Here is a 144,179-nt window from a genome sequence, read left to right as displayed (position 1 = left end):
GTTCGCCCACTGCTTGAATACTGCTCAGCAGTATGGGATCCGTACCAGATAGGGTTGATAGAACAAATAGAGAAGATCCAATGGAGAGCAGCGCGCTTCGTTACAGGATCATTTAGTAATCGCGAAAGAGTTACGGAGATGATAGATAAACTCCGGTGGTAGATTCTGCAGGAGAGACGCTCAGTAGCTCGGTACGGGCTTTTGTTGAAGTTTCGAGAACATACCTTCACCGAGGAGTCAAGCAGTATATTGCTCCCTCCTACGTATATCTCGCGAAGAGACCATGAGGATAAAATCAGAGAAATTAGACCCCACACAGAGGCTTACCGACAATCCTTCTTTCCACGAACGATACGAGACTGGAATAGAAGGGAGAACCGATAGAGGTACTCAAGGTACCATCCGCCACACACCGTCAGGTGGCTTGCGGAGTATGGATGTAGATGTAGATGTAGATGTAGATACCTCTTCGCATTGTGTGGTATAATATATACTCTGGCCATTATTATGAATATAAAACAGACGTAGGCTGATCACTGGTAAATGGGTATGTGAACAGGGCTGAGGACAATTACCAATGCAGTACACAAGTAAAATATGAGTCAACGCCTTTATTTACACGACATAAATACAGAGATGACCAGCGGGTTTCCACAGAAGCAGCTACAATACGTGACTGATAGCCATGAAATGATTTAGCGGAGGTAAGTTCTAGGATAGGGGTAGATAGGAGCAGCGTATGCAGCCCTGGCGAAGGGGGCGGCGGCGTAAGTGGCGTAGGCGGGTGCTGCGATCGCTGCCCTGGCGATGGGGGCTGCTGCGATGGCTGGGGCGGCGACGGCGGTCCTAACCACAGGGGCGGCTGCCACGGCTGGGGCGGCGATGGTAGCCCTGGCTACTGCGGGGGCGGCCACGGCGACGGGAGCGGGCGCGGGGGCGGCGACTGGCGGGTGGACTCCGCCCTCCTTGTGCACGACTGCGTTGAAGCCGTTGACGGGGTCTGCGGTGTAGTCGACGGTGCGCACGGAGCCGTCGGGCTCGACCAGGCTGTAGCTGCCCTGGACGACGTCTCCGTCGCGGCTCTCCTGGTGGGTCTTGGAGTCGCCGGTTAGCGCGTCGGACACGCTGTAGCCGTAGCTGTACTGAGGGTGCGGATCGTACTCGGCGGCGGCCACGGCTGCGGGGGCGGCGGCGGCTACCGGCACAGCGGCGGCCCTCACGGCGGGGGCGGCGATGGCCACAGGGGCAGCGCGGACGGCGGGGGCGGCGACGACAGCGGGGGCGGCGGCGTAAGCGGGGGCGGCATAGGTGCGGGCGGCGTACGGGGCGTACACCGCGGGAGCGTCCAGGTAGATGGCGCGAGCCACAGCCACCACCGCCGCGAAGATGACCACCTGCACAGTAATTTGTCACTTGGTGTATGCTACTTAATCCGTGTGTAGAGAACATTGCTGTTTATCCTAAGTGATATCATACATCCATTGTATTGTAGTGAAGCAAGATCTTCACATTTTCTTACAAATCGTGATTGAAGTCTAAAATTATTGTTTTTAGTAAGTGTGAAAGGGGGAAAAGTGGATCCCACCTGAAGAACGACAGGTGTAGTTCTACAAATCCCTGAAGCAGCAGGCCCTCCCATATGTTCATAAATTGTTAAAAAACTACATACCAGCAAGTGTCCCTGTTATACTTCACATAGGCCAACCTATGAAGAAAGTAGTTGGCTATGGCTGTTATGATACAATATCTATGTTTATGTTTGAGACATGGAGATATACCATTATTGAACATATGTGCCAGCTCCAGAGAGTTTCGCCACATCCATCAACAGTAGGATGCACCCAGTAGCCACCCATTAAGAATACTGCTTCATGTCGCATAGTTCTCTCTCAGTCAAAGCAATGGGTCTACATGTACTGTTAAGGTAGGCGTTTATTATAACAGCTGTAATCCGCTCACGTACTATTTATCGATTTACGTTTGGTTATTTCTTACTACAGTGAGGCTGGTTAGAAAGTTAGGCATCGGATAGTCATAAGTAGCCAGTTTTTGAGGGCGAACTTACTCCTAACATGCGCCGGTAACTGAAGTTCTGACAGAGAACCTACAGCACATACTCTATATATTCTTCCACATTGTTCTATGATTCATTCGCTTCCAAATTGTTGTAATAATAATGAAGAGGTTGTAATATGCTAACACTTTTGTATGACACAGTTAATTTATTCCAATTTAAATTCGAGTATCAAAGCCCTACTTTTTCTGATCGCACTCACACTACAATTACAGCCACATCAATCACAAGCTTATATGAGCTTACCATCGTTGCTTCATTACTGTACGATCGCCCGACACGAAACTAATTCTGAGCTTCAAAATTCTCAAACTGATAACACACATACGTGTCCTACTCGCTTGATGGCTCTGATACGATTGACTATAATCTTTCCTTAACGTACTTAACTTTTCTACGCGATCACGGGAAGCGCAGGCACTTGGGATCCACCCTGCAAGTATGTTCCGGCTCGACTAACTCACTCCTTCGCGCCAAACGATCTCCAAAAGTCTATTTGACCTCCTAGAACCATGGGGCAGCGACACTGCTGCGGTATAGCAAAGTAACGTAAGGGTAGATTCGATCCTTCAACTATAGGATCAATATTTCTACCCCTTACGCAGGTTGGACGGTTCAATATTAACGGGCACACTAAGCGACGCCCCATCCTTGTGCGCATCAGAGGTAGTTTTTTAATTGAACCTGTAGTGCGGTCTGAAACGGTCGTTAGTATGACAATATTGTACATGAGTTTGAAAATTCTTTGCAAATTTTACGTCCTCCACTATGTTGTTTTAGTCGCAGTCTTCTTGATTGTAAAAGAGAAACAGTGGGTTACAAATCACTGGCAATATCAAGAAATCATTCAGAGACCCAAATGTTGAAAGATGTGGTTGTTTAAAATAGCTTATACCATACTAAGGCGAGAGCATGAACGAACGGAGCGGTAGAGAATCAATTATATGGAGATAGGTAAGGAATCTAGTATGTAAAGGTAGACTTACTGTGTGCGAGAGAAGTCTAGATTCTAAGAAATCATCGCTCAGTAACGTGGAAGATAGTAGAGCTGATGCAATTCACAGACTATATCTCACCTGTCCAAGAGAGGCAGTGGAACAGATTGCGATTTACAGGTAAATATATAATGAAGACTGTAATATCCTTGAACTTCAAATACAAATGACCATACAGTTTGAATACTGACTCACACAGACATAGGCATAATTGCATAATGTAAAGCAACACCGAATACGGATCCTTTTCGATACAATAGCTTACGAGCACCAGAGAACTATCTAAGTTGTTTTCTCTAGTTTTCACTTCCAAACATGCAAGGACTAAAAATTCGAAAATATTTGATTTGACTCTAGCGGCACTAGTGATGGAAAATGAAGCACTAATATGTCATTTGAGTTTCCATGAATAATCACCTAAGTGTTGGCGCATGGACACTAATATAGCCGGCTCAAGCACGTTAGACGGTTACGGACACGTATTGATGCTAGTGGATGCCAACCGCATGATTAAAAATTAACAGTCACTGTAAACAGTAAGAAGTACCGCCGCTGCTTCCTCAGTTTGGTGTATCACACAACACTTAAGTTTTCCAACCACAGAAGATGGATTTGCAGAACCACTGATGCACTGGCCTACCTTGCAAGCCATGTCGTTGTCCGGATCCTCGACGAACTCTGCTGCTGTGTCCTCGCCGGCTGGCTTTTATAGCGCGCACCGCTCGAACAGATGGCCGAGTAGCCTGCTCCCTTAAATTCTCCATCAGGCACCTGCCACGGTACACAGCCGCCTGTGCCATAACTTCAGAGGACGACCAGCTAGCGCGCCTTATGGTCGTAAACGCCCATTGTGGTTGCAATAATCACTTCAGCATCTGCAGGCTTCGATGCAGCTACAGCAGTGGAAACCAGCTTAAAGGGAGGATTCCAACAAAAAAAGTTAACAATGTCTGAAAAAGACGTATCTATTTATTATGAAAGTAGTAGATAGATATAAGACATATACAATCATGATGTATTTACATAGATTCTTTCATATCACGAGTAACAAAATAAGGAGTTCGCATTTCCTGGATGGATTTCCATCCATAAACACATCGACTGTCCTGCTGTGTTTCTGCATCATTAGTAAGTACTTTTTCCAATCTCCGTGTTTCCTAATTACATCAAACGTTCTTTTCGGCATTGGTTGTTGTTGCGGTCTTCAGTCCTGAGACTGGTTTAAAGCAGCTCTCCATGCTACTTTATCCTGTGCAAGCTGCTTCATCTCCCAGTACCTACTGCAGCCTACATCCTTCTGAATCTGCTTAGTGTATTCATCTCTTGATCTCCTCTACGATTTTTACCTTCCACGTTGCCCTCCAATACTAAATTCGTGATCCCTTGATGCCTCAGAACATGTCCTACCAACCGATCCCTTCTTCTAGTCAAGTTGTGCCACAAACTCCTCTTCTCCCCAATTCTATTCAATAACTCCTCATTAGTTATGTGATCTACCCATCTAATCTTCAGCATTCTTCTAAAGCACCACATTTCTAAAGCTTCTACTGTCTTCTTGTCCAAACTATTTATCGTCCATGTTTCACTTTCATACATGGTTACACTCCATAGAAATACTTTTAGAAAAGACTTCCTGATACTTAAATCTATACTCGATGTTAACAAATTTCTCTTCTTCAGAAACGCTTTCCTTGCCATTGCCATCTACATTTTATATCCTCTCTACTTCGACCATCATCGGTTATTTTGCTCCCCAAATAGCAGAACTCCTTTACTACTTTAAGTGTCTCATTTCCTAATCTAATTTCCTCAGCGTCACCCAACTTAATTAGACTACATTCCATTATCCCGTTTTGCTTGTGTTGATGTTCATCTTATATCCTCCTTTCAAGACACTGTCCATTCCGTTCAACTGCTCTTCCAAGTCCTTTGCTGTCTCTGACCGAATTACAATGTCGTCATACAGTTCATTTTGTTAAGGTTTGTAATTCTTGCAGGGAAACTGTTGCCCACTCTTCTTGTATCGCTCTTTCCAGCTCACATACAGCCTCAGATTACCTTCCATTGTAATAAACACGCCTTGGAAGTATTCCCCAAAAGTTTTCTCAGTGTATCAAATCCGGGCGACGTGCAGTCAAGGGAAATACATGTATATCTTTATCTTCAAACCACTTTTTGGTCGAATCAGAGACATGTACAGATGCATTTTCTTGTTGAAACATTTAGCTTTCGTTCCCTAGATCCTAGTTCTGTATCTAGCACCTCAATGTAAATGTTAAGAGTTCATTCGAGTGTTCAGCCAAACAATGGGTGATTTATCTTTAGTGCAGAAGACTGCCAAAATCATAACTATTCCACCACCAAAATTTCTACTTATTCTTACCTGCTGTTCTGTACTTGGATTCATGCCAACGCTACTGAAATCTACACAGCCCATCTAAATTAAGCTTCTTCTCATCACTGATGATCATTTTATCCCATTCTGAAGTCGATGACATATGTTTTTCAGCAAAATCCAGTCTAGTCTGTTTGTGTTTGGGTGTTACGGCAGATATTTGTCATGTGAAAAAATTTGTCGTACATGCCTGGCAATTACTGGCAACTGTAAATCATCAATAAATCGAGAAGAACAAGTTGAGAAGAATAACGGTTTGTGGCCCTTGTTTTGCCCAAAAGTAACCATTTCCATGCGTCAGATGATTTTCTACTTTGCCCGTATTTTTCGTTCAGCCCAATCTAACGAAATTATCAATCACTGTACTTGAATGGTTCAATTCTTTGCGATTTGACTGTCAGATTGTTGCATTTCGTCGTAAGCTCCAATTTTTTATTTATATTCAGATGACGACCGTTATCCGCGTGACATTGTCACAGTCGTGGTTTATGTACACAACACGCACTATCACTAATTATTCGTTTCCTATCCGAAGTGAAGGCACGTACGCACACAGTAACACCGCACACAGACGACTGCCTTTATATCGCCTCCCTCCCTCTGCCACGTCCGCAGCTCATGGTCGTGCGGTAGCGTTCTCGCTTCTCGCTTCCCGCGCCCGGGTTCCCAGGTTCGATTCCCGGCGGGGTCAGGGATTTTCTCTGCCTCGTAATGACTGGGTGTTGTGTGATGTCCTTAGGTTAGTTAGGTTTAAGTAGTTCTAAGTCTAGGGGACTAATGACCTCAGATGTTAAGTCCCATAGTGCTTAGAGCCATTTGAACAACGTTAACTTTTTTACAAATACCCATGTCTTTATACTGTACAGTGAAACACTTCCCGTTATTTTTTGATAACACCCTTACATGACTTCTGCCTCAGACAGTCGAGTAATGCGTGTTGTTCATTTAGTTAAATCTGTTAGCCATACCTGTACCTTAAAATTTAGTGGAATCGGATTCTCCCATAGTTCATAGCGCCAATGCATGTGTTAAATTTGTCTGAAATTTAGTGCTATGTGCTTTTCTTTAAAGAAATCGATATGGAGTTCATTTGCAAAAAGCAATAAAGAATTGCTTAAAGGCGTTATTTATTTTTTCTTCTGTTACTGTATATACACAGGGTGTCCCAGAAGGAATGCTCCACGTACAGGTATATGACAGGAACGATTATTCTAAGAAAAAGTCTGGTAACTATGGGCTCTAAAATGCATACCTTAAGAGCTCCTAGAACTTCTTTGTCGTCGATACCGTGAAACAAATCTCTTCTACTGCAAGGTCTTTGATTTCCACAGCATGGATCAAATCAGGAAAAAAGTATGTACTGAACATATAATCCGTACCATAAGAACTATGAACGCTTGTTGAGTAGAATAGACGTGCTTAACAGCAGCGAAGAGGAACAAGTGCTCATAGATCTTAGGGTATGCATTTTAAAGCCCACGTTTACTAGAACTTTCTCTTCGAATTACCGTGGCTGTCATGTCCCTAAATACTGACCTTTCCGCTTGGAACACTCTGTACTGGGACTGACAAAATTACTCAGGTCATCTCTCAGAAGAATTAACTATTTTCGCTTGAAGTGTCATAGACATACAACAGAAATAAGATAACGTCAGAGGTGAGTCAGTTAGTTCTCTGCAAGATTAAAATCTTTAGGATTCTACAAACTGTGTCTCCCCTGATCGAAATGTCTCTCCTTTCTTCAATTGTTCCAGTGCGTAGCAAAACTGTTTATAAAAACGTTTCTCTATGCGTAACTGTGACCCAAAAAAAAACTAACAACTTTTCCGTAGAAAAAGAAACAGAGAGGAACTGTTTCTGTTATATTTGCTACCATACATACTTCATTTCCTTGTCAACTGACGGCAACCTGACGTGCCAAACTGAATTTTTTGCGCTTTATCTATTGTTGACAGCGCTAGTCTCTTTCACGTAGTGCAAACAATTGACTGACCTTACTCACTTTATAACGAGACGGTAATCTCCTTGTGCTTTTCTACAGAAGCATAAAGAAGAAATTACAGGAAATATCATTAATGACAACTACAATAAAAATATCAATAATATTAAACAAAACAGTGGCACTAAAGCGGAGAAAAGTAACGGCTTAAGCAAAACTGGAAAATCTGAAACATATATTAGAAAAAGAAAACAACAATGAGATAAATGAGTCACTTTTAAAACTGACACGTTCTTAAGGCTTGTAGTTCGGTCTTATGGAAACTTCGGGATAGTTGATTTCATATGACTACAGTGCATAAAAATTCCATGTATTCCTTGATTCTACTAACAGTTATAATACCAAACTTATATTTTTCTTCATTGTTACAGTCATGGTACGTAAACACATAGCAAGATACACAGTGGCATGTTGGTCAGTAAACAGTAGTAATAAACCGCTTGTCGTAGTCACATCGCATGTCTCTTAGTCTTGGACGTAAAGAAACTTACGAGGCTTCAACATAGACCAATAGTTGCAAGTTGCGGAAATGCATTGCTGTCCAAAATTAAAGCAGCAAGCCGCAATTTCTCCGTCTTGTGTCTAATTCATTGTATAATCAGACAAACTGTCAACATATGTCCATACAATCGTGTTCTGCGCGGAAAATGGCATTCCGGTCAACTGACAACCATATGAGCGATGACGTCAGGGCACTTATTAAACGGGGTAGTGTTTTCTAGGTAGTCCCACATCCACAATCGCTGTGTATACAGTCACCGACGATGCAGTATGGCACAAAGAAGACGCCCACCAGACCCTTTGCCGTGGAGGCCTATAAGATGAATGGAAGCAGGATAGTTGAAAACTGATGAGGCCCAATGGCTTAACTGAATCGTTCTGTTGTTTCTCGGGTGTGTCAACAGTTTATAGAGAGCGACCAGGGCAGGGCCCACCACGTGTGATATCAGAAAGAGAGGACCGTTATTTGGATGTAAGGGCACGGCAGTACCTACTTAGTACTGCACGGCAGTTGGCATCTCACCTCGCAGCATCCACTGGACGTGTTGTATCCAGACAAATGGTGTACAGAAGGCATCGGCAGAGTGGCCTTTATTGTTGGAGACCTGCTGTATGTGTACCTCTTATGAGTCTTCACAGATGGGAACGTCTAGATTGGAGCCCTCAACATGCCATCTGAGCGGCCGAACAGTGGGCCAATGTTCTTTTGACAGATGAGTCCCAATTTGGTCTGGAGAGTGATTATCGACGCACTCGTATCTGGAGGGAACTTGGAACATGATTTCGGGACACAAACATTATGGAAACCAGTTGTAGGAATGTGTGTGCAAATACGTCAAGTGGGAAAAAACGAAAAAATTTTTGTCATTTTTAGGCATATTGCAGTTGTCCCCTTTCTCTATTCTTTATATTGTTTCTACTTGACTATCCCTTGTTTATAGTGTTTTGTGTCAAAATAAACACAACCCTGCAAAATTTCCGTTTGTTGCTTTAATTTTGGACACCAGTGTATCTTATGTGAGCTGGGTCTGTAAGAAATTTCCAATAGTTGTGACCTAAATCATAGCAGTAACATAGAGCAAAAAAATGCTTCAAATGGCTCTGAGCACTATGGGACTTAACTTCTGAGGTCATCAGTCCCCTAGGACTTAGAACTACTTAAACCTAACTAACCTAAGGACTCACACACATCCATGCCCGAGGCAGGATTCGAACCTGCGACCGTAGTGGTCCCGCGGTTCCAGACTGCAGCGCCTAGAACCGCTCGGCCACTCCGGCCGGCTCCTGCTTGATCGTTCGGCCGCATTATGGGGTAACTTTTCTTGAGTCACTGGCACAAAAATTCCATCAGAGTGCGGCCTTTAATGTTTGTTCTCACAGAGCTTGGAATATGTTACAGTGGATTCGAAAGGTATTGTCGAAATCGAGATATTTCAGGAATGTCAGAGGGCTCTGACATGCTGGGATTCTGTGAAGGGTATTGTCCTGTTTCCTTTGTCCTCCTATAGTTATCTTCTTTGCCGACGATCATCAGCGTTGTTCAAGCACCAAACATACATAGAACACTTCTGGCGCTACACGCATAACTGATAGAGTATGTATAACACCCAGGTGAGTGCAGAATCTGGGTTTTAAACCGAATACAAGGAAATATTAAGCAATATTTCATTTACACACAAATCAGTCTTCATTCTCCTGAATTCCAACCTCCTATCCATTTTTTGCCACTCCTACCTCTACTGAACCAAATAAAATAAACAATAACATCGAAAATAAGACAATATATATATAAGGTTCGAATCCTGCCTCGGGCATGGATGTGTGTGATGTCCGTAGGTTAGTTAGGTTTAAGTAGTTCTAAGTTCTAGGGGACTGATGACCTCAGAAGTTAAGTCCCATAGTGCTCAGAGCCATTTGAACCATTTTTGACTAAGCATGATAAATCGTAGCTGGGATTTTACATTGTTCTTCAATACTTAGGAGATGAGCTTCGGATTTCTAATGTTTTTCATTGTGGGATTCAGGTAGGTTCCAAGTACTTTGTGAGTGGTCTTGCAGGAATTATTGGGTTGGCTTGTTTACCCAAGGATATTGCGGTACTTCAAGAGGATATTCTGAATATTAGCATCATAAATGATAGGGTAAGAATAAATCCTGGAGGTAACACCCTGCAGAGAACTCCAGTCAATGGATGAGGGGGCTTTATTCAATGGGGATGTCACTCATGTAAATTACAATAAAGCTGCGTTTACTACACTGATTGGTTGAAAGGAAAAAATTGTAAACGTTTTCGTGGCGTGGATCTTGTCTAAATTTGGTTTATATTGGAGCACGAGTTTCCAAAGAGATGAACTGTGAGTTTCTGGACGTGTAACGGGAGACCTGCAGTGAGAGTATTGACATTAATGTGGTGTATGAGAGTCGTAGTCGTCGTTCAGTCTGGAAGACGTACGATCCAAGTGCGTAGACGGAGCGTGAAGTTGTTTTTACGATTCCTTTTGCGGGTGCCCAATGTGGGATCGGCATCCAGAGTGATTGCTCGTGCCTATCGTAAAGGTGCGGGACGTTTTATTGACAAGCACTAATAGTACGTTGCTAACCAGCTGGAAGAAGCTACAGTCGAAAACAGTGGACTTGACAAGACTGAGCTGAAGTGAATTAAATATTCTGTTTCTATGGAACCAAAATTTTAGTTTCGACATAACGGACTTGTTCAGATATGTTTCAACTATTTCTAAAACGTCACCTCCAGGAGTTTGAAGACCATTTTACGGGATACGATTAGGTGGCTAGGTGCAGCTGGTAAGAGGCCTTTTATCTTAACGTCCGACAGTCGGGTCTGAGGGTTTCATGGAGAGCAATTGGTGTGCTACAGGATCTTTCCCAATACACAACTAGTTGTGGTCTGTAACCCCAACCTCGCGAAGCAAAGTGTGGCGGGCAAGACTTCTAAAAACTGTTTCACAAATTGAGAGCTGATCTATGTCTGCCAATCATTATTTGGTTCACAGACAGAGATCCTTCTGCAGCAACGTAAAAAGTTTCTTCTTCGAGCATGCGGAGAAACGTTGCCTGGGAGAAATTTTTACGAGTGACTGAAAAGAAGCAGGATGTCAGTCTTTATTAAACACCTTGTCAGCACCAATGCTGCATTTATCTAGACAGCGAAATTTGCGTCTTTTTTTTTGGGGGGGGGGGAAGTTGTGTTATGGCTTTCAGGAAACCTGATTTGTTTTCGTTAGCAGAAAAGTGTCCGAAATCGAAGTGCACCACTTGAAAAAGCATTTTATAAACGTAACGTATTATCTGAGTCACATATCTCATGAATTCTGGATGTCATTAATTGCACAATTTACCAAATTCTACGACAGAATCAACTATAGCACTGAATATTGGATATAATTCTTATTTACATTGTTTTTATCTAGAAAGCCAGTCTTGTTTTCAGAATGTGACCGGATGTTAATGAGAAACTACATATGCTGTTGTCAAATCCTCGTGGTTAATATGATGTTCAAATGGACTCATTTTCGTCGAGACATTGCGATCGTTAGGAAGGTCTTTATATATCTTGTATCGCCAGTCAGTCAGGACAATGGAAAGGCTTCATGCAAACGGCATGGACAACGACTCAGCGCTTTGGTCTCCTCGATATAGGATCTTCCTCCTCGACTTAGTAGCTGATATCTGGCAGGCGACATGAGATTAATTACGGGGCAAAGAAGCTTTTCCATATTTTTTTTTCTTAATGCCCGATCTTCGCACAAATATAAAAATCCGTACCACCTATCCTGAGTTGCAGCCTACAGGACGGCGTTTGGAGTTAAAGTTCGTGGCCCTTAAACTGAGCGTCCAATGTATCTACGCATGCCGGCTGTCTTTCTTCTTCTGTTCTGGTGATGAAGTTCTTCAGGATGAAATTAAAAAAAGTTATCCTTTACTGTTTTAGCCTGTTAATCTTGAACTAGGAAAAACGGCGAGAAAATCTACGGTATCTTGCTTTGCTGTGTTGTACGTAAAAGTCACAACAGACGCCTCTTCGTATCCCTGTGTTTCTGTTCGATGTCAGAGTATCGCTATCCAGTGAATATCTTCCATAAAATGTTATTAAAGCGTTCTTTGAAGGCATTTGTCTGTAGGGGTTGGTAGGTGTCATTCTGTGGACACTGCTGCATCGTGAAATTACTCCAGGCATCGGCCGAGATGGAAACAGTTTACAACGACCAGAGATCATCAAAATTTGGTGGTACCTATTTCAAAACTATGTCTGCTACAAGATACTTGCCGACTTCCAGAACTTTTTAGTTCTGCTGACGGTGTGGAAAGTGAGATGATTAGCGCATACTAGTAGCCATTTATTACCATTTGTCGGCGGGGGGAACGTCTCCAAGATGTCGTTTCCATTCCGATGAACTGGAGCAACTGCACGAGGAATCGGTACCAGACGTCCGGATGTAAGTGAGAGACATGCTTCAGTCGTTGGCGTTCAGTAGTACAATGATTCTTTTTGGAGAAATATGAATGCAATATTTTCAGTTCCTTCTCGAATTTCCTTAGAAATGCACTATACCATAACCTCTAACATTATTGTGTACTTCTGTCTCAGTATTCTCATCAAAAAGTGCTAGGACTTTCTCCTCTCTCAAATAAAAATCTGGCGTCTCCTTGTAGTGCTTCTTGTAGTAAATGTGTCTTGCAACTGAAGCGTGTGTGATAGGAGCACATTAAGAGGTAAGCTTTCGCATCACTAATGAGCCGAGTACTTGAAAAATCAGTTATGACTTACTTTTTCAAGATCAGAACTTGCGTCGTTTTCGTTCGATAGTTGGGGCAAGATTTAATTCCTTGAGCGACGAAGAGGCATTTTATTGAATTCTGGCAAACATCGGCATGATAAACACATCTCAGCATAGTTGAAAAACGGCGCAGTTGCTCTTCAGATGAATTCGAGAAGCCAAATTAGAGTACTATGTAGCAAAGATACGTTGCCATTTAATACGCCAAAGCAAGGTGATCGAAGGTGACTCGAGCGTCGTACAGGCCGTAAGATATAAGTTTGAATTCTAGTAGACAGTCAGGTGTTTTGGAAGTAATTTCTTCCGGGTCAGCCTCGTTAACGTCGGTATTCCAGTCGCTAGCCTGCAAATCCATAGTGGAGAAATACTACACTCCCTTCAAGAACCGTCAGTTGGTGGAGAGGTTATACATACTTCTTCATCATTGTATTCCGCCAGCGGTAATCGACACAGAAACGACAAGTGTCGTTTTTCTTCTTCACAAAGACCACAAGGAGGAACAAGGACTCTCTGATAGCTGAATGACGTCACCTCACAAAATCTTCTTCATTTTCGCCTTCCAGCTGGAGACACATTGTAGCCCTGGCTGATGGATGGATAATCTCTAGTGTTGATGTTCTATGTATTTTGCATTGAGTCAATCGTTCTTCCTTGTCTCCACTACAGACTTTAAGGCGCCCAAAAACTGATGCAAAGTGGCCAACGTTCGACGACCTTCCCTGGTCAAGTCCTGAGCTATTGGGGGCTGGATAGTTGATTCCTGTGGTGTTTGGATGGTAGCGTAACATGATTCTCCATCGATGTCACTAAAAAGCCCTTCCTCTCTGGGTTCGATTGTCCCTGTGTAGATACTGTTAGGAGTGAGTTGCAAATATTGGTGACAAGTGGTTACCACAGCTCTCCTTCTCTACTTACGTTAGTTACCGTGGTCCCTATTACACAGATTTCCTTTGAGAGACTGGGGCTACATTTCGCAGTCGACTAGAGTTTTACGGCTTAGATAAGGGGCCACACTACTGACTAGAACTTCTCTAATTGAAGACACAGGACAAATGAGTTTTCAAAAATAATCACTCAGAAAAATCTTTCTTGCATGATCTTGGTGAAATAGTTTCACCAGTCTGGAGGTTCAGCCATCCGATCTGTGATTGCATGTTGTAAGACGTGTACATTTCAATGTCTATTGTCAAACTACAATTTATGAAAGATGTTTATATTTTATTAATAGGATTAAGTAGGAATAATTAATATTTGTCATGTTGCAAATAATTATGGTAGCAGGGAATGTCTGCACCAAAGTATTGTTGGTAAGAGAGACCGCAAATTGATATAATTTTAAAAAGGACGGGAGAGACCGCGTATGGATACATTTTAAGAAAAGAGCGGGAAAGACCGCGCATTGATACATTTTGTAATGGTAGCAGGGATTGTCTGCACCAGAAAGCATTGTTGGCAGGAGAGACCGCACTTTAGCGTTCGTAGGAAGTCAGTAGTAAGCGAGATGTGAAGCCAGTTGGTAGCAGGTCTGAAGCGAGAGGTTGAGAGGAGTAGTGTGCCTGCCAGTCACTAGCTATAATTTACGAAAGATTATAAACGGATGTACAGAGACATCAGCTAACTATTATCATAAGAGGAACTAATATTATTGATTTTTTTTTTTTTTTTGAGAAACTCAAGACTACTGAAGGTATGTTTGCGCAATGCTAGTTGTAAGATTATTGTAAAAAGTAAGTCCCATTTGAACGTTTGTAAAATCATTTCATTACCAGCAGTAAAATTTGAAGCGTTTTCAGAATATAATTAATTTTAGCCAGCAATGTTGCATTACTGATTATAATCCATCCCAAGAACCATCAACATAAAACTTTGCAAAAATTTTATTGTTGTCAAGAAAAAGTGTAACTATGAATTAAGTAACTTCAGTCAAATTAAATAAAGAATAACGTCAGCTTTACTATTAAAGAATAACTTCAGCTTTGGTAATAAATACAGGCACTTATTATGAAAGCCCACCAGCAGCTAACAGAGTATAGTAAAACAGAGTAAGTATATCCATGTCGCAGTTCGATGTAGCAGTCAGATGGCGATCTAGTAACAGTAAAAAAGGTAAGGAACAGTTTTGGGTTATTGCAGATAACGACTGAGGCCCACACGACGACACCACATTCTATGTTTCGTCGAAATAATGCGAAAATCACTTTTTAAAAAAAACAGCAATTAAATTTGTATTCGAAGATTGAGAAAGAGAATAAATTTCAAAGGGAAGATTTCATTTGTTATTATTAAGCAAGTGATAGAAACCCTAAGGGAAGGTTACATAGGTTATTGTAAAAGGGAAGGTTATCATTAACAAGGGAGGTATAGAGGAGACGGGAAGGTTTCAATGTAATGTCTGCCAAGGATAACGTTATGGCTGTACTTTGACAAAATAACTAAAATTCGAAGAGCTGTTGTCTGTTTTCGATAGTTATTGTCACAACGCATGTTCGTGTTGGCTGGACGTTCCTTTTTCCGATCTGGAAACTTTCACTCAATTGTCTTTGAATCTCGGAACATAACGTTCAGTTAGGCGGCAATATGCATCAGGTGCCCATGCGTTGTCCTGTGTTCTCTGAACTTCCGTTTCTCTGCGCGACGATCGAGACCTACACTTACACTTTGCAGGCCACCTTACGGTGCGTGACGAAGGAAACTCCTAGTACCACTATAATTTATTCGCTCCTCTCTTCTATTCGCGAATGCTGTTTGGGTGGAATGGGCGTCGGTTAATCTCCATATGAGCTTTAATATCTGAGATTTTCTCGTTATGGTAATTTATCTAGACGAGGTAAAATGTTGCCCAGGTCTTCTTGGAATGTACTTTCTCAAAGTAAACCACTCTGTGATGCACAAGGGCTCTCTTGTGTCGTCAGCTGCTGGAATTCGTTGAGCTTATCCGCGATGCTCCCGAGCCGATATCATAAATAACGCGCACTGTTGACTGTTACAGACCAGTATGCAATATTTAAGAATAGGCCGAACAAGTAGTTTGGAACACACCTTTTTCCTAAAGATACTCCCAATGAATCTGAGCATGGTCTCAGCTCTTTCTCATTCTTTGTATGGCCATCCTTGCTATATATGGTTACAAGAACTTTGGCTGCTCAACATGAAATGAAAAATAAAACATCTGCAGAGGTCTCTGTTGCATTTAATTTATTTACGCAACCAGTTTCGGTGTTCCATTACACAATATTCGTGTCCATGTAATCTATTTCATAGTCGTTCCACTTCTGTACGGTTACTCCTGATTATTTTACAGTATATACTGTTTCCACCTATTTGTCACCAATTCGAACAGTAGTGAATCTCTTCGCATGTTTATGAGAAGTGTGCTACATTTATTTCGCTTCAGGGTCAAACTGCAAGCCCCTGTACCAGTCGCCGATACTCTGACGGTCCTCCCGCATTCTGGTACTCTCTGGCGTTGTAACCTTCCCAATGACTACAGCATCGCTTGTGAATGGTATCGTGGAGCCTCCGATTTCATCTACAAGATCTTAATATACAGTTTGGTCCATTGATCGCGACTGGGCCAAATATCTTACGAAATAAGCGTCAAACGAAAAAACTACAAAGAACGAAACTTGTCTAGCTTGAAGGGGGAAACCAGATGGCGCTATGGTTGGCCCGCTAGATAACGTCAAACGGATATCAACTGAGTTTTTTAAAATAGCAACCCCCATTTCTTATTACATATTCGAGTAGTACGTAAAGAAATATGAATGTTTTAGTTGGACCACATTTTTCGCTTTGTGATAGATGGCGCTGTAATAGTCACAAATAGCCGAGCGGTCTAAGGCGCTGTAGTCATGGACTGTGCGGCTGGTCCCGGCGGAGGTTCGAGTCCTCCCTCGGGCATGGGTGTGTGTATTTGTCCTTAGGATAATTTAGGTTAAGTAGCGTGTAAGCTTAGGGACTGACGACCTTAGCAATTAAGTCGCATAAGATTTCACACACATTTGAATAGTCACAAACATATGGCTCACAATTTTAGACGAACAGTTGGTAACAGGTAGGTTTTTTAAATTAAAATAAAGAACGTAGGTACGTTCGAACATTTTATTTCGGTTGTTCCAATGTGATACATGTACGTTTGTGAACTTATCATTTCTGAGAACGCACGCTGTTACAGCGTGGTTACCTGTAAATACCACATTAATGCAATAAATACTCAAAATGATGTCCGTCAACCTCAATGCATTTGGCAATACGTGTAACGATATTCCTCTCAAAAGCGAGTAGTTCGCCTTCCGTAATGTTCGTGCATGCATTGACAATGCGCTGACGCATGTTGTCAGGCGTTGTCGGTGGATCACGATAGCAAATATCCTTCAACTTTCCCCACAGAAAGAAATCCGGGGACGTCAGATCCGGTGAACGTGCGGGCCATGATATGGTGCTTCGACGACCAATCCACTTGTCATGAAATATGCTATTCAATACCGCTTCAACCGCACGCGAGCTATGTGCCGGTAATCCATCATGTTGGAAGTACATCGCCATTCTGTCATGCTGTGAAACATCTTGTAGTAACATCGGTAGAACATTACGTAGGAAATCAGCTTACATTGCTCCATTTAGATTGCCATCGATAAAATGGGGGCCAGTTATCCTTCCTCCCATAATACCGCACCATACATTGACCCGACAAGGTCGCTGATGTTCAACTTGTCACAGCCATCGTGGATTTTCCCGTTGCCCAATAGTGCATATTATGCCGGTTTACGTTACCGCTGTTGGTGAATGACGCTTCGTCGCTAAATAGAACGCGTGCAAAAACTCTGTCATCAACCGGTAATTTCTCTTGTGCCCAGTGGCAGAGCTGTACACAACTTTCAAGGTCGTCGCCATGCAATTCCTGGTGCAAAGGAATATGGTATGGGTACAATCGATGTTGATGTTGCATTCTCAACACCGACGTTTTTGAGATTCCCGATTCTCGCGCAATTTGTCTGCTACTGATGAGCGGATTAGCCGCTACAGCAGCTAAAACACCTACTTAGGCATCATCATTTGTTGCAGGTCGTGGTTGACGTTTCACATGTGGCTGAACACTTCCTGTTTCCTTATATAACGTAACTATCCAGGGAACGGTCCGGGCACTTGGATGATGTCGCCCAGGATACCGAGCAGCATACGTAACACACGCCCGTTGGGCATTTTGATCACGATAGCCATACATCAACACGATATCGACCTTTTCCGCAATTGGTAAACGGTCAGTTTTAACACAGATAATGTATCACGAAGCAAATATCGCCCCTCTGGCGGAATGTTACGTTATACCACGAACTTATACGTTTGTGACTATTACAGCGCCATCTCTCGGAAAGCGAAAAAAGTGGCCCAACTAAAACATTCATATTTCTTTACGTACTACACGAATAAGTAATAAAAATGGGGGTTCCTATTTTAAAAAAACGCAGTTGATGTCCGTTTGACCTATGGCAGCTCCATCTAGCGAGCCAACCATAGCGCCATCTGGTTTCCCCCTTTAAGCTAGACGAGTTTCATTCTTTGTAGTTTTTTCGTTTGATACTTATTTCGTGAGATATTTTGCCTGGTCACTATCAATGGACCACCCTGTATATATAGGGTGTCCCATTTATCTTGACCACCCGAAATAACTGTTTGCCCAGATGCAAATTACAAAATGTTCTTTAGACATCAATCAGCATGATTGCCTTCGTTGTATCTTTGTTTTTTTATAAAGATATGAACAGCAGTATGACTTTTTTAAATCGCACTCTGTATATTTTATTCGGTAATTCATTTCCACTCCTAAAGACCTATTCAAAAATGTATCACAGTGTACCATTCACTGAAACACAACGTTATTAATTACGTAGCATAACAATGACTTTGAGTCTAGGATCACGGACTCGTCCACTTGCTGGAGTTGTCAGAAAACAAATGAAAAAAAGTAAAAACATAACACAAAATTGACTTTGACTCTTTTCTAGCATTGCCCAGGAGTAGAACACTCAAAGGTGCTCAAACTGGTGACCCTGGACGCCGATACACTGGTACACTCGTTGAATGAAAGAATTATTTACTGCTTCCAGTGTTGCCTGCTGAAGAGAATTACAAGCAAGCACGATACGTCCCTGCATGTCCTCTGGAGTTCTTGGAATATGGCGATAGACAACGTCTTTATTGCATCCCTAAAGAAAAAGTCTAGAGGATTTAAATCAGGAAAGCTAGCAGGCCAAGTAAAGACCAATTCATCTGGCAGGATACCTTCGGTTCAGAACACGACGTGCACGCAAGGCATTATGTGCTGGACATCCATCGTGTTGATGCCACATAAGCATTCTTGTTCTTAGCGACGCTTCATCCAGAAGAGGAGGAAGAATTCGCCTGAGGAAGCTGGCATACGCTGTGTCCTTTAGACTACCATTGATGAAATAAAGGCCAATAATTGTCGTACCAAGCATCCCACACCAGACGTTAACTCTCCGTTGACGCTGATGTTCCACCTGTCTAAGGCATAGTGGGTTGTCGCTGGACCAATAATGCATATTCCTTGTATTTACCTGTCCTTTGTTTGAGCAGGAACATTCATCGGTAAATAGAACACTGGAGAAGAAGTTCGGGTTGGTGAGGATTTGCTGCTGTGCCCACTGACAGAACTGTACACGATTCTGGAAATAATTCCCATGCAATTCTCGATGTAGGTCTATATGGTAAGAACGGAACCGGTGACGTATAAGAATACGATGTACACTGGTTTTATGAAGGCCAATCTCGTGTTCAAGCTGTCGTGCGCTCACATGTGGATTCATAGCAACGGAAGCGAGAGCAGTAACTTCAGCAGCTTCGTCTGTGCGAGTGATACGACGATTGCGTTGTCGTGGGTTGAAACTTCCCGTTTCCTGAAGCGTCGCAACAAGACGAGAAAACATTCGTCGCGAAGGTGGGTTCTTGTCAGATATTGCTCTCTGTACAGTTCCGCTGCCTGCGTAGCATTTCGCCTACCTTCAAAAACAACAATAAAACAAACGTTACGTCGATGCAGTTTGTAGGAAGGACAGCCTTTACTGTATGGCTACTCTACGCAACAGTTTTTAAAATGACTAAACTACTGTACTAAATGTACCATTACGTAAGAAAACAGTATTGCAATTCCAGAATGAGATTTTCACTCTGCAGCGGAATGTGCGCTGATATGAAACTTGCTGGCAGATTAAAACTGTCTGCCGGACAGAGACTCAAACTCGCGATCTTTGCCTTTCGCGGGAAAGTGCTACACCACTTCTTTTTTTTTTTAATTTCATTTTAGTCACTTTTCTTCGTTGCATCTGCTCGGGGCGGACGTCGTAAGACATCCGTTTAAGTTCGTTGTTGATCGTTTCACTCAGTTTTTTATTACAGAGCGCAGCTAAACGTCTGACCGAACACGCTGAGCTACCGTGCCCGCATCACTGAGCTACCCTAGCACGACTCGTCCTCACAACATCAATTCTGCCAGTACCTCGTCTTCTACCTTCCAAAGCTCACAGAAGCTCTTCTGCAAATATATATATATATACTGTCTTAACTAGAATTGGTAGGGGCTTAGGGGCATCGCTGTTACCATCTTCGACAGCGCGTCATCAATATCTATGCTCCGTCTGGCTCCACGAATCGTCGGCAGCGGTCCATTTCATTCGGACATGACGTGGCCCCGTGTTTTTGGGCGCTATGATCGCCTTATCATGGGAGGCGATTTCAACTGCGTCCTCCATCCGCAGGACTAAATGCATGGTTATTCACCAAGCCCGGCGCTGCTCACCTTAATCGAAGATTTTCATCTAGTGTACGTTTGGGAGAAAATTCATGGCAGTACCCCCGGTTTCACCCATTATACAGCACATTCTGCGAGCAGACTAGACCGGTTTTATGTCTCTGCCCACAACGGCAACGAAGTCTCCCAAGCAGAACGATGGCCCTTTGCATTTTCTGACCATTGGGCCGTCATTTGCTCCCTGGCTTTGGCACCTCAGTCAGTATGGTGCAGCAGAGGTTACTGGAAGCTTAATACCTCCGTCGTTAATGATCCATACGGACGACAATGTATTGCCATTACATGGGCGTCTTGCGAAAGACGCCTCCCGCACTACACATCCGCGTTCCATTGGTGGCTCAAATGTGCGAAACCTGCGATCAGAAAGGTCTTCATGCAATGTGGCAAGGAAGCAGCAGCATGGCATCGAGACACCACAAAATCTCACTACGCCGTCCTCCGCGAGCTCGATGCGCTCCTTCCATCACCTGAAACCCATAGGGAACGACAGTGTACTAAAGCTCGTCTCCTCTCTCCCCAACGTGCAAGACTTTATGGTGGCGTGGTGCGTTCCCGACGACAGGACCTCCTCCACGACGAAACGCCATCCACAATCCGTGCCGCATCCGACCATCGTCGTCGACGTCGACTTTTCGTCCCCAACATCACGACCTCCGACGGTGTTCACCACACAACACAGGCGGCAGTGGTGTCTTCCTTTGCTGAACATTATCGCCAATTTTAAGACGTCTAACCGATGGCAAGGCCAATTCCTGATGCTCTTCGTCCTTCCCCTGATCGGACCCTCTCCGTCGCGGAGTCAACGTCCATTATGTCTGCAATCACCGCAGAAGAGGTGGTAGATGCGATCAACAAGGGGGCCAAGAACAAATCACCAGGACCGGATGGTCTCTCCGTGGTGTTTTACCGGGCGTTCACCACGTTAATGCTTCCTCGCTGGACGGAAATCATTCAGGAACTCTTCACTCCGTCCTTCCCAATTCCACCTGCATTCGTCACTGGCATTCTTCTACCTGTGCCTAAGCCGGAAGGAGAGTCTCATGTCTCTGCATATCACCCCCTTACATTAATGAATACAGACTATAAAGTCTATTCACGCCTCTTAGCAGCGTGCACACGAACCGTCTTACCCACAATCCTTTCACCAGAACAGACTGCACCTGGTTGTAGGGCTACCTTACAAACAGCCCTAGGAGAATACCAGTTTGTCGCCATCGTGCAGCACTGGTATCCATCGATTTCACGAGTGCCTTTGATCGCGTTCGACACCCATTCCTCCTCATGGTGGCGACACGTATGGGGTTCCCATTACTCTTTGTCGATGCCGTTCGCCGGTTACTACTTCCCGCGGACTCGATGGAACAAGTCAATGGGAGGCTTGTAGGACCGATACCTACACGCCGTTCTGTGCGTCAAGGATGCCCTATGTCTACTTTACTATATGCCATTGCACTTGAGCACCTCATCACTGGTCTTACCTCTAGACTGCAGGGTCTCACTTTACGTGACTGCACCTTTCACTGCAGGGCTCATGCGGACGACCTCCTCTTTCTCACCTGCTCCTCTACGGAATTCAGTGAAGCCATCCAATCGTTCCACCAGTATGGACGTCTTTCTGGTAGCATTCTTTGTAGTGGACTGACAAGACAGCCAGTCCACAGTGACGGGTAACCGAAGGCACGCGTACACACACGCCGACTGGCGTGAAGTCTGGAACAGGATACGTAATGAATGCTAATAAGAAAAGTACGTAGCTTCTATAATACTTAACTTTACTTCATCCTTGTAGTACATCGCTCGTGACTATACAAATGAGACTCTCTCCAGATATGGTTAATGGCGCCTTGCTAGGTCGTAGTCATGGACTTAGCTGAAGGCTATTCTAACTGTCTCTCGGCAAATGAGAGAAAGGCTTCGTCAGTGTAGTCGCTAGCAAAGTCGTCGTACAACTGGGGCGAGTGCTAGTACGTCTTTCTAGACCTGCCATGTGGTGGCGCTAGGTCTGCAATTACTAACAGTGGCGACACGCGGGTCCGACATGTACTAATGGACCGCGGTCGATTTAAAGCTACCACCTAGCAAGTGTGGTGTCTGGCGGTGACACCACATTCTTAATGTCCGTAAATTAACTATGAAGCACATTGGGCGCGGCCTCCCGGCTATGGTACACACACACACACACACAGGCACATATATATATATATATATATATATATATATGTGTGTGTGTGTGTGTGTGTGTGTGTGTGTGTGTGTGTGTGTGTGTGGGTGTGGGTGTGTGTGTGTACTGTTGGTTTTTTTCAATAAAGATTACTGAAAAAAAAGTGGTCAGGGTGACGGATTGCTGTCCTACGGGCCCGGATTCGATCCCGGCTGGGTCGGGGATTTTCTCCGCTCAGGGACTGGGTGCTGTGTTGTCTTCATCATCATTTCATCCCCATCCGGCGCGCAGGTCGCCCAATGCGGCGTCGAGTGTAATAAGACTTGCAACAAGACGGCCGGACCTGCTCCGCGAGGGGCCTCCCAGCCAATGACGCCAAACGCTCATTTCCATTTTTTCCATGGCAAGCAATGCTATGCTTCATTTCAACAATATAATGCCCCCCTGGACAAGGAGAGAGTTTCTACCGCTTGCCAAACCCTTCCTTGGCCAGCAAGGTCGCCGGATCTCTCCCCAGTTCAGAGCATTTGGACGATTATGGGCAGGGCCCTCCAAGAAGCTCGGTATTTTGAAGATCTAAAGCGTCAATTGGGCAGAATTTGGCACGATGTACCTGAGGAGGACATCCAACAACTCTGTCATTCAATGGCAAGCCGGATAACTGCCTGTTTTAAGTGGAGGTACCGGTGAAATTTCAACCCGGTCGTAGTAAAATCGCAAGAGGCTGAAATTTTATTTCATAATTTGTTTTGGCTTGGTGAATTAAATAAGTAAATCCAATTTTCGTAACGAAATTGTTTTCATCACTTTTGAAGTTTTGGTTATCGAGAAATTTTTTTATTGTGACCATTTTGTCTCAAAAATCTTAAGTATATTTAGTTTTCTATCACTAGGTAGATATGTACAGTGCAGAAATTTAATTGAAACATTAATGTTACGTAGGTCTGTATATATGCATTACATCCGTAATCGTTTGTGTATATGTGCCTAATCTATATTTACATCCGAAATCAACTTAAATAAATAAGTGTAACTATAGTTTACTTTTTTCTTTTTGTAATTTCCAGAATCGTGATTTACGTTCCCGGGGGACTCAGTTGTGAACTGAAAAGTAAATATTTATAAAAGTTTCTGGTCCAGAATGGGGGCGGCAGGGTGTGAGGTTTATAGGTGACTAAAGTTCTAACACAGAGCAGTTACTCTACATAATTCCATTCATATCACGATACAAACATACATACAATCTGGCAGTATTCCGCGTGGCCAGCTTTACCGCGGGTGACGTCCCGCCCATGTCGACACAGCGGAAGCGGAAATGTGTGATGTAATACGTAAACTGAAAGTGAAGAATACAATTTTCAGATGTATCAAATTTTCTTTTATTTATTTTACCTTCACACTGGTCCAAAAATTGTATAATGTCGTAGTAATCCTATTTTATGCTAAATTCTTAACATACAACACAAACGCAAAATTTTTGAAATTGATTTAACTTTTCGTATGAATATACTGTCAAAAAGGCAATTGTACTTCAATTTCTTTGAAAAAAATAGAAATGATCGAAACGGAAAAATGCTACTCCTCTGGCAGTTTAAAAAAAAATTAGCTCAAAGCATTGTTGTGAATAACTTCTGTGATGAACAAAAACTACACGTATGGCTTTGTAAAAATGATTTTTCCAAAATTCAAAAATTAAAAAGTGATGAAAAAATTTTGCTTTAGGGAATTGGATTTACCAAATGAATTCAGCACTTCAATGTAAGTTGTGAATTAAATTTTCAGTCCCCTGCGTTTTGTTTTTTTTTTTTTTTTTTTTTTTACAGGGATGAAATTTCACCGGTAGCTCCCCTTAAGGGCCGCAGGTGGAGCAATGTGCTATTTACTTGCTCAATTTGTGAGGCTCTTTGTCTTGAACAAATTGCACATTTTTTCTGAAACTGCCGGCCGTTGTGGCCGAGTGGTTCTAGGCGCTTCAATCCGGAACTGCGCTGCTACTACGGTCGCAGATTCGAATCATGCCTCGGGCATGGATGTGTGTGATATCCTTAAGTTAGTTAGGTTTAAGTAGTTCTAAGTCTAGGGGACTGATGACTTTAGATGTTAAGTCCCATAGCCATTTTTTTCTGAAACTGTAATCATTTGTTTGTCTGTATATGCACGTTACATCTACCGATTTCCGTCACATTCGGATAATTTCAACGTGGTGCGTTATTTCCTTATGTCTTGAAGCGTATCTAATTATGAACTGTGAGTTCAGCTGCCGAAAACTGACAAATAATTTTAATGAAATCGTCATTTACATTCCTTCTGGTGGATTCGTTAATAATAGTTGTGTAATCAGCAAAGAGAATTTTTTCTTCATTACTAGTGTAAGATAACACGCCATTTACAGGGTGTCTCACAATTAATGGCGTAATCAAGTACATTTAGAAGTAAAATACGTTCCATAAACGCTATAACCACATCCTCATCTTCGAAGCTCTTTTGTTGTAAGCTCTTTGCTTTCCATTGATAGGTGATAGTAATGACTAAAATGTGAAGAAAAATCCAGTAAAGATGGATTCTAAAGTGCATGCCTTAAGAGCAGTGCGCGCTCGTTCAGTAAAAGAGATGTATTCACCATAGCGAATATGAACAAGTGCTCATAGCTCTTAAGGTATGCACTTTAGAGCTAATGTTTAATAGCCCCCATGCTCCCCATAAAAATTTTACAAATTGTTTTGGGCACTGGCCAATACATATTTGTTAAGAAATTTTTATATTAACGCTAACAAATATATTAAATGCACACACTTATCGATACAATGTTGGTCAAAAGCTAAAATTTTCTCACAGTCCATAAAGACAGTTCTGATCATTTATCACAGTATTAATTACAATTTTATGCACAAAGTCTGAGCAGTAAAAGAAAATGCACACGGAAGTAGTGGATTTCGAAGCAGTCTTGAAGAAGTCGTGTTGTCCTTCCAACAGAAAGATAATACTGACTCGTGACATGCAGACAGGTAATGGTCCACAACACAGCAAAACGACAGCAAAGTCAGTCGAAGTTGAAGAGTATTGGTAGGCAGGTCATCACAGAGCGGGCCCACTGTAGTCCTGGTAGAGATTATGGTATTGGTGGGCCATCAAAGATGCAGACCCACTGCAGTCCTTGTAGAGATGGCCAGCAGCCATCTGTTGCGACTGTACGGGTGCACAGTCACCATTCAAGAGTCTTGCAGACAATATAGCAAGTCCATAAAACACCACTTGTGCACTCACAAAGTTTTGGAATTGTCCTTATGCTCGGTTTACACTAGCAAGTTATTGCAGCAATTTACTTGCGCGGAGGAACTTGCCGCGTGATTTGTGAGTGTAAACATATCGCCAAGTCGACTTGCGACCGTAGCAATTTATTGCGGGAGTGACTTGCTGCACGTTTTCCGCTTCCAGTGTGAACACCACGCAAGAAGTATCTGCAAGTAACTTGCAGCTTTTAGGATTTATTTCTATTTCCTGCAAGTAGGAAGCGCATGTTATAGTAAGTATGTCGTCTGCATAACACTCATATTTAACTTTTTATTTAATGTGGTGACTGAATTTTATGCAACCATCTTACATATTATATGCAAACAAATTTCAGAAATGGAGGAGAAAGGGAGTGGATGAAGCAGGATACAGAACATTTTACTGAAGCCGTGGAGAACTACCCCGAAATACGGAACGTGCATAGCCGAGACTTTAAGGATAGAGTGAAGAAGATGAGCGCATTAAATGAAATCCCGTCAATATTCGACACATATATAAAAGAAGTACATAGAAAGTAGCATAACTTGAAGACACAACCCCTTTGCCACCTGCATCCACCCGCTTGTTGTTTTAGGAGTCTAGAAAAAGACGATGTGTAATTATTACATGTTCTATTTACTTAGCTTGTCACTTTCCATTTTATGAGCATTAGAAAAAAAAAACATTTTTATAAGCATATCATTTTGTAAAATGCAGTTTATTTCAATAAAAATTTAATTTCATTGTTGTTTTTTCACATATCTTAAAATAATTTTCCCTTTTCAAGACGTTAAAAATGGCTCTACATACATCGGGTACGATCCGAGAAATCGTACTGACAGGAATATGAAACAAGTACATTAGGGATTTGTATGAGTCTCCTACAAACAAAAGATTTCAAAATTCAAACTTTTTTGGTTGTACGTTTCACATAAATAAATGAAATGCCTATTTTATTCGTAGCTCACCGGTAGCAATAAATCATAGAGTGACTAGCAAACGTTCCTTTGCTGAAATAGCAGTACCGAAGTTTGTGTCTCGTTTTGATATCGCGGGCGCTATTAACATCAACAAATACTGCAGATCATTTGAGGACATTCTGAAAAAGTTTTCAAAAGTATCCATGCTTTCGATACTAAGTTCTTGCAAAAGGTTATAACAGGCACCATTTTGCGATCTTCTCATTATCTACTCTCTAACCCAAATACTTCTCTTTTTCTTTTTCACGTTTTGCATTACAATTACAAGAGTTGCAGCATATCTCACCCGCCTACTTGTCATTTTACACTTTGGCTGACACTCGTAGTGGTACTGAAAGCATATGTAAACAGTATCAGCAAGTTGTTGACGCAAGTTTCTTGCCAAAGAACTTGCGGAAGAATCTTGCTTAATTCTTGCGCTGTGTGTAAACACAGCTGCAAGCGACTAGCAATAACTTGCAGCAATAACTTCTGCTAGTGTAAACCCAGCTTTAGAACCAGCAATGCTGTTAACCAGTCCCTTGCTGAATTATTAACACACGTGCAAACACTAACAGTCCCAACTTCTCACATATTCTGCATATACTATGACCAACAGAAATGTGTGCAGTGAAATGAAACTTAATTTGAAGAACTGGTGTCTATACAATTATAAATTTACAACATAAGAATAAAATTACAAAGGTACAAAATACATCATTAAAGAACATAACAATACAGATAACATTTGTAGTAGTACAAGCTTTACAAAAGAATAGAAATAAACATATACATCAGTGTTACAGGAATTATGACATAAGTAAATAAATGAAATAATGAGAATAGTTTTCGAAACATTAATTTCACACATGAGAATTAAAACACAACAGAATAAATAATGTCTAAACATCTTTACAAAGTAAATAACGTAGTATTAATGCAAATTATATTTGAGGAAACAGTATTCATCATCATAGTGAATGTAGCTTAGTATTAGAAGAGAAAAAAATTCTATGAAACAGTACACAGAGACAGGAAGAACACAAATGCACAAGGGTATACAAACACATAGCGGGATAACACAAAAGGAAAGGACAGGGTTTGTTTTACTGCAGTAGTTTGCAAACAAAACTTTCTTTACTTCTTGGAGATCTCCCTTCGTTCATCATTGTTCCAAAAAAGCCCTATCTATACCTGCTTTCTGTAATCTATTCATATCCTCTTCCAAAATAATTATACTTCATTTTAAAAACAAAAAACTTTTTTCGTCATGATTTGAGAGCCAATCTTCAAATTTCAAAGCTATTGACTTACCTTCCTTCTCTTAATTTATTTCAGCATCGTGAAAGTTTAAGATTGCTTTGTATTCATTAAAAAAGTCTACTCCCAATATAATTTCTGTTGACAATTATAGAACAATAAGGAAGTTCAAAGAGAAACTGTGGCTTTGACAAAAGAATTCTAAGTTGGTTTTTTAGCGTACATCTACACTTTTTCCAACGATTGCACCTTGTAATTTAATCTTACGAAACGGAAGTGTGGGGCAATCGTTCGATTTGTTGCATTTGCTAAAGGCTCTTTCACTAATTACTGAAATGGGACTGCCAGAGTCAAGTACGGCCGTAAATTTTACGTCATTTACTGTAATGTGAACTACAGGATATGCAATGTTGTTATGTTTTACGTCGTGTTCCTGGAGTAAGATGTCCCTAATGTCTTCCATTTTTACATAATTACTAGCCACGGCAGCTACGTCATCAGCTTCATAAGTACGTTTTGTGGTTGCCAGCGGTGTGAGTCATTGCCTACTGTCTCTGTTGGTGCACTTCGTTATTGGGATAAGAAGGCCTAACTTCTACAAATTCACCTTGCCGAGAGGGTCCTGCCCTGTTTGAATCCCTCCAGTTCTGATGAAATTCAGGTCTGTCATTTTGTCGGTAGTTCCCATAGTTTCTTGTTTGTCGGTCATGTGGTGGAGAATTTCTCCCGGAATCGTAACTGCGCGGTGGCCCGTTGCGTCTGAAGTTATTCTGTCTCCCTTGATAATAATTATTTTGGTTCCCATATTGTCTGTTTCTCTGATTGTCTCTGTCATAGTCATTAATGCGGAGAGGTGATCTTTCCCTGTAATTATTACTACTCTGCCAACGGTTGTCATACGTGTGGTGTCTGTTTTGGTCACGATTTACGTTGTAAGAATAGCCTTGTTGTGTCCAGTTATTATTTCTGTCATCACGGAATTGTGACCTTTAATTGTTGTGCTCCTGTTTTCGCGTTCCACGATTGTCAGTGTCAATTTCCAGTTCTTGCAACAGTCCCTGAAAAGCTTCAATGTCATCTTTGCAACGTCCTACCAAAATAATATGTCGTAAATGTTCAGGCAATTTGATTAAGCAAATGCGGATGAGTTCTGAGGGGCTGTATGGGTTTGACAGGTACTGATTCTTGTGCAACATGTCTTCAAAATATTTCACAAGACTGGAAAATTCAGATTGTTCGAAATGTTTCATCATTATGATGCCATGTTTTACTCGGTCTTGTGAAGCTTGAGACCAATACACTGAGAGGAAGGCATGATAAAATTCTCCTTCACTGTGACAATCGTGAATGACCGATCGCATTCTTACAGCTGGTTCATTCTCTAAGTAGCCACACATAAATTCTAATCTGTGTTCTAATGACCAGTTGGGAGGAAAACAATGAGAGAATTGATGAAGCCACGCTCGTGAATGAATGTCGTTGCCAGAATTCTTAAATGTTTGAATTTATGTGTACTAATGTACAGCTTATAGTCAAGGTCATCGTGTCGGCGAGTAGCATATAGGTCATTGTTACGTTTTGTCGGCGGTTTCATCTCAAAATTCGGTGCACCTTGCCAATTTCTTTCATAATTCCCGAAATGCCCTGTGTTACTATTTTGTGGCTTTTCCGTATTTCTAAGTCCCTCTTCCCGTGTTAGAGCGCGAGTCTCCTCTGAAATATTAATTCTTGTATTACTTGTGCCAACTGATCTTGTACTTCCCAGATTTCTCTTTTGTGTTGCGTATTAATGTGATTCTAATTTGTTTGAATTTCCTAATTCGTTCGTATTTTTGTGTGTCATGAAAGACTACCGGTCTTGTGTCATTCAGATTATCATCTACCTTGGTAGATAAATTATTTAGCTGATCCGAAAGCTCGACTACTTTCTCTGATAATGAACTAATTTCTTCCATGTGTCTTTCTGAACCAGTTTTCAGAGTATCTACTGTGTCCTTTAAGTTTTCCTGAGTTTTTGCAAGTTACGTAACCGAATCCGTAGATGCAACTGAGTCAGTGTTAGCCCGCAAGGTCTCGTGATTTTCATGAACAATAGTTTGCAGTTCTTTTATGGCTGCTTCGTGATTCTGCTATGCATTTTTATGACGCGAAAAAATAGGTTGAAAATGCTCACAAATTTGTGTTTATACGTCATTACAGACTTTTTGACAATTCGATTCGATTTTAAGTAACTCAGCCGTTAAACATTCACGTGTTTGTTCAAGCTATTGCTGTGTTTGTTTTTGATTTTGTTCCATTGCGTCTAACTGTTGCTGTGTTTGTCTCTGGAGTTGTTCCACTGTGTCTAACTTTTGAAGATTTTGTTCTATTGTGTCTAACTGTTGCAGTGTTTGTCTCTGATTTTGTTTCATTTGTTGCATTACTTGCAATAATAATGTATTAGTGTCTGGAATCTGTTCCCCTATGCTTTTTGGCAGTGCATTTGCACCGGCAACATTCACATTTTGACACGCAGAAAATGTGTCTTGACTTATTTGAGAAAACGGTGAGGACCCAAAACCTGAATCTATAGTATTTGCAAGATTGTGTCCTGTCATTTCGGATTCCTGAGGCGAACTATTGCCGACCGATCGATTGATAATGCTTCCCTGTTCACTAATTGTTTCACTGTGTACACCATTATTTGCCACTCACTCCATTTCCCTATGCACAATTACCAAATTACTACGTTGAACGTCTGTTAATTCATTACATGGTGGTGCTGATAAGCTACAATCGTCGTCACTATCATTCCTCAATTTACTTTGGAGCCTAGTGTTACGTTTTTCACACGCCATAATTATCACGTATTTCACACGATAACAAGAAAAGCACAATTTGAAGAGCAAAAATAAGAAAACACATTGACATAGCACTGAAAATAATGTCTCGTTAATTGCAAGCGCAGCTGCGAAATACTTGGTGCAAATCTACCTGCATGTGACAACTGTTTTACTGTACAACAATGAAAAACTACAACTACAAAGGAAATTCTCTCTATAATTACGCGCTAGCAAGAAACAATACCAACACTAATTACACAAACTACAAGAAAAAATCAGAAGATTCCAGTGAGGTATCCTCGGCTACGGGTCGACGTATGAAACGTCCCCTTAGAAAAATTAGTGAATTACTGTGCTGATAAACCTCTTACGTTATTTGATTTTCAAACAGCTGAACAAAACTGAACCTACTCAGACATTTCGGTCGTTACTTATTCTGATCATCACTAAACTGACATATAATACTTTTTAGCGCTACACAATCTGACTTTCAATCATCCCTACAAAAGGATGGCCCTGACTAACAATAACCTATACCTTTCATGAATCACTTACCTCACAAAAAATCTTCGTTACTCGAACTACTGCAAAACAGCGAGCGCCACTACTGCCAGCTAAGTAAAAGATTCTAACTACTGAAGGCGCTAACTACTGATAGGCATAGTTAGCAAATGAAAGATTTTGATACAGAACAAAAAATGTATTTACCTTAACAATATTCAAAGGTCATAATATATGACATCCAGTCCTACAAATTTACTGTCTCTGATGGACACACGTCCAGATCATCCGCTCTCAAAACTCCACCATCTCTCTCCCCACATCCACCACTGCTGGCAGCTCACCTCCAATTGCGCAACGCTACGCGCTGTTAACATCCAATTGCCCAACACTACAATAGCAAATTGCAACAATGCCAGCCAGCCACAGACTGCACACAGCACAGTCAGTGATTTTCATATAGAGCGCTACGTGGCGTTACCAACATAAAAACCTAAACAGCCTACTTACAAGTTCTTCAGTTATACGTTTAAGAGCGATGTTTACTAAAATTTTTGCTTCCAGTACCGCGCACTTTCAAAAGTAAGCGTTCATGCCATTAATTACGATATACCATGTATATACAATAAGGTGGGGCGCGTCTTTATGAACCACTTAATATTTCAAGAAACAGTAATGTACGTGTATACCATGAAAGTGAGTGTAGCCTACAGTGATATGATTTACACACAGTTCCTCGTTCGTCTAAGAGTAACAACACAGTAAGGAGCCAGCGCTCTTTGTTTGTTTCTTTTCTCATGTTGTGTGAGTAATTACGACAATGAATAGTTCATTTCCTGTTGCAACAACAATAATGAAAGGCGACTTGTTTAATTTTCCTTACGTAATTTCCCACCCTTTTTTTTTTCCTGAAGAATTGAAGTTAAATGTGACAACTGTAACTGTACTAGTGGAAGCTAGTGTGGATTTGGGTGTTACTGTTCAATTATTTTAATGTTTAATAGCAATTTATATTTTTCAGACGCAGTCACACAAGCCGAAACTGCTCAGTCACTTTGGCTTGAGCAGAGAATCAGTGCGTTTTAAGAAAGAGAGGTATTCAATCAAGATGTGTGTGAAACGGTTTTTTACATGCAATCCGTTAATAATGCAATGCTTAAGTCAGAGATGTCATTGAATTAAGATGAGCATTTACTCAGTTACGACAAACTGATAACTGATCTTCACGAAATATAGGGGTAAGCAAATAAAATAAAGATTTCATTAACTTCTTTTTATAAGATTAAGCCAAATATCAACAGACATCAGTTATAGAGGACAGAACTGAGTTTCCATCTGAGCTCTTGATATACACACAAGTGTTTCTGTTTTCTCCAAAGGTCTCTTTAATTTTCCTGTAGGCAGTATCTATCTTACCCCTAGTGAGATAAGCCTCTACATCCTCACATTTGTTCTCTAGTCTTCCCTGCTTAGCCATTTTGCACTTCCTGTCGATCTCATTTTTGAGACATCTGTATTCCTTTTTGCCTACTTCATTTACTGCGTTTTTATACTTTCTCCTTTTATCAATTACATTCAATACTTCTTCTGTTACGCAAGGATTTCTACTAGCACTCGTCTTTTTACCTACTTGATCCTCTGCTGCCTTCACTACTTCATCCCTCACAGCTACCCATTTTTCTTCTACTGTATTTCTTTCCCCCATTCCTGTCAATTGTTCCCTTATGCTCTCCCTGAAACTCTGTACAACCTCTGGTTTAGTGAGTTTATCCAGGTCCCAATTCCCACCTTTTTGCAGTTTCTTCAGTTTTAATCTACAGTTCATAACCAATAGATTGTGGCCACAGTCCACATCTGCCCCTGGAAATGTCTTACAATTTAAAACCTGGTTCCTAAATCTCTGTCTTACCATTATATAATATATCTGATACCTTCTAGTATCTCCAGGCTTCTTCCATGTATACAACCTTCTTTCATGATTCTTGAACCAAGTCTTAGCTATGATTAAGTTGTACTCTGTGCAAAATTCTACTAGGCAGGTTCCTCTTTCATTCCTTACCCCCAATCCATAATCACCTACTACGTTTCCTTCTCTTCCTTTCCGTACTGTCGAATTCCAGTCACCCATCACTATTAAATTTTCGTTGCTCTTCACTATCTGAATAATTTCCTTTATCTCATCATACATTTCATCAATTTCTTCGTCATCTGCGGAGCTAGTTGGCATATAAACTTGTACTACTGTAGTAGGTGTGGGCTTCGTGTCTATCTTGGCCACAATAATGCATTCACTATGCTATTTGTAGTAGCTTACCCGCACTCCTAACTTTTTTATTCATTATTAAACCTGCTCCTCCATTACCGCTATTTGATTTTGTATTTATAACCCTGTATTCACCTGACCAAAAGTCTTGTTCCTCCTGCCACCGAACTTCACTAATTTCCACTATATACAACTTAAACCTATCCATTTCCCTTTTTAAATTTTCTAACCTACCTGCCCGATTAAGGGATCTGACATTCTACACTCCGATCCGAAGAAGGCCAGTTTTCTTTCTCCTGATCTCGACGTCCTCTTGAGTAGCCCCGCCCGAAGATCCGAATGGGAGACTATTTTACCTCCGGAATATTTTATCCAAGGGGACGCCATCATCATTTAACCATACAGTAAAGCTGCATGCCCTCGGGAGAAAATTACGGCTGTAGTTTGCCCTTGCTTTCAGCCGTTCGCAGTACCAGCACAGCAAGTCTGTTTTGGTTAGTGTTACAAGGCCAGATCAGTCTATCATCCAGATTGTTGCCCCTGCAACTACTGAAAAGCCTGCTGCCCCTCTTCAGGAACCACAAGTTTGTCTGGCCTCTCACACATACCCCTCCGTTGTGGTTTCACCTACGGTACGGCTATCTGTATCGCTGAGGCACGCAACGGCAAGGTCCATGGTTCACAGTGAGAGGGGGGGGGGGGGGAGGGGATAAGAGTACTAACACAGCTGTTCAATACAGCAGCCTTTTATTTTGAAACAATGTCACAACCACAAATGCTTTTAAGGCAGTGAATAGTGATGTTAAAATTCTTATTAGAAGTCTTAGTTCTGCAAGAACTTATGTGGTAATTCATATCCATATCCCACACTGTCTCCCTCCCTATGAACATGAATGAATGAAACTGTGGGCAATACAGGAACATATCTCTCACAGATTGATTACCCAGTGAATTGCCGTAGTGGCTAAGATTGCAGTGTAGGAATTTGGAGCAACTTAGGTCGTACCGCAGTCCAGTTGCCGTGTTTCTGTGGACTATAATGTTTTTCCCTGACTATTTCTGAACAGCTGGTACTCTCTCTCTCTCTCTAATGACTCGCACGCCAGTGAGTCATTATACACTGTCAAATCACATTAAGTGACCATCTGGCAAATAAGGAAGTCAATGACTTTCTGGAAACTGTCAACAGGAATGTGGATCCATGACGACACAAGTGCCGTGGTCCGCTGCGCTTGGTTTTCCCGTTGACGATCAACGGTGCGAACTGCCCGATCGAGGTGGTCTCACAGGTTCTCTATTGGGTTTAAATCCGGGGAATTTGGTGGCCAAGTGGTTACGCTAAACTCCTCCCTGTGCTCTTCGAACCACGCACGTACACTACGAGCTGTGTGACGCTTTGCAATGTCCTACAGGTAGATGATGAAGAAAAAAACTATACTACTGGCTATTAAAATTGCTACACCAAGAAGAAATACAGATGATTAACAGGTATTCATTGGGCAAATATATTATACTAGAACTGATATGTGATTACATTTTCACGCAATTTGGGTGCATAGATCCTGAGAAATCAGTACCCAGAACAACCACCTCTGGCCGTAATAACGGCCTTGATACGCCTGGGCATTGAGTCAAACAGAGCTTGGATGGCGTGTACAGATACAGCTGCCCATGCAATTTCAACACGATACCACAATTCATCAAGAGTAGTGACTGGCCTATTGTGACGAATCAGTTGCTCGGCCACCATTGACCAGACGTTTTCAGTTGGTGAGAGATCTGGAGAATGTGCTGGCCAGGGCAGCAGTCGAACATATTCTGTATCCAGAAAGGCCCGTACAGGACCTGCAACACGCGGTCGTGCATTACAATGCTGAAATGTAGGGTTTCGCAGGGATCGAATGAATGGTAGAAAATGGCTCTGAGCACTATGCGACTTAACTTCTGAGGTCATCAGTCGCCTAGAACTTAGAACTACTTAAACCTAACTAACCTAAGGACATCACACACACCCATGCCCGAGGCAGGATTCGAACCTGCGACCTAGTGGTCACGCGGTTCCAGACTGAAGCGCCTTTAACCGTAAGGCCACACCGGCCGGCAATGAATGGTAGAAAATGGTTCAAATGGCTCTGAGCACTATGCGACTTAACTTCGCAGGTCATCAGTCGCCTATAACTTAGAACTAATTAAACCTAACTAACCTAAGGACATCACACACATCGATGCTCGAGGCAGCATTCGAACCTGCGACCGTAGCGGTCGCTCGGCTCCAGACTGTAGCGCCTAGAACCGCACGGCCACTCCGGCCGGCAATGAAGGGTAGAGCCACGGGTCATAACACATCTGAAATGTAACGTCCACTGTTCAAAGTGCCGTCAGTGCGAACAAGAGGTATCCGAGACGTGTGACCAATGGCACCCCATACCATCACGCCGGGTGATACGCCAGTATGGCGATGACGAATACACGCTTCCGATGTGCGTTCACCGCGATGTCGCCAAACACTGATGCGACCATCATGATGCTGTTAACAGAACCTGGATTCATCCGAAAAAAAGACGTATTGCCATTCGCGCACCCAGGTTCGTCGTTGAGTACAACATTGCAGGCGCTCCTGTCTGTGATGCAGCGTCAAGGGTAACCGCAGTCACGGTCTCCGAGCTGATAGTTCATGCTGCTGCAAACGTCGTCGAACTGTTCGTGCAGATGGTTGTTGTCTCGCAAACGTCCCCATCTGTTGACTTAGGGATAGAGATGTGGCTGCACGATCCGTTACAGCCATGCCGATAAGATGCCTGTCATCTCGACTGCTAGTAATACGAGACCGTTGGGATCGAGCACGGCGTTCCGTATTACCCTCCTGAACCCACCAATTCCATATTCTGCTAAAAGTCATTGGATCTCGACCAACGCGAACAGCAATGTCGCGATACGATAAACCGAATTCGCGATAGGCTACAATCCGATCTTTATCAAAGTCGAAAACGTGATGGTACGCATTTCACCTCCTTACACGAGGCATGACAACAACGTTTCACCAGGAAACGCCGGTCAACTGCTGTTTGTGTATGAGAAATCGGTTGCAAACTTTCCTCATGTCAGCAAGGTGTAGGTGTCGCCACCGGTGCCAGCCTTGTGTGAATGCTCTGAAAAGCTAATCATTTGCATATCACAGCATTTTCTTCCTGTCGGTTAAATTTCGCGTCTGTAGCACGTCATCTTCGTGGTGTAGCGATTTTAATGGCCAGTAGTGTACATGGTCCCCAGGGATAGATCCATACTCACTACTCATTGGACGTTCAGTTGCGCTATTGTTGTGCTAATTGCAGCCTTCGTCGCAGAATGAACAGTCTGTGTGGGTGATTGGACCAGGTACCTGCTGCAATGTTCGGTGAACGGTCGCTGAGGAGACATTGTTGGTAGCCCTCGGTTCATCTGGGCGGTCAGCTGCTTAACATTTACACGTCTATTCGTACGTACACATCTTCGCAGTCGGCCCCTACGGCCCGTGCTACACCACAGTTGGCCAGGCGCTGCCTTTGCATGGAGCCATTTTGCCATGTAACTTTAACGACGGGGCGGCACGCGAACAGTTTACAGACTTCAGGGTTTCGGAAGTACTTCCACTCTTGGTACGAAATCCAAAGATCTCGCTCTTTTGAAGGCTACGTAAATTGCTCCATTTAGGCATCACAACAAGGACTACAGTGTTTTCCGCGTAACCCGGACACGTTTTATGTACCCTCCTCTGCTACTGCTGCCACCTGCCGTCTGTGATTGGTTATTGCATGCTGACATCGAACATAGGCGGTGATCATATTTATGTGATTCAACCGTGTACAACAAATCCCTGAAATAAATAAGGTATAAGAAATCGAGTGAGTGTAGACATCTGTGATCATGTCGGAAACATTTTTAGTTATTTGCTACTGCTACATTCCTAAGCCAAATACTATATGTATGTGTATTTTGAGGCTATAGAATGTTTGGTTCCAATAATCTTAGAATGCAGTGTTACAATTTATTTTCAGCACAGCAGTGCTTGTGCTTGATCAATAAGTGATTATAATAAGTGCATTTACACCATTTGAAGTTGAGTACCAATGCATTCCAAACTCTATGGTTTTTATGAGTATTACCGTTAATTTGTAAATTAGCAATGAGAATATTACGCAGCAGTCGTGGAAAGTGTGTGATTTATTTACTGCACATGTTTCGGGACTACATTATTCCCGTAGCAAGTTCTATGACACATGGAAATACAAATCATTGCTTCGCATTATTAGAGATAATAAAACGCATGCAATCTGTATTGGCCAACAGCATCACATACCGTAAAGTTAATATGCCATTCGTCACCGTGAAAAGTAGATAGCAAGCAGTTAACATGCAACGTCAAGCATATAAAACTCTTTCTTGCACATCTCATACTGGCGCATAACACTCCAACAAGGACACGTTCTCATGTCATAGATTACACTATCATGTTATGTATATATCGCACCCCCCTCCCCCAACAACTATGCTGCTGTCTACAGTAAATTTATGTGTGAAGTCATAGCAAATTCTGAAAAACAATCTTTCAGTTATTTCGCATTGTTAGCATCCATTGAGAATAACCAACAGGAGCACTACAACTTAACGGCTGCTAGGGAGATTAGGTTGGTGACTGGTTCTCACGAGGACGTCACTGAAGTGGGCCCCCAAATGCCCCATGTATCTTCTAATGGGCAAAATAATCTCAGTTTTCTCTAAATTTAACAGTGAATCATGTTTTCTCCCACGTGCCATAAATTGATACTGTCTGTGACGGTTCCCAACAAATGGTGATCAATCTTGAGGTACTTTGCTACCATTGATGAACGATTATCTTTAGTATTATGCTCCTCAAACCAACAAAACAAGGTAAATCCGCAGAAATATAGAGTCATGCCATATTGGGTAATTATCTCATTTAAAATGGCAAGATTATTCAACAACAAAGATGTTAAAATTGCATTCCAGACCGACAACGAAATGAAGCACAAGATGAAGTCTAAGACTGACACAGGTGTCAGAATTGTGAGATGAAGTATATCGTCAAGTATGAAGAGTCTTTAAAATAAAGTTTAAATCTTCATTGTAAAAAATAGACGACTAAGAAATTATCATTACCAAAAACATTTAATGTGTACCATCACTATAATAGCATGTGTAATGGAGTATTAAGGTGATAAAATAAAGCTTGAGACTGAATACTGCTTCATTGTTACAGTTGTGTTGGCTGTGCTGCATGACGGTGGCACAGTGGCAATCTTTGCTAAAGGCTTAACTCTGCTGTTATACTTCTCTCTCTCTCTCTCTCTCTCTCTATCTATCTATCTATCTATCTATCTGTCTTTCTCTCTCTGTCTTCTCCCCATCACTCAGTCTCGCTCTCTCTCACTAGGGACGGCCAGATCTAATTCTCTGATCAAGCAGGAAGGATGATCTCGTAAGAATGAAACTATATTATGAGTCAGCGCCTTTATTTACATGGCATAAATACACAGATGATCAGCGAATTTCAGGACAAGAGTTTATGTAATACGTCAGTGGAAGTCTAAAACAGGTTCAGCGGAGGTAAGCTCTACCGTACGGGTAGAGAGGGGCAGCGTAAGCAGCCCTGGCGAAGGGTGCGGCGGCGTAGGTGGCGTAGGCTGGAGCTGCGATGGCTGCCCTGGCGATGGGGGCGGCTGCGATGGCGGGGGCAGCGACGGCGGTCCTCACCACAGGGGCGGCGGCCACAGCAGGGGCGGCGATGGCAGCCCTGGCTACGGCGGGGGCGGCCACGGCCACAGGAGCGGGGGCGGCGACCGGCGGGTGGACTCCACCCTCCTTGTGCACGACTGCGTTGAAGCCGTTGACGGGGTCTGCGGTGTAGTCGACGGTGCGCACGGAGCCGTCGGGCTCGACCAGGCTGTAGCTGCCCTGAACGACGTCTCCGTCGCGGCTCTCCTGGTGGGTCTTGGAGTCGCCGGTCAGCGCGTCGGACACGCTGTAGCCGTAGCTGTACTGCGGGTGCGGGTCGTACTCGGCGGCGGCCACGGCTGCGGGGGCGGCGGCGGCAACCGGCACTGCGGCGGCCCTCACGGTGGGGGCGGCGACGGCCACAGGGGCAGCACGGACGGCGGGGGCGGCGACGACAGCGGGGGCGGCGGCGGCGACTACAGCAGGGGCGGCGGCGTAGGCGGGGGCAGCATAAGCGCGGGCGGCGTACGGAGCGTACGGAGCGTCCAGGTAGATGGCGCGGGCCACAGCCACAACCGCCGCGAAGATGATCACCTGGATGGAGAATAAGAATAAGTATCATTGTTGACAGAATAAGTATCATTGTTGTCTCCTATAAACACTGGTTTACATTCTGAAATTTGGGGTAACTAATCCAGCATAAGGAATGAAACTTCTTTTAAGTTGTGGCTACTAGAATACTCTGCTCATATTATAGTTTCTATCACCGCTTGAATGTGCACTAGGACATTTAAAAAATGATCTACCTAGGAGATACTAGAGTGCGAGTGCCGCATTACTAGCAGTCATAGCTTTACATACGAAAAACATCACTAAATAGTATGTGGCTGTGTCCCACCAATACATGGACTCTCCTTCGACGAAATATGTTAACTGTGTGGCTAATGACGCTGTATGCCTTAGGAGGAGGAACGTGGAAATAGTGATAGAAGAGGACCACTTTGGCGATTTTCCAACTAATTCCCTATAGTCACGGGCTCAAAAGTGAGCTCAGTTACTGGCTCTTTGTTTCCTGTGCAACGCCAGAGGAGATTTGATGAATATTTGATAGCATTTGGTGGTAGGATGACATCGATGCTCACCAATGAGCGTTCGTGACATTTATCGTCACTGAATGAAGTATTTTAAGCCCCTGGCATAAAATGTGATTGCTGTTAAGGAATGCAAGTTAACTCTATCTTCGACGCGATGTGCCACAATGATCAAGACACTGGATTCGTGGTTGAAATCCCCGTCTTATCCCAATATTAGTTTGTGCTTCTCCTCTAATGACTTCGTAGCCCACGGGACGTTAAGCTGCTATGACCTTTTTTTACTTTTTGTAAAAGAAAGTAATAATCTTCGTAAACATGCATGTAGTGAGAGGGACCGGATCTGGGTGGTAGAAACAAGGAAGACATCTCGAACCAATGACATCAAACTCTTACTAGTTGCAGGATGATAGCAGAGTCCTTCATCCATCAACCCACGAAGTTGATGGAAATGGTACGCACTGAAACACAGTAAAAAGCATGTCGACGAGGTGTTTATCACTGTCAGGTGAAGAATCAAAATTCTTGTCTCAAAGCAAAAGTCCATTTTTTTTTAACATTTGCGAAGTTTTAGCTATAAAAATAGCCAAACGTGACACGTAAGGAAGAAGTGATAGTTTTGGTTTTCTATTGAAAGTGACGACAAAAATTAGGAATTGTTTTATTCTGTAAATGAAATAAGCTTAGATTCGTAGAGCATAGGCCAGATAGTGAGACGAAAACATCGACTGACTGAGTATTCTTTTCACAACGCACTGCAAATTTTACAGCATTCTTTCGTCAGATTTTAATGAAAATTTGTATGCTTCTAGGTCCCCTTTGTGTTCCAGAATTTTAACAAGCAGGAAAGAAATAGTTGGTTGATAAATTTTGGGCTTTCTGCATTCCAAATATCTGAAATTATAACCAGAAACTGAGGTCGTGATTTCGATCGAACATAGAACAAAGTCAATGAAATGAAAGACAAATTAACAGACGCTCAGAACGTAAACCAATATACAGTACACGTGCCACCATAAGCTTCAATTTATTTTTGTCTTGTGAGGCTCTCATTCACTCAGTCGTCACTAACAAGCTCAAAAAAAATGCCATTTCTTCGTAGTAAAGCTAAACGAAAAAAGATATAGACGATGATGGTAATGCTCTATTTCTCTCGCGGTTTCAGGAACACTGCTAATGAATCATGTTTTTCTTACAATGATATTAGTATCATTGTAAAATTGTTCGAGTACCGTCCTATTAGGCCAACTATGCTCCACTATGGGAAACAAAACTCCCTGCCATATCCACTTCAAAACAGATTATTGCTTAGGTCAAAACAGAGTATTGTTTGAGGTTTAAAACAGCTCTGTTCTCAGATAACGAACAGTGGAGGTAAGTCCAAGCAATAGCTTCCCAAATTTAGCGTAGAAAAAAAATACGCCTGTTTCCTCGAGACACAGAAGGTGGGTGCAGTGAAGAGACAAAGCGCGCGCTCGCCTACCTTGTAAGCCATGCTGCTGCCCGGATGCTTTGCGAACTGTGCTGGGCTGCCCTCGCCGACTGGCTTTTATAGCGCTCAGTGCGGGAACAGATGGCCGGGCACCCAAATTCTACGTCATGCACCTGACACGTTACAGAATCGACTGTGCAGCAGCGCCGTAACTCCAAAGTCGAGCCAGATATCCTTCTGTGTTGTTCGTAACGTTGTCCATTGTGGGTGCTAGAGCCACTTTAGGAGCTAGGGGTTTATAACAAAGAAATTATGGCGCACGCTTGGGCGACTCTTTTTCAGGAATGCAGGAATGCGTTACGAGACTAGTGCTTCAGACTCTTCAAGAGCTGCTAGCTATCTTCCAGTAAGGTACGTTGGAAGTCGGTTTTTGTCTTCCGCTGAGGGACGTTCGGGCAACAGCAGTACATTGAAAATACACGCGGCCAAGAAATCTCCAAAAGGTAGAAATTATTGTACTTAGTATCAATTTAGGAAGTCAGTAACGTAGCAAAATTTTAGACTGTTTTGCCCTTCTGACACACTGCAAGACAGATTGTCACGTTGGTTTTTCTTCCTTGTAAGGCATTCATTAACTTTTTAAAAAATCAATTTTATGTCTTCGTTTACTGTTTTTGTCTGCATGCTAAGTGAATAAGTTTTCGTAACACAATAATGATTAAAGTCTAAGGTCTCTTTCTTTTTTCTGTCAAACTGAATAAATGTTGTAAAACTGACATCAAATAACTGTTTCAATAATTAAAATTATGACATGCGTCGTCTTTCAGAATCTCGTTGATAAGTTTTGATAAACGGATCGCCGTACAAAGGATTGTTATTTTTTATGGGTCATATCCTGATGACCCTTATCCGTCAGTTACGAGGTGCGTTTGTAATGGTATACAATGAACGACAGCACTATAGCAGTTATTTTATTTTTTGTTTTGCCACCTCTATTTTTTATATGTATTAATGTGTCACATTTCTTTAAATTTATTTATATTTATGTGTGGTTAAAAAAAATTAATAGTGTACTAATGTTTTGTACGAGGCTCTTAGGAAGTTTTCTATGTTGTAGGAGGTTCTGTAAGAGGTTCTTATACCATTCGTATTTAAAATGGCAATAACTGAGTTAAGTCATGGAAGATTTAAATGGTATAATTTCAAGCATTTTTTCCTGCCTTAGTGCAGTGCAGTATTAAGTGAAGTACATTGGCTTTATCTTCAGCGTCACAGATGCGGGAATCTTACACTTTATTTTTGTAGAGATGACACATGTAACATCGGTGTCCTAACTGCATTCATAGTGTGAAGTTCTGGTGCAAACTCCGTTAAACCAAGTAACTTCATTGTAAATGTTTATTGTATTTTACGACTGAATCAGTGCATCTCACACACATAATCAGAATTGATCACATTCCCGTGTAGTGGTTCTGTTCATTCGAAAGTACTTTTGCCATTTGCGAAGATGAATATCTTCTGAAATTTGTTCATTTTACAACGGGTGAAATGTACTGGAATGGCTAATATTCGAAGTGTAATTAGACAGTGCCTTGTGTATTTCGTGTCTTTCAGCTTCGTTAGCTAGTGTGCAGCAAAAAGCGCATCCCATTTCTTCAAAAGTCTTGGAGCCGTCCTTGTAAATTTGTACGTAATTCGTGCAGCCGTGTTTCATAATTCTGCACTAACTGTCGATGACGACATACAATATAAAATGATACCCGAGAAACTTGCTCGCTGTTTTACTGCTCAACTGCAAGTGACGTAGTTCGGATCATATGCTGTCTTGTTTTTAGAAGAGTCGCCTATAAACATGACTCTTGGTTTTGTGGCGCATAAGTACATGTAACAGCCGTATCGTACTGACCATCGCCCTGTTCGAATTTCTTTGTTAATGTAGTATGAAAGTCTTTGCTAACAACTGTTGTCATCCGTAGATTTTTTTCTGCAAGCAACGCGTTAGTCGGTTATTTATCATTACGCTCAAAAATATTCACAGTACATAGTAGTGTAGCTTGCAAAAGTTTTCTAGTAAATAAAAGTGAGAGTTTCTGAACGATATACTCCCGTAATCCATTACAGAATATGTTAATTAGAGCTAGAAAGGGATTCCGTTTCCCATCAAGTGTGTAATCGAGATGGAAGGGCCGAAGGATATTGTACGGCTTCATTAACTTTCAGTGTGGCCTATTCGAAATGTGGATGCCATTATAATGTGTAGGTCAGATATATTCTTAGGAAGCTGACTGAGGATTTATTAGGAAAAAAGTAGGGAGATGAGGGTTTCACGTCCCTTCTGTGAAGACTGAGATAAGACAAAAGCTCTGTCTTAGGTCGATTAGGGAACAAAATCAGTCGTGCCCTTTGAAAGCAACAGTCCCGGCATCTGTCTTACGCGATTTAGGGAACCACAGAAAGAGTAAATGTGAAGCTTATCACTCTGCCGCCTCGCTCAGTATTTTTAATTGTTGAAAGTACAACTTCTATTGTCATTAACACATTTTTACCACTTAGGGTAGAAGGGTATTACGACAACAGGTCCATGTGAAGCATATCTTCTTCTTGTTTTCGTTATCACTTGTCTCGTCTGTTTTATTTTTTGTTTTATTTAACTTTGCGATCTGATACTCTTCTTGTCGCCGCAGTCGTCAGTCATCTGGGGGAGTGAAGTCGTGTTCGCCTCCTGTCCGCGAATTTTGCTAACTTTGATTATGTGTCAATGTATCTTAAGTGTTAGAGCAACGTCCTGCCTGAGGCGGAAAGTGGAGACCAGTGCAGCATTTGCCTAAACGAACGTGCGAAACCGCCTCAAACCACAGTCACGCTGGCTGGTGCTGTAGCTACGGTCGTCAATGCGCCGCGCGGATTCTATCCCGGTTGGGTCACCTTGGTGTCCCGTAAGCTCGCACACTGCACACTGCGCTGCACGAGGAATTATTCTGAAACACTCGTGTACCGAATGATTTCGACTGGTTGCCATGCAGTTCAAAAGTCGGTGTAATATTATTAACTATTACATTCAAAGTCTGTCTATATTCTTTAAGAAAAATAACTACGTACCACGAACGAAATAAGCGAAAGGGATGGAAATCGGTAGAAGTGACGTGCATGTACAGACGAACAAATGATTAAAATTTCAGAAAAATTGGATGATCCGTTCAAAAGAAATAGCATTTCAATTGAGCAAGTCAAAAACGCGTTAGACAATTATTCGACTTGGCAGTGACTGACAGAATTGTTGGATGCTCCCCTGAAGGCTGACCGTTGTGGCCGAGCGGTTCTAGGCGCTTCAGTCCGGAACCGCGCTGCTGCTACGGTCGCAGGTTCGAATGCTGCCCGAGGCACGGGGGCATGGATGTGTATGATGTTCTTAGGTTGTATTGTATTGTATTGTATGTTAACCGGGGACCTAGAAACGACGGAGAGGCTCTGTCCCCGCCGCAGCCGCAGTCGTCCACAACCCCACGACGACTACCGCAGGTCGGCCGGAGTGGCCGTGCGGTTCTAGGCGCTACAGTCTGGAACCGAGCGACCGCTAAGGTCGCAGGTTCGAATCCTGCTTCGGGCATGGATGTGTGTGATGTCCTTAGGTTAGTTGGGTTTAATTAGTTCTACGTTCTAGGCGACTGATGACCTCAGAAGTTAAGTTACATAGTGCTCAGAGTCATTTGAACCATTTTTTGAACTACTACCGCAGTCCACTTCACCCCTCAGCCGCCCCACACCGAACCCATGATTATTGTGCGGTTCGGCCCCCGGGGAACCCCCCAGGGAACGTCTCACACCAGACGAGTGTAAACCCTATGTTTGCGTGGTAGAGTAATGGTGTTGTACGCGTACGTGGAGAACTTGTTTGCGCAGCAATCGCCGACATAGTTTAACTGAGGGGGAATAAGGGGAACCAGCCCGCATTCGCCGAGGCTGATGGAAAACCGCCTAAAAACCATCCACAGACTGGCCGGTTCACCGGACCTCGACACAAATCCGCCGGGCGGATTCGTGCCGGGGACCGGGTGCTCCTTCCGAGCGGGCTGATGTTCTTAGGTTAGTTATGTTCAAGTAGTTTCTAAGTCTAGGGGACTGATGACCTCAGATTTTAAGTCCCATAGTGCTTAGAGCCATTTGAACCATTTTTCCCCTCTGAAGGATATCGTTCAAAATCGCCAGCTGGCTCGAGAGCCCTGCCCCATAATGCCCCATACCTTCTCAGTTAAGGAGAAGTGAGCAAACTTGCTGACTAAGATAGGGTTTGGCAAGCGCGATGACAAACAATAGACACTCTCGTCGTGTGCGGGCGAGAATTACCTTGCTGAAATGTAAACCTATAATTGCTACAAAACAGATCGTAGAATATCGTCAACGTAACACTGTGCTATAAGAGTAACTCAAGTAGAATTGTCTTCAGTGAAGTACCGCTTCGAACTGAGCCCCGATGACCAGCGAAGACGTGAGCGAAGACGTCCCAGACAACAGTAGGACACGTACCACATTGTCGCCCACCATACAGCCCGACAATCAATAGCGGTGGTCTGGGGTGCAGTTTATTTCCATAGCAGAACCTCTTTGGTAGTCATCCGGGGCACCCTTACATCACAGCGCTACGTCAACGATAATCTACTCCCCGTTTTCTTGCTCTTCGTCGTAAACCATCCTGGGATTATACACTGGTGTCCAAAACTAAAGTAACCATCGGAAATTTGGCAAGATTTCGTTTACTTTGCCACAAAACAGTAAAAACAGGGATAGTAAAATGGAAACGATCTAAAGAATACAGAGCATAAATAACTGCAATGTGCATAACGGTAGACAAATATGTTTTTCGTTTTTTCCAACTTACACTACTGGTCATTAAAATTGCTACAACACGAAGATGACGAGCTACAGACGCGACATTTAACCGACAGGAAGAACATGCTGTGATATGCAAATGATTAGCTTTTCAGAGCATTCACACAACGTTGGTGCGGGTAGCGACACCTACAACGTGCTGACATGAGGAAAGTTTCCAACCGATTTCTCATACACAAGCAGCAGTCGACCAGCGTTGCCTGGTGAAACGTTGTTGTGATGCCTCGTGTAAGGAGGAGAAATGCATACCATCACGTTTCCGACTTTGATGAAGGTCAGATTGTAGCCTATCGCGATAGCGGTTTATCGTATCGCGACATTGCTGCTCGCGTTGGTCGAGATCCAATGGCTGTTAGCAGAATATGGAATCGGTGGGTTCAGGAGGGTAATACGGAACGCCGTGCTGGATCCCAACGGCCTCGTATCACTAGAAGTCGAGATGACAGGCATCTTATCCGCATCGCTGTATCGGATCGTGCAGCCACGTCTCGATCCCTGAGTCAACAGATGGGGACGTTTGCAAGACAACAACCATCTGCACGAACAGTTAAACGACGTTTGCAGCAGCATGGACTATCAGCTCGGAGACCATGGCTGCGGTTATCCTTCACGCTGCATCACAGACAGGAGCGCCTGCGATGGTGTACTCAACGACGAACCTGGGTGCACGAATGGCAAAACGTCATTTTTTCGGATGAATTCAGGTTCTGTTTACAGCATCACGATGGTCGCAACCGTGTTTAGCGACATCGCAGTGAACGCACATTGGGGGCGTGTATTCGTCATCGCCATACTGGCGTATCACCCGGCGTGATGGTATGGGGTGCCATTAGTAACACGTCTCGGTCACCTCTTGTTCGCATTGACGGCATTTCGAACAGTGGACGTTACATTTCAGATGTGTTACGACCCGTGGCTCTACCATTCATTCGATCCCTGCGAAACCCTACATTTCAGCAGGATAATGCACGACCACATGTTGCAGGTCCTGTACGGGCCTTTCTGAAGACAGAAAATATTCGACTGCTGCCCTGGCCAGCACATCCTCCAGATCTCTCACCAATTGAAATCGTCTGGTCAATCGTGGCCGAGCAACTGGCTCGTCGCAATACGCCAGTCACTACTCTTGATGAGCTGTGGTATCGTGTTGAAGCTGCATGGGCAGCTGTACCTGTACACGCCATCCAAGCTCTGTTTGACTCAATGCCCAGGCGTATCAAGGCCGTTATTACGGCCGGAGGTGGTTGTTTTGGGTACTGATTTCTCAGGATCTGTGCACCCAAACTGCGTGAAAATGCAACACATTTCAGTTCTAGTATAATATATTTGTCCAATGAATACCCGTTTATCATCTGCATTTCTTCTTGGTGTAGCAATTTTGATGGCCAGTAGTGTAAAAGACTCCACGCTACACGTTCCCTTCTGCGAAGACGCGTCAGAGATACACATACAGCAGGTCTCCGACAATAAACTCTGCCGAAGCCTTCTTTACACCGTTTGCCACGATACAGCACATCCAGTGCCTGTTGCCAGGTGAAATGCCAGTTGCCGTGCAGTACTAAGGCTGTACTGTCGTGCCCTTACAACCAAATCACGGTCCTCCTTTTCTGGTGTCACACGTGGTGAGCCCTGCCTATACAGTTTCTGTCTCTACAAACTATCGCCACATCCGAGAAACAGAGAGTGGTTCACGTAAACCGTCGGGCCATATCAGTTTGCGACTGTCCTACTTCCATTCTTCCTATGGCTCTGCACTGCAGAGACTCTGGAAGGCGTCCTTTTTGTACCATAGTGCACCGTCTGTGACTGCGTCTACAGCGATTGTGGATGTAGGACTACCCGTTTGAGAGGTACCGTGACGTCATCGTTGGCGTGGTTGTCCGTTGACTGGAATGCCATCTTCCGTGTAGAACACGATCGTACGGACATCTGTTGACAGTTTGTATGATTATATCGTGAATTGGACACGGGACCGGGAAATTGCGATTTGTTGCTTTAATTTTGTTCACCTGTGTATTTCAGCAACATATTGCCGCCCTCATATGGTGAAAGTTTCTACAACTTGTCTTCGTGCTTGCTAAACCCTACCTTGGCCAGCAAGGCTCCGCATCTCTCTCCAATTGAGAATGTTTGGAGTATCATGGGCAGGGCCCTCAAACAACTCGGGATTTTTACGATCGAAATCGCCAATTGGCGCGACAATCTTTATTACGACATACAACAACTCTATCAATCAAAGCCAAGCCGAATAATTGCTTGCATAAGTGTCAGAGGTGGACCAACGCGTTACTGACTTTCTCAATTTGTGAAGAATTTTCTCTTGAATTAATCAGCCAATTTTTCTGAAATTGTGATCATTTGTTGTTCTGTACATGTACATCAAGTCTACCGATGTACTATTCGCATAATTCCTTCGTGGTGCGTCGTTTCTCTCTCTGTTTTTTCTTTTTTTTCCAGAGTGTACAAGATTTACTAGTGGTGTATATTTATCAATATTTCTACGGTCATATCGAAAATGCGGCACATTTTAATTCCTGTCTGTGTCTGTGTGAGTGCCATGATGCGAGATGTAGGCCGCTATCGTAGTAAAGGTAGTTTTGTTTGTATTCAAACATGTTTTACACTGATTGCAGTCCGCAGCGCCAACTGCATCTAGACGCGTGGAGAACATATCATAAATAGTTCCTGAATTGTATAACTGGAGAAACATATAGCTTTATTAGGTACCTCATGCCCAAGACAGCAACGTAGTAGGACAGTATATGTGTCTCACATGCAATCACAGAGGCCACTAAATTCACAACTTTTTCTGGTTTTCTAGTAGCTCTTCGCGTGAATAATGCTAATGTTCAAATTTGTGTGATTTCACAAGGGACCAAACTGTTGAAGTCATCGGTCACTAGACTTACACACTACTTAAACTAACTTGAACTAACTTACGCTAAGAACAACACACACATCCATACCCGAGGGAGGACTCGACCTCCGGTGGGACGGGGCCGCGCTATCCGTAACATGGCGCCTCTGATCGTGCGGCCACTGCGTGCGCCAGCTCCGCACCGCAATAACGCAAATCACATTTCTTTAGTTCCGTATACATTTATTTAGCTTTGTATACATTTACTTATTTGATAGAGCTGTGAGAACGTTATATACGTCCTACAATTCTGTAGCAAGACACTGCAGTCATATATATCCATCTTTTTGTGTTTAATTATACACGGTTGAGTCACATTAATGTCACCACCACCTACATTCGACGTCAGTGTGCAATAACTACTCAGAGACGGTAGGTGGAAGCACTAGCAGTGGAGGGTATATAAAGGGAGCGATTTGGTTCAAAAATGGTTCAAATGGCTCTGAGCACAATGCGACTTAACTTCTAACGCAGTCATATACACTCCTGGAAATGGAAAAAAGAACACATTGACACCGGTGTGTCAGACCCACCATACTTGCTCCGGACACTGCGAGAGGGCTGTACAAGCAATGATCACACGCACGGCACAGCGGACACACCAGGAACCGCGGTGTTGGCCGTCGAATGGCGCTAGCTGCGCAGCATTTGTGCACCGCCGCCGCCAGTGTCAGCCAGTTTGCCGTGGCATACGGAGCTCCATCGCAGTCTTTAACACTGGTAGCATGCCGCGACAGCGTGGACGTGAACCGTATGTGCAGTTGACGGACTTTGAGCGAGGGCGTATAGTGGGCATGCGGGAGGCCGGGTGGACGTACCGCCGAATTGCTCAACACGTGGGGCGTGAGGTCTCCACAGTACATCGATGTTGTCGCCAGTGGTCGGCGGAAGGTGCACGTGCTCGTCGCCCTGGGACCGGACCGCAGCGACGCACGGATGCACGCCAAGACCGTAGGATCCTACGCAGTGCCGTAGGGGACCGCACCGCCACATCCCAGCAAATTAGGGACACTGTTGCTCCTGGGGTATCGGCGAGGACCATTCGCAACCGTCTCCATGAAGCTGGGCTACGGTCCCGCACACCGTTAGGCCGTCTTCCGCTCACGCCCCAACATCGTGCAGCCCGCCTCCAGTGGTGTCGCAACAGGCGTGAATGGAGGGACGAATGGAGACGTGTCGTCTTCAGCGATGAGAGTCACTTCTGCCTTGGTGCCAATGATGGTCGTATGCGTGTTTGGCGCCGTGCAGGTGAGCGCCACAATCAGGACTGCATACGACCGAGGCACACAGGGCCAACACCCGGAATCATGGTGTGGGGAGCGATCTCCTACACTGGCCGTACACCACTGGTGATCGTCGAGGGGACACTGAATAGTGCACGGTACATCCAAACCGTCATCGAACCCATCGTTCTACCATTCCTAGACCGGCAAGGGAACTTGCTGTTCCAACAGGACAATGCACGTCCGCATGTATCCCGTGCCACCCAACGTGCTCTAGAAGGTGTAAGTCAACTACCCTGGCCAGCAAGATCTCCGGATCTGTCCCCCATTGAGCATGTTTGGGACTGGATGAAGCGTCGTCTCACGCGGTCTGCACGTCCAGCACGAACGCTGGTCCAACTGAGGCGCCAGGTGGAAATGGCATGGCAAGCCGTTCCACAGGACTACATCCAGCATCTCTACGATCGTCTCCATGGGAGAATAGCAGCCTGCATTGCTGCGAAAGGTGGATATACACTGTACTAGTGCCGACATTGTGCATGCTCTGTTGCCTGTGTCTATGTGCCTGTGGTTCTGTCAGTGTGATAATGTGATGTATCTGACCCCAGGAATGTGTCAATAAAGTTTCCCCTTCCTGGGACAATGAATTCACAGTGTTATTATTTCAATTTCCAGGAGTGTATATCCATCTTTTTGTGTTTAATTATTCACGGTTGAGTCACATTAATGTGACCACCACCTACATTCGACGTCAGTGTGCAATAACTACTCAGAGACGGCAGGTGGAAGCACTAGCAGTGGAGGGTATATAAAGGGAACGATTTGGTTCAAAAATGGTTCAAATGGCTCTGAGCACAATGCGACTTAACTTCTGAGGCCATCAGTCGCCTAGAACTTAGAACTAATTAAACCTAACTAACCTAAGGACATCGCCACAGCCATGCCCGAGGCAGGATTCGAACCTGCGACCGTAGCGGGAGCGATTTATCTGACGTTCAGTTGCCTATGATCATTGGTTCTCGAGCCGAGGGTGAAAGGCTTTCTGAAACGGCTAAGTATGTAAACTGTTCGAGTGCCGTCGTGGTTAAAGTACACCAATGGCGCTATCCAATTACGGCGGCCAGGCAGCTGAGGGGCACCACGGGCTGTAGATATCAGAGTGAACGATGGCTGCGGAGATGTGTACTGGTGAATAGACGTGCAACTGCTGAAAAAACGGTCGCCCAGGTAAACCAAGAGGTAACAACAGCGTCTCCTCAACGACTGTTCAATGAACGTTCTTGCGTATGGGTCTCCACAGCAGGTGTCTGGTTCTCGCAGCATTGCTGACTGCTGTTCATCGGAGACGAAGGATGGCATTTGCACGCAAGTATGGAAACTGTACGTGCACAGAGCAGCAATTGGTGGCCTTTGCATATGAATCACGTTTTATGCTCCATCGGACCGATGGCCGTTGGCGTGTACGTACCTAAACGTCTGAAAGAAAAACATCCTGAAACAATCGTAGGAAGACACTAGGCCACAGGAGGGAGCATTGTGCTCTGGGGAATATATTGGTGACATTCGTTGGGTGATCTCATCATTCTGGAAGGCACACTGCATCAACACAGGTAAGTGTCTATCCGTGGGGACTATATTCAAGCTTACAAAAAGTGGTCACATTAATATGTTTGGACAGTGTAGATAACTCTGTTTGAATTACTGCTGCTGTCGCTGGTTTCATCTGGATTCTGATTCTCTTCCCCCAAAGGAATAACATTTATGTTCTTTCTAAGATGGGCACTGTACGTATACATCTATCTGCCGGTGCTTTTAGGGTGTAAACAGCTGCTACTTTTATCGGTGCTGACCGCTACGGTCGCAGGTTCGAATCCTGCCTCGGGCATGGATGTGTGTGATGTCCTTAGGTTAGTTAGGCTTAAGTAGTTCTAAGTTCTGGGGGACTGATGACCACAGATGTTGTCCCATAGTGCTCAGAGCCATTTGAACCATTTTTTTATCGGTGCTTTTAGGGTGTAAACAGCTGCTACTTTTATGGAAAAATTAATTAAATTGCTCCAGTTCCGTTCTGCTATTTATTTCCACACGCAAAACTATTTTCCCCCGAGGAGATTGGTAGTCTGATTATTCACTCCTTGATTTGCAGCTTTACTGAGCTACTTTCTCCAATATGTGAAAATATTGTCTGTACCACGTCAACGACTGCTTGAGATCATGTGTTCGATTCAGCAGAAAGGCGTTTGTGATGTCATCCATATTCTCTTGCTACGTTATAGTTGTGATAGTTGCGTTTACATTTCTCAATAAGCTATTTGACTGCTTGATGTTCACATGCATGGTGTTTCAAAATATTTGCGACAAACGTTGAGGAGTAATAAATCACCTCGTGGGGAACAACTTCTGTTCGAGATAAAATATTCGCTGACATTTCCCAGCGGTGCTAGGTGTCCTATAGTATTCGCCGATCCTGGGACGACGACATTTCACAAAAGTAGTAGGATCTACTAACCAGGTGTGCAAGATACTACCTACTTCAGTAAATTGATAGTTGATTTTAAACAAGAAAACGCTAAGAATGAGTGCCTCAAAGCCGAGGAAGACATTTTAGAAGCGAATCAGAACTCCAATTTTGTGCTGCCTACCGGATTCCACACGGAACAAATGACTGAATGACAGGAAACAGACAATGCGCAACAGAGTGCCTATGCGCTGCCACCTCGCAGTAGCTCAGTCAACAAAGTCCAGAATGAGCGCATAGGGGGAAAAATAGTGTAGTCGCAAATTTTGTTATTTTGGTAGGAATGAATGACACCAACAACAACTAAAAATCGCCACCGGTGGGATATGAGCGTGGGGATGGAGGGCGGTTTAAGGTCACAAGATTTAGAAAACTACGGCTTTCGATTTCTGGATGTAGATAACCGAACAGTTCTTCCAATAAATACAGAAGTACAAGTATTAACAAGAGCATCAGACATTCTTCACTCATGAGCAGTACCGGCTTTAGGGGTTAAAATTGATGCCACACTAGGTCGACTAAATCAAGGAACATTTACAATAAACCGACCTGGACTATTTTTCGGCCAGTGCTCAGAAATTTGTGGAGCAAACCACAGATTTATACCAATTGTAATTGAAAGAACTTCAGTAAATTTATTTATCAAGTGATTATCTAAGATAATCTAAGGAGTTAGTTAAAATGTATAACATTAGAGTGTCAATCTAAAATAACTATGGTCGTATTATTATTAATTAGAGTAATTGTAGGTTATGCCCTAAGTTATATATTATTTATTGCCTATACAAACCGAAACATACTTCATAGACATTTAATTAAAACCATCTGAACAGCATTACCAGTAGTTACCTTAATTTTTATTGCTTTCCCATTACAAATAAGCGCATAGGGGGGAAAATACTGTAGTCGCAAATGTTGTTACTTTGCTAGGAATGAGTGACATGAACAACAAGTAAAACTCGCCACCAGTGGGATGTGAGCGCGGGGAGGGAGGACGGTTTAAGGTCACATTTGTATGTTTTCCTTGGATAACTCGAAAACCGCTGCTTACAGAAAAAGCGTTTCCCATCTCAAAATTGAACTACATTACAGAACATTTCGTATAAGAAATGTCATATTCATTTTTGTCTAGGATTTATAATATCCCCGTTACAGGGGATAGAAAAATTGCCGATTATCAAATATGGTGTTTTAATGGTATAAAATTAATGTTAGCCGTTAAATGAAGTGGGTTAAGAGCAAATGTGTGTACTCTTCTCATTGTTTCTAGGAACGTATTTTACGTAAAATCTCACTTAATAACTTGAAATAAGCACTCATTTAATAAACTGAAAATAACTCGACTTTATACACATGAGCTCAGTGAAGTTATTTCCTTTATTCACATACGAGAATTGGTCATGAAATTCTGGAGAGGTATAGCTTGTCTGATAATAAAAGACGAGTATCACTCGTATTGAAGAAAGTGTCCTTCCCTAGACCTCCCGTACGGGGAGACTAAGAATCACTCTCTCCCCCTAGCAATGTACAATAGTGGGCAGAGATTTACCTAGATTCTGTCCATACGCGTTTCTTGTGTTAATATCATTAGTAACTCGTGTGTGTATTCCACCTAGTGTTAACGCACTCTGTGGGAAACAAACACCCTCCAGCCATGTCTGAGCACTGTATCGCCAGTGATTCCTAAGGCGCACTGCTGAGGGTCGGTGTAACTTCGTGGAACGCCCTGTGGTTGCTTCGTGTGACATATTACGGTACGTCGAGTGGAGAACCGCCTGCTCACTTTGCAGTTTGCAGACATTTGAAGCAGGGAACTGCATGACCACATCTGATGACTTACCTTTCCTGGCAGTTCACCCTCCACCTGCCCTGCTCTCTCCAGCAGTCAGACCCCGAGGACACAGTTTGTCTTTTAACACGGGTCGGTAACACTTACACGTGATACACACATTTAATTTTGTGTTAGTCCACTTATTGAACAATAAAAATGAATTTTATACCATTAAAACACTATTTTTAATAATCTGCGATTTTTCCATCCCCTGCCACGCGGAAACGAGTAGACCTACAGAAAAAAATAAGTACGATCATTTCTGTAAACAATTTTATGTAGTTTAATTTTGTACTGGGAAACATTTTCGTTAGAAGTCGTGTCGTGGTTTTTGAGCTATTCAGTGAAAACATACAAAACGGGCCCTTAAACGTTGCCCCCCCTCCCCCCCCTCCCCCTACACTCAGGCTCACCCCCAACGGCGGGGAATTTTGTTATGTTGTACATGACACTTCCTCCTACCACTGTACAAAAATTTGCAATTACAGGACTTTTCTCCTGAGTTCATTTGTCTTTTTCACTTTTCTGCTGTTTTTCATTTCATAATGTTGCAGCAGAACACAGAAAAAGACAAATGCACTCATAACACAAATCTAAGACTTACCAATCCCACAAACATCATCACTCATCTCTTTCGACATAGAGAACATGTACACCTCAGTACCCATTGCAGGCATAATCAAACTAATTGAAGAAAACTAACAGATGTACAACAAACTACCTGCAGACAATATTAATGAAATAACTAAAACCCTCAAAGCAATCACATCCCAAAATTACTTCAAATTTGAAAAGGAATTTTATTTACAATAAGATGGCCTTCCAATGGGATCCCCAATATCAGGAACTCTGGAAAACATATTCTGTCTTTAGTTACATAAACGGAACATACTTCCATGAGCTATCTATCGACGGGTGGCAAGAGATCGCGACAGGACAGGTGTTTCGCGTAGTTTGTGTATAAAGAAACTGCTCAGTAATTTAGAAAATTAGCGCATGGCGAAATTTCATGTGTTTTCACGTCGCTAAAAATTGCTGTCGCCGTGGAACAACGGTTGGGATGCATTTCATAACGACCAAGAATATAAGCGCAAATGTTAACCAGTAGTATTAACTAGGGCAGGAGAAGTGTCAGACCATTGCAGAAACGAAAAACTTGTGGTGTTGCTCCTAACTTACCTGTCAGCTCCTCTAACGAGTGAAACAAAGGAAACAGACTGTCTTCCGTGTGACCTCGGAAACAACGCGTTTGATTGTGAATCGAGCTGTGAATGATGCACTGATTAATTAAGGTTAACCAAGGGAATATGACTGAACTGGAACGATCGTACCACAAACGTAATAGCGGAAAGAAGCCAAATTTTACTCGACGACTAAAATGTTTTGTGCAGCTAATTAAGCAAACAAATAACTGATGCGAATTCGTAGTGTTATCAAGTCTCTAGTTCAGGTATTCCCAAATTGTGTCCCGCATAACACTGGTGTTCCGTAGGAAGTGAATATGAGCTCTGCGAAAACTATTAACAACATGTCGATTTTTCCGACATTTTGTATATAATAATTGTTTTTGAAGATTTTACTATGATTTCTGTGTTATTAGTTATGATTTAAAATTGAATTAATCAGAAGCTAAAACATTTCTTCTCTTTTTTTAAAAAATTTTATTACCCTTTAAAATAAACAAGCAGTGCGTTCAGATCACAGATGCAGTACCAGGATTCTCAGACTGTTCAGTCAGAGAAAAAGTGAGGGAACCCCTGCCCAACCTTACAATAGTGAAAATCATGAAGATACTTTAGCCCTCATGAACGGTAAATGTTACTATCTGTATTAGGTGCTCTTAGTATTCCTATATGTACGTCTGCTCTCAGTACAATTTACTCGCCAAAAAGACACTTAGGAGGGGGTCGATTGCGATGGACACTGACCACCCGATGTAGACGTTAGGTATTAGCTGATTCAGAAGAATGTCAGAAGAGTGACAGAACGGAGACCTTGCTAGGACTCATTAAAGGAACCTATATCAGCAAGAAAACGGGATTTTACGGAGTTTGGCACTATTTTCTACTAATACGAGATAACATTAGAATCCAGTAGGCTGCCTCACAGCTTAAAATCCAACAAGACAAATTTTTGAACCGAGATTTAAATGCTTTTAAGAACAACACCTCCAATAAAGCTGCCCTAATTAACGGTGCATGACATGCTTTGACAACACAGATAATAATCTAACACTGCTTCGTAAACTAAAAAATGGACACAAATTGAACCTCTATGAAGAATTTGAAATTTTTATTCACAAGTGAAAATAGGCAGAACACGCTCAATGACAAAGTTGAGAAAGTGGTAGAGAAGGTTTTTATAAGCTTCTCAAGCATACTAGACGATACACAGTAACTGTTGCAACTATTTATTTTTGAATGTCCTAAATCATAAATCACTCCCAAATTACCAAACCGTAACATTAACTCGCCAAAAAGACACTTAGGAGGGGGTCGATTGCGATGGACACTGACCACCCGATGTAGACGTTAGGTATTAGCTGATTCAGAAGAATGTCAGAAGAGTGACAGAACGGAGACCTTGCTAGGACTCATTAAAGGAACCTATATCAGCAAGAAAACGGGATTTTACGGAGTTTGGCACTATTTTCTACTAATACGAGATAACATTAGAATCCAGTAGGCTGCCTCACAGCTTAAAATCCAACAAGACAAATTTTTGAACCTAGATTTAAATGCTTTTAAGAACAACACCTCCAATAAAGCTGCCCTAATTAACGGTGCATGACATGCTTTGACAACACAGATAATAATCTAACACTGCTTCGTAAACTAAAAAATGGACACAAATTGAACCTCTATGAAGAATTTGAAATTTTTATTCACAAGTGAAAATAGGCAGAACACGCTCAATGACAAAGTTGAGAAAGTGGTAGAGAAGGTTTTTATAAGCTTCTCAAGCATACTAGACGATACACAGTAACTGTTGCAACTATTTATTTTTGAATGTCCTAAATCATAAATCACTCCCAAATTACCAAACCGTAACATTAATAAATAAATTTCATATTCTTATTTTTTGCGATCGTCGTTTTCTTAAGATAAAAGGTAGGAAAGAATTAAACACTCATATATTTGTTACTGGTGTCTTTGACTCTCAATATATGCTAGTAATGAGTACCCTTTGAGGTACAAGGCACTGTATGTCTACATCTGTACAATCTCTGGACTGTTGATTTTCTTGTTTCTTGTTTTTGTGACATCTAAAGTTGAAAATCTATATTCATGACGAATCTCAATAGTAGCGAAATGATACTCAAAAGAGACAATTGGCTACGTCCAGCAAACAAAAATGTGATGTAATCCATTTATCCACTTGAAGATGAATGTGTAAGACCTTGAAGCGCGCCTTGGTAGAAAATAAAAAGTGATTGTTTTAAGTTACCTGTTGTTGTCGTAAACAGTAGCAGTTTCCTAACAAAAGTTCAAAATGGATGACATAAGGTGATTTTCTACTGCCATCCTGAAAGAACGTTCCTTGAAATAACTAGTTAACTTTCACAAGAGCAGTCTGAGGGAACTCCGCAGATTTGTTACATTGCATTTATCTGACTGGTAAAACCGCTAAGGCTCCCGAGATTATTAAAGGTACTTAAATTTTGTCCTTGATGTTTACAGCGCCATTACCGATACTATACGGAAAAAATGATCTCATTCTTTGTCACGTTATGAGGACTCCAAAACCAGGTTATCGAGAAAAAACACAGGGAAACTTTGGAACATGACGCAACAAGTGGGGCGGATAAAGGAAATCAGGGAGGATACGAAAGAGCTAGAATTAGCCATGGGCGATTTGCAAAACAATACATACAATTTATAGGATCTGAAAACATCGAAATGTAATTTATACCAAAAGCAGACAAATGTCAAACAAAATAATGTTTACAGATGAGGAACGACAAAAACAAAATATGTGACATAAGAATCGAGTACTTGATATGCAAAACAGCAGTGTATTTTGTTGATCAGATTATCGCTCTCAGAAATAAACAAGATCTAGAACATAAACAAATAGGAATAGAGATGAATGAGTAATACCAACCGTTAGAGAATCAGTGATTAGTAGTAAAAAAAATAGATTCAATGAGGCAGTTAAATGTGGTACATATAAAAGTAGAAATCAAAAAATTTGCAAAACGTGATGAAAGTTCAGAGTAATGAAATGAGAAAAGAAACTGGAATTTGAAGGGACTATGGTACAGACTAAAATTAGGACAGGATCACGTGCATGCAGCACTCGGAGACTTTCATCTAATCAAAAATCTGATAATGAAGAGTTCGTGCACCCCACTGTTTCGCCTGATTTGTGCTTCAATCTGTTCCGCGACGAATGTACGGTGCCAAAATGAACACAGCTCCCTGGCTGCTGAAGTGGTACAGCCTAGGCAACAAAGCGTCGCTACACAAAATGAAAATGTCATGTAGAGCGTGAGTTACTATTAATTAAAAACTGTCAGATCTTAATGCTGAATCCTGTATTATCCCAATTCCTCTTGCATTAGTTACTCCCAAACAAAATGTATAATGTAAAATCATTCACGTTGTGACATACATTAAATGATTTTTGCTCTGTTCGCACATTCTGACTAGAGTAGTTCTAGCTGTATGATTTTTAAAACTCCTGTCATTGTGAATCTGTTTGTGAGTCACCCAAAGATGTAAATTTTGTGCTGCTGACACCGATATTCAAGAGAGGTAGTAGGAATAATCCACTGAATTTCTGGATCATATCATTAACGTCGATTTGCAGCAGGATTTTGGAATAAATACTGTGTTCGAACATAATGAATTACCTCGAAGAGAACTGTCTATTTAGCAGTTAAGTCCCATAAGATTTCACACACATTTGAACATTTTTGAAGAACTGTCTATTGAGACACAGTCAACATCGATTTAGAAAACATCGCCCTTGTGAAATATAACTTGCTCCTTACTCACACTAAGTGATGAATGCTATTCACAAGGGATTTTATATTGAACTGTATTTATAGATTTCCAAAAGGCTTTTGATTCTGTACCACATAAGCGGTTTGTAGTGAAATTGCCTGATTATGGAGTATCGTCTCAGTTATGTTGCTGGATTCGCGATTTCCCGTGAGAGAGGTCATTGTCCCCTTAGAACAATTTATACAAGACTGTGCTTAAACTGACACACAATGTTTTTAGCGCAACGCAATCTGACTATCAAAGATCCCTGTAAAAGAATGGCCCTGATCAACTTTAACCTATACCTTTCACAAATCACTTAACTCACAAAAATCTTCGTTACTGGAACTACTGCAATACAGCGAGCGCTACTATTGCCAGCTAAATAAAAGATTCAAACTACAGAAGGCACTAACTACTGATAGGGACAGTTAGCAAATGAAAGATATTAATAGAGAACAAACAATGTATTTACCTTAATAGTCATAATATATATATATAGAGCAGTTCATGACAAATTACAAAACTCCGCCATCTCTCTCCCCACATCCACCACTGCTGGCGGCTCACCTCCAACTGCCCAACGCTATGCGCTGTTAACATCCAGCTGCCCAACAATACAATGGCAGACAACAATGCAAACTAGCCACAGACTGCACACAGCACAGCCAGTGATTTTCATATAGAGCGCTACGTAACGTTGCCAATAAGAAAATATAAACAGCCTACTTACAATTGTTTGTAGTAACTGACAGAAAGGTCATCGAGTAGAACAGAGGTGATTTCTAGTATTCCCCAAGGTAGTGTTACAAGTCCTTTGATTCTCCTTATCTATCTAAACAATTAAGGAGAAAATCTCAGCGGCCGTCTTAGGTTGTTTGCAGATGATTCTGTCGTTTATCATCAAGTGAAGTCATCAGAAGATCAAAAGAAATTGCAAAACGATCTAGAAAAGATGTCTTTATGGTGCGAAAATTGGAAATTGACCCTAAATAATGAAAAATGTGCGGTCATCCAAATGTATGCTAAAAGGAATCCGTCATACTTTGGTTACACGATAAATCAGTCAAATTAAATGGACGTAAATTCAACTAAATACCTAGGAATTACAATTAAGAACAACTTAAATTGGGAAGAACACATAAAAAATGTTATGGGGAAGGCGAACGAAAGACTGCGTTTTATTGGCGGGAGATGCAACCGATCTACTTAAGAAACTGCCCACACTACGCTTGCCCGTCCTCTTTTGTAGTATTGCTGCGCGATGTGGACTCCTTACCTGAAAGAACTAACGGAATACATCGATAAAGTAAAAAAAAAGAGCAGCGCATTTTGTATTAGCGAGAAATAGGGGAGAGAAGGTCACTGACATTATACAGGAATTGAGTGACCTTCACTAAACAAAGGCGTTTTTCGTCGCGACGGAATCTGCTCACGAAATTTCAGTCGCCAACTTCCTCCTCTGAAAGCGAAAATATTTTGTTGACGCCAACCTACATGGGGAGGAACGATCATCGTAATAAAATGAGGGAAATCAGAACTCGTACAGAAAGATATAGGTGTTCGTTTGTTCTGTTCGCGGTTCGAGATTGGAAGAATAGAGAGTTATTGTTAAGGGGGTTTGATGAACCCTCTGCTAGGCACTAAAATATGATTTGCAGAGTATCCAAGTAGATGAGGATTTGATGTAGCACTACGGTATTTTCACGTGTACATTTTTACGTAGTATTTGCTTATAGCTTTTAATCAGTCGCACTTTTCTCGAGTCTTTAGTATTAATTTCCCACGAGTACATTACAATGTATCATATGTAGAACAATAATTACAATCAAAATAATATTTTCCCACAATTATGTTTAGATGTAGTACAGATATATTTAAATTATACTATAACTGTACATTTCTGCCTTACAGGCAAGGACAAGTTTCCCCATCCCGATGCACATATCTGTGCACCATGTGAACATTCTGTATCCCACAGATAAATTAAAAGACTTATTTGCATCCATTGTATTTAACTACGGAGCATACGTAAGTTCAGCATAGGAGACTACATACTACAGAGATCAAAAAGGATAGAAACAATTACTATTCGCGAAGGTGATAAAACTTTTTCACCACAATTGTCAACACGTCACTCCTGCAGGCTTTTCAGTATCTCGCTGCATCCATATGGGGATTCAATAGTACGTTTTGTTATCATGTATTATTGTGTGTTGCACACTAAAGTGTGACATAAACGTTTTCTTGCATTTTCAAAGCTGTATGTCAGTAAAGACCGAGCTCCCGTATGAAACTAATTATTACTCTTTGATGTACCGATTCGTCTAGCAAATGTCCGAAACATTACTGAGTCATGACATTGCTGATGTGTTCAGTGTTTTCAACAAGTGTAGCTGAGACAGTCTAAGACAACGACTTATATTCACTTCATTTCATAACTTCTTCTCATAAAATTGTATAAGATTCACGTATACGGGTGTAATCGCATTTGTGCATATGGGGAGGTACGTAGAGTTTGAGTCCATTAGTAACTGGCATAGTGTTTTGTGTTCCTTCAAGGCTAAGGTAAAATATTCTTCCTTCCTCTCCCAGCAGCCGTATTTGTCATTCCAAGCATGTATGTCAATTTTTACCTCTCTATCTACATTATTCCGTGGTTTATTAAGTTTTAAAATTTATACTGACTTTTTGATCACCCTGTATAAATCCTAAAAAAGCTATTACCCTCTGAATATACGCTTGAGTGGACTTGCTTCTTGCTGAAATCGTTTTTTGAGAAAGGTTTTCCATTTAGGATTTGTAAAATATGATGCATTGTAAGTTAATATAGCCTTAGGTTTACCTGTTCTAGGAAAATATTTCTCTATTATCCTCCTCATAATTGTACTTTTTACAATGGTACTCATAGCATACATAGAAGGTGACAATTATTGAACTATATGAAAAAAACGTAAATTAGTTACAAACTACTGCGTGCATACACTTTATTCAACGTGTAAACGTCGCTACAGATATTCGGATCTAGGTCATGACATGTTCAATATGCCTGTCATCATTGGCGATGATGCAGCGCAGAAGACTAGCAAAATTTTGCATGACCCGCTGAAGTGTCGGAACATCGATGCTGTCGATGACCTCTTGAATGGCTGTTTTCAAGTCAGCAATGGTTTGGGGATTATTTCTGTACACCTTGTCTTTAATACAGCCCCACAAACAGGAGTCGCATGTATACAGATCCGGAGAATATGGTGGCTAATCGAAGCCCATGCAAGTGGCCTCTGGGCACCCCAGAGCCAGAATGCGGTCCGCAAAGTGATCCTCCAGGACATCAAACACTCTCCTGCTTCGACAGGGTCGAGCTCCGTCTTGCAAGAACCACATCTTGTCGAAATCAAGGTCACATTGGATAATGGGGATGAGATCATCTTCCAGAATCTTCATGTACGGTTCGGTAGTCACCGTGCCATCAAGGAATATCGCATCGACTATTCCGTGACTGGACATTGCACACCACAGTTACCCCCTGAGGGTAAAGGGATTTCTCGAACACGAAACGTGGATTCTCAGTCCCGCAAATGCGCCAATTTTATTTATTGACAAACCCATCTCAGTGAAAGTGCATTTCGTAGCTAAACCAAACCATATTCACATCAAAGTCCTGTTCGTCAATTCTGTGAACAATAGTGTTGGCGAAACACAACCGCTGTTCCATGGCCCTGGGCTTAATGGGTGATCGGCCTGAATTTTGTATGGCAAGAGATGCGGGTCTTCAATGACAGTTTGTCGCAGTGTCTCCCAGTTGATTTCCATCTGTTGTATAGCTCGTCTGATCGATTTCCTATTGCATGTTTTCATCGTTTTTGGTCGACCGTCATTGGCAACACTGTAATCATGAACACTACGCGTTCTCTCAAACTTGTGAATCAAATGCCTGATTGTTAGCATACTTGGACCGGTCGTCTTCAGCTTGAACTCTGTCGCAAGCTTCCTTTCAACCGCAGTTGGGCAATTATTGATCGCATAGTAGGCCTTCAAAAGCGCTATATGCTGAGGCATTTTCACGTGGAAATGGTCGACAACAACAAGTTGCTTGCGCATGTGCATACTAATTCCCATCACTCCCCGCGGCCAACAGTGCAGTTTGAACGTCCTAACGCAAACCGTTCAGAAGTTATGACGATTTTGCTTCATGTAGTTCAATAACAGTCACCTTGTGCATACACATTTCATAAAGACATTGTACGCAGCAACAAAATATTTGACACCTCTTCTTCCTCAAGGAAATGGTCCAGCAGTGTTAAGTGACGCCATTTCTAGTGGTTTCGTTATAATGATAGGATGTAATTCATTCATGCAGAACAGATTCGAATGTTAGGCCTTCTGACATATGATACACATTTTTATTACTCTTTGCACATTGCGTAGCAAATTTGGAGAGTAACACTACGACATAATTTTCTCACTAAACTTCTTTAGTCCACAATGACCCCACGTGTGGTGTGTAAACCTAACAACATCTGTTACGTAGTCTTTTATTCAGACTCACCAGTAGTTCAATTCCGGCGCTCGTCCATGAAATAGCACACCTTTGTAAATTGTGTAATATGTACATACTTAGATTTCCAACTTTCTTGTTATTAAGTTTCTCTTTTACCTTCCTTCAAGGAGGGTCCCTTTCGCGTAAATTTCCCAGTTCTTGACACGGTTTTAAGTAACAGAGTCTGTAATTTTTATCTTGTATTAATAAGATTTTGAAATATGAAATCTCTTCATTTAGTTCTGTAAATTCGTTTAATAGTTGAGGGAATTTCGAAAGTGTTATATATATTGTACCCTTTTCATATGTATTACTTCAAAATTGATTTCTTGTAAAAATAAGGACCAACTTGTGTAACAACTTACAAGTCAACAAAAAAGATAAAGCTTGGTCGACATAATAAACTTTCGTGTGTTTTCCCCACAAATAGTATTGAAACTTCCGAAAGGCCCACATTGTGGCTAATGTTTCGAGTGCGGTATCCGAGTCTGATCTCTCACACTCGGTGAGTGTTCAGCTAGCAAAACTAATTACACGACTCGTGCTCTTTGCGTCTATTTCTCTAATTTGAAATAAACAAGCACCGAGACCCTGTAACGATGGATCTGTGCTTAAACAAAAACCTCGTGTCATCTCTGGATGGTGTCAAATATTTTCATTAACTAAAATTTCCTTTATGGCCTCGAAGTCTCTTTGTCATTCTTCAGTCCATACCCAGGTATCACTTTTTCTTAACAGGTTCAGGAGCGGGTCACTATTTAACAGTTGTTTAGATAGAAACTTTCTAAGTAACGAAGGTAGTCATAGAAATGCCTTTGTTTTCTGTTCTGTGGTGTAGAAAATTTTTTGACAGACGCAGTCTTTCCGCGATCAGGTAAATTATCTGTGTGAGAGATAAAGTGACCAAAAATTTTATTTTTTCTTCCAAATTTGAACTTTTGTAAATGAACTGTAGCAAAATATTCAAGAGTTTTCGTAAGCTGCTAAGGTAAAAGGCACTAACTACGGATAGAAAATACTCTAAATGGTTTTCTGGTATAGTGACTAATTTCTCCTTAGTGTGTGTAGGTAGTCTACCCTTTAAAATTTTAAGAACATTTACATGTGACATAGGTTTACTCCAATAACGAGTCGTACTCAGATATTTCTCAAAATATTTCCTTAGTGCGCCTTGTCTATTATCAAAAGTTTTGGGTCAAAAACGTATCGTCTGAGTGTTCTTGTACTCCAGGTAGTCAAAAATTAGTAAGACAAGCCTGTTCAAATTGATTATAAGTTTCACCGTCCTCAACAGCTAATAGCAAAGCGTCCCGTTGTGTATATCCCACTACGTAACGAATCTTCTGCTGTTCATTCCAACAATGCGGTACAATATTTCTAAAAGATCTAATGAGTACTATGATATGTACATTCTTTGTTTCAGTGAAAACACCTGAAATTATGTTTTAATAGGCTTTCGTTAGTCAAGATTGTCGACAGGGAAGATGTATTATCATATGTATGCGTACAGCTGCCGGCGTCAGGTATCGATGATTCCTTGCTGTACACAATGTACTGATCACTGCTCACATGCCCCATACGGTTCTTCGCTTACATTATGTGCAATACTAGGTAAAAACTGTTGTTTTGTTTATTCACTGTTTCAGCATTTGTCTTTTCGTTATTAATGACAAGCGGTTCACTTGAACCCAAGCTTCCTACGCCTGTTTCATTACGTATTTGTTTAATTGCGTTCTTAAGTCGATATCGAATTTGTTAACAATCTTATCCTCCATTCCTGTTACCATCCTTTCGACTTCCGCAACATACGTGCAATGTTGCTCTGCCACCTTTTCTACAAGTGTAGTATCACTGCCAGATAGCCTGACATCAGCACGATCGTTTAATTTTTGCACATCATTACTGACCCATTTTTGTTCTAATTTAAGAAATCCCGTATCCTTCGACATTTTTTGCATTTCATCTGGAAAATCACCGCATGTGTTGTGTAAATCTGACATGCTAATTTGCACCACAGATAATGCATTTGCTAAGCTATCATGTACTGTCTGTAAACTATTTAAGATAAGCTAATCTAACCGTTGAGTATTTTTCTTCTGTTCACTTATAAGTTTTGAAAATTTTTCAGTAAACTTGTGTTCTAACTCACGCTCAAAACTCGAACATTCTGTTTTTAAACTCGAAAATTCTGTTTTAAACTCGGACGTTTCTGGTCAAATCTAGTTGACATTTGATCCAACTGCTTAGACTGTTCAGACTACTTAGACATCTGTTGCAGATACTGTAGTATAAGACCGTCACCCCTAGATGTCGGTAAGACGGGATTTCCTACTCTTTGGTGTTGTTCCTTTTCAGTGGGTGTTTCCTGTTCCACTATTTGCAGACTAGTAAAGATATGTAATTCACGTAAATCAGTACGTTAAAAACTATTGCGCGAGAACGCGCTTGTGAGCGTCGATCGAGACGGCCACTTATCGTAAGTTATCATTGTGTCATCTATTTTTGACAAACCATTCTTTGTTATTTTTACTGTTTAAAATAGGGTCATCAACTGTACTACTTTAATTGCTTTCTTGTGTTGCCGCAGTTTCCATTGTCGACTCGTTATCAATTTCTGGTACATTCATGTCGTCGGACTGCATTATTTCGTCCGATTTTTCAGTTATATTATAAACTATAGTAAAATTCTATCAGTGATGTCTATATTTACTAAGAGATACTACTTGTTACTGTGTTTATGACTAGTTCACTGGCAGGATGTTTTCCATCTACACCTAGAATGTAACAACTATACAAACGGCTATGCCATCGGCCACTTCTGTAAGACGCTATTTCAGTAAGTGAAATTATTTGTACGAAAGAAAGAAAGAAAAACTATTTTCGTAGAAATACTAAGAATAGATTTCCATAAGAGTTGCACAAGTGGATGCAAATGTGCCTAGTATGATTCAACTGATACTATTAACTGAATTTTTCCCAGGTATTCCAAAATGTCGTTGCCTCAAATACTTATGCTTTCTTCGATTATTATATTCTATAATTATTTTTACTTTTCCAAGAGTCTTCTTATCACATGAATATATTCCGTTTCTTCATACTTACTTATACTCTTCCACACTTCTGTACCTTCATCTCCCAGACCAGTATCTGTATGTCTCCCGTGGTATTATCCTTCCATCTCATTCTTGGCCTTCCTAGTGGTCTCTTTCCTTCAGCTACTCCATCCATTACAGCCTTTATTGCCTTGTTCTCCCCTCTCCTCCTCACATTTCCGTACCGTCTCGGTCTCTTAATTTTCACACTCGCTACGACGTCAGGCAGTGTATAATTGTCTGAGTTCTCTGTTTTTCCTTATTCTCCACCATTTTCTTTCACTGGTCCATATATTTTTCTGAGTACTTTATTTTCAAAAGTGATGAGTTTTTTCTCTGTTTTCTTTGTCAGGGTCCATATCTCACTTGCATAGCACAGTATTGGCTTGATGATGGTGTGATATATTCTTATTTTTGCCTGCTTAGACAGTAACTTCGATCTTATGATGTTGTGCATAGCACCTAGACATCTCAGCCCAGCTTCAATTCTTGTTACTATCCCTTGTTCTATAATGCTTTGTTGGTTGATGTTGACACTGAAGTACGTGAATGAAGTTTCTTCATGAAATGGAAAATTGTAGGCATTAGCACATTCATATTCGAACAATTCTGGAAAATCATACTCAAACAGTTTTCATGCTTCTGTCTTTACGGGACCAAACTCACCCGTGATTCGAATAAGAGGCACATAATTAGAATTTTATACAGGCCCTGTGACGCACAGACGCCATTATGTTGTAATTTATACAGCATAGTCGGTGTAATGGTGACGATACAACGGTGTGACTGATCTCGCAAAGTTAGATATCTGCTACAAAATTCATTCCAATTGATTCCCGAGACAAGTTTGGAATCTGCGTATTTCATTTAAGGTGTATGCAGTTTCTTGTATTTTCTTATCAATCTGTTGTGCACTGATTTTATTTCGTTCGTGAGAAAAACTCTTCCGACGTCTTTTATAGCCACGATGTTCTATCTCGTCATTCTTGACCGTATCGCTTAGATCTTGAAATAATAAACTCTTACTTCTGAGGATGGCTTAATGAGAGGGATAAAAATAAATTTTCTTTCTTTTGTAACTGGACAGTTGATGTACGTACAGCAGCGGTACACTATAACTGATATACTTTTTCACATCACTGATAAATTCGCTTCTATTTATTACTCACAAAAAGCTTTTTTATATAGCAACTTCCCCAATGTTCATGAGCAGACGCCCCATATAGTATAAGGTTCCAGAATGAGATTTTCACTCTGCAGCGGAGTGTGCGCTGATATGAAACTTCCTGGCAGATTAAAACTGTGTGCCGGACCGAGACTCGAACTCGGGACCTTTGCCTTTCGCGGGCAAGTACTCTACCACTGAGAAAGGTTCGCAGGAGAGCTTTTATTACGTTTGGAAGGTAGGAGACGAGGTACTGGCAGAAGTAAATCTGTGAGGAGGGGGCGTGAGTCGTGCTTGGGTAGCTCAGTGGTAGAGCACTTGCCCGCGAAAGGCAAAGGTCCCGAGTTCGAGTCTCAGTCCGGCACACAGTTTTAATCTGCCAGGAAGTTTTAGAACAAGGTTCTTAAAACTTCGTATGATACCACGTCTTCTAATGTGGAGTAAGCTACGAGAGTTGGAACTCTAATAGTGACAACTATTTATTTACAGCTCGTACAAAATAGATACGTGTTTCAAAGTTTTACTGATCTTCAAAGTAGTCACCAGCATTGTCTACAACCCGTTGCCAGCGATGTGGAAGTCGTAGGATACTCTCAGCAGTGCCAGTTGAGTTGACAGTTCGAGCGGCGCCGTCTATTGCCCGACGATTTTTTTAGCAGTTCCGAACCGAACGCCGTGAAGTGTTTCCTTTTGTTTAGAAATCGAGTTGAACTCACGAGGGCTTAAGTTAGGGGAGTGCAGTAGGTAGTATAGCACTTAGCAGCCCCATCAGTCAAACAAATCAGTAACAGCTTGCTTTGTACGTGCTTGAGCGTTGTCCTGCAAAATGATGGTCAGGTCCTGCAGAAAGTGTTATCACTTCTGTCTCTATGCTGTTCATTTTTGGAACACAACCTACGACCAGCTGCACTCCCCTGACTTAAGCCCTTGTAAGTTCAACTCGATTTCTAAATCGAAGGAAACACTTCACGACATTCGCTTCAGAACTGCTACAATTTCGTCGGGAAATAGACAGCGCCGCTAAAACAGTCAACACAACTGGCACTGTTAAGAGTATCCTACGACTTCCACATCGCTGGCAACGGGTTGTACACAATGCTGGTGACTACTTTAAAGGTCAGTAAATTTCTGAAACACGTGTCTATTTTGTACGAGCCGTAAATAAATAGTTGCCACTATTAAAGTTCCAACCCTCGTACAATGTAATCTAATTTTAATAATAATTATTTCATGAAAAAGAACGTTTATGATCAAAGGACTTACAACATTTTCAAATTTAATGAAACTAAAGTTTAAAATATTATTATTTGTTTTTCTTTTCTTGCATACTTATTACTGATTGACCTTTTAGTGTTCGTCAAAAAGAATCACATAATTTTAGACTTTAGCCTCCAGCAGATGTTGTCCCCATTGCTCATTAAAATATCTGTACTCATTATTTATCTTCCGTTTTATTTCAGCATTTACACAAAAGCACACAAAATGGATGTAACTGCATATAAAAATGATGACAATTAATAGTATTAAGAGCAAGGGTTCTAAGTAAAGAACTGCACTGAATTAATCTTTAAGGCAACACTTAAATACTCACTGTTTAACACATTGTATCTTCACCAAGAAACTGTAGTCACAAAACACTGTATTTTGCTTCTCAGATCGCACATGCCGCTGCCCGCACGATGCTGCTGTACTACTGCACATAATGTCTCTACTCTCCGGAAGACACCATTACTATAAATCTAGCATTGTCGAAAGTAGTCGTAACAATACATAAAGCACAGCACAAGCTTCGGATGTCACCGCGGCTTTGAAATGACCTGCACACCTGCCCCGATGTGCTAACAGAAATTGCGGATTGAAGTCGACCCCATCTGCCTATGCCGTAGGTATCTCAACCACCGTCAAGTCCTGAAACAGAAATCTGCATGTAATTCAGTATATCCAACTTTTCTGGAGCCATGCCAGCAGTGAGCGCCGGGAGTGAAGAGGTATCCACTATTTTCACCTCTTGAGGAGGAATGTTTCAGTGGGAAGATATCCCGCAGTGCTGATACCATATGCAGCTCGCACGAAGTTCTGATCACTTGGCGTGGCGTTAATAACACACAGAAGTAATAAGGTTTCGTGAAAGTTCGTTACAATGACCTTCACGATTGGTACTTATTTGTGTCAGTGTATATGAAATGAAATTAAGGTCATACCTCAAGGTCAAACAACAAGCATTTCCAGAATGAGATTTTCACTCTGCAGTGGAGTGTGCGCTGATATGAAACTTCCTGGAATGTTAAAACTGTTTAGTAATCAGTTCCCTCCGTAATGACTGCTGCAGTGCTGCTCAGCGTCAGCTCGCGAAGACTGGCAGCGGAAGCGTCACGAAAAGTTCTGGACTGTACCAAGGAATTCCGAACTGTACTAGGGTACCAGGCGGACAGCTGAGATCCTGTGGTTCCAATAGAGTGGGCGCTGCCCCCAGGTAGTATGGCCCGTCTGTCAACTTTATTTTGACGCATGTGTGGAACACTCTCAGTGCTCTGTGTATTGCGGAACGGAGACGTCTTCGTCAGTCTTCGATGGCTTGTCTGAGAATGAGCGGCAGGTGCGCAGTTGAACTATCGTAGAACAAAGACCGGCTGCAAGCCCTAAGTTTCTTCAAACAGTCAAATCACCGTTGTACCTAGACTTCTAAACCTTACAGTAATTTTGTTTTCGTAATTCATCCAAAGCCTTGAAGTATTTTAGAAAAGAAGACATTGTGAGTTACGGGTTGAACAATTTTCAGTTTATAAACTGAATGAACAACGTTTTCTTTTGTAGACTAAAGTTATGTGTATGGTGCGTTTTACTTTTTAATAATCGCTGCCAAATAAATTTCAAGGCTATCTGAAATGGCGAGTACTGTCAGTTTTGCTTGCAGGTAATTGGAGCGATGGTCGTGTGACTAGGGCCTCCCGTCGGGTAGACCGTTCGCCTGGTGCAAGTCTTTCGATTTGACGCCACTTTGACGATTTGCGTGTCGATGGGGATGAAATGATGATGATTAGGACAATACAACACCCAGTTCCTGAGCGGGGAAAATCTCCGACCCAGCCGGGAATCGAACCCGGGCCCTCAGGATTCACATCCTGTCGCGCTGATCACTCAGCTACCGGGGGCGGACAGAGCGATGGTAAAAATCCGGAGCAATGGGTACTTTACTCTTCCCACTCAGTAAAAACAAGGTATGAACAACCATGTCAGTTGTCAATTTCAGGGTATACGCGACTGAGGTAGGTACTGGCCCCAAAATTATATTTTTGTTCTATGATTTTAAGGAAGGTGAAATGGTCCTCATACTGAAAACGAGGAGTCGACATGATCTTGAGTTACTTCATCCGATTAATCTCCTAAACTTCGAATATAAAACTGTCGCTCAAGCTATAAACATCCGTCTCTCTTAGTTGCTCGACAAGAGCACTACCTTTCACTAAAGTTGTGTGCCTAGACGCACGATACTGACTGCTGTCATCGAATTCCGAGATCTTATTTCGGTGGCTGTGGCCACTAATATCTCCGGGACCTTGCATTTCCTCGACCTACACAAGGCATTTGACCGTGTCAGTCATAGTTTCTTTAATTAGTGTGTTAACCGCTTTGGGCTTAACTCATAATACATGCAAGTACTAGCCAATTTTACACCGGTATCCACACCTCAATGGTCGTGAACGCTCAGCTTAACCCCCCCTCCTCGGGATTTCGATCGGGTGTGGTCTGCCCGAGGGAAGCAACTCCTTATCCATGTCACTCTTTGCTCTTTGCTTTGTTCTTAAAACACTTGCTTCGGCGTATTGCCACCTGACTACGTGGCTGGACTATACAGGGAGAATGATTCTCAATCCTCACTTACGCCGATGACGTCATGGTTTTACTACGAAATGCCTACGACATTTCCTGTCTCGAGGATGCCTAGGATTGCTTTCGTTGCCTTGCTGGTGCTCACATTAATGATCGCAAATGCATGTTCCTGTCGCTTGTTTTTAATCAACATGATGTTGGTTAAGTTCCCCTGTGGTCTTTGATTCCTCCCTGTTTCTGGTACAAGTCACGCGAAGCATTGTTTTCATCACTTTTCTTCCATATACACACGAAAATTTTTAAAAATGTAATAAAAAATTAAAAATAAAAAATAAATTAATGTATTAAAAAACAAGCAATAGGTCGTGGGTTACTTTTCTGGTTGCTTAGGCTCTTTTTCTCTCGTTTTGTTACTAATAATTATGTTTTCTGAGTTTTCAGCTCATATTACTTGACAATTTTTATTATGCTCTTCTGAATTTTCATGAAACTAACAAATGAATCTGATAATAAAAAATCTGAGAATGAATGGCAGATGCCCAGTTGAGATATCGTGGAGTATAACTGTGGATAACAGGCAGAAATCTCTCAATTTCTTTGAACAGTCGAAACATTATTGTATCTAGAGTACTAAACTTTATAATAATTTTGTTTTCATAATGGTTCAAAGTATCGATGAATTTTAGAAAAGAAAACGTTGTCCTTTATGGGTTGAACAATTTTCAGTTTACAAACTGAAGGAAAAGTGTTTGCTTTTCTATACTTTACAAGTTTGCAATACAGAGCATTTTGCTTTTTAGTATTCGCTGCAATAAGAACAATAAATTTCAAGGCAATCTGCACATTTCAGCGCCTGCAATGGCGAGCACAATCGTTTCTGCTTGCCGGTAATTGGAGTGATGGTACAAACCCGAAGCAGTGAGTACTTCATTCTTTACACTTAGTAAAAACAAGATACGAAAGCTAATGTCACTTGACCTTTTCATTGTATACGCTACTTAGGTAGGTACTGGTCACAAAATTTTATTTTACTTTCTGATGCACAGACTCATTATTCGTAAACAGTGTTTTTTTTTATTAGTACGTAAATGGAACTGATAAAAGTCAACTGTGATGGGTAATTTGAGTCATGTTGATAATGTACTAAGATAAAGTTTCAAAAATCGTAGCATCTACTAGGCATAAATCAATAAAACAAAATTTTACTAGATGTTACCCTCGCATAGAAAGACCTCCGCTGTTAACGATGGTAAAGGACAGACGATGAGAAATAGATTTAAGGCTCCTGAAACATGGATAACTATGCGCTTTATTCATATAAGTTGACAGTTCCACGATGAGACGAGATTTGGCTCCTCTATCTCAGATTCCAGGTTCTCACTAATGGCAGCTTTGTCAGGATGGGTGCACCTAAACAGTCGTAAGTATCAAAATATAGCCGAGGGATTATTTTACGAACCTGAGGATGATACAGATAATTACGACTCAGATAAAGGCCCTGAATATTTTTCCGAGAGGAAATGCCCTTCAAAAGTTGTTGCTAGTCATGTAAATGAGAATATTTATTTAAGCATGTAAACGATACGGTGTCCCTTAACACAGTTCAAGTGAATTTACATGACTGGGTGATGGTAGAAATGTTAAGTGTCATCGTACATGTTAATTTTATGTGGGTGCTGAAAGATACATTCTTGAGATAGTTGCACTGAATTACTGCAAAAATTGTTAACGGAAATCTTAGTATCTAACACTGAAACGATTCGGATCTTTTAAATCTGAATATTTGAGACGTTTGGCAGTAAAGCTTCGTTATTTCGCCCAGCGAGTAAACAGTAGCAAGTCAACGCTAACCGGTGTTAAGTGCATTCAGTTTGCAAGTAGAGAAAGTATCAACCGACGTATTTTTAAGAATAAAATTTTTTGTAAGACTTTGAATTTTAAAAACATGTCATTAATGTAGATATCTTGGAAGACAATGATTTATCTGAATTTAAAAAATCGCATTGCATGTACACGTACGTACTTGAAATGTTTTATTTATAATATCTGATTGAAACTTCACTGTGCAGTTTCTTAAAACAACCAACTTGTCCCTTGTGACTGTTTACAGCCGGGATCTTCATATCATATGCTGTGATACTGTTATCAGTCCAAATATCGATCTCAACAACTGGTGCTGTACTAGACTTTTGTTCTTTTAGATGTGGCGTACGTTACCTTTCTCAGATCAACGAACTTAATTCCTCAGCCAATGATTGGAGCACCTTCATTTTAACACGCATTCCGAACCATGGGGCAACTCAGCATTTTTCATATTAACAAACACTGGCAGAGGGGAAAGAAGCAAAAATAACAGACACGTATTATACGGAAGTGCAGTAATACATTTAACAATTATGCGTATATGTTGTTTAATAAAGACCCCACATTTCACTAGTACTCGGGTCCAAGGCGATCTTAAACCGGACCTGTCTCAAGTATGCGGCTGTAACACAAGTACTAATCAGGAAATTCAGAATTAAATACCAACTTCCAGATTAACATTCCTGCACCAGTAAGACAATGAAGACTGTCGTAGAGTGTATTCTCGGCCTTCCTACAAGCAGGGTTTTCTTTCAGAAGCAAATTCCCCCCCAAAGGAGGAGCAAGGACGTAGGAGAGACAACCTGCTTTTGTCCACCGAGTGCAAGGGCGTCGGCGGCCTTGGACGAAGAGAACGGCGCGACAGATGGCTGGCGCCGCCGTGCAGATGACGCTGACCAGGAGGTCGGCCGACCATCAATTTGGCGTCATGGCGACGGCCTCGATACCGTTACTGGTCGCCGGACCTTATGTCGGAATTTAACCGCCCGGCAATGGTCGCTGGGACGGCAGTGAAAAGGGCTGACCGTGAGGTATCCTGCTACAAAGAAACGACAAGCTTACAGCGTGGGTAGGACGAGTCGAGGTGCCCACAAAGAATCCAGATTCTATGAGGGCACTAAATGTTGGATTATTTCTAAGCGGGACTATCTTCTTAGCCACAAAAATCGGATCTGCTGCTCTTAGCTAAGATTATATTCCTGTCTCTCTCTGTCTCGCTTTCTCCCTTTCTCTCTCTCTTTTTCTGTTTTTGATATTCCTAATTCTGGATTTAGCAGCTTTTCCATTTCCCTAATGGGATGTTATTCACTTATCTGATACGTGGGAGTAGTCGTTGTATGCGTAATTCTCTGAATGCTGTTTAATAGAGAGATGAAAGTAAGATATTTGCGACTGTATGTATATGTAGGTAACCCCTTACAGTGAAAGGCTCTAAGCGAAGAGACATCGAACAAAATAAAAGTCAGAAGGTAGTCCTTTAGTTTGTATTTCAAGTACCAAAACCAACTGCCCACATATTTCAGTCTCATTAGAAGCACATCGAAAATCCAATATGCAGAACATGTAATATTTCTGGCTTAGTCAGCCATCATATTCTAACTCCAAGAAGCTGTTCCCAGAGCAGTGGAGATGCAAGAAGTATATAGATGACGAAATGTGGTGTGAGGTACCTGTGACAGATGTTAGATTCGGTACCATTCCCGTGAGAAAGACCGCCTGCATAATGCTACTGCTCTGTGATTGGCTGCTGTGTTCGGAGCAAGGGCGCCAAAACGTTAAAGTATAGTTATTATTATTAGTTAAACAACTCATTTGAATGACTTCACTTTTTAATATAAATATCTCTCAACAGCTGACTATCAATAAGTCATTTTAGAATTATTAAAAACAATTTAAGTCAAAAACAAAAGACTGATGAAACTGCAGACGAAGCACTTCGGAAGCGTTCGGGTCACGCCTTTTCTGGTATGGCGCGCGAAGTGTTTCGGGCTGTTCGTCACTCTGGATTAGGTAGTCGAGAAGAACAGACATGTTGTCTGTCGTAGGATGTATTTCCAATTTTTATTTAAGTCCCTGTAGGTCGCTCTGGATTAGGCAGTCGAGATGTACAGTCATGTTGTCTGTGGCAGGATATGATTGCCAGTATTCAGTATTAAAAGATTCGCTCCGGTAGTCATGATGCACAGACACGTGCCATAAATAGTGTAAAGATACATTTTCGTAAACATTGTTTTTGATCATGTACTTTACTGTATCAGAAGGTGTTGTATTAAGATCATGTAGTCTTCTCGTGTGACTATATTAAAACACGCGAGTGGCATCCCAAAGAAGTGATACATTATTTCAGAACGGAACCTCGCTAAAAGTCAGTTTCAGCCTCAAGATACAGAACCTACGAGCTGCGTGCTGTTTCCTGCGCTGGGGACATCCACTTGAAGACAGCAGGTTAGTAAACTACAACAGAACCTTCGTATTCCACACAGTGCAGTGGAGACAACTAGTACTGAATGCACAAAACAAATGTGCTCAGTGACACGTCATCTGCAGTAATGCAGAGGAGGTAAAGGAGGATGATCGTTATTAACACCAATAATGAATTCATTCTTCCTTTCTTGCCGTAAACAGTCCACATTTCTCTTCGATGATTTTGAGAATGTGCTGTACAAATTCCAATCTTTCTCTGTTCACCATGAGTTAATGCAGCAGTTCTTTACAGATAGATCATACTAAAATCTATGTGGCATTAAAGCTTTGTGTTAAGATGCAAGAGTTACAATTCGAAGAGATAGAAATAATGATCCGTACGAAGTTCGCTAACTGCCTCGCAGATAGTTCCATTCGCTCTTCGTTGGGTTGAGAATATTCTTTGTCAGTCCTCAAGGATGTTCCAGAATATGCTACTATAGTACATCACCATCAGTAGCATTATCACCGACAGTTTCACAACCATAGGTGAATAACGTCTTTCTCCAGATATCTAGATTTATCAAGATCTTCATCCAGACAGATGAAATTATGCTTCTCTTTAGCCTCTTCATAAGACAGCTGACAAGAAAGATTTAAATAACTATCATCCAGTTTCCTTACTGACTTCTTTTTCCAAAAAATCGAAAAACTAATGTGCTTAAGGCTACTCTCGCACGAAAGTACAAACAATTTACTTAATATACCAGTGATGGATTCCAGAAGGCTTACCCAACTGAGTTTGCTATTTACATATTCACCAACCAAATACTGCAGCCTTAAATAACAAAATATCTCGATATATCATTACGTGACCTGTCGAGGGCGTTTGACTATGTAGATTATGTTACACTCTTAGAAAAGCTGACGTATTATGGAACTGATGGCTTTACACACAACTGGTTTGAATCATACTTAAAGAACGAAATGCAAAAAGGTGTGCTGCATAATTCAGACAATATTGGAAAAATAGAAAATTTTGGGAGGAATCACAAAGGGTGTCCCACGGTGATCAGTTTTAGGTCCACTCCCCATTCCTCACATATATGAATGACCTTCCACTTAACATTTAATAACCATAACTAGTATTTTTCGCAGAAGATACTAGTGTTATATAAATCCCATTGGAGAAAAAGCAACAGAAAAGATTGTTAATCCCGTTTTAAGAAGAATTATTAAGTGATTTTCTGAAAATGGACAACTTGTAAATTCTGTAGAGCAAATAGTCACACCAACTACTGATGTAGCACATGAACAGGAGTCAATAAATAGGGCAAAATGATCAAAATTATTGGGTGTATATAATTCTTGCTCATAACTTGAAGAAGTATATTACTGAGGTTCTCAAACAACTGAGGTCAGCTAGTTTTTCTCTCAGTGTAATTGCTAGCCTTGGAATAAACAGATCAATCTCCTGACATATTTTGCATATTTCAAATCAGTGACGTTTTATGGAATGATTTCCCTGGGTAACTCTTCACTTAGAAAGAAAGTATTGATTGCATAAAAGCGAGTGGTAAGAATAATAGGTGGCATTTAACAGCAGTCCTCATGTACGTACCTCTTCAGGGAGTTGGGTATTTTAACTGCACCATCACAATACTTATATTCACCAAAGAAATTTCATGACAGTTTAAGAAGAATAGAATTATATCCATACTTACAAAAGGACCTTTATTAGCCATTATTAAATATGTCAGTGGCTCAGAAAGTAGTTCAACATGCAACAACAAAAGATTTTGATCACCTGCCCAATATCATAAAATGTCATACAGACATCAAAGCAAATTTTAAGTCTAATCTAAAATCATTTCCCCTGGACAGTGCTTAATTCCATGGACAGATTTCTGTTTAAAAACTGATAGTCTGCAAGAAAATATCGTTGGCTCATATTTGAACTATCTACGCTTTGCCGACAATGTTGTGTCGTAAGTGCAGATTCTGAAGGACTAAAACTTGCCTCTGCAAAGATTGCCTTCATATTAACATCAGCAAAACAAAACTTCTAAGTACAGACAACCATACACTTGTAGTCGGATACCAATCTACAGAGATTGTTTATGAATACATCTGCATTTCTCAAAGAGTAAACTAAGGAAAAACACTCAAAATTCATAAATTCCTCGCAAAATAAGATCGACATGAGTAGCATTTCAGGAATTAAAAAGTCATCCTCAAGAATGGCCTAAATAACGAGAAGGTCTATAATATGTACATACTGCCAATTACATCCTAAGGTCTAGTAACTACGAATGTGTCTAAGGAAAGTGCTCGTAAACTAGATAGGATTCGATCAGAAGACATTAGAAGTAGAGAACTGCAAGCCTGAACTGGCAATGGGTCGAATACGTACCTCTACAAGATTACAGCAAGTGGAATTGTTCACTGGAAGCCACAGGACCACAACAGAGTTAGCGGAAGACGCTAAAAGAGATGGCGTGATGATGCGAAGCTGCAACGCGATGGTACCAGTTGGTTCAAAAACGAAGACAATGGAAACAAATGGGGGAGTCTTATATCCAGCAATGAACTGACATGGTCTAATAAAATCTTGTAGGTATTAAGTTCTGCAAGAGGATAGTAAGCTACACACAGTTTTAAATATGATGCTATCGCAAAATATTAAAAATTATGCAGATACTTAAAGTACGAAATAATTAAATTAAATGAAATTATCGTATGGCATTGTCAGCCGGGAGAACCCGTCCGGGTTCGGCCGCCTTGTTGCAAGTCTTATTTCATGTGACGACACATTCGGTGACTTGCGCGTCGATGATGATGACAAGATTGAGAGGACAACACAACACCCAGTTCACGGGCGGAGAAAACTTCCAACCCGGCCGAGAATCGAAGCCGGGCCCGCTGTATGGGTGGCAAGCACGTTACCACTCAGCTGAGCTGGCCGACAAAGTACGGAATGAAGAAGTACTAAAAGAGCAGCTAAGTGTGTGGAAAACGTTTACCAGAAGAAGGCACGAATCACTAGGACATCTACTATAGTATTCAGGAACTGTTAACGTGACGCTGGAAGGAGCAGTAATAGGAATAAGCCTAGAGGCTGTGTGGGAGAGTTGCCCAAACTGTTTCACTTTTAAGATTTTATTTATAACATAAATAGTAAGTTAAAACAAAATTGTTTAAACTGTACTATTTTCAACTGCAGGACGTTTTCCTTGGTGTCTGATTTATTTCTGTGATGGCTTCCCCACAGGGGCTCCATTTTTCTTTTCCACGTTTTACTCGTCACCTCAGACGCTCCTAATCGACACCTTGAACTTTGCTTGGAGCTTTGATCATTTTTCCCTGATTAGGTAAAATTTCTTGCGTGGACAATTTCAGCCTACATTTTATCTGCCATGACTTCTTGTGCATTGAAATTGTGGGAAAATCCATTTTGTTCTGCAATGTCGAAAGCAAATTTTCTTAAGTCCGACATGCTTTAAAACGCACATTTGTCTTCAAATATAGAAGTATGCTTTTTCACTTCGTTTTCAACTTCGTTGGAAAATATTTTACTGCGGCCAAAATTTTTATGTACTCGTATGTATTTCTGTTTTTATTTTCAGCATTCCTCTTAATCTTCTTTGTATATAAAGCGAAATGTCCTAACTGGTTCACTGACTCATCGTCGGGCAACTCAAGCCGCTAAGGACAGAAACTTGAAAGTTGGAGGGGGTTTTCACCTTACACTATAGGCACCGTTCAAGAAGGGATTAAAAAAAAAAAATACCACACCTAAAAGAGTGAAATAGGAGATGAAAGGTTTTTTGAAAATACGTCGATATTAAGGAAATTTTGAAGCTAGAAATAGGAAAACTTTTATTTGGCTTCTCGGTCAGAAATAAAAAAAAATACATGTTTCAGCACTTGTGGGATTTTAATCCCTAAGGGAGTGGAATAGCATGTGAAATTTGCTTTTAAATAAATTATTATTATAGTGCCACTAAAGAATTTTTAAAATTACGTTTAAGAAAATGCGTATTTGACTCTCGGTTGGAAATAAAGAAATATATGTTTCAGTGTTTTAGGAAATTCAGCCCCTAAGGGGGTGAAGTAGGGGATGAAAATTTTATGAAAATATTTCATTAAGAAATCATTTTTAAAACTTAAATATACGAAAATTTGCCATTGGCTTCTCGATTAGAAACAAAAAGAAATATACGTGTCTCAGTGTTTTTGCAAATTCAGCATCTAGTAGGGTGAAATAAGGAATGAAACTTTCTATGAAACGTTCCGTTACATTATAATATAAAGCTAAATCTACGAATATTGGTATTTGACTTCTTGGATGGAAATAATGGAATATTTGATGGGGATTAAAGTTTCTAGGCCAATAACACCAGAAGAACTCAAAAGACAGGATTAACAGAAAGCTCCGACTCGAGCTGCCAGAATCGCTTGCGGTCAGACGTACATTCTGAAAAGGCCTTGCTTCTATAGCCTTACTTAGCGTGAAAAGGGTGTAATTTGCGAACTGAATGAAAGGAAGCTATTTAACAGTCACCGCGGAAAATCGACTTTGTCAGAATTGCATAGGAAAAAAATGGATCTTTAGTACATAATTTTTTCAGAAAGTGTTTATGTCTATGAAATTTTTCTCATTGTAATAACAATACAAACTAATCACCGACGATGTGAAAATAGATACCACTTTTACATGCGTATCCACTTACAGAAATATCTGTCAGAGAGAGAGAATGCAGAACCGTTTTTAAGATTTACGATAATAACTGTAGAACCACTTATCCTATTTATCTCTTTCTTTTTTTAACGAGCTACATGAAATTAAATTAAAGCCGTTAGAACACTTTAATTACGCGATTCCTCCTTAAAGTCTGCTTTGCAGTGACGATAAATAAATCTCAGAGCCAATCATCAAAGGTGGCAGACATTGACTTGGAAGAGGATTCCTTCTCTCAAGGGCATTGCTATGTCGCCTGCACAAGACCCAGTTCCAGCAGCAACCTGATGTTTTTGCACCAAACAGTACAACCACCAATGGTGTACACAAAGAAACACTTCAATAAATTCCAAACTTCTGTCTGCAGCATTGTATTTGTAGACCAGACTATTGATTTGTGCGTGAACAGTGTGCGTAAGAATATACTCAATTAAATTAAAAGAAACGTAAATCTTATGCGAAGAATTGTTTTATTAAATTTTAATACTCTGTCTGCACCTTAGTTTGCGTCGACAAGATACGCTGTCTGCATAATGTGTACATTTACACATGAGCAATGAGCGTAACAAAACACAAATTCGGCTAAAGGAAAACATAAGTAAATAAATAAATAAATTTGTGCATCCCATACAACCTACACGAACAAAACAGAGAGCGCTGAGCTGGTTCCTTTATGTGCGTTCGTATTATTAAATCCATGATGCCCATTTAGAAATAGTGTTACAGCTAAATGCAGTTTATCCGTGCTCCGCTTCCCATAACGCCTTTCTGTTGCGATATTGTTATACAAAATAATTATGTAATAAATAACTTATAGTAAAGAAAGCATCAGAGAATTGGTTGTATCATTTCTAATCATTATGTTGCACTATTAATAATATACGAATATTATGAAGTCCACTACAAGAGCAAGTTTGTTAAATTGTAGTGGTACTACAGGAAACGTCGCCATTTTCTCTTTGTCAGTTTCCCACAAACGAAACATGACGAATACTGGTTCATGACTGTCTGAAGACTAAGGTTACTTCATGTATATTCACCCATAAATAAAACATTCTGTTGCCACCTACCTTATGATAGTAATTTTCTTCGCCATGTACTCAGAAAGTTAGATGAAAACTACGACAAAATCAACGTTGTCTTCAGACGATATGTTCCTCAACACAGCTGACAGTATGGCACCAAGAAGCACATGATTCATACTGAACTCACTAAATGCCGGATAGTACGATAGTGACGAATTTTATAGTATAGGTATAAATTAGGAACCGGTACAGGATATGCTGCTCTCCCCTAATACATAGAGATGAAAATATTACAATACAGTAGAATTAATGGAGGATAGTGTCAAAGCAGGCGATAGAGTGATAACTCAAAAACAAAGAAACACAATTTTTCACGCTGCATTTTATCATCACTGTCAATATGTTACGCAGTGTTCCCACTACGAAGGCTATATCGTCTGTAAACCATCTCCATTAGCAAAGATAACAATCTGCTACTTGTGCAGCCGACACATGCCACTTCTGTTTATATATCCCGTTTGAGATCTTGTAGTTTTGAAACACTGTATTCTAATTCATGTTTGAGATGTAATTCTCTGTATCAACAAAATCAACAAAGGAGATCATGACTGTTTTGCTCACCCATAGCATCTCTCGATAACAGTTCTCAGGCTTGAGTTTGCCTCTTTTGTTACTTTATGCTTCCTATATCTCATTTCGTTGGTGGGGGAAAATTACTTTTATTCTCCCATCGTGTAGTAATTTATTCATCTTAACTATGAGTGGTATGGGACATAATTCTTGATGGCCTATAGTTATGTATTTTTGTACAGAGTGAAATTCATAACAAGAGAACTCCTATATGAATAATGAAATGGGTCGACCTCTGATATATCTTTGTCAGAGACAGAAATCTTCGTATAATTTGCTTATTTAGTGTTGCACACACAAAAAAAGTGATCGGTGACTCTTGACATTGATGCCAAACACAGCACGAAGAAATGAAACACCAAGTAGTACCAGTCGTTTATCCTCAAGTAAAATTAAATTAGTGAATATTGCTTCCATGTAGGAAAAAATAAATCTAAGTATGGCAGAAGATAAAAGCCATACCCGTGCTTGTGAATTACCACAAATAGGTCATTTCAATACTTCATTACGAATTTGCTTCAATGAACAAGTAGCAGATTGTTATCTTTGCTAATGGAGACGGTTTACAGACGATATAGCCTCCGTAGTGGAAACACTGCGTAACATATTGACAGAAGTGACGATAAAATGCAGCGTGAAAAATTGTTTTTCTTTGTTTTTGAGTTATCACTCTTTCGCCTGCTTTGACACTCTCCTCCATTAATTCTATTGCATTGTGAAATTTTTATCTCTATGTATTAGGGGAGAGTAGCCTATCTTGTACCGGTTCCTAATTTGTACCACTACTATAAAACTCGTCACTATTGTACTATCCGGCATTTAGTGAGTTCAGTATGAATCGCGTGCTTCTTGGACCAGACTGTCAGCTGTGTTGAGGAACAGATCGTCTGAAAACAACGCTGATTTTATCGTAGTTTTCATCTAACTTTTTGAGTGCGTGGCGAAGAAAATTACTATCATAAGGTAGGTGGCAACAGAATGTTTTATAGCGGTAAAACTGTATTTTGGTGACATGGGTTGTGTTCTGGATGTTATCTACACGGTGCTCACTATAAATACCGGGAGATTGGACAAGCTTCTTTAGCATTATGCAGTTTGAAGCACGTAACTGCGATGTCTCATGAGTTCATCATGCTGCATCACTTATAATTGCAAATATTTATTGGAAGAAAGACGGAGATGTTCAACTATTCCAGTCACGTTTCACAAAAGAGATGTTGAGGATCACGATGTAGTATACTGTTAAAGTTCCATGAGTATACTTCTCAAGAATAATCAACCAACCAGTCGTTTGCTCTTACGTACATATCGCGGAAAGAAGGTAAAATCAGAGAGATTCGAGACCACGCGGAAGTCTGCCAACAAACGTTCTTCCCGTGCGTCATCTGCAACTGGAAAACGAAAGGGGGAAAGCAGCAGTGGTACAGAAAGCACCCTCCGTACACACACCATCACGTAGTTTGTGGAGTGCATATGGAGATGTAGTTATCTGTAGTCATTGTTCCCTGTAACATAGCCTCCTGCAGTTCAACGTAACGTGAACTACGAAATCGTTGCCGTGAGATAGGACACTCACAAAGACGATTAGTCTGTCAGCAGTCTAAGAGGAATAGCTCTTTATTTACGAGCTGCTGATCACTATAAGTGGAAGAATTGTAATTTAATGGAGGGTAACTAGAGTGCTCCGTCATAGCAGCTAAAGTGATGAATTTAGCAGAATGCCCCAAAAGTATTTTCGTGGTTATAGCTTTTTTCTGGATGTGCTACTTATGATAATGAAGTTATATCCACTTGATTAACCTAACTTCCTTATTAAAAAGAGAATTCTTGTGTAAGAACTGATGAGCAAAACCTACATTGCGCAAACCAACATTATCTTGACTGATCTCTTACATAACGAACCTGTTGTTCGATGGTAGTGTATGAGTAACCAAGCTGCAGAGAGCTGTAGACTAGTTCTTCATTGAGATTAGCAGTGCTGTTGATAGACAGCATCCAACGACGGTGTGCGGCAACAAAAAGTCTCTCGCATAGGATTTGAAGCACATAAGTTATCATATAACTCTTTTGGCAAATGCCTTTCCGAGACTAATGTCTGAAATACCCCTCTGTGATACAGACTAGGGGCAGATTGAGTCAATAATTAAATCACTGAAGACTAAGAACTCTCATGGTTACGACGGAGTGCCTAGCAGAAATTAAAGTACTGTGCTGCACATGTTAGCCCTGTATTTACCCATATTTGTAATTTTTCCTTAATGAGTGGTTAGTTTCCTGAATGAGTTAAGTACTCAGTAGTAAATCTGCTTTATAAAAAGCGAGAAAGAGATAATGTAGACAATTTTAGACCTATTTCTATGCCATCAGTGTTTGCTAAGGGTATTGAAAAGGCTGTGTATGTAAGGATAATTGATCATTTTATATCACACGATTTGCTATCAAATGTATTGTTCGGCTTTAGCAGTAGTTTAACAACTGAAAATGCTATATTCTCTTTTCCCTGTGGGGTACTGGATGGGTTAAACAAAAGCTTTCGAACGCTAGGCATATTTTTTGATTTAACGAAGGCGTTTGATTGCGTTGATCACAAAATGTTGACCCACAAGTTGGACCATTACAGAATACAGGGAGTAGCTCCCAATTGGTTCACCTCTTACTTTTGCAACACACAGCAAAAGGTAATTATTCACAATGTCGATAACGATTGTGATGTGGGGTCTGAGTTGGGTACGGTCAAGTAAGGGGGGGGGGGGGGGTGCCCCAGGGATCAGTGTTGGGCCCACTCCTGTTCCTTATTTATTTAAATGATATGCCCTCTAGTATTACAGGTAACAGTAATATTTCTTTTTGCTGATGACACTATCTTGGTAGTAAAGGATGTTGTGTGGAACATTGGCGCGGTATCAAACAATACAGTTCATGACATAAGTTCATGGCTTGTAGAAAATAAATTAACACTAAATAACAGAAGACTCAGTTTTTACAGTTTCTAACACAGAATTCAACAAAACCTGACATTTTAATTTCACAGAATGGGAATATGATTAATGAAACTGAACAGTTCAAATTTCTAGGTGTTCAGATAGATAGTAAACTGTCGTGGAAAGCCCACATTCAGGATCTTGTTCAAAGACTTAATGCTGCCATTTTTACTATTCGAACGGTATCTGAAGTGAGTGATCGTTCGACATGAAAATTGTCCATGAGGGTCGCCAGATAACATTACACGACTTCTGTGAAGTGCTGAGAATTTTGTACGGTATTGTCTTTACGATTGTGCATGATCATCTCTATATGGTTCCTGTTTGTGTCCTTTCGGGAGCCATGTCTGTTGACTCCCGAACAAAAGGCTGTGCGAATGGAGAAAAGCTGTCAGATGCTGCGACTCTTTGCTGATGGAGAGGATGTGTTTATGGAATCGATTTTCACCGGTAATAACTCATGGCTGCATCATTAAGATACGGAAGGAAAACGAGCCAGCACAGTGTGGAATTCGGTAGGTTCTCCAGCACCAAAAAGGCGAAAGCTTTTCCGTCTCCAAGGAACGTGATGGTGATTACATTCTTTGTTATGGAATGATTTACCAGCACTCATTTGTCCATCACACTACTGTCACAGCACCATACTGCATGTCAGTACTGGCTGAGATGAGGAAGCACATTGCAAGGAAACGACCAGAACTTTCTCGGACTTGGTGGTAACTTCATTATGACAATGCTCAGCTTCACGTCACAGATGAAATGATGCAGTTACTGCCTGTGAACCATATCCACCTTATAATCCCGAAGTTTCACCCTGTGATTTTTTAAATTATTCCCATTATTAAAGGCAAAGCTTCGGGGCAATCGATTTGAGAATTCTGAACCAGTACTTAAGAAAAGTGAGGCAATTCTCAAGGACCTGACAAAGAATGGCCTGTACCATGTGTTTGGGGACTAGCAGAGGCGCTATAAATTGTGGGGGCGTACTTTGAAGACTATTACATAAACATTGAAAGGGAGTAATACATATTTGTAATAAATATCAACCGTCGTAGTGACTGTTCATGGGATACACTAGCAGAACTAATACACTACTGGCCATTAAAATTGCTACACCACGAAGATGACGTGCTACAGACGCGAAATTTAACCGACAGGAAGAACATGCTGTGATATGCAGATGATTAGCTTTTCAAAGCATTCACACAAAATTGGCGCCGGTGACGACACCTACAACGTGCTGACAAGAGGAAAGTTTCCAACCGATTTCTTATACACAAACAGCAGTTGACCGGCGTTGCCTGGTGAAACGTTGTTGTGATGCCTCATGTAAGGAGGAGAAATGCGTACCATCACGTTTCCGACTTTGATAAAGGTCGGATTATAAACTGTCGCCATTGCGGTTTATCGTATCGCGACATTCCTGCTCGCGTTGGTCGAGATCCAATGACTGTTAGCAGAATATGGAATCGGTGGGTTTTGGAGGGTAATACGGAACGCCGTGCTGGATCCCAACGGCCTCGTATCATTAGCAGTCGAGATGACAGGCATCTTATCGGCATGGCTGTAACGGATCGTGCACCCACGTCTCGATCCCTGAGTAAACAGATGGGGACGTTTGCAAGACGACAACCATCTGCACGAACAGTTCGACGACGTTTGCAGCAGCATGGACTATCAGCTCGGAGACCATGGCTGCGGTTACCCTTGACGCTGCATCACAGATAGGAGCGCATGCGATGGTGTACTCAACGACGAACCTGGGTGCGCGAATGGCAAAACGTCATTTTTTCGGATGAATCCAGGTTCTGTTTAGAGCAACATGATGGCCGCGTCCTTGTTTGGTGACATCACGGCGAACGCACATTGGAAGCGTGTCTTCGTCATCGCCATATTGGCGTATCACCCGGAGTGATGGTATGGGGTGCCATTGGTTACACGCCTCGGTCACCTCTTGTTCGCGTTGACGGCACTTTGAACAGTGGACGTTACATTTCAGATGTGTTACGACCCGTGGCTCTACCCTTCATTCGATAGCTGCGAAACCCTACATTTCAGCAGGATAATGCACGACCGCATGTTGCAGGTCCTGTATGGGCCTTTCTGGATACAGAAAATGTTCGACTGCTGCCCTGGCCAGCACATTCTCCAGATCTCTCACCAATTGAAAACGTCTGCTCAATGGTGGCGGAGCAACTGGCTCGTCACAATACGCCAGTCTTGATGTACTGTGGTATCGTGTTGAAGCTGCATGGGCACGCCATGTACTCGCCATCCAAGCTCTGTTTGACTCAATTCCCAGGCGTATCAAGGCTATTATTACGGCCCGAGGTGGTTGTTGTGGGTACTGATTCCTAGGATCTATGCACCAAAATTGCGTGAAAATGTAATCACATGTCAGTGCTAGTAAATTTGTCCAATGAATACCCGTTTATCATCTGCATTTCTTCTTGATGTAGCAATTTTAATGGCCAGTAGTGTATATCACTGCGAAATTACATTTCAGTTTTCGGCAGCAGATAATGTTGGAACTCCTGTTGTACACAAAAACTGCAAATGCAAGCGTAAGAACTTTTCCATAGTGCAATGAATAAAACTAGTGACACAGGTTTTACTCGTTTATTCTTAACGATAAAGCCCGAAAGGGTATAAATAATATTTACAGAGTCACAGTTGGAGAAATGAGCAGAGTTGGAGTTTAGCCGTGGTAGGCCTTGCCGTAAGCCAGAGCAGGGGCGGCAGCGATGGCGGGGGCGGCGGCGACGACGGGGGCGGGGTGGGCGCCGGCCTCCTTGTGCACGACGGCGTTGAAGCCGTTGACGGGGTCGGCGGTGTAGTCGACGGTGCGGATGGAGCCGTCGGGCTCGACCAGGCTGTAGCTGCCCTGGACGACGTCACCGCTGCGGCTCTCGTGCTGGGTCTTGGAGTCGCCGGTGAGGGCGTCCTGCACGTTGTACGCGTAGCTGTACTGGGGGTTGGGGTCGTACTCGGCAGCGACGGCGGCGGGGGCGGCGACGGCGACGGGGGCGGCCCTCACGGCGGGGGCGGCGACAGCCACAGGGGCGGCGCGGAGAGCGGGGGCGGCGTAGGCCACGGGAGCAGCGTAGGCGCGGGCGGCCAGTGGAGCGCCGGGGGCGTAGACGGCGGGGGCGCCCAAGTAGCCGGCGCGGGCCACGGCCACGAGGGCGGCGAGGACGACGAACTGTGGGGCGGAAGACTCTTTCACACATCTGCTGCGCTGATCTGCTCTGGTGAACTTCCTTCAGACATTCAACTCCCAAGTCTTATCATACATAACATCATATATTTGCGTCTAACTGTTGGAGACTTTCTATAGATTGTTTTTTACTGACAGAAGACATGAAATTCCTCATGTTATTAAATAACTGAAGTCAGGAAATACCTCCACGTGTACGATCTGAGGTCACTTTTACTCAACGAGAGAAGCGTATAGATTTTACGTTTTTCCTTAGGTTTCCGAGACTTATTTAAATATGAAACTTCCTGTCAGATTAAAACTGTGTACCGGACCGAAATTCCAAGTCTGGATCTTTGCCTTTCGCGGGCAAGTACTCTACTAACTGACTCACGCAAGTGCGACTCCCGAACCGTCCTCACAGCTTTATAGTAGTGAGGACTGCTCGGGATTCATTGCACGCGGAAGACAAAAGTCCCGAGTTCGAGTCTCGGCCGGCACATTGTTTTAATCTGCCAGGAAGTTTCAAATCAGCGCACACTCCGCTGCAGAGCGAAAATTTCATGCTGGACGCAGATTTAAATACTCTATGGTACCCTAGTTTTGACATGCTGCTGCGTGTGGATATGATCGGATTCACTCTGAGATAAGCGTCTGAAGCTTGATCCCCTGCATGGCTCCTTGCTATAGCATCCATTATTTACGAACAATAATAACTTTATATAAACATATATGTAGTGTTATATAACGTGCATTGTTATGGTACATGTAATTTGTCAAAGGAATTACTTTCATAAATGTGCTTCCGCCGTTTTGCAGTAGATGGCAGTAGCGGCAAGTCATGTGCACGCGGTAGATCGTATGCGTCATACAATAAGCTTAGACATTTGCAGACACAACGCTATCAAAATATTAGTAGATTTGTGGTTGTATCGTAAAATTATAATCGAATTATTACGTCAATTACGAGTCCAATTCTGTCTTTTGAAGGAAGTTTTAATTTTCTGCTGTAACATGAAGAAATCTGCGGCTGGGGCTCATAAAATGCTGGGTAAGAATTATGATGAGGCACCTTTTAGTGAAGGAAAGCTCAGAGAATGGTTTTAACGCATCAAGAATGGTGATTTTGACGTAGAAGACCGGCATGTTGGTGGAAGAGAGAAGGTTCTCGAAGCTCTTGAAGCCAATGGAAACAATCACAGGACATTGTTGTCGAGAGCAGTTGATGCGTTTCAGCCGAGCACTGAAAGACAAACGGCCACAACACAGGGTGATTTTGCAGCATAACAATGCTAGACATCCATGTCGCAAAATCCGACAAAATGTACTTGGACACGTTGAAATGGAAAGTCTTACCCGACCCGCCGTATTCTCTAGATATTGCTCCCTCTAACACCTTTTTCGATGACCGGCACACGGTCTGGCTGACCAGCATTTCAGATCATATGAACAAGGGCAAAATTGGATCGACTCATGATTCTCGTCAAAAGACGCCTAGTTCCTCCCCTCGGAATTGTCACGCTGCCCGAAAAGTAGTGGCCGGCGATGGCCAATTTTGTTTCGCAGTTTTGTTAAGTTTTTCACAATGAAGCCTCTAACTCCGGAAAAGGACGGCGGAAGCGAAGTTGTAGACCTAATATGACTTGTTTTAGAGATTCAAGGTAAGGTCTACAATTTTTTGTGTATCAACCAATTGAATTGCAATTAGCCTTCAACTATTCTCTTCCTTTTTTCTTTACCTACATGTACTTTTAAAAAAATTCAAATGGCTCTGAGCACTATGGGACTTAACATCTGAGGTCATCAATCTCCTAGAACTTAGAAGTACTTAAACCTAACTAACCTAAGGACATCACACACATCCATGCCCGAGGTACGATTCGCACCTGCGACCGTAGCCAGATATTTTCACATAACGTTACAATATATAGTATTCGAGCTTTTAAAATATCCCTACTTTTGTAAATATTTATGTCTATATTTTACATATCTAGAAAAAATTTTGTTGCTGCCATTTGCATAGAGCAGCTACACGTCAATCAAATTCCCAATAATAATCCACTCTCCAACGATTCTAAACAGAACTCATGTCTAATACTAGGTGGTGGATCTAAACGTAACACAAAACAATACTTATTTATTCGTTGCTATTCACATACGACCTTCGACCTAAGCGCAAAGACAATTCTGATTTATCTCTGTTTTGCAATTGTACATATATTAGTTAAAAGCATGTAACTAATAAACCAACTGCATCAAACAACAACGTGAACTTTGCCCTGTTTATGCTCTGAAATACTAACATTACTGAACATTAAACAATAAATAATTATTATTTAGCTACCGCAATGGTATGCTTCATTCTCACCTACAACCTGAACTACCAGTACAATAATGAAATAGGGCTCGCAGTGCTGGAAAAGATGTCGAACGGGGGTGAATTCATCTATCAGATTAACCACAGTTCGTCTGCTACGTCGTTCTTCCAAGCTGATTGAAGTTTACAGACAGTTTATTAGCGCACTTGTGCCAGTGACGAATTGATCTCCTGTTTCAAACTGCGGTGTATAATGTACACGCAGCTGAAATAACAGAACCCAAATCAGGAGGTAGAATACGTAACTTAGTTAGTCGTGTTTCCTTCGCTAGTTTAGCTTAAGATGAATTTGTTGCTGCTACAGAAAGGGCACACTGCCGTTTAAATGTTATGTAATCGTGCTGAAAGCTGGCTGGGCTGTGTGCCTGTTTAATGAACCAAATTTACAGGTTCCAGCAATATTCTTATACAGTGAATTGTCGATCATTCATTGTCGAGTGTTAAGTCAATCTCTTTACGCCTGTTGAACTAAAATGGCTCATAATTGTGCGAAGAACATTTTAATGCACCACTTACGTCTTACGGAGATTTCTGCACGTCTTTGCATCAAGTATGACAAACCATTTAGATGTAAACGCGCAACGATACCGTTAGTTGTCCTTGGTCGTGGAAAAATAACTAAACAATATTTTGTTTTCGAGATTAAAATCTATTTAGATCATTTTTGCGTCTTGTGAAAGAAATTGCACACCTGGAAAACCGAAAAGGAGGGATCGTGGCCTGTCTTGCCACCGCTGATAAAAAATCATTAAAGTTTGTTAAAACGCCTGTGTTCAAGCAAATAAAATAACGTTATGATAAGTATCACAAATAGCAAGAACAGAGTCTGGACAATGTTGTTCCAAGATTGTTAAGGCTTTCGTGGCCACTTGTTGACAAACTGCCTACTGGTTTCTGTCTCGGGTTCTTTGTCGAGTACAATCATCAGACGAACGTCGGCCGAAGAACCCGAGACAGAAGCCAGCCAATAGGCAGTTTGTCGTTGTTTAGAGAATTTCACAGCACTGCCATCCTCCTTCCCCCCCCCCCCCCTCATCCACACCCTAGCCTGCCAATACACACTGTCTTGCATCAAATTATCTATTTCATAGTCCTGTATGACTCTAAGAAAGCACAGTCTATGACCCATAAATCTTTCGTTGGTAAAAATACCTCTTAAATTCAGCTCAATACATTTTCTAACTCACTGACCGGCATCATATGCAAGACGCTTTTGCAGTTCACTACTAACGAGATGAACGTGTGGACGCCTCACCTTGTAAGCCATGCTGCTGTGAGAAATCGCTGCGTTCTGCCCCAGGTGTCGGCGACCGGCGCTTATATACGCTAATGTACTGCGCTGTCTGGCGAACTGGATCTGAAAGGTGCTTAGCATTCCTGGTACGAAATCTGACCTGCTCAACGTGTGGTGTCGCAAATGGGACAGGTGGGGGCTATGAGTCGGCCCACAGAGCAAACTTTGTGGCCAAATGACACGATGCAAAAAAAAAGTCAAATGACCGTTTAACGCAGCCATTTACCTGCCTTAGTAACAGCGCAGTCGGCGTGTACGAGAATTTGCATATCACTTTCTCTGTCACAAGAAATAGTGTGTTGCTTTAGCTGCTGCTGATGAAACGGAGCATACTGGCAATTCTTTGAAAACAATCAACTTTGAATACTGCATTCTTTCATACGAATTATTACGTAATTATATCTAAAAGGCGTCGCTAGAATTAAGTAGTTACTAAGCGAAACATCCTCGTCTGGTGCTCTCTACACTCGAAACTCGCCAGTTTCCAGTTATGAAATATACACGGGCATTTGAGCACAAACGACATACCAGAGGCCAACAATCGGGAAATACAGCTCGGATTATTACAATATTACATATAAAAAGAAATAAATCCTATGATGAAGACATACGTTATAATGGTGGACAAATGAATTCTATACAGCTACAATTTTGGAGAGATGGAACTACTGCCTTCTTCATGACAGCACAGCTTCTCCTGTTTCCTGGACGTGACGTCACTGGACCAGTCAGGGGCGGCGAAAGTGACAGTTGCAAACAGGATGGGTAAAACAATAGGACTAAGGGTATTTTATCTCGACCATCACATTAGTCCTAGACCTGAGTTAGTGAAGATACTGGACGAGCCACTGTGTCAAGGGTCCATAACAGTTATACGTATCTGATTCAAACTGCCGCCGTTTCCGTAAAACTGTCCCTGTCTGGGACACTATCCAGAATCACTGTGTAGTGCAAATGCTGCCTTATAAAGAGGACATTTAAATAGCCAAAACAATAACAAATTTTTTTAATCTTGGATCTATCTATTTATCACTCAGATACATGAAATTATGTCAAGTACCATCAAATACATTACCTACAATTAAGCTGTAATTTCTAAATTTGGTTGATTTGACAGGCACACAGTCAACCCAACGTTCAGCTCTAACACCTAACATTTAAACGACAGTTTGGCCTTTCCGTAGCAGCAAGAACGCCATCTTAATATAAACTACTGAGAACGGAAAGCTACTGACTAAATTATTCACTCCACCTACCCTATTTGTGTTCTCATATTCCTTGAAGGTATACATTCTTATTCTTCCTTACAATCAATAGTGCCATAGTCTCATGATAAAATTATACAACAAATACATTAATGTCAATTATTTCTGAAATATTGCGGAACAAATTGTTTAAAATCAACTACGCCGATAAAAGAATAGGTCTCACTGGAAAGAACAGTTGTACCATGTGAATCATAATTTTCTATTCTCATTTAATAAACGTCTAACTAGGTTTTTCGAATAAGATGTTTTCTATGCGTGACTGAACCAACGAAGTCTGTCGATGGCAAAATAACGGCTCTGAAGCGGTGATACACTAATTAAGAAATTTTAGCCAAAAACATAGTATTGGAAGTCTTGTCTCTCTTTTGGCATCTTGTTTCAGATTTATCACAGTCTTCTAAAATCAGAAGCATATTCGAACTGTCTCTCGAGTACTGCGTTAGACGATAATTCCAGATATCCCTGAGGGACTTAGCTAGTGTTGAATTCTGTGAGGACAGACGGCAAAACTTCAGTAGCATTCCCTGTTTCACATGATATTTATTTTATGTTTATTGCTCACTTAGACAAAAAAGTACTGAATCATCGTATATATAAAACAGATCGTATGTGCAGCACGTAAGTATACATGTATGAGTGTTATGTCCAGCATCCCCTCCTAAATCACCTGATCGATTTCAGCCAAATTCGACGCACATACTGCTTACTCTATGAGAATCAGCACTGTGGGAGTTACAACCTCCCAGCTTCCATAAGACTAGACATACAGGCAAAAAAGGGTTTCCTACTTCTGACATGTGGGCTGTTGGGTTAGTATCATATGCCTTGAAAAGGCTGCACATACCGATGGGCTCAGCTGAGGACAGAGTGAGAGAGGAGGTGAATAAAGACATAGGGCAGTGGTTGAGATGGTGGGGGAAAGGAGGGGTGAAGTGAAGGACAGACAGAGAGGGAGGGGAGCTGGTGATGCACAAAGGGAGGGGGAGGAGGGGATGGCCAGAGAGGGAAAGAGGAGGATGATGAGATGGACAGAAGGAGTGAGGAGTTAGGAAAAGATGGGAGCAGTAGAGGAGAGAGTCTGGAAGAGGAGATGGACGTACAGAGGGGGCAGAGAAGATGGATGCAGGGAGAGGGATGAGGAGAGGACAGACAGAGAGAGGGAAGGATGAGGTGGACAGAAAGACATGGAGGAGAGGGAGATGCACGAGGCAGATCGAAGGTGTAGAGGGATAGTGGAAAAGTGGAAAAGGGGGAGGAAAATATGGACATACAGGATGAGGAGGATATGGACAAAAGGAGGTGAGAGGAAAATATGATGAGGGAAAAAGGGACAGAGGAGATGGAGAAAGAGAGGGGGCAGAGGGAGATAAAGAGACAGAGAGAGAATGCAAGAGAAGATACACAAATAGATGTGGAAGGATGAGGTGGTCATAGAGGTGAGAAGATGAGGTGGACAGAGAAATATGTGGAGGGAGAGATGGACACAGAAGAGAGACATGTGCAATAATGTATGTGGAACATACATACAGGGGAAGACATGAGTAATATATATATATATATATATATATATATATATGTGTGTGTGTGTGTGTGTGTGTGTGTGTGTGTGTGTGTGTGTGTGTGTGTGTGTGTGCAGCAATTCTTCAAAAATCATTAGATTGATTCCAGCCAAACGTGGTTCACATACTACCTGCTATCTGGGAATCAGGACTGTAGGGGTTAGAAACTCCCAGCTCACATGTGGGCAGAACAGTTTTTTCATCCCCTGACATCTATGTTGTGCTGCACAACAGATGGGCGCTGTGAGTACTTTTGGCATGCAATGCAGGGGCTACGCATGCATATGGGTATGTCTAAGCAGAGGGCTTGGGAAGAAGGAGGAGATGGATCAGGAGAGCAGAGGATGAGATGGACACAGCAAGAGGGGTAAGAGAAGATGGATTGGACAGAGAGGTGGAAGCAGGAGATGGACCTAGAGAGAGACAGAGGAGGATATGGAGAGACAGAGAGAATGGGAATGAGGCGATGGAAAGATGCAGATGGAAGGTTGAGGTGTACAGAGGAGGGGAGAGGAGAATTTGGACAGACAGAGAGAGCGATGATGGAAAGATAGAGAGAGGGTAGGAAGAGATGGATCCAGGCAGGCGATAGAAGGAGATGGACAGAGAGTGCAGGGATTGGGTAGGCCTGTGATACTGTGGAGGAGGGATCAGGAGAAGGAAATGGACATAAGGAAAGGAAAGGAGGAAATGAATGCAGGAAAATGGTTCAAATGGCTCTGAGCACTATGGGACTTAACTGCTGAGGTCATCAGTCGCCTAGAAGTTAGAACTACTTAAACCTAACTAACCTAAAAACATCACAGACATCCATGCCCGAGGCAGGATTCGAACCTGCGAGCGTAGCGGCCGCAAGGTTCCAGACTGAAGCGCCTAGAACCGCTCGGCCACACCGGCCGGCTGATTGGAGGATTATGTGGTCCCAGAGAGGGAGGATGAGACGGACAGATAGGGGAGATGGACACAGAGAAGTGTGGTGGAGGACACAGACAGAGAGATGGTGGAGTGGAAGATGGACAGAGAGACAGAGGTGGAGGAGATGGACAGTCGTTTGGTACAATTTCTAAATGGACGGTGGATACATATACAAGGGCAACAAGATACTCCAATAGCCGATACAGCGTAAGTAATGTCCTCACAAGTTTCAACCGTGAAGCAAAATCAACTACAAAATCAAAACGATAGCCATCAATATAGCGGTCAGCAATACTGAGGCGTTTCCATACAGACGTTCACAAATTCTCCTTCCCACCAATAACTACCGGAGACTGCAATTTTCCATGCGACTTCCATTTTCGATTGCAGTACATAAGGCACAGGGGCAGTCTATTATATACTGTGGAGTGATCTGCCACCTCCGTGTCTCTCCCATGGACATCTGTACATCGCTTGCACTAGGGTGGACTCACCCCAGAACTTATTCATCCTAGCGCCTTCAGGTGTAACGGAAAACATTGTGTACAGTCAGATCATGAGTTCAATAAATATTAGTCAATTGTGCACTTTGCGTGCCACTTTCCTTATTGTCGATGATGTTCCTACAGTTATGGTATTCCATTTCTTTAATTCTCTTTGTCAATAGTTCATAATTTCTACGCTGCGGTCTCGGGTACGCGGAAATGACACTTTCTCGATGTTGTTGTGGTCTTCAGTCCAGAGACTGGTTTGATGCAGCTCTCCATGCTACTCTATCCTGTGCAAGCTTTTTCATCTCCCAGTACCTACTGCAACCTACATCCTTCTGAATCTGTTTAGTGTATTCGTCTCTTGTTCCTCCTCTACAATTTTTACCCCCCACGCCGCAATCCAACACTAAATTGGTGATCACTTGACGCCTCAGTATATGTTGTACCAATCGATCCTTTCTTCTAGTCAAGTTGTGCCACAAATTTCTCTTCTCCCCAATTCTATTTAATACCTCCTTATTAGTTATGTCATCTACCCGGATTATCTTCAGCATTCTTCTGTAGCACCACATTTCGAAAACCTATTCTCTTCTTGTCCACGTTTCACTTCCATACATGGCTACACTCCATACAAATACTTTCAGTACCGACTTCCTGGCATTTAAATCCATACTCAATGTTAACAAATTTCTCTTCTTCAGAAACGCTTTCCTTTCCATTGCCAGTCTACATTTTATATCCTCTCTACTTCGACCATCATCAGTTATTTTGCTCCCCAAATAGCAAAACTCATTTACAACTTTAAGCGTCTCATTTCCTAATCTAATTCCCTCAGCATCACCCGATTTAATTCGCCTACATTCCATTATCCCCGTTTTGCTTTTGTTGATGTTCATCTTATATCCTCCTTTCAAGACACTGTCCATTCCTTTCAGCTCCTCTTCCAGATTCTTTGCTGTCTCTGACAAAATTACAATGTTATCGGCAAACCTCAAAGTTTTTATTTCTTCTCCACGGATTTTAAACCCCACTCAGAAATTTTCTTTTGTTTCCTATACTGCTTGCTCAATATACAGATTGAATAACATCGGGAATAGGCTACAGCCCTGTCTCACTCCCTTCCCAACCATTGCTTCGCTTTCATGCCCCTCGACTCTTATAACTGCCATCTGGTTTCTGTACAAATTGTAAATAACCGTTCGCTCCCTGTATTTTACCCCTGTAACCTTCAGAATTTGAAAGAGAATATTCCAGCCAACATTGTCAAAATCTTTCTCTAAGTCTACAAATGCTAGAAACGTAGGTATGCCTTTTCTTAACCTATTTTCTAAGATAAGTCGTAAGGTCAGTATTGCACCACGTGTTCCAAACATTTCTACTGAATTCAAACTGATCTTCCCCGAGTTCGGCTTCTACTAGTTCTTACATTCGTCAGTAAAGATTTCGTGTTAGTATTTATTAAACTGATAGTTCGGTAATGTTCACATCTGTCAACACATGCTTTCTTTGGGATTGGAATTATTATATTTTTCTTGAAGTCTGAGAGCATTTCGTCTGTCTCATACATCTTTCTGACCAGATGGTAGAGTTCTGTCATTGCTGTCTCTCCCAAGGCTATCACTAGTTCTAATGGAATGTTGTCTACTCCCGTGGCCTTGTTTCGACTTAGGTCTTTCAGTGCTCTGTCAAACTTTTAGCGCAGTATCATATCTCCCATTTCATCTTCATCTACATCCTCTTCCATTTCCATAATATTGTCTTCAAGAACATCGCCCTTGTATAGACTCTCTATATACTCCTCCCACCTTTTTGCCTTCTCTTCTTTGCTTAGAACTGGGTTTCCATCTGAGCTCTTGATATTTAGCAAGTGGTTCTCTTTTCTCCCAAGGTCTCTTTAATGTTCCTGTAGGCAGTATCTATTTTACCCCTAGTGATACACGCCTCTACATCCTTACATTTGTCCTCTAGCCATTCCTGCTTAGCCATTTTGCATATCCTGTCGATCTCATTTTTGAGACGTTTGTATTCCTTTTTGTCTGCTTCATTTACTGCATTTCTGTATTTCCTCCTTTCATCAGTTAAATTCAATGTCTCTTCTGTTACCCAAGGATTTCTACTAGACCTCGTCTTTTTACCTACTTGATCCTCTGCTGCCTTCACCATTTCATCAAAGCTACCTATTCTTCTTCTACTGTATTTCTTTCCTCCATTCTTGTCAATCGTTCACTAATGCTCTCCCTAAAACTCTCTACAACTTCTGGTTCTGTCAGTTTATCCAGATCCCATCTTCTTAATTTCCCACCTTTTTGCAGTTTCTTCGGTTTTAATCTACAGTTCATAGCCAATAGATTGTGGTCAGAGTCCACATCCGCCAGTGGAAATGTCTTAAAATTTAAAACCTGGTTCCTAAATCTCTGTCTTACCATTATATAATCTATCTGAAACCTTCCAATATCTCCTCGCTTCTTCCATGTATACAACCTTCTCTCATGATTCTTGAGCCAAGTGGTTGCTATGATTAAGTTCTGCTCCGTGCAAAATTCTACCAGGTGACTTCCTCTTCCATTCCTTACACCCATTCCATTTTCACCTACTACATTTCCTTCTCTTCCTTTTCCTACTGTTGAATTCCAGTCACCCATGACTATTAGATTTTCATCTCCCTTCACTATCTCAATAATTTCTTTTATCTTATCATACATTTTATCAATCTCTTCATCATCTGCAGAGCTAGTTGGTATATAAACTTGTACTACTGTGGTAGGAGTGGGCTTCGTATCAATCTTGGCCGCAATAATGCGTCCGCTATGCTGTTTGTAGTAGCTTACCCGCATTCCTATTTTTTTTATTCATTGTTAAGTCTACTCCTGCATTACCCCTATTTGATTTTGTATTTATAACCCTGTATTCACCTGACCATAAGTCTTGTTCCTCCTGCCACCAAACTTCACTAATTCCCGCTACACCTAACTTTAACCTATCCATTTCCCTTTTTAAATTTTCTAACCTACCTGCCCGATTAATGGATCTCACATTCCACGCTCCGACCCGTAGGACGCCAGTTTCCTTTCTCCTGATAACAACGTCCTTCTGAGTAGTCCCCGCCCGGAGATATGAATGGGGGACTTTTTACCTCCTGAATATTTTACCCTAGAGGACGCGATCATCATTTAACCACAGAGTAAAGCTGCATGCCCTCGGGAAAAAATACGGCTGTAGTTTCCCTTTGCTTTCACTCGTTCGCAGTACCACCACAGCAAAGTCGTTTTGGTTAGTGTTTCAAGGCCAGATCAGTGAATCATCCAGACTGTTGCCCCTGCAACTACTGTAAAGGCTGCTGCCCTCTTCAGGAACCACACGTTTGTCTGGCCTCTCAACAGATACCCCTCCGTTGTGGTTGCACCTACGGTACGGCTATCTGTATCGCTGAGGCACGCAAGCCTCCCCACCAACGGCAAGGTCCATAGTTCATGGGGGTTTCTCGATATGGCACTGCAAAGACAATGCTCATTGTTTCATTTACAATTACAGATTGGAATGAATAAACACTTCACAACTCCTGCACAGAGTGTGGGAAGGGGCGTGGGAGGGGAGCGAGAGCTGGTCACAGAAAGGGAATAGGAGAAGATGTATGTGATTTATATGTCGAACGCGTACACTGGTGAAGCCACGGAGAAAAAGGCTAGTAAATATATAAAGGAATTCATTCGACATACAATTATATTTCACGTAAGAAAGTAATTGGATACATGAGTGTTCAAATACATACATTTTGTAGATTTTCGTTAAAGCAACTCTGAATATGAGTTTAAACAAAAGCCTCACACCACATTTTTGAAGTGTGAAACTTTTCTCACAAGAATACTTGTTTTCTAAATAAAACCGCCTTTTCCTGCTGCTACTTAGACTACTTTATTTATCCCATACGCGTTTCGCCTTATCTTGTTCTAAAACACCATCAGCGGGATCCATAAAGATACAGTTTTGTTAGTTTTAGATTATTAAACAGTTGACGTCGCGATTTTTTTTTTTTTTGTAAAATAGTAATTACTTACGATCTGCTAATCTGCGTTTCCTCGCATCTGGTCTGGAGGTATCACTACCACTTTTATTACTGCCATATAAGCACAACCTTACGTTCTGACCTTCTTCACACTGTTCATCATGTTTCTCACTCTTTTTGTGGTGTTCTATTGTTTTTTTGCCACTCGATATAACTATTTCGCCGGACCGTGTTTTTCACAACGTAAATATTGCGAATCCATTACGTGTTTTCCCCTTCTTGTCGTGTTTACCCACTTGTTGACAACCTAACGAAGTATGAAGTATATGTTCAAGACTAACTTCTATTCATGATATTTTTACCGTGTGCCTGTATGAGAGAGAGAGAGAGAGAGAGAGAGAGAGTCGACGAGTGCTCTTTTTTTTAGGTTGGTGGTTTGAATTGTATGGTGTCGTATTAGTTGTTAGCCAGTGGTTGAAAACTTTGGTGACAACTGATGTGACTTTTCGTTTCAATATCCTGTGAATGGGTTGATGGATAAGTGAGTGTAAAGATGTTGGGTGATATTATTATTATTATATTGCACAGTATTATTATATCAATCCTCTCTGGGAGAGTTATTGTATTATTTTATCTATTAGTGTAAATAATGAATTGCTTGGCATCTATACTTGGTCATTCAACAGGGTTTTCCTTTCTGCTTTGCTTTTTTGCATGTGGTAATTTTCTTGCAGGGTTGGGAGGAGTTTTTTATTGTTGATTCTAATTATTTTCATGTTATCTTCTCTGGTGGTTGATTTGTGGTCCTGTTCTCTTAAGTGTTCTGCAAATGTGGTTGGTTTGTCCCATATTTCCATGCTCTCATGTGTTCTTTGTATCTGACATCAAATGTTCTACCTGTTTGTCCTATGTATCTGCTTTCAAACGTGTTACACTGTAGTTGATATATACCTGCTTTCTGGTATATGTCTCTGTTTTTTGTCAGTTTTGGGGTGTATTTTTGTATAGAATTGTCTGTTGTGTATACTATGTTTATTCCCTATCTTGAAAATGTTGGTGATTTTATGAGTGAGTCTGTGTTTGAATGTCATTGTGTACCATCTTGTGTTTTCTTCCATCTTTTTCTGATTTTCCTGTGTAGTTGTTATGGGACTGCATATTTGTGTATGGTTATGTTGTGTTGTTTTCTGTAGTTTGGTGCTTTCTACTTCTATTTTACTTTTAATTTTTTTTTTGGCTTTGTGATTATGTTATTATTGTAACCATTATTTTGTGCTAGCAGAATTCTTATATCCAGTTCTTTTTGGTAGCTTTCTTTGTTGAGTGGTACTGTGTTGAGTCTATGGAGTACGTGTCGAAATGCTGCTTGCTTTTGTGAGTGTGGGCGGTTCGAGGACTGGGGACTGATAATGTCCGTTGCTGTGGGTTTACAGTAAATTTCAAACATATGCTTGTCGTTTTGTTTTTTGATTGTTATATCCAGAAAGTTAAGTAGCAGCGGCAAAAGGCATTTTTATTTACAAAACAAGTATTTATATGCCTGCTGCGGAGGATGGCCATACAAACAAACTTGTTTTTCTCACAAGAGTTCCATGCACCAGTCGTGGCCTTATTATTCCGAGCTAAACAGCGCTATGAGCTCCGTGGGTGCAAGACAGACCCTGCAACCGATAAAGGATGATTAAAGTCCGGACAGACCAAAGTAAGCTCCATCATCTGCAAGATATCCATGAATGGGACTTAACAGCATGTCTACGACTATGGTATCTACTTTTCTATGTAGTCTTTCGGTAACTTCGGGTAAGGGACAATTTGATCGTCTTCACGAGGAGCTCCGTTCAATACAGTAACGATATCTTCAGACAACGGACACCATTATTCAACAGAAACATGGGGTGAGGCAAAGGAAGCATTATAGGATTACTAATGTTCCCAACATAGGTTACTGACAGACATCAGCACATACAGATTGTTCGCTGACTGTGCTGATAAGTATATGATATTATAGTACTGGGCTGACTGTAGGAAAATGTAGAAAGGCAAAATGTCGACTTGATGTAATAAATGACAGCTCTCTATAAATTCAGATACATGCAAGATAAATACTATAACAGGAAGGAACCCGATAGTATCTTATTTCGAATCTAGTGCTGAACGTCTGGGTCCTGACACATAATTTTAATATTTGTAAATAATGCAAGGACTCAGTAAGAAAAGGAATAACAAGTAAAATCTGCAGCAGCGTAAACAAGTGATACATCTGTTAGAAGGGTTGTCAGAAAGTGCTTGGCATCTGTAACGGAAGTCGCTTACGAGGCACTAGTGTGACTTACTCTGTAGTTCAGGTCAAGTGTTGAGAGTCCTTATCGACGATGCAAGACTCGAATATCTAACGAAATCAGAGACGCGCCGCTGGGATTGTTACAGGTTAATGTAGCCAATACGAAAGCGTAACAGAAGCTCTCGGGATGCTTAATGGGAAATATTTGGAAGAGAGCTAACATTATTCTTACGAAATCCTGCTATGTGAATTTAAGAACCATAATTTGACATAGGCCGCAGGGCAGTGCTGTGGCCACCACCGTATTTCTCGTGTGCTGATCACGAGAAGGAGATAAAGGAGATTAGGACGTATATGCATATAGACAGTAGTTTTTCCCTCGCTTAATACACGATGTTAATAAGTCACAAAATCATTAATATTGGTACACGGCTACAGTGTGAGTCTGTTCACTTCTGCCTGATCGCTGTCAATTAACGCATGGATTCCACCAACCGAAAATCTTCCACTTGTGCTATTTGTAAAATACACCTCTACGCACGTTTGCCGTTGGAGTAGAACATGACTGCTGGATTGGACAGCTTTGCCGAAAATGAGGCGATGTACTTCACCGGGCGAAAAGGTAGGGGGGATAAATGAAATACTGGAACCAGATCAGCCTCAGCAAACAAAGGTAGCCTGTGGATTAAATGTTCGCGTACTGTGGCAAAAATTTCTCCAGAACTCCTAAAGTGATAACATAATGGGATGGTATGAGACGACAAATGGAGGACTGTTGCCTAATTGTTGGATGAAGCATTCTAGCCACAGAGAACTGATGAAATACATTTGACTTAAGCGATTAAACAATATGAGAACAACTGCCTTAGCGGCCGTCCGTTTATCGTGATCCTAACATACTCGGCAGTAAAGGAAAAATAAATAAAATAATATCAAAAAGAGACTTTGAAACAGTTTAAAATATCCAAGATAGAAATTATTCATGTATATTCCACTGCCTTTTCAATAATTACTCGCAACAATAACTAAGAAGCAGTAATAATGAAAACAACACTAATACAGTATTATTGTCACTACTACTAATAGCAATTATAATAATAGCAATACGATACAGATCGTTCAGCCTGCCTTATATCACTTGTTACCTTTTTAAATGACACACTCTGAACATAGCAGTAGTGAGTGTCACATAGGTATACAACCCTGCTTCAAAGACGCTCGATAAATCCAGCTGTTTGCTAGCCTTAGTATGTGAACGTCATGTTAGGTTGAGAGCAGCCAACTGAAAACGTCACAAGCGGCAGCTCCAAATAGCACGAACTCTCTGTAGCTGGTGCTCCAGGAGAAGAGAGGTTTGTCTGGCCACATCCCCGATGTGGGACGAGGCTTTCAGTTTTCGAACTTTTTTCGTATGTGAGCTCGTACCTTACTGTTATCTCTGTTTTTAATCGGCGCGGGGAAGTCAGCAAGGAAACTACCGTGAGGCTTGCTAGCGGATTTGGAAACCTTTTAGAGATACCATTCTATCAACATCCTCGAAAAAAAAAAAACAGGAATAGTACATATCTCTTGCTTAGGGTATTTGCGGCCCATTGTGATAATGGAGACAGATGAGCATTGACATTCTGGATGATCTTTCTCAATTTGATTGACATTACTCTCTTGTCTAATTGAATATCGCTGGTGTACATGTAGTATCTGTAGTGAAACAGAAATGACGACAGGTCACAGATATTTATTGATAAGAGTAATGAACTTCATACAAATTTATGGTCGACGCTGACACTAAATATTCCCTTTGCGACTTTGTAGTTCCAGACATTACGCACTGTTTGTGGGACGTCACGTTAGAACGGAACGATTTAAACTAGCCTAACGTCGTCTGTTACTTTTCTAAAGCATGTACTTAGTTACGAACTTGCTGGAACACTGCTTAGTATTCTAGTAGGTGGTTAGTCATCTTCTAATAGTCGGTTGTGGGCCATCTCTTCTAAGTACTTAGACAGCAGTAGAACAAGGCAGACGGGACGGCAGCCCTCCTTGTGTAGTGATTTGACAAGTCCCTATCTCCACGCCACCGGGAAAACGCTAGTGGTCAATTAATGGTTGAAAATACTCGTTGTTGTCGGCAATAGTGTGTCAATACTAAGCTTCATAATTTGCGTTGTAATTCCGTCGAATTCCGTAGTGGCTGATGCGACACCGACGATGGATTTTTTTGACAGTGTTGTCTGTAACATACTTCTGAAATAAATTTTCGCATCTGCTATTATTTTCTCCCATTATATCAACCTTGTGGTTCTATGGTGCTAGTGAGTTAACTGAACTACTGATTCCTCGGCAGGAGAAAGACGTTTAGCCTTAACTTTTAATTTACTTTTCCGTACAGTAAGCAGGCTTTCCCATTGGACAGATGGTTGGAATTTATTGTCAGTTAGTGTATGGCGTGTTTTAATTTTGCGCTCCTCTCAAATTGACTGATTCGGCTTGGCATTTTACATTCACTTCCCGTGGAGTTCGCACTTTAGATGGTAAGGCGGCCTGGGCACTATCACACATGGTTGCGTGTGCTGTATTGATGATGGATGTACGAGAAACTTCTCATTTCTTCACTTCACAGTGATACTATAAGATATACTGAACCGATCTGTATGTGCTGTATTGTGCATTATGTTCCCATGTCGAGCACAAATTATTTACCTGAAGTTATGTTTCAATGTTTCATTTATGCTACGTCATTTGTTACAGAATTCAGCGAAGTTTTAGGACATTAATCCATAAATCATTGAGTAATTGGTATTTCTACGAGTTCTCTTGATTTATGAAATACCATTGTAGCTTATAGTGGTCGAGCGGTTCTAGGCGCTTCATCCCGGAACCACGCTGCTGCTACGGTCGCAGGTTCGAATCCTACATGGATGTGTGTGATGTCCTTAGGTTAGTTAGGTTTAAGTAGTTCTAAATTATAGGGGACTGATGACCTCAGATGTTAAGTCCCATAGTGCTCAGAGCCATTTGAACCATTTTTGTAGTTTATAAATGGAACTTCACCCATAAATTTGTTTCGAGAATTGTCCTGGGTAAATATTGCATTATTTAGATTATTTCCTTATACACGAGAGGCACCGAGTGAGGTGGCGCAGTGGTTAGCACACTGGACTCGCATTCGGGAAGACGACGGTTCAAACCCGCGTCCGGCCATCCCGATTTAGGTTTTCCGTGATTCCCCTAAATCTCTTCGGGCAAATGCCGGGATGATTCCTTTGAAAGGGCGCGGCCGATTTGCTTTCCCATCCTTCCCTAATCTGATGGGACCGATGACCTCGCTGTTTAGTCCTCTCCCCCAAACCAACCAACCACGAGAGGTGATGGATTCTAATGCGTGGTTTCTTCTTGATGGCCGTGTCCGATTCCCTCATCTGTCCTCGTTGAGGCAGTGCTTCGTCTGCAATTTACCCCTTCATGTTAAATCGGAATAAGCACAAAAAGTAGAGAAGGCTGTAACAAAGGAATCCCTTTCGTCTTAGAAAGGACTGATAATTATTTTATTCCTTTTATACAGCACACATGGATGCAGGACACATGGGAAGAGATGGAGAAAATTATGTGGCAAAATTATCTCACTAATCACAAATCTAATGCTGACTGTATTTTTTAAAAGTCTGACTGTGTATTGGAATGGAGCAAAGAAACACCCAATTTAGTATCAGGTGTTGTGAAAGCACTGGTGTTGTGACCAGATGAAACTACCTTCGTCTGATAATAACTGTGGTTCTTTGATTGCTTTAGGAGAAGGCTTCTCGAACTAGTACACGTGACATGTTTTTTCACTTTATTACGTAAATGAATAAAAGATTTACTTAACTTTCACACAGTACTTTGCCACAGGATTGCCTGATAACTAACAACTGTCATTGACTATGTATTCATCTCTTGACGTATAGGTTAACAATTTCCTCTGTTGAGGTACAATGTTAGACATTTACAACTGCAGAAGTTCACCTGAAGCTTTAACAACTTGTTGATCATACTTTATGATCTTGACTGCCGTAACTGAGATCACGAACTTGCCAGAGTTCTTGCATGCTTGACACTATATTGACCACAGTGTGAGAGCGCTGCCGTGCTGAGAGGGGAGGCGTTCTCTTCAGGAGCGCCTCCCGTGCGTCTTTGTGGACTGTAGCGAGACCTTGCCAACATCTGTGATATCGACTGGCGTGGCATGCAATCTCTGGACGATATCAGAATTGGAAATTGGTATGCAGGAAAATACTGGGAGAAGACGGTTCTCCAGGCTTGGCGAAAGCGATAAAAATTCGTAACAGACTTTTGAATAAAGATGGAGAGATGCGTCGCGGAGAAACTCCTCCGCTGCGCGGCCCGGTGCACCCGTGTCACCGCGAGCAACGGACCAGGCTGACCTTACCATCTTAAGTACTGTCACTCACCAGGAAATAATATAAACGAACGACAGCGGCGCATCTGAAATGTGTTTGCCCTCTTCGCTATAAATAACAAATGGCTCAAATGGTTCTGAGCACTATGCGACTTAACTTCTGAGGTCATCAGTCGCCTAGAACTTAGAACTAATTATACCTAACTAAGGAGATCACACACATCCATGCCCGAGACAGGATTCGAACCTGCGACCGTAGCGTAAATAACAAAGAAAATGTTCAAGATATATTGGGGAAAAGGAAATGTCACCCACCAGATCATCTGCATAGATTAACTACTTTTCTAAGCCGTAGGTACTATAAAAATAATATTTAAAGCTGAAGTAGCATTGAGGAGGGCACTGGCTTTTGATTGGCTGATTCGAACACTCGCTGTGTGAGCCAGTCTGAAGAACCGACTGGGGTAGCGCAGTGGTTAGCACACTGGACTCGCATTCGGGAGGAAGACGGTTCAAGTCGGTGTTGAACATTAATCTCCTCCTCCAGACTCTACTCGAAAAATGAGACTTGTTGCTGAGACCCAGTCAGCATCGGACGCGCCAGACTTTATAATCGATATGACTGAGTAGTGGAACAGAACATTGGTGAGACGTATATCAGTTACCTTGCTCGATTGGTGTTGGGAATCCCTCTCCGGGATGGGTTTGTGGCATAGCCATTCTAGCATAAATAATTGCCGTAGAATTTAACTTGTTCTTCCTACAAGCAAATGATTATTGTGTTGTAAATGGAGCGTGATTATCGTAAGAAAATCAAATCTTATCTTAATTCAGCTTCCTTCATTCCGGGCCGGGACCCGGTGGCGTTCCTGGAACTTTATTAATTCCTGTTGATGTTTTTCCACCTGTTGTAAGCAGAGGTTTGGGTGTATCCACTACGCATCAGGACACAGAGGTGAAAATATAGGTTTGGAACAGTTGCGCTGGAGTATTATCAACCTTATCTTGGTCCGCTGAATTCCGCAGGATTCTGCATGCACTAGCAGCATTTCACCCCTCCCCCCACTTCATCGCGTCAAAATGTTACTGCCAACGTATATGCCATCGCACCTGCAAGGTGGCTAACAGAGTTACATGATGCAGTAGATGGTGTATTTGTATATGAGAAAAGGAAGACGACGAGAATGAGACACAGATTCGTCAACTTCTCGTTTTGAATACTGTTATAATGGATAGCGAGCTTAATTCCGTCAGCTGACATTTATACATTGCCACTTGCCCAAATTCCTTAGAGACTGCTGGACAGCTTGGTATGTACTCATATAGTGTCTGAGTATACCATATCATAGGCTACAAAATGTCGATTGTCTTTTCTGGTCAAACAATAGTGTCAACAACTTCTTCTGTCTAAACGTTTACAACTCGGAGCGTCGATCCGGGGGTACGCTGGTTCGATTCCTAGTGGTGGAAACGTTTTTCACTGCCAGTATTTGGCCAGCAAGGGAAGAAGAGGTGCTGGTGTAAAGTTCCTGATCCCCAGACTTTGCACTGATGTCCTGATTTGAATTCCAGACCCATGCGATGTATCTCATGAAGTGAGGGCATGTGACGCTCTTGCTGGTGACACGTCCGTCGGATGGAAACGTTAGGCTTGGCAACCACCTTGGTGCTATTCACGTGGAATAGGCTATCTGCCGGTACTGGGTTACACCCTCTCCCTTGTCCCATCATCATCATCAAACACATACACTCCATAAACTGTTTGTGACATTCATTTGAGAAACTCCTCAACACGGACCCCCCTATGGAAGAAATGATGATAGAATCGAGCACGTACAATCCAGATGGTGACCCTCCAACTCTAGAAGAAGTTAAAGAAATAATCAAGTCACTCAAGAATCGTAGAGCACCAGAAGAAGACGGCATCATCGCGGAAATCTGGAAGTTACAAGACCAAGAACTCACCAAACACATCCACAGGATCTTGGAAGATATCTGGAAGACCATGAAAATTCCTGACGACTGGAAAACTGCCCTGATACACCCACTACACAAAAAAGGTGATAAAACTGACCCGAACAACTACAGAGGAATATCCCTACTACCGGTCACATACAAGATCCTCTCTAAAGCTTTACTAAACAGACTAGAATGCCAGACCGACGACTTGATTGGGGAATGCCAAGCAGGCTTCCGTAAAGGGCGGTCTTGTGCGGAACAAATTTGGAACCTGAAAATGATTTTACAACACAAATAGAACCTGATCATTACCTTTGTCGACTGCAAAATGGCGTACGACTGTATGGACCGTAAAACTCTCTTCAAAATTCTAGAAGAATACAAAGTAGACAACAAAAAATGGGCTATCATAGAACAAACTTTGACCAACACGACCTCCAAAGTAGAGTTCTGTCAGATCCCTTTGAAAATCGCACAGATGTCCGACAAGGCGATGGCCTCTCACCTCTCCTTTTCAATCTGGTGTTAGATAAGGTAATAAAATAATGGAAAACATCACAACAGGGGATAATCTTAGGAAACCTACAGATTAAATGCCTGGCTTTTGGAGACGATTTGGCGATTGTCACGAAAGGTGTAAACGAAACAAAAGACGCTATTGAAAAACTACACGAAATCGCTTCCAAAACTGGACTACAGATCCCTTACGAAAAGACACAGTTTATGAGCACAAAGAAACTCTCATCTCTGAACACAAAGTACGGCACGATTTACAAAACGGCAAACTTCAAATACCTCGGTGAAACACTACAGATGAGTGGACATAACAGAGACTCAAACAAAGAAAGAAAAACTAAACTGGACAAGGCATACAAAGTAGTGTGGAATCATTACAACAAGAAGTCTATCTCACAAAAAGCCAAATTACGCCACTACGACACAGTGGTGCTCCCCGAGGCACTACATGCAGCAGAGACCACACTGATCCTAGGGCATACACGTATCAGACTACTAGAAAAAGTAGAACGAAAAATACTTAGGAAAATATTTCGCGCATCTAACAACAATGGAATATGGATCAAGAAACCTACAGAGGAACTATACAAACATACGGAGACAATTACAGAAAAGATTAGAAAACGCCGACTGCAATTCCATGGACAGCTATACAGAATGCCATCACACAGACTGAGCAAACAAATCTTTGACTGGGTAACCACTAGAAACAACAAATGGGTGGCAGAGGCAAAAACCGACATGAACCAATTCAACATAACAGCAGACACATTAAACGACAGAATAAATTTCAGAAACATCATTAAGAAAAGTAAACTACATGAGATACAATGTGACAAACGAACAGGCGTAAAATGCACCAAATAACGCAAGAAAGATCACAGCCAGAAGATGAAAGAAATATGGGCAACCAGAAAGGCAATCAACATAAAGCCGAAGACACAAAGCCGACAAGAAGCATGGACAGAGGACCGGAAACAGAAACACAGTGAGCGAACGAGGGAAGTTTGGGCAGCAAGGAAGGCAGCAACAGTAACTGGCCATGTAGTTTAGTCCAACTGCGCTCTTTAAGGGCAAAACACCAATATATATATATATATGCTCGTGCACACACACACACACACACACACACACACACACACACGCAGTACATACATGTAGTTTTACAGTGGAGCACGCTGCAAATAAATAAACAAAAAATAAACTGGGTGCGTTAACCATAGCGTTATTTATACATGTGGACAGGATCAGCTATGTAGGCGAGTACCAAAGGTTTTCATCTAGAAAGAGCACGTATGATATGGTTACAAAAACAACTTTGACAAGTATTGTATTTGAGCGACTATTTATTGAGATGCGCTAATATATAGTAATGGGTATAAAAGTTTGTACATAATGGCTATGACAGTGCATTGTGGTCAGATGAGCGTTTAGCCGTGATAAGCCTTGCCGTAGGCCAGCGCAGGGGCGGCAGCGTAGGCGGGGGCGGCGGCCACGACGGGGGCGGGGTGAGCGCCGCCCTCCCTGTGCACGACGGCGTTGAAGCCGTTGACGGGGTCGGCGGTGTAGTCGACGGTGCGGATGGAGCCGTCGGGTTCGGCGACGCTGTAGCTGCCCTGGACGACGTCTCCGCTGCGGGTTTCGTGCTGCGCCTTGGAGTCACCAGTGAGGGCGTCCTGCACGTTGTAGGCGTAGCTGTACTGGGGGTTGGGGTCGTACTCAGCGGCCACGGCGGCGGGGGCGGCGTACGCCCTGGCGTAGGGGGCGGCGTAGGCGCGCGCGGCGTAGGCCGGGCCGGCGGGGGCGACCACGGCGGGGGCGCCTAGGTAGCCGGCGTGGGCCACGGCCACGAGGGCGGCGAGCACGATCAGCTGCGGACAGGGAAGACCAGCCTGAATCGCACTGCCAATTTTATCACCCTTAAAGGTAAAAAGAGGAACGCCCTCATCAACCCAGAGGTTAGTTTGAACACTGTACTGCCTAACTGTATACCTTTCTAGAGAATCTGGTAAGTTGTTCTCTTCCTCCAACCTTTGAACTTATGAACCCAGTCAATTATAAGAGGATTAGCACACTGGAGTAGCATTCGTAAGGACAACGGTTCAAATCCTGTCCGGCCGGCCTGATTTAGGTTTCACGTGATTTCCCAAAATCGCTTCAGGCAAATGCAAAGCTGGTTCCTTTGAAAGGGCACGACAGATTTCCTTCCCCATATTTCCCTAATCCGAGCTTGTGCTCCGTCTCTAATGACCGCGTTGTCAACTGGACATTTTAAACACTGATATCTTTCTCCTCCTCCTCCAGTTATAAGAGGACCTGCTGGTTAAGGTGGAGCCTGAATAACAGTGCATCTGCGCATTTTTCACATTAACAAACATTGCCAGAGGTAAAAGAAGAGGTAAGTGAAAGATAAAGGTCCTAAAACTGACCGGGGATGGAAACCGGCACCTTTGGATCTACGGTCTAAGGCTACACCACTATACTACCGAGCCACACGAACGTTAGGGCCTACAAATAAACTGTTGTCTCACAGTGGCTAAGTCAGTTTCCTACTAATAACGGCAAGTCCTATAAAGGGTATACCGACATAATACGTGGAAGACGAATTCTTCTTTACTTATTTTCAGTACAGCAACCACACTATATTTTTGAACTTCAGCTTCGTCCCACGTACTGCCTCAACATACTGCGTATGAGACTGACATCTGATGCATTAGTAAAGTTAAGCTCGCCACCCTCAACGGCCTAAGACTTCAACACCATAAACCAAGAGCTGCTATTCTGTCTTGCCACGGCTGAAGTAATACATTTCCACGATAGGTATCTCATTCCCAGTACGCTCTGTCATAAGCTGAGAAATGTCTCTCCTACTTAAACTGTACAACCTGTTGAGCACGCAGCCATCCTCCCTAGCTTTGACTCGTCGCCTCCCCTCTCCGGACAGCGCGTAAATGGAATTCCCGAATCCAGATCCAGCACGAAGACACTTTACGCGATTCGATTTGTTGTTTAGAATTGTTTTGCTTGGCTGCATTTTGCTGATTGTTCGGTTTTGTATAGAGCAACATGGAGTGGTGACGTGGGGAAAGACTACTCCAAACCACCTGTACGACTTTACGTTTTGACATTTCCGGAAGCTGTTCTAAACGTCATCAACAATTAAACTCAAGAACATTTACAATAATGGGAATATATGATAAACAGAGTGTTCAAAACAGTTGCATATTTTGGAGCAAGAGAAAAGTAATTCAGTAAACACAACTCGAATCACGCAAGAAGTGTTCATGTCTCAGATAACATGCCTTTACGGACTTAGGTTTACTGAACATATTTCCAGACGAATATTCGACACTGAAAATATTCGACACTTTTTTTAACATACCGTATTTGTGATATGACATCTGAGTAGTATTAACTCTTAACTATTTCCAAATAGATATTATGGTTGCAGTGCGTAACACCGCAAACTACAGCCAAATATAAGCACTTCAAGTAAACAGATGTATAGTTCGATACGAGACCTCGTTTTGGCGAACGTGACACAAGACGCGTGGCAACTTGTCACGCCGCTTACCGTACTGAACTCTGTCCTTTCCGTGTTCTGGTGTACTTCTGACACCTAAGTGTTGCCACATGTTGTAAACTAAATCCGACGTTTCGGTCACAGCTAAGATACCTTTCACTAGGTTTGGAAACTGCATTACAACGCGATACAACAGGACAAGCCAAAGGCTATTTACCGCAGAAGACCTCGAATGAGAAGATCTGCACTCATAGCTGAGGCTTTGCTGAACAATTCAACGCGCAGCGCGCTAGCTAGTTAGACAGAGAGGTTTGACAGATCTTGCCCGAGTCGGTTCGGAGGATTAATTATAGTTGATCAGGTAAACATGCCAGATTAAACGTAGTTTTCAGTCGATTTTTCAAGTTCGTTTAGGGAAATAGCAGGCTGTCCCCAAACTCTGCATCAGAAAATATGATATAAAAACACATAAAAAAGTTTTCGCGATTCAAAGACAAATTGCCATAAGCGACTTCCGTCCCTTAGGCTGACTGATGGCAATAGAAACAGGGATAGCATTCGGCCACAAGGGTGAAATAAAATAAAATAAACTTATAAAACAGCGGACCCTGTACGATGGGATAATCGCTAGGCATGAGAGTTGATGGTTAAGAAAGAGCGTTTCAGGCTTAATCTCGAGGTCTACTCGTTCTTAATGGAATTGCAAGTGGTCTTGTTCGTCCTATAATTTGCGTATCTGGTATGGTTCACCCTTTAGTTTCCAAAAAAACTGTGCGTTCGAACACTGCTAAGAATGCAGAAGTAAGATTAAGGTTTTATCGTTCCACTGACAAGGATGTCCTTTGATATCGATGGGCACAAATGGTCTAAAACATGGTTAGCGAAACAACTTGGCTGTTTTATTTTTCAAAGGAATCGTTCGCGCAACTCCCAGTTTAGGTAATTAACGGAAAACCTGAATGAAGATGGCCGGACGAGGACCTGAACCCCGATACTACAAAATGCGAACACTGTGTGCTAACTCACTCCACAACTCGAAACAAATGTATTGTTTCTCCACACAATGTACAATTCAGTACTTCGTGGCTTGTAACATACCACAAGAGTCATTGCTAATAGTTTCACGATAAAAAATAACATCATTGCTATATGCAGTTAGAGTTCCTTTCAGTGAAACATAGCGCCCAAAGGTATTTTCCTTCTTTTTTTTAACTGACGTTCTTGTATCCGTAGACCATGTAGCTCTCTCTGCTCCCTTTCGTACATATATTGTAAGGGACGCTTATCAACATTACAAAAGTAATCACAACTGTTATAATGGTAACTTGTGCCACTAATAGAAGCATCACTGAGAGCTAATCACAAAGATGTCTGTATCAAATATACATATACGTCGTCCCAAATCTTGAATTCTGTCTGATACTTTGACCTCGTAAATGGCTTACATAAGTATTTTCTCAAATCCATAGGCTATAGAGAAAGCACTCCAATTATAAGAGACCCTTCCAAAATACGCTGCCCCAGAATTTTACGCTTAAGCGCTGCCTACTCGTAGAGCAGCCCGCACGTAAAGTTCGCCAGGAGAAAAGAGGTGGTTGCCTCACCTTGCAGGCCATGCTGTTGTGTGGTTGTCGGTGGTGTCTGCTTGCGGTGCCGCTGGCCTGCTCTTATATAGGCGATCGCTTGGCCCGTCCAACTGGATGTGAAACGCCGCCGCTTCCATTCTCCAGACAAAGCGCGCCCCACCCTGCGCCTTTGGTGAGCACGTGCTGGTAATAAGGGCAGTGGTCAGCGGACGGCATTAGCCTAAAGGGCATCTGCGAATTTACACGGCGTTAGCCGGAATCAAACGAGCGCGTTCCAACAGGTATTACTTCAGGCCATTTGCGTGGCGGACAGAGCTTACTTTGTTAAACGTGAGCTTTCTCTTCGCCGAAAAGATGCAGCGCGTAATACCGTTGACAATCGGGGCGGTGGGATCGAAATGTTAATTCCCAACCTGTGAACCAGCTGCCTAGCATGCACTGCTCACACATGTACAGTCCGCAGTACCAAAAGACGCATTGAGAAAGTAGAAATACTTCTTAGTTGCCCTTGTGGTGGCATCTTGCGTTAAAAAGTATTGCAGTTTATGGCAGCAGAGTTTGCCGGTGAGGACAAGAGGCTCGTTTAAGTTGCACGTTTCAAAAATGATGTTCTGCACACGACTAGCGTAGCAAGTAAACAAGAAAGACAATTTCGTATTAAAAAAGAGTGTAAAGTAACTTCCGTTTACAATTTGTATCGAAGGAAGAAAGAAAGCAGTGACAGAAAATTTGAGGAGAAGAATATAGGTGCACAGAGAATAAAGCGAAGGCACGAGTAACGATAAAAATAAATTGGAAGATGAAATATCTCTTAAACACAAAAGCCGCAAATAAGGAGTGAAACAATTCTCTCAACTGACAATAAGACGAGACAGGGAGATCAAAGCAATGAAGAGAGTACAGCCAAACAGATGATGTCAGAAACAGCTTGCGTCAACAAGATGGTAGGCTATACTTAGTAACTCACTGGTACAGAATTTAAGAAGTTTCTGAAACGTTGTATAGAAGTGACAGTATCAATGGAGGGGACTGGATGTTTGTGCTGTCATCATTCCATCATCATCCATGAAAGTGGCTAGACTGGACTGTGTACAGAGTGGGAATGTATACGGGCCCTGATGACCCTACAAATAAAACATAATCATCATCATCACCATCAGTAGAAATGGAAAATCCGGAAACAAGGATCATGTGAAATTTTGTTCTCTAGAAATGTGTTACAAATTAATTTTTAATATAAAGTACGATATGTAGAAATTAGAAAGAACGTAAGTAGAACACAGTCTACGGAAAACAATGATTAGACAAAATGAGATGTTGATAGCCTGTACTTCGGCATTTAAGTATAATAATAATAATGGCGTCTGACGAGGGCCTCCCGTCGATTCCCTTTGCTCTGGATCACGCGCTAGTTGCAGGAATTGTAGGAGAAGACAAAGATTAACATTTGTACGTCAAGATTAATAGTTTCATTGGCTGTGGAAGGTTATCATAGAGGTAGAAAACGGCCTAGGAACAGTTACATTTACGATGCTGAAGGACAGCCCAGTATACTTGTTTTATTTATCCTGATCTGAGCTATTAAAATGATTTGAGTGTCTGAAGTGGCAATGTGAGTAAATAACACTGACTATGAACTAATAAAGTTAATCCTGTAGCTGCTGCCACTAATAGTAATAATAATAACAATAATAATGACAATAATAACAGTAATGATAGTGACAGATATAAAAAACTGCAGGTGTACAAGATAGATATTTTCTGATACATCGAGTTCTGGGGAAAGGAAATTCAACGAGACTGCACCAGTTAAGAATATTGGAAATAGGAAGACCTGGTCGGGAAAAAGGCTGTACAAGGGAAGCGAGTGCGTACAGGGACAATGGAAATCCTTATTCTTCCTTTAGTAGATATGTCGTTAACTGTCTTCTGAAGTTGGATGTGTTATTCACTTCTTTATTATACTACGGGAGGCTATTCCAGAGTCGGATTCCTGCTACTGAGAAGGACTTCCGGAAAGTGGCTGAACAATGGAGTAGGACATAAAGGATTTGCTCTGATGGGCGTTTCTGCCACTTTGTTCAGATAAGGGCGTTAAGGTCGAGGAGGGATATGACGGACAGTGTTCGTTAATAAAACATAAGAGAGGACAGACGATCTGGAAAGCACCGCGCTTTTCTATACGCAGCCAGGATAGCTGTGCTGGTGATGAAATATGGCCAAAGAGTCGAATATCACAAATATAAGCAACACAACAAGTTCTAGGCGCCATGAACTTTCGGGTGAGAAAGACCTTCCAGAATAGCATCGCTGTAATCAATAACTGGAAGTGTAAGTGCTTGTACAAGGGAATAACTTTTTATATATTTGCAGGCCATGGAGAGATCCAGATGCCTTCTTGCACACCGCAGTTATGAGCTCAGTCCAATTTAGATTTTTATCTGTTATTATTCCTAGACTCTTTGATGAAGGAGAGAAGTTGATTTTTGCCCAGTTTAAGGTGAACGATGGTAGGTGTTTACTATATTTCGGGCTACTGATTCTAGTATTACCAGTACCTCTTGGTTTCTGGATTGGTTAAGCTTTAAAGCTATACCCTCCGCCCATTTTGATAGTGTACACAGGTCGGTACTGAGATTCTCGGCAGCTGTCCTCAGGTTATTGGTTTTGCTCTTAGATACAACTGGAAGTCACCAGAAGACATGTGGTATTCTCATTTGGACGAAACTGATAGTATATCGTTAACGTTCAGTGAAAACGGTACAGGACCCAATACCGAACCCTGGTAGACACCTGATTCTACCTACCACATTGTGACTTTATGGTGCTGAACATGACTCACTACTGGCGAGACGTCAGGTCTAAGGGAAAGCATGGTACTGCACTTGGCAAAGAATTTTACACTGGAAATTTTGGCAAGTAAGATGTCTAAGTCTAGAAAGCACATGATTTTGTTGCCTATAGTGCATCCATAGCAAGCTTCAGGTCATCTGTTACCTTTATCAGGACAGATGTTAGGCCGCTATATATACGGAAACTTGACTGGTATTCGTCCAACAGATCGCTCGTAGTTAGGCGGTTTGGTCGCTGGTCGAGGACTATATATTTTAAAGCCTTAGAGTGTGCAAGAGGAACGCAAATAGGTCGGTAATCTGAGGGTGCTGCGGCAACGTTCTTTTTGAGTTGTGGCTGAACTGGTCCTTGTTTCCAGGCCTCAAGGAAAACTCTTGTGGTTAAGGAGTGGTTGAACATACCTTTCATAGTGGGTCAGTAATAAGCTTCAGCATTTGGACTGTGATGCTATCATGTCCAATACATGCTGATCTGATAACCATGAAGGCTTCTTTGATGGTATTGCAAGTAACATGTTTTAGATAGAACTTTTTATGAATCTGAATGCCAGGGCGGAAATCTGAACCACTTGTCTCCCGCAAGTAAACCCAGTGTCTTATTTAGCACTGCACCACACAGCGAGCCATCTAATACTTAGAAACGTTTGTTACCTTACGTGTTTTGGCTCTTTGCATGAACTTTGTTTTGCGATTGATTTGTTACTCCCCCAATATGCTGCTCCTTCCCCCTTTTCTCCCATGTTATTCTTTCTTCCCTTTCGATACCGGCCCCAAAATGAATTACATGAAGCATTACTGCACTGTTGGGTATAAATTTTAAATTATTGTTTTTAGTGTCACATATAGTTCTTTGATTCTATTTCTGTACTGATTTCCAGTGTTATTTTCTTACTAAATCGCTGATTTATTTCTGTGGGCTCTAGTATCGCCACTATGTCCATACTGTCATGACATCTGGTGGCATATTTTTGTAGCTAGGTTGTATAATGGCGACCCTTCATTAGTTGAGCACTGATGGTGAGGACCCATACGTGTGACGATATCCTCTGTGAGCGGCAGTTCTATTTGGTATGATTATTTCTAAATATTTTTGTAATACCTTCGATAAGTTTACACTTTTGTAATTTACGCTTGTGCTTATGGCTTTGTATTCGTTTTGTGGACGTTCTGAATATGTGCTGCGTCCGAAATGCGTCAGTTTGAGCAGCAAGTGACCAGTTTATATCAAGCGAGCCACTTAGCATTGATGTGAGAAGTGCTCTCAATTTTATAACGTGGTCGAATACCTGCTGGGCGACTTCATGTCTTAACTAAAGTGGGTTCTACCTTCCACATTTTTCTTAAAACAGAGATCAGGGAACCTACGAATATGAGCAGTGTCCAAGCAAGCATCACTCCCTCTCGTTTCTCGACGCAGATCTCCATGCGCACGAAATGATTCCAAGGTTGTTCCCTGCGGCACTTGCCGGCGATCTCTCGGCGTCTGCAGCAGCGCGGCTGCGCCGTGTCAGTGACCCAGGTAGTGCTGACATAACGCGCCGGCCGCCACGTCACGCCGTGAGGTCACCGCGGCCGGCTGGCTGGCAGCTGGAGGACGCCGAAGAAAGCGGCGGGGATCCCTCAGCAACTCTCCATTTCACCGCGTCAGCGGCCGGCGGCCCCAACTGGGTCAATGCCGAGGCTTTCACTGACTGCTCCACACGCGTCGTCGACGTATGTCCGTATGTAGAAACTTCAGATGGTTAAAGAGTTCCTTCCAGAACAGGCAGCTGCGATGAGATCGGAGATTATTTCGTTTGCCTTCTATTATTTTCTCCGCGCACGAGTTACGTAGGCAACATTTCCAGTGCCTATTGTCTCGACAGACAGATCTTTCACTGCCACTCTGGTCAACAGCGAACCTGTTTTCTCTACGAATGCATTGCTGGCGATTACAGTTACAACACCACGAAGGCGGCATGCAACTAACATCGAATTGGCTGGCGTCTGTAAATGACAAGCATACCAGCGCAAACGCCCATAATACAATGTAGGAGTAAGACCAACTACATTCCGTACACAGGGTGTGTGACGATAACAAATACAAGCAAAAGGGGTGAGCAGAGCACAACCGAGAGAGCAAGTAATTCTAATTTCCTAATAATCCCGAACCAATGGTTCAAATGGTTCAAATGGCTCTGAGCACTATGGGACTTAACTTCTGAGGTCATCAGTCCCCTAGAACTTAGAACTACTTAAACCTAACTAACCTAAGGACATCACACACATCCATGCCCGAGGCAGGATTCGAACCTGCGACCGTAGCGGTCACGCGGTTCCAAACTGAAGCGCTTAGAACCGTACGGCCACACCGGCCGGCGAACCAATGGTTTCCCCGATATGACGTATTGCGTCTGAGTACATGGACACCTTGTAACAGAGTCCCGGAGGAGTCAAACGGCAGACATACTGTGAAGGACAAACACATTACAACAAGTTTTCCAAACGGTCATTTTTCATGTGAATGCAGTCTTCATCACGTCTGTTCATCACTGCCCGTATACGTTAAAAATCCCAACTCTGTTCCGAACGCATTGACAAAATCCACAACACGTTTCCGGAATTCGACACTGTCAAGAGGGTAGGACTACACCAAAGCTTTTAAATGGGGTGAATCGAGGGAAGATGGTGATTGTGGCATGGTACCTATTTGCTCATGTTACTTCACTGTGTCAAGAGAGTAGTACTCAGTTATCCATTGCTTCCTTGAGTCCAAGTCTGAGCGGAAAGCGATAGGCGCAGTTGTAAGGGATATTTTTCATCTTTTGGATAAAAAAAATCCGGTGCGTACGAAAACTTATGCTGTATAACAATCAAAAATCTATTTAAAAACTACAATAGTGATTTCTGTACATTTTTGTCAGTTCTAACAGCGTGTTTATCATGCACTCTGTGTCTTGAAGTATGTGTATCACAATCTACTTCCTGTTTGCTGCCATAGTGGAACGCGTATTTAACACGCATCTCGTATCCAATACCTGGGAAAGAGCCCATATTTTCTTTAGGATAAGACAGATACTCGTAATAACATTTTTACATTTATATATTTGCAGACCGTGCCTATAAATTACGCAAGAATGACAAATATAGGCAAGTGGAATTAAAAATGCCTCCAATTAGCAGTGGATCACATAAGTGTTGGCATTAACTATTTTCGAGTTTTATGGGAATATGGGATTTCATATAGGGCATATATAATGACTGTGCTGTAAAACAACACATATCAACCATACGGTCAGTAATTGCAATAAAAAAATTATTACCGGGTTTAGTATTTTCTCATACACATCGTATCGGTTTTCAGTTTGAAGAAACCTTACCAAACGCGTGATTTATCTCGTTTTGGAAATCTCAAAATTTCCCATCGTAATGTATATCATCTTCCCCCGACGCGCTATATCCTCACGCAAAAAATTCAACTGGTTCAAGTTTGGGGACCTATAACGCCATAGTAGTGGCGAGCCACCACCGACATACTTGGTGTCGAAGATTCGCTCTACGTATTCCCGAACATTCACTTGAATGTGTGCTGGTGCACCATCATGCGTGTACCATGTACTGTACATATCTTTTCACCATAAGTAACACCACGCAAAATGTAGCCATAGACATTAACAGTATTGTAACACTGGCATGACTACACCTGTGTGTAAGTCACATTGAGGAAACCACTGATTTCTGGACCTATGTTTGTTAGGATTACACGCCTGTTTCATTGTCTATACTCGCCCCTTCCGTTTGTACCTGTAACAGCCAAATACCCGTACAAGGAAAGATTGCACAGCGAGTTTCTCATTCAGAGATCACATCTGAATATTGGTTAGATCTTAGAAGACCGTGTAACGCTCCGTTAAAGAAAGGGAAGTGCCTGTCAGCAAGTGTTAGAGATGGACAGCTGCAGGATGATGGCGCATCGGGGCTGCGGTTTAAACTACTCTCATGTTCAGAAAAAAAACAGAACACCTGGAAGATTAGAGATAGGACATTCATATTCACACGATATGTATATTAGTATGTTCTGCAGAAATGATTAGCATTTCAACCATCTACATCTACCTCCATACTCCGCAAGCCACCTGACGGTGTGTGGGGGAGGGTACATTGAGTACCTCTATCGGTTCTACCTTCTATTCCAGTCTCGTATTGTTCGTGGAAAGAAAGATTGTCGGTATGCCCCTGTGTGGGCTCTAATCTCTCTGATTTTATCCTCATGGTCTCTTCGCGAGATATACGTAGGAGGGAGCAATATACTGCTTGACTCCTCGGTGAAGGTATGTTCTCGAAACTTCAACAGAAGCCCGTACCGAGCTACTGAGCGTCTCTCCTGCAGAGTCTTCCACTGGAGTTTATCTATCATCTCCGTAACGCTTTCGCGATTACTAAATGATCCTATAACCAAGTGCGCTGCTCTCCGTTGGATCTTCTCTATCTCTTCTATCAACCCTACCGGGTACGGATCCCACACTGCTGAGCAGTATTCAAGCAGCGGGCGAACAAGCGCACTGTAACCTACTTCCTTTGTTTTCGGATTGCATTTCCTTAGGATTCTTCCAATGAATCTCAGTCTGGCATCTGCTTTACCGACGATCAACTTTTTATGATCATTCCATTTTAAATCACTCCTAATGCGTACTCCCAGATAATCTATGGAATTAACTGCTTCCAGTTGCTGACCTGCTATATTGTAGCTAAATGATAAGGGATCTATCTTTCTATGTATTCGCAGCACATTACACTTCTCTACATTGAGATTCAATTGCCATTCCCTGCACCATGCGTCAATTCGCTGCTGATCCTCCTGCATTTCAGTACAACCTCTCGATATACCACAGCATCATCCGCAAAAATCCTCAGTGAACTTCCGATGTCATCCATAAGGTCATTTATGTATATTGTGAATAGCAACGATCCTTCGACACTCCCCTGCGGCACACCTGAAATCACTCTTACTTCGGAAGACTTCTCTCCATTGAGAATGAAATGCTGCGTTCTGTTATCTAGGAACTCTTCAATCCAACCACACAATTGGTCTGATAGTCCATATGCTCTTACTTTGTTCATTAAACGACTGTTGGGAACTGTATCGAACGCCTTGCGGAAGTCAAGAAACACGGCATCTACCTGTGAACCCGTGTCTATGGCCCTCTGAGTCTCGTGGACGAATAGCGCGAGCTGGGGTTCACACGATCGTCTTTATCGAAACCCATACTGATTCCTACGGAGTAGATTTCTAGTCTCCAGAAAAGTCATTATACTCGAGCATAATACGTGTTCCAAAACTCTACAACTGATCGACGTTAGAGATAGAGGTCTATAGTTCTGCACATCTGTTCGACGTCCCTTCTTGAAAACGGGGATGACCTGTGCCCTTTTCCAATCCTTTGGAACGCTGCGCTCTTCTAGAGACCTACGGTACACCGCTGCAAGAAGCGGAGCAAGTTCCTTCGCGTACTCTGTGTAAAATCGAACGAACTGGTATCCCATCACGTCCAGCGGCCTTTCCTATTTTGAGCGATTTTAATTGTTTCTCTATCCCTCTGTCGTCTATTTAGATATCTACCATTTTGTTATCTGTGCGACAATCTAGAGAAGGAACTACAGTGCAGTCTTCCTCTGTGAAATAGCTTTGGAAAAAGACATTTAGTATTTCGAACCATGTCGGGACACGGGTTGAAGGTCAACATCGATATCGCGGCGCAACACCACGTACCGGTAAAATGTGCCAGCAGCTCTCGCTGTCACTGTAAACCGAAGGTAATGGATTAGTGCGAGTTGAGCAGACGTGCAGGGTGCCTCGTAGACGTATGCGCAAACCGTAGCATCAAATCAGTGAGTTTGGAAGATGGCGCATTATTGCCATGGGAAAATGTGATGCATCCGTCAGGAAATTGCTGTTCGTGTGGGACGAAATGTTTCGGCAGTACAATCGGTGTGTGCAGAATGGTTCACGGAAGGTCGTAGAACACGACGAGATGGGTCAGGTCGCACCACCCTGACCTCCCCTCGAGAAGATCAACACTTGATTCGAATGGCATTGCAGGACAGATCTGCGTCCTCCTCTGCTCTGGCACAACAATGGAACACATCGTACACTATCAGAGGTGACAGTCCGTTGCCGTTTATTATGGCATGGGTTGCATGCGCGTCGTCTACTTCCCCGCCTACCTCAGACGAATGTGCAGGAACATGCTAGATGGCAATGGTGTATGGAACAACGTCACTGGGGAAAGGAATGGCATCAGATAGTGTTTTCCAACGGATTCAGGTTCTGTTTGTTTGAAAATGGTGGCCGCATTTTGGTTCATCGCAAACAGGTGGAGCGGCATCACAGTGACTGCATTCGCACAAGTCGTACAGCCTCATGATGTGGGGTGCTGTTGAGTACCACCACAAATTACATTTGGTGCGTGTCCAGGGCATTGTGATCAGTGTGGCGTATGTGAATGACATCCTGCGATCCGTAGCCACATCCTTTCTGCACAACATCCCAGGCGCCCTTTTTCGGCAAGACAATGCACGACCGCGTGTTGCTGCACGAACATGCGCCTTCTTGATGTGACAGGATATCAGCCTTTCGCTCTGGCCCGCCAGATTGCTAGAACTGTCGCCAATCGAAAATGTGTGGGACATGGTGAAACGACTGTTGCAGCACTGTGACCCAATGACAACCGCGACTGGAACCAGGTGAATGCAGCATGCATCAAGTTATCAGGGCTCATGGTGGACCCTGTTACTACTAGGCAACAGCATACGTGCTGAACCGAGGTGGCTGAAATGTTAATGTAAACATCCTGTGAATATGAACGTCCTTTCTCTAATCGTTCAAGGTGTTCTGTTTTTTCCCGTTGGTCGGGATCCTGAAACAGTCAAGCAAAGATGGAGTCGATGGATTGCGGAAGGCCACACACAGTGCTATGCACGGCTCAACAGACTGACACCTCTAGCGCCCAGAAAGATATCCTTGCGTCAGGAAATGGGCTTTTTTGCAAGAAGACATCCACACGGACAGTGCGACGACGTCTGGAGCACCACGAACGTTCAACATGGCGACCATTGTTGCGGCTTCCAGTGACGTGGCAGCAGAGAGGGGCGCTTCAACAATGGTGTTCCCAGCTATTACAATGGGCACCGAGGGTGCGGCACCGCGCCGCCTTTTCAGACGAGTCTCTGTTCTGCGTACAGCGTCACTACGTACGTTTCCATTTGTATGAAGGCTCCTAGAAGAACGAATGTCGCGAGACTGTATTCGTCAGCGTCAGACGGGCCCAACACCGGGCGTGATGATATGGTGTACCACTGGGTAAGCAATACGGTCACCTCTGCTTCGTATAGCCGGTAAATTGGACAACCGCTGTTACATTTCTGACCTGTAAAGTTTGCTGGCTGCGCCCTATCTTCGAGGTCTCTGAGACGCTATCGTTCAACAAGATAACGCAAGACCGCATGTTGTCCGTGCTGTCTTGCTCTACCTCGATACAGAGGGTGTTCTACGGTTGCCCTGGCTAGCACATTCTTCTCATCTGTCACCCACTGAAAACATCTGGTCATGAGTTTCCGAGAGACTGGAGTACTACCACCCTCTAGCCACCACCGCTGATGATCTCTCACATAGAGTTGAAGTAGTATGGAATGGCGAACTCGTATCTCTCATTCAAAGTCATTTCAACTCGATGCCCCACCGCATTGGAGCCATTCTTTCTGTCAGATGTGACAGCTCTGTGTAGCAAGTTTCGTACCCCGTACGGCCCCACATTAAGAGCATACTTACTCCCAGGATTGTTACAGGCTCGACTTTTTTACGAAGTTCAGAGTCTCCTTTCAGCGTTGTTGGGGTAAAATGCGTCTTGTTCAGGGTTCAGGTTAATGGGGATTAATATTTTACTTCGTGACTTGTCTACGACATGTGTCGTTGCCTCAGCCCGCATCTCGTGGTCGTGCGGTAGCGTTCTCGCTTCCCACGCCCGGGTTCCCGGGTTCGATTCCCGGCGGGGTCAGGGATTTTCTCTGCCTCGTGATGGCTGGGTGTTGTGTGCTGTCCTTAGGTTAGTTAGGTTTAAGTAGTTCTCAGTTCTAGGGGACTGATGACCACAGATGTTAAGTCCCATAGTGCTCAGAGCCATTTGAACCTTTTTTTTTTTTTTTTTTGTCGTTGCCTCAAGCGCGAACGTGTCACTTAGAAATCGTAAGTGGTAGGCGAGCGATTATTGCCAGTCCTCAACCAACAACCAATGAGTCCTGTGGTAGTAAATTTTACGTCCTTGAAACTATTTCTGACAGTGACGAACTCCTCGTCGACGGGACATTACGCAACAGTTCTCTCCCTTTCTTCGTATTCGTCAGGACTTCGTTTCATATCCCCGTCCGGCTAACAACATTTAGGTTTCGCATGGTCGTCTTCAATCGCTGAAGGTAGGGTTCGGGACTGTTAACGTGTAAAGGACTCGCCTTATGTCCTTCCCTACCGTTGCTCATTCTGAGCCTGTGCTCCTCCGTCTTTAGTGACCACTTACTCGACGGGGCGTTAAGTACTGAACTTCCTCTCTTCCAAACGCTGCAGAAGCTCTCTTCCATACAGCTGTGTTACTAACACTTCGTTGAGAATGGATGTAACGATTAAATTGGCTACTCCGCAGCTTCAGCGTATATTACGCTTAGACGGCTTGTTTGGTTATTCCGCAGCTTCAACATATATTACGCTTAGAGCGCGAGATTTTTTTTAACGACGTTCAAACTATGAATAAGTCAAATCTTTTTTAAGTCCACTCCTTCAGAGATGCTGGACTCACAGTACCTTTTGAGAGTTTCTGCAGCACTCATGACATTCGCGCCAATGTTTCCCACTTCGCCATTGTCACTACGAGTAAAACTGCTCTTCAAAGTTCACATGGTACACCACCTTTCACCAAGACCTCTCGCAAAGCTACTAAATGTCTCCCAGGACCTCTCTCTTCCCTGAGCCCAACACGAGGGTCCCTGTTCACCACTGTGCTTCTCATCTTTTTCAACCCTCTCTAACAGTCCTCTACACAGCTGACGAAATCGAGACGTTGTTTCTCTAAAAGATCGTTTTACTTCTTGAAACGCAGCTTGGCTCGTAATTACACTCTAGCACAAAAAAGAAGCGCCACGGATTATCTGCATGGGACGGAAATCGATATATGTGATATACATTTACAGACAAACAAATGATCACAATTTCTACATATACATCTACATCTACATGGATACTCTGCAAATCACGTTTAAGTCCCTGGCAGAGGCTTCATCGAACCACCTTCACAATTCATTATTCCAATCTCGTATAGCGCGCGGAAAGAATGAACACCTATATCTTTCCGTAAGAGCTCTGAGTTCCCTTATTTTATCTTGGTGATCGTTCCTCCCTATGTAAGTCGGTGTCAAGAAAATATTTGCGGATACGGAGGAGAAAGTTGGCGATTGGAATTCTGTGAGAAGGTTCCGTCGCTACGAAAATTGCCTTTCTTTTAATTATGTCCAGCCCAAATCCGGTACAATTTCTGTGACACTCTCTCCCATATTTCGCGATAATACAAAACGTGCTGCCTTTCTTTGAACTTTTTCGATGTACTCCATCAGTCCTATCTGGTAAGGATCCCACACCACACAGCAGTATTCTAAAAGTGGACGGACAAACGTAGTGTAGGCAGTCTCCTTAGTAGGTCTGTTACATTTTCTAAGTGTCCTGCCAATAAAATGCAGCCTTTGGTTAGCCTTACCCCCCAACATTTTCTACGTGTTCCTTCCAATTTAAGTTGTTCGTAATTGTAATACCTAGACATTTAGTTGAATTTACGGCTTTCAGGTTAGACTGATTTATCGTGTAGCCGAAGTTTAACGAGTTCCTTTTAGTACTCATGTGGATGACCTCACACTTTTCGTTATTTAGGGTCAACTGCCACTTTTCGCACCATTCAGATATATTTTCTAAATCGTTTTGCAGTTTGTATCAGAAAAATTGGATGATTTATTCAAGAAAAAGAGCTTCACAAATTGAACAGGTCAATAACTTCTTTGTCCAACTCTGGCCCTTATGGGAACATTTATTCGGCTTGCCATTGATTGATAGAGTTGTAGGATGACCTCCTGAAGGATATAGTCGCATCTTACATCGCCAAATTCCCTAGACGGCTGCAGAGCCCTGAGCATACTGCTCCACAACTTCTCAACCGGAAAATATACATCGACATTGCTGCCTAAGGTAGGGATTGGGAAGCGCGAAGACAAGCAGCAGAAACTCCTGCCGTGTGCTGAAATGTAACCAGAGGATTTTTACAATGAGGGGTAACAAAACGGGGTGTAGAATCTATGACCTACTGCTGTGCCGTCGCAGTGCAGCAGATGACAACCAGAGGAGTCCTGCTATGAAAAGGAATGCACCCGAAACCATCACTTCTGGTTGCCAGGCAGTATAGCGGGCGGCAATCTGGTTGGTTCCCAACACAGTCCGGGGAACCTCCAGACACGTCTTCGACCTGGAATCTCACATTGACTGGAGTAGGTTTGTCTTCAGTCATGAGACACACTTGGAACTGAACTCCGATGGCCAGAGAATACGTGTCTAGAGACTCCTACCAAACAGCGGTGGGACACCAATCTGACTGTGGCCCGCCATAAGGTCCGACAACCAGTAATGATGCTCTGGGGTGCCATTTCTTTTAATACCCGGACCCTGTGGTTGATATCTACGGCATCCTTAAAGCACAGCGGTATGTCGACGATATTCTACGTTTCGATTTGTTATCCTTCATGGTAAGCCATCCTGTGCTCACATTTCACCAAGATAACGCCTGCGCACACACGGCGAGACTTTCTATTGCTTGTCTTCGTGCTTGCCAAACCCTACCTTGGCCAGCATGTTCGCTGGATCTCTCCCCCCAGCTGAGAACGTTTGGAGCGTTATGGGCAGGGCTCTCCAACCATATCGGGATTTTGACGACGTGACACGACAGATATGGCACGGTATACCGCAGAAGGACATCCAACTATTCAATTGTTTTTTTGAAATTGTAATCATTTATTTGTTGGTACATGCACAGTCGTGGACAAAACGAGCGAGACCCCTCGCCTTTTCGTTATGCTGATCCGCACAGCTTTAAAGTCTGCTACACAGTATAACAGGCAAGCCGACGAAGTGCTACCAACATACTATGCACAGGCGTGAAATTGACGAACTATCCAAACTTTGTCAGACTGTTTTCAGTCATATGTAAGACTATACGTGGGTTGAAACTTAAATAGTGGCAACTATTTATCCATAACCTATACAAAAGAGTTACATGTTTGCACCTGTTACTGTCCTTCAAAGTAGCCACCAGCGTTGTGTAGAACCCGTTGCCGTTACTCTCTAATAACAATATTTTGTTATTTCGATAAACATCCCGAATGATAGTCACATAAGCGGTGAATGGCTCTGAGCACTATGGGAGTTAACATCTGAGGTCATCAGTCCCCTAGAACTTAGAACTACTTAAACCTAACTAACCTAGGGACATCACACACATCAATGCCCGAGGCAGGATTCGAACCTGCGACCGTAGCGGTCGCGCGGTTCCAGACTGAAGCGCCTAGAACCTCTCGGCCATAGGCGGTGACATGAAGGCAGAAAATTCATGTTTTAGAGTCCAGAAAGCTCTATGCAACAGAAACTGCAGATCATTTTACCCTTTTTCATTGCGAAATTGCCGGCTTATTCATGTCTGGGGTAATAATAGAGGGCTGTTAGCCTGGGTTGTCTGCTAGCGTAGTGAAAGGTGTTTGCTACTGCAAGGGAGGTCTGGTTTGTTTTCGGTTCTAATCTCGATGGAAACAGATAGAATGTCAGTAAAGCAATTTTAAAAAATTCTCGTCCCCCCCCCCCCCCCCCCCCCGCCGCAATACGTTTTATTGCTACATTTATTCTGTACTGGCGCCCTGTGGATGTCAATATGAAACTCTTGTAGAATTTCATACTTGTTACTGCCTTCCATTTTCCGCTTCTGTCAATAATTGAATTGACTTACGTGTGTCACTGAATGATTTTTAACCGAATTTAGTTATGAATCTTCAAGCATTGCTAAATTTGCACACTTTCATGGTAGGTCAGCAGCGGTAATCCACTATGACTGGTCTGAAAGTTGACACAAACCGTTTCGCGGCCGAATGCGCATAATATTTTGCTAATTCGTAACGATCTGGGGTACTTTGTCTTACTAGAACAGTTGTGTTATCTCGATAAGTCTCGATAAGCTGAAATTCATTTTTATTAGGACAGTTCACACTAATTAGCGTTTCTTCTTTCATTTATATCTTATATTTACGTGTTGTGTTTAACACACTAATCAGCATTAATATAGTCTTACACATGATTGAAAACAGTCTGACAAATTTCGGATAGTTTGTCAATTTCACGCCTGTGCATAGTATGTTGGTAGCACTTCGTAGCCTTGCCTGTTATGCTGTGTTGCAGACTTTAAAGCTGTGCGGATCAGCATAACGAAAAGGCGAGGGGTCTCGCTCGTTTTGTCCACGACTGTACATTACATCTACAGATTTCCGTCCCTTTCGGATAATTACTTCGTCGTGCGTCGCTTTCTTTTATTTTTTTAGTGTTTTCTTTTTTTCTTTTTTCAGTGTACATTGCTTAAGAGACAGTCTATGGACTTCAATAGCACCAATAACAACTTGTGACATATTGTGATCCCTAACATATATCTTATCAAAAGAATGTACCAATGTATACACTGATCTTGCGGAAAAACATGGCTATTCAAGTAGACAGGAAGAGCTAAAGAAAACGGGAGTAGATGTCGTGCAACGTTTTGTAGGGCGTGATTCAAACAAGAAGTAATGTCTTACTCAGGATTCATAAGTTCGCACAAGTGACGAACACCTAAAATTCTCTTCGGTAAGTGTCTCCCATTAGCTGGCCAAGGTCCTACCACGAGTTTCAGCCTTCGTCAGAAGACATCAAAGCACTTACTTTTCTACCGGAGGAAACTCCTCATTGCATACGGACCATCGATCACCACAACGTACTGAACTATACAGAGTGAGTCTGAACTACACATTCAAAATTTCCTAATTTTTCCAGAGATTTATTCTGAGTATTTTGGTGTGGTCTCCAGTGGTTCGTTACAGAGTAACTGGATTTGATTAGATTCCTTACTTTGTTTTGTATCTGTGTCTGCTTTTCATTGAATGTAAGCTTGAGGCGAAGTTTTCCAACAGCAAGAACCGTGGGAGAATGGAACAAGTTTTGTACCAAACTAGACGCAGCGCATACCGCAAGCATTTCCACTGTTGTGCAGATATTTACAGTACAACAAACGTACAAATATAAGTAGAGGCTAAGAAATGAAACAAATTGTAATTACTCTATAACAAGTCAGACCACGAGTCTCTCATACTAAAACACTTATGTGACATCATTGAACGACTTCCGAAATATTGTCAATGTTAGTTTCACCCGGTATATAGTTCTAGTTAGAGCATGTGCAATTTTTTTAAAAAAATCTCACTACATCTAAGGTAATAAAGTACATTTGCTGTGCACAAGCCCTTGAACGAGCAGTCACAAGGCAAACAGCATTCACCTGCACCAGTTAACAGACACCATGGTAAAGGGAAATGAGAATGGGCAGACATGTATTTGGTGTGATATTTCCCTTCCACAAGGCAGGTGTTTTACCGCTAACACCACCTCTTTAGTGTTGTATATACGGAATGAGTTGTTGACTGCTTAGAAATTTCTCCTTTCTGCAATGCTTTTTCAAGATTCAGTTATCGTAGCAGTTTTTATTTAGTTTCTGTGTACCCTATTTAGAAATTTTATTGCCTTTTCTGCCTAAAACACGGAAACACAAAGTGATCAGAAGGGGCTTAATGTTTCTTGAGGATCTTAAATCGACTGCAGACTATTAGCGTTACGCACTAGCCAACCAAGTAAAAATGGAATGGACAAGGTTAGTGTACATGGACCATAACTTACCGCTAACACCACCTCTTTAGTGTTGTATATACGGAATGAGTTGTTGACTGCTTAGAAATTTCTCCTTTCTGCAATGCTTTTTCAAGATTCAGTTATCGTAGCAGTTTTTATTTAGTTTCTGTGTACCCTATTTAGAAATTTTATTGCCTTTTCTGCCTAAAACACGGAAACACAAAGTGATCAGAAGGGGCTTAATGTTTCTTGAGGATCTTAAATCGACTGCAGACTATTAGCGTTACGCACTAGCCAACCAAGTAAAAATGGAATGGACAAGGTTAGTGTACATGGACCATAACTTCAAGGGAAATGGTATTGGGAGAATCAGCAACAGATTCCGCACTACTCTTGGTTTCTCAACTCGATGCTGAGGGGAGAAGAAACTACTACTATCAACAGACTAAGAGTAGGTCAAATGAACATTAATAAAACAGGATATTCACTAAAACTAATACCCTCTCTAAGGTGAGATTTCTGTCTCATTACTAGTACAATTTGATAAATAGAATCATCCAAAACAATTACACTGTACGATGTAGAAGCTGGTTGCACATGTCCTTGAAAGAACGAGTGACAAGGGGCCGTTGGAGATTGTATGGCCGTGTCAATCAAATGGACGAGGGGAAGAATAGCAAACAAATGGCTACGCACAGATGTGATTGGTAGAATTCCTGTAGGAAGACGACGGAAAAGAGGGCTGAACCAGGTGAAGGAGGAAGTAGGAAAAAGAGAAGTTAGCCGGGATACAGCTCTGTGAGAAGAATGGTACATCGACAGACACATGCGGAGAACGCACGTAGACAACATCCGGGTAACTGTAGAAGAAAAACTATGATAATGAAAAATTGAGGATTATTTTTCTTTCACACTAGCTCTTAGTTGCATTGATAAGTCCGTTCCCAAATGCAACTGTCATTTAATCCGTCTTTGTAAACATTAAAATTTGAGGAGCTTTTCTTATGTTTCTAGTCTGAACTGTTCGTTGCGTCTACCATGGAGAAATAACAAACATGTAGTCATGATATGGATTGTACAAACTCAATAGATATCGCAAAATATTAAACATTAACAATATTTAAGCTAGCTGTTGGTCTGACGCTCTGGCTTCCGCTATACTCATTATAAAAACAGAAAATAAACAGAGTGGTCTGAAGATTCATTGGTTACAAAATTCGCTTCAGCTACTGCTAAGAAGTAGGGTCTTGATGCGGCTAAGACATCATGTTGGATGACGGTACGTAGTTTCACATCTGCGTTGGTGATCAGTGAATGCAGGTAGCTGCCACACTCAGATGTACGGTATGCTGTAACCACATATGCGACGGTTCACAGTAAATGTTACGTCATAATTTCTCTTTATGGACAATGATGACCATGTATGTCGAGCTGCTCTGATGGGTGAGTTCGTCGTAATTGAAGGTATCTACCACGCGAACTGGTCAGAAAGATCTGCGGATCTGGATCCTATGGAATACGTCTGGGATGCTATTGAGGGGACGACCTGCAGCCAACCAGTTGACATGAAGGGCTGTTATAGGCCTCCAATTAGCTTTGGTACAGGAATGTGTTCAGCTACCAGCAGGGACATCCAGTTACATCACAGAAAGCTTCATGTCGTTTCCTTACACGTGTAGAAGCAAGAGGTAGCGATATCTCTGATTATCTGTTTCGTTTTTATGGAAAATGGTTCCCTGTGTCGTTTCTTTATTAGTAAATGGTAATCCCTGGAGGGAAGGCGATATTCTTTTCGCCAAACACTACTGAGAATATTTAGAGAACTGGCATTTGTAGTTGATTGCCGAACGATTCTACTACGGTCAACGTATATTGCGCGCAAGGACTGCGAAGACAAGATAAGAGAAATTAGGGCTCGCACGGAGGCTTATAGATCTTAGGCACTGTATAACATTAAAACTTTTGATGCAAATAAAAGACAGTCTAATGGCGGTGCTGGCTTTAAAGGTTTATAGATAGTCGTTTTTCCCTCGCTCTATTTGCGAGTGGAACAGGAAATGAAATGACTATTAGTGGCACAAGGTACCTTCCGCCATGCACCACATGGTGGATTGTGGATTATGTACGTGGGTGTAAAAATAGAAAAACATGCCTCTGATTATCGAACAATCCTTACATTTGTGTTTCACCGTTAAAATACTTGAGGATTTGTGTCAGTGGTTGCTTAAAATCTGTAAGCGAAGGGGCAAAGCCAAAACACTGGTATAAAATTTATTCATAATTCTGAAGTTTAAGATGTGTGGGCTGAAATTATAGATCATTCATGTTGTACCACCACTTCAAATTGGTAGTGTCTACTTGGATTTTATTAAGAACATTCTACCAAATTTACTACAGGCCGTAACAGAGCAAATAAGGGGAACCGTGTGGTTTATACGCAATGGAGCTCCAGAATGTTAGATTTCGAGACATACTGGACTGTAACTACCAAGCCTGATAGAGAGGTAGACCAGGGCTATATCCACTGTCTGCAAGTTTCTGGGACCTTCCTTCTGTGAATCATCATCCATTTGGAGCCAGTTTAAGACACTAGGTTATGTAGCAAGCGTTCCTAATTCAAAGGCGTTTCATTAAGACGTCATGGTAACCAGAGATACCATTCCAAATCCTATGAACGTGTTTTTAGAGGGGGTGGCAGTCCACTATCCAACGAGTCCATGGGTGTGTAGAAATAATTTGGGGATATTTTGTACATTTGTCACAAGATTAATGTGTAAATTAAGTATATATCCTTTAATTAATTAATACCACGAAAAGAAGGATTTTTTAATATTAACTCTTGAAAAAATCAGAATGAGATTTTCACTCTGCAGCGGAGTGTGCGCTGATATGAAACTTCGTGGCAGATTAAAACTGTGTACCGGACCGGGAGGGGACTGCCAAGGGGGAGGTTACCATGAGAAAAAGATTGAATAATCTACGAAAGGATAACGTTCTACGAGTCGGGGCGTGGAATGTCAGAAGCTTGAACGTGGTAGGGAAACTAGAAAATCTGAAAAGGGAAATGCAAAGGCTCAATCTAGATATAGTAGGGGTCAGTGAAGTGAAGTGGAAGGAAGACAAGGATTTCTGGTCAGATGAGTATCGGGTAATATCAACAGCAGCAGAAAATGGTATAACAGGTGTAGGATTCGTTATGAATAGGAAGGTAGGGCAGAGGGTGTGTTACTGTGAACAGTTCAGTGACCGGGTTGTTCTAATTCAGAATCGACAGCAGACCAACACCGACAACGATAGTTCAGGTATACATGCCGACGTCGCGAGCTGAAGATGAACAGATAGAGAAAGTGTATGAGGATATTGAAAGGGTAATGCAGTATGTAAATGGGGACGAAAACCTAATAGTCATGGGCGACTGGAATGCAGTTGTAGGGGAAGGAGTAGAAGAAAAGGTTACAGGAGAATATGGGCTTGGGACAAGGAATGAAAGAGGAGAAAGACTAATTGAGTTCTGTAACAAGTTTCAGCTAGTAATAGCGAATACCCTGTTCAAGAATCACAAGAGGAGGAGGTATACTTGGAAAAGACCGGGAGATACGGGAAGATTTCAATTAGATTACATCATGGTCAGACAGAGATTCCGGAATCAGATACTGGATTGTAAGGCGTACCCAGGAGCAGATATAGACTCAGATCACAATATAGTAGTGATGAAGAGTAGGCTGAAGTTCAAGACATTAGTCAGGAAGAATCAATACGCAAAGAAGTGGGATACGGAATGACGAGATACGTTTGAAGTTCTCTAACGCTATAGATACAGCAATAAGGAATAGCGCAGTAGGCAGTACAGTGGAAGAGGAATGGACATCTCTAAAAAGGGCCATCACAGAAGTTGGGAAGGAAAACATAGGTACAAAGAAGGTAGCTGCGAAGAAACGATGGGTAACAGAAGAAATACTTCAGTTGATTGATGAAAGGAGGAAGTACAAACATGTTCCGGGAAAATCAGGAATACAGAAATACAAGTCGCTGAGGAGTGAAATAAATAGGAAGTGCAGGGAAGCTAAGACGAAATGGCTGCAGGAAAAATGTGAAGACATCGAAAAAGATATGATTGTCGGGAGGACAGACTCAGCATACAGGAAAGTCAAAACAACCTTTGGTGACATTAAAAGGAACGGTGGTAACATTAAGAGTGCAACGGGAATTCCACTGTTAAATGCAGAGGAGAGAGCAGATAGGTGGAAAGAATACATTGAAAGCCTCTATGAGGGTGAAGATTTGTCTGATGGGATAGAAGAAGAAACAGGAGTCGATTTAGAAGAGATAGGGGATCCAGTATTAGAATCGGAATTTAAAAGAGCTTTGGAGGACTTACGGTCAAATAAGGCAGGAGGGATAGATAAAATTCCATCAGAATTTCTAAAATCATTGGGGGAAGTGGCAACAAAACGACTATTCACGTTGGTGTGTAGAATATATGAGTCTGGCGATAAACCATCTCACTTTCGGAAAAGCATCATCCACACAATTCCGAAGACGGCAAGAGCTGACAAGTGCGGGAATTATCGCACAATCAGCTTAACAGCTCATGCGTCGAAGCTGCTTACAAGAATAATATACAGAAGAATGGAAAAGAAAATTGAGAATGCGCTAGGTGACGATCAGTTTGGCTTTAGGAAAAGTAAAGGGACGAGAGAGGCAATTCTGACGTTACGGCTAATAATGGAAGCAAGACTAAAGAAAAATCAAGACACTTTCATAGGATTTGTCGACCTGGAAAAAGCGTTCGACAATATAAAATGGTGCAAGCTGTTCGAGATTCTGAAAAAAGTAGGGGTAAGCTATAGGGAGAGACGGTTCATATACAATATGTACAACAACCAAGAGGGAATAATACGAGTGGACGATCAAGAACGAAGTGCTCGTATTAAGAAGGGTGTAAGACAAGGCTGTAGCCTTTCGCCCCTACTCTTCAATCTGTGCATCGAGGAAGCAATGATGGAAATAAAAGAAAGGTTCAGGAGTGGAATTAAAATACAAGGTGAAAGGATATCAATGATACGATTCGCTGATGACATTGCTATCCTGAGTGAAAGTGAAGAAGAATTAAATGATCTGCTGAACGGAATGAACAGTCTAATGAGTACACAGTATGGTTTGAGAGTAAATCGGAGAAAGACGAAGGTAATGAGAAGTAGTAGAAATGAGAACAGCGAGAAACTTAACATCAGGATTGATGGTCACGAAGTCAATGAAGGAATTCTGCTACCTATGCAGTAAAATAACCAATGACGGACGGAGCAAGGAGGACATCAAAAGTAGACTCGCTATGGCAAAAAAGGCATTTCTGGCCAAGAGAAATCTACTAATATCAAATACCTGCCTTAATTTGAGGAAGAAATTTCTGAGGATGTACATCTGGAGTACAGCACTGTATGGTAGTGAAACATGGACTGTGGGAAAACCGGAACAGAAGAGAATCGAACCATTTCAGATGTGGTGCTATAGACGAATGTTGAAAATTAGGTCGACTGATAAGATAAGGAATGAGGAGGTTCTACGCAGAATCGGAAAGGAAAGGAATATGTGGAAAACACTGATAAGGAGAAGGGACAGGATGATAGGACATCTGCTAAGACATGAGGGAATGACTTCCATGGTACTAGAGGGAGCTGTAGAGGGCAAAAACTAAAGAGGAAGAGAGACTGGAATACGTCAAGCAAATAATTGAGGACGTAGGTTGCAAGTGCTACTCCGAGATGAAGAGGTTTGTAACGTCCCCCTCACTTACCGACCTTAATGACAGTGAAAAATGAAACCGCGTGTACCGAAGTTAACCTATCGGTAAAGAGGGAGGAAAGGGTTACATCTAGATGAAAGGAAATGTGCTAATGAAACTGGTGGAAATTAATTTTGAAAAGGGGTAAAGTTAATAAAGAAAGTAAATGTGCAGCCGTTACGTTAACAATTAACTAGCGGTAATTAGGTATTTGAGATTTGGGGGAAATCACGGTCGCCAGTCCTAAGGACAATTACTATAGTAACTGAAAAAGAAAGGTTATTACACATATAATTAGCACTAGAAGCGTGGCAACTGAAGGTTGACACGTGTAGTGTGAAAACTGAAAGTTTGTCAGAAGTAATAAATTTCGCTACACCCTGACTTAATTTAGCAAAAGAATTAATAAAACCGGAAAATCGAAAGTTAATTTAGTGACTGAAGTTAATAGTGAGCTTTCTTTCTGAAGCACATCGAAATTCAGTAAAATACGGTTAGTCTTGGACTACCTCAACAATCATTTCAAAAACTACTTGAATCTACGCAATTTAGAAATAAGAGATTTAACTTTGAACTTGAATTAAATGATTCCGAACAATTAACAATAGTAAAATTTAGTACGTACCAAGCTGAGCTGCAGTCACAGGTAAGCTAAAATATGGTAACAAAACTCGCACTCTTAATTTGTGCTTGTGTAATCTAAATAGTGTAGCCAGCTATAAATACTTTAACCGAATTTTGAAATTAAAGCAGTGAAAACGAGTTAGCTATATTACTTTAATGCTGGCGTTTGAATTTCAACGACACTCGGGTTCATTTCGGAAAAGGAAGGGACTCTGCTTGGTAATGCAATTGGGACAATGAGCAACAAAAGTTCATGCTAAGTTGCTGTAATTATAGTGACGAACATGGAACAGTTTGAAAAGCTGAGGTCTGCCATACAGTTCTAAAACTTTACGTGCGTCCAGTCTTCCTCGTCGGTTGATTGAAGGTTTGAAGCCGTCGGTCGAGGAGGTGGCGACAGTCACTCATTGTCGGCCGTCGCTGTTGCAGAAGCTGGATGTTGGCGCACCTTCTTCTCGACACGGTCACCAGACGAAACGGGCTCTTGATGTGCGCTAGTTAATGTTTCCCGTCCGCGACACCATGTCAGAAACTATCATCGCAAGTCGATCGCAATTACATGCTGCCAAACCCCGAAAGCGCGGCAACTCGCGGGAGCGTCACACAACACACCTGCTCCACTCGCCACTCCAGCCAGACTCCTTCTGCCCAGCCCGCGCTCCACGCGGCAGAGTTAACACTACCAAAGATCCTACACACTTTGATTCTTCTCACGACCTATCGACGTAATCGTTCGATAGCAGTTTTCCCTAGGCAAGACCCAGCGTAAAAATACAAATAATATTTACGAAACAAACCAATTATACATCGACATAAACGTATAAATATATATATACAAACAGTAAAACAATTACAATATACAAAGAGACAGAAATGTCATATCTTGAGGTAACAAAGCAAGGAAAGAAAATAATAGCACAATAGATGGAAATAGGAGGATATGCATTTCCGGCGTTACAGGTTAGCACTGGAAAGGAATTCGTGGCGGGCCGCATCAAACCAGTCAGTAGACTGATGACCAAAAGCCGGACCGAGACTCGAACTCGGGACCTTTACCTTTAGCGGGCAAGTGCTCTACCAACCTTTCTTTTTTTTAAAAGGTCACAGTGTCCCCCTCGTCCGTCAAGGAATCAAGGAATCAGGGATGGGAAGGGGAAATATTTTGTGGAAATTATTATTTATTTATTTATTTTTATTTACTGTTTTTAATACATTCTTAATGTTGTTTCACTTTATACCACAACAAAAACATCGTGCTCTAAGAAAAAGAAAACAATATCTCGGCACATTCCTACACCGAGGTAATGTATATGGGGAAAACATAAAAAAAAGTGCTTCATACAGGATGCAGAAGGGTGTGTCGTACTCTCCTTACGCTTCATCATCCAGGTACGTCTTCACGTATATCATGTTATTGCGCCGAGAATCGAACTTAGTCTTGTCAGCTCACTCAATGGGTATCTTCTCCTACCTGTTGATGATCCAGCTGCGTGGAGGGTCACGTAGGGCACTCCCTAAGTAATTAGAAAAATACTGTCTGTCTTTTGGGTTCCGTACGATCTTGCAATGACGTTCTTGTAGGTAGTTCCAAAAGTCGAATACATCTTTAGGTCCATCGTGAAATAAGTAGTGTACCGCATGCGCACGGATCCACGTGACAGCGTTGGTCTTGGCGCTCGGGAAATACTGTTGATCCGGAAATAGTAGAAACCGAGGTGTAATGTGTTCCGGAGTCACTCGTAGAAAATACGACAAAATTTGTCGCACCAAGCGCCATACGTCTTCTGCCGCGCCACATGTGAGACGGTGTTCGTCCGTGTCTGGTATCCCGCAGTCTACGCAGAGAGGCGATTCCGCCATGTTTATCTTGTGGAGGCGTGATCGGGTGATCTGTTTACCATTGACTGTGATGTACCATTTGGATCGGACGGCTGTGTCCAGTGGAACAGCGTGAATCGTCTTCCACACCACCTTCCAATCAACCTGAGGGCTTTTGGTCTCCACGATGCTTGGTGGGCGCCTCTGCTGTAGGACATGATACATATCCCGCGCCGACGCCTGTTTCGTCGGTGGTACTGCGCTACGGACATAGCTGTGTTCGATGTAAAAGTTCCCGAAGTAGTAGAAGGGTGGGGGTATGTCTTGCGTCGTCAGTGGGGGCATAAGGGAGGGCGGAGCTAAGGACTCCAACAGCAAACCTGTCAAACTTTCCGGGTGGTGGCGCCACAGCTTGATGTGTGAGCTGACATACAGGGCCACAACTCCGTCGTGGACATGGACTAGACCAAGACCTCCCCTTTCTGGGGGAAGGGTCAGTGACTCATAACTGACTTTGAAGAGCATGCCTGTACTGACGTAGGCTCCGAATGCCGCTAATAGACGTCGAGCGATCAGTAACGGTATTGGAAGAACACGCGCTATGTGTGGAAGGTGCGATGCGAGGTAAACATTGACGAAGTGTTTCCTTTGGAGAATGTCGAGGGTCCGCAGACGAAGGTTGAAGTTCTGGACCCGAATTTGTTGCAATAAGCGGCGGTAGTTAAGAGCCGCAGTGCGCCGTATGTCGTCGTGAAACTCTATTCCGAGACATTTCATAGTGCCACGAAGCTGTAGGGGTTCGACACACGCTGGGGTCAACCCGTCTCCTATGGCCATGGCGACCGATTTGGTGACGTTGAGACAGCTGCCGGAAGCCACACCGTACGTGGTAATCCATTCGAGTGCTCTGTTGACATCGTCGCGATTGCGGAACACGAGAACCAGTTCGTTTGCATATGCTGTACAGCGAAATGTGACGTCACGTAGGGTAAGACCGGTGAGGCGTTGACGGAGGCCACAAAGGAGCGGTTCCAGTGCCAGAGCATATAGTAACGTCGACAAGGGGCAGCCTTGACGCACGGAGCGGAAAATCGGGAGGGACTGCGAGAGACGCCCGTTAACGAGCACTTTCGAAGTGGCCCCTCGGAGGAGGCGCATCACGACGTCTGTGAATTGCTGTGGGCACTGCATGTGCTGAAGAACGAACGTTAGGTACGTGTGATCCACTCGATCAAAAGCTTGGCTAAAATCTAGTGATGCCAGCGCTCCCGGGATGCGGCGTGCCCTGGCGAGGGCTATTAAGTCATGGCATCGACTCAGTGCTGTGTGGATGTTGTTGATACCCCCTAGGGATATCTGATCTGGCGAGATGACGTAAGGTAGGGTCGGTCGTAGACGGTTTGCTAATAGTCTGGTGAATATCTTCATGTCGCAGTTGACGAGTGTTAGCGGGCGGTAATCTTGTATTCGAGCCCCACCTTTAGGTTTGTGAACCGGTATAATTATTCCTTCTACGAAGGTCGCAGGGAGCGGCACAGCGGGGACATAAGCTCCCGACAGATGTCTGTTAACTTGGGAGCCAGTAAATACTGGAAAGTTCTATAAAACTCCACAGGGAGCCCGTCGGGGCCAGGAGACTTATTCGCCGCTCCTATACCGATGGCGTCGATAACTTCGTCTTCCGTAATGTCGTTCAATAATTCAGTTTGTAAATCCTGTGGGACAATGCCGTAAACCAGTTGTGAGACTGCTATCACCGTCGTCGTGTCGGATCATTGAGCAGAATAAAGTCGTGCGTAATGGTCGAAGAAGGCTGCAGCAATATCGCGTTGTGTGGTGTGATGACGGCCGTCCTCAGTGGTGATGGCATGTATCAGCGCCCGTCTTCGCAGTGTACGTTCTCGGATGACGTGGTACATGGTGGGTCGTTCCGTTGCGAGTCTGTGTTGTGTTCGCGCTCGGACGATCGTCCCTTCGAGGTGTCGGCGCATATGGGCTACGATCTCTGCTTTCGCACGCTGAACTGTCAACTGTCGTTCCTCTGTGGGTGGCAAGGAGGCGCATTCGCGAAGGACGGTGAAATAAAAATCAAGGGTCCCGCCTCCAAGCAGCAGTCTCACGACCATACGTAATAAAGGTACGCCGTAGGGCCGGCTTGGCGCAGGTTAACCACCAACTAATCGACGTAGGATACGTTGGGAGGCGGCGGACGCACAAACTCCACGTGTCTTCGATGGCTCGTCGACAATCCGGAGAAGCGAGATGAGCAAGGTTTAATTTCCAGGGATGTCGGCTGCGCCACACCCGTTGGCGACGAAGGGTGACGGCACATATATAGGCCTCGTGATCAGAAAAGGCTGCTGGCCACACCTCCGCGTCACTCACCGTTGCCGTGAGAGAACGGGAGACGTAAATCCTATCGATGCGACTAGACGAGTGACTCGTGAAATGGGTGTATCCCGGTCTATTTCCTCGGACATGTTCCCATGTATCTACCAGCTGGAGATCGCCGATGAGTGTCCCAAGTTCGGGGCACGGTGAATGGCGTGGCAGCTGATCTTTAGGTGCTTGGGTGCAATTGAAATCGCCCCCTAATATCAAGTCATCGTGCCTGCCCTGAAAAAACGGTGCTATTCCTTCTGCAAAGAAGAGCGATCGGTCACGACGGCGATTCGTTCCGGAAGGGGCGTACACATTAATAAACCGGACGCCTTGCACCGTTACGGCCATTCCTCTAGCTTCGGGGAGATATCGGACTTCGTCCGCCTCGAGGCTCTCTCTGAGGAGAACTGCGACTCCACTGTTAGTTGGCGAGGCGTGGGATACATCAGCCGTATTACTATACATACCCGGGAAATCGGCGACGAAGACTTCTTGGAGAAAGACAATGTCAACGTCTCCTGCATTGAGCATGTCTTGGAGCAGCGACAACTTCGTACGTGTCCGAATGGTGTTAATGTTGATGGTCGTTAAGCGGTAGGTCTGCCGATCGTCTCCTGCGGTGGGGGCCGTCGTCAGTGTCGCTGTAAAAGGTGGGGCCTGTAATCTGCAGGCCGCGTCCGCGCTG

At 42.3% G+C, this 144,179-nt stretch overlaps 3 protein-coding genes across 4 annotated transcripts; all 3 read right to left on the bottom strand.

Annotated features, from left to right (window-relative positions):
* Positions 1–596: 596 nt before the first annotated feature.
* On the bottom strand, positions 597–3,785 carry LOC126162608 (cuticle protein 19.8-like). The gene is made up of 2 exons (XM_049919217.1): positions 3,710–3,785; positions 597–1,394 (listed from the first exon to the last, which is right to left on the bottom strand). Exons 1-2 carry the CDS (start codon positions 3,719–3,721, stop codon positions 696–698), a joined length of 711 nt encoding a protein of 236 aa, XP_049775174.1. The 5' UTR covers positions 3,722–3,785; the 3' UTR covers positions 597–695.
* Positions 3,786–39,317: 35,532 nt separating this feature from the next.
* LOC126162603 (cuticle protein 19.8-like) lies at positions 39,318–93,536 on the bottom strand. Of its 2 annotated transcripts, none has more exons than XM_049919213.1 (2): positions 93,523–93,536; positions 39,318–40,130 (listed from the first exon to the last, which is right to left on the bottom strand). In XM_049919213.1, exons 1-2 carry the CDS (start codon positions 93,532–93,534, stop codon positions 39,420–39,422), a joined length of 723 nt encoding a protein of 240 aa, XP_049775170.1. In that variant the 5' UTR covers positions 93,535–93,536; the 3' UTR covers positions 39,318–39,419. The 2 variants fall into 2 exon arrangements, with proteins under 2 accessions (XP_049775170.1, XP_049775169.1); XM_049919212.1 differs by lacking the exon at positions 93,523–93,536 and adding an exon at positions 42,111–42,144.
* Positions 93,537–112,277: 18,741 nt separating this feature from the next.
* On the bottom strand, positions 112,278–116,094 carry LOC126162605 (cuticle protein 21-like). The gene is made up of 2 exons (XM_049919215.1): positions 116,077–116,094; positions 112,278–112,820 (listed from the first exon to the last, which is right to left on the bottom strand). The coding sequence occupies exons 1-2, from the start codon at positions 116,086–116,088 to the stop codon at positions 112,380–112,382; spliced, it is 453 nt and encodes a 150-aa protein (XP_049775172.1). The 5' UTR covers positions 116,089–116,094; the 3' UTR covers positions 112,278–112,379.
* Between the last annotated feature and the right edge of the window lie 28,085 nt (positions 116,095–144,179).

This window comes from Schistocerca cancellata, chromosome 2 (assembly GCF_023864275.1).
Source record: "Schistocerca cancellata isolate TAMUIC-IGC-003103 chromosome 2, iqSchCanc2.1, whole genome shotgun sequence".
NCBI lineage: Eukaryota > Metazoa > Arthropoda > Insecta > Orthoptera > Acrididae > Schistocerca > Schistocerca cancellata.
The sequence above is the reverse complement of the archived record's forward strand: the minus strand, read 5'-3'. Positions and strand labels throughout refer to the sequence as shown.